This window comes from Macaca mulatta, chromosome 7 (assembly GCF_049350105.2).
Source record: "Macaca mulatta isolate MMU2019108-1 chromosome 7, T2T-MMU8v2.0, whole genome shotgun sequence".
Classification (NCBI taxonomy): domain Eukaryota; kingdom Metazoa; phylum Chordata; class Mammalia; order Primates; family Cercopithecidae; genus Macaca; species Macaca mulatta.
This window is the reverse complement of record NC_133412.1, coordinates 172,473,562-172,609,631: the sequence shown is the minus strand read 5'-3', so window position 1 is coordinate 172,609,631 and position 136,070 is coordinate 172,473,562. Positions and strand designations below refer to the sequence as shown.

The following is a 136,070-nucleotide window of genomic DNA, read 5'->3' as shown; positions in this document are numbered from 1 at the left end:
TGATGGCAGCAAGCACAGTGAGTGATGGATAAAGGAAGAGTGCCAGCAGTGAACTTCAGAGGATGGAGGGAAAAACCCCAGTCAGCTCAGAATAAGATCCTGCATGTGTTATGTAACAAACCCAGGGGTGCGGGCACTTCTGTTGACCCATGGTCCTGATTCCCAAATTGACTGGTGAAGAAATTTCTAGTCAAGGCCCCTTCAGCCAACACAGAGTAACTGTGCACACTCTCTTCCTGGACATGGCACCATTGGGCACTGCCAACCACACTCGGGTGCTGGTCTGCATTTCCCAGCTTCTCTGGAGGTTCGGGTTGGGTCATGTGACTGGCTCTGGCCAATGGTCTGTGAGTAAAGGTGATGAATGTCACTTCGGGGCTGAGGCAGTTAAGAGCCAGTGGGACTCCTCCGTCTCCCTCTTCTCCTGCCATGGAGACCCTGGAGGCCATGAGGGGTGGCTAGAGGGATAGGAGGACCGCCAACAGCTTAGGGCAAAAGAGGACGTGTGAACCTTTCTTGTGTAAACTTCTTAGATAAAGAGATTAAGTTGTGTAGCAGCACAGCCTGGGGTACCCTAACATGAGGAGGCAGACACAACAGGACCCGTGTCATTGGAAAACCCGACTTTGAACCCTGGGTCTGCTGCTACTGCCTGTGCAGTCTTGAGCTGGTTGCATAGCTTTACAGGCTTCCCTCCTGTAAAATGAGACGGATGTCTAACCCGGTGGTGGGGGGGGTGTGGTGTGTAGGAAGAGTGGATGTCAAATGTCCAGCTGCTGCCTGGTGCATAAGAGGGGCACAGCCTGGGTCTGAGTCAGCCCTCTGTGAGCCCTGCCCCATGACTTCACTCCCGCTGAAGGCTCAGTCAACTGGGGGAGACCGTTCCATAAACAGCGAGGTCGCATCCACCCCATCATATGTGTCTTTGGTCAAAGTTGCAGAAGCCTGTGGTTGGGCGTGAACCCAGCACTTTGCAGAAGTGTGAATTCTTAATTTACCTCCCCGACAGTCACACACACAAGAGAGAAGGCAGCAGAGCCAAGCAGGAACCCATCCTGCCCCAGGCCTGAGCTTTCTTAAAAGGCTCGTGGGGCAGAAAGGTAAAGCGGTTTCTTCCTCATCTTCCGTGTGCAGGAGCAGAGGCGGATCTATGTGCCTAGATAATTTCATTTCGTGGGGCACTCAGTGGAGGAGTGAAAACAGGGCTTCTTCACTCTATTATGTCCAGGAGGGTTTTCAGTAAAGCACCAGAGAAATGTGCCTTTTATGCAATTCCATTTTCCTGTCCGGTAATTTACTCCTAGTTAGTTAATTGTTTCTCTTGTTTTTAATTTTTTATTTATTAAACACAAAAATGAAAATGAAACCAGCTACACACCAAGCTAACACTTCAGTGGCTGAAGACTTTCACAGGGGTGCAGTCTTATTTTAGGGTCAACTTTGTGTGTGGTTACTTGGAGGGTGTGATTTAAGGGCCACTACAAATATTCAGCCCTTAAATATTTCCTCCACTGAAGCATTGTTTTCCCCTAAACCCTGGCTGTATAACTGGAGCTTGAACTATGTGCAAAGTCCCAAGCTAGGATGAGAGGGTGGCAGGGGATGTCTGAGTGGGAGTTCAGGGCAAACCTGCCATGGTTTGGGCCTCAAGATATTCACAGTCCAGTCATTATTGCTCTTTTCTGAGGTTGACAAGAAGGGCCACCAGTTTTTGTCAACATTCTCTTTGCAAATATGAAGTGCAGGGAAATCTTTACTTATGTATTTTTAAAGACAGAGTCTGTCACCTAGGCTGGAGTGCAATGGTACCATTAGAGCTCACTGCAGCCTAGAACTCCTGGGCTCAAGTAATCCTCCTGCCTCAGCCTCCCAAGTCGCTGAGACTACAGGCCTGTGCCACTACGCTTGGCTAATTTTCTTTTCAAATTTTTGTAGAGATGGGGTCTCACAATGTTGCTCAGGCTGGTCTTGAACTCCTGGCCTCATAAGATCCTCCTGCCTCCGTCCCCTACAGTGCTGGGACTACAGGTGTGAGGCACTGCACCCCGGCCTTGGGGATACTTTCCACTTTTGCCACTTCGTAGAAAAGGCCTGTGACCCCTGAGCCTCCGAGGGCAGGGTCTGTGTCCAGATAGCTTGGCTCTGCTGGCCTGGCCCTGGCTCATTGTCCAGCACAGGGCAGGAGCACGCATTTCATTTCCTGGGGTTGGTGTAACAAAGTATTGCTAACTGGGTGGCTTAAAAAAGAGGCGCTGATTGTCTGACAATTGGGGAGGCTAGAAGTCTGAAATCACGGTGTCTCCACGCCACGCTCGCGGTCCGGGGGAAGATCCTTCCTTGCCTCTTCCTAGCTTCTGGTGGTTGCCAGCATTCTTCGGTGTTCCTGGCAGCTGTCTGGGTCCAGTGTCTACCTCCGTTGTCACCAGACGTCCTCCCTGTGTGTCTCTGTGTTCACATGGCTGTGTTTTTAGGAGGATACCAGTCATTGCATGGAGGGCCCACCCTGACCCAGGATGACCTCATCTTAACTAATTACATTTGCAAAGATCCTCAGGCACATTCACAGGTACAGGGCTTAGGACTCCAACATATTATGGTGGGGTGGGGGGGCATGATTTGACCCACAACAGAACACAATGCATAGTTACCAAGTGACCATGAGGTGCTTTGGGAGCAGGGAGGGCATTGGTAAACAAGGGCGAACGGGTCACAGCAAGGAGGGATTTGCATCTAAAATGTGTCTATGTATTCAAATATTGCGTGGCACTGCGTTGGGTGAGAAAGAGAGTCTTTTAGTCAGTTTACCACTTTGCCGAAGCCCAGGGTTTTTGTCTTCCTAGGGCCATTGTGCATTTTTGTTGGCTATTGATTCTCCCCTTCATTCAGCAACTGCACTGAGGCCAGATCCCAAGCTGAGTTCTGATGAGACGGAGAAGCAAAGGACACAGTTTCTGCCCCCAAGGAGCTCCCAGCCAAGCAGGAGAGAAGGCTGTGGAAATGATCCTTCTGATACCACAGCCTGCCGATGTCATCTGGAACTCTGGGGGGATTGGGGGGGAAAACGGGCAGAGCTTTTAAAAAAAGAGATTTTAAAAAACCCTGAGAGATTTTAAAAAACCCTGTCCTTGGCCAGGTGTAGTGGGGGGCGCCTGTAATCCCAGCTACTTGGGAGGCTGAGGCAGGAGAATCGCTTGAACCCAGGAGGTAGAGACTGCAGTGAGCCGAGACTGTGCCACTGCACTACAGCCTGGGTGACAGAGCGAGACTCTGTCTCAAAACAAAAAATGAAAAACAAAAACAAAAGCAAAACCCTGTTTTGTATTTTTGACTTTTATTTTATCCAAGTCAGGACTCCTGGTCTGAAGAATATTTGACCTCATGACTATTGGGGGACACTGGGGCTCCCTGCCCAGGGTCAGGATGTTCTTTGTAGATATCAGGACGTGGGTGCCCATGACAAGGGTGCTTTGCTGCCATGGCCCAGGGCTGGAAGCACAAGCTCTCAAAGGTTGGTTGTGAAGCTTCCAGGGGAGATGGTCCTCTGCAGGAAGAATAAGAGCCATCCTGTAGCCTTCGCTGTTCCAGAAGGCTCCGTGGTGAATACATAATTAGGCCCTCTGTAATTACCAGTTTGAATCTGCCTAGGACACTAGGGCTCCCACCCCCTAATTTACCTTATAAATTTATTCTGCTAAAAAAGTCGAAAATGTCAGTCTTCTGTGAATGCTGCATAAATGAATTATCTCCCCGATGACAGAAGGTGGGGAGTGGGGAGGCTTCCAGAGGACATTTCTCACTGTGAGTGTCGGAAAGTGCTCCACGCTTCACGAGCACCCAGCAGAGAGCCCAACCGGCTGCTTCCCGTGCCCACGGAGGGCCAGGTTCCAGCAGGTTCTGTGTAGCTGTTTGGCTGGTTAGCCTGCCCCAGCAGGGCGAGCAGAGGTGGCTTTAAAATCAGCCTGTTTGGCCGCTGTGAGAGAGCTTTGCCTTAGCGTGCAGTCTCAGGTGATGGAGGGCCACAGACAGAAGGAAAGGAAGGAAAAAGCATGGCAGCTTCTTAAAGAAGGTCTCATCCAACCACGTCCCACAGACCTCCCCGAACCCAGGATGGTCTCACATCACAGCATGGCAACCATCTCCTTGATTCTTTCACAAAGAATAGTTTTACAAAACGATTTATTACAATGTACAAGGCTGGGCGCGGTGGCTTATGCTTGTAATCTCAGCACTTTGGGAGGCAGAGGCAGGCGGATCACTTGAGGTCAGGAGTTCGAGAGTAGCCTTGCCTATATGGGGAAGCCCTGTCTCTACTAAATATACAAAAATACAAAAATGAGCCAGACATGGTGGCGGGCACCTGTAGCTCCAGCTACTTGGGATGCTGAGGGAGAATTGCTTGAACCTGGGAGGCAGAGGTTGCAGTGAGCTGAGATATTGTGCCACTGTACCCCAGCCTGGGTGACAAAGCCAGACTCCATCTCAAAAAAAAAAAAAAAAAAAAAAGTACGGCAATCTTTAGTGACATTCTAGAAGGTTTGGGAAACAAAGTTCTTTTTTCTCTTTTTGAGATGGAGCCTCACTCTGTCGCCTGGGCTGGAGTGCAGTGGTGCGATCTTGGTTCACTGCAACCTCCACCTCCCGGGTTCAAGCGATTCTCCTGCCTCAGCCTCCGGAGTAGCTGGGATCAGCCCGCCACTACGGCCAGCTAATTTTTTGTATTTTTAGTAGAGATGGCGTTTCACCATGTTGGCCAGGCTGATCTTGAACTCCTGACCTTGTGATTCACCCACCTCGGCCTCCCAAAGTGCTGAGATTACAGGTGTGAGCCACCACGCCCGGCGGGAGACAAAGTTCTTTTAAAACCCCCCCAATCTCATAATTCTCACACAATAGCTGCTGTTATTTCTGAATCTCCTTCCAGTCTTTTTTTCATATGTAGTCCGTTATTTTCGCCCTGAGTAATTAGCCAAAAGGTTCAGCTGCTATACCTTTAATTTTTAATTTTTGGCGGCTGATAATAAAAACCATAAATGCAGATTATAGAAAATATGGAGACTGAGAGAAGAAAATGAACAATGATTCCACCACCCACAAACTCCCATATGCTCATCTCTGAACCTGAGAGCTTTCTTTCCAGTTTTTGTCCCGTGGCCGTAGTTTTTCTTTTTCTTTTCTTTTTTCTTTCTTTCTTTTTTTTTTTTTTTTTGAGATGGAGTTTTGCTCGTGTCCCCCAGGCTGGAGTTCAGTGGCCAGATCTCGGCTTGCTGCAACCTCCGCTTCCTGGATTCAAGTGATTCTCCTGCCTCAGCCTCCTGAGTAGCTGGGATTACAGGTGCCTGCTGCCATGCCCAGCTAATTTTTGTATTTTTAGTAGAGACGGGGTTTCACCATGTTGGCCAGGCTGGTCTGGAACTCCTGACCTCAGATGGTCAAGCCGCTTCGGCCTCCCAAAGTGCTGGGATTACAGGTGTGAGCCACCGCGCCCAGCTGGCCGTGGGTTTTCTAGTTTGCCTATGTATTAGGTCTTGTAGTGAGGTCCAGCTGGCTCAGTAGCTGATACCCTCCTATGTGCCTGTCACAGGCACAGAAGACAAGGTAGGATCTGGACTGCCTGCTTTGAGAAGCTCAGAGCCCAGTGACCTGCTACTAGCAGATAACACCTATAATGTTTTCCTCTGGGTCTTGGCAAAGGTCAGCCTGGTCCCTGGCACAAAGTAGGTGTGCTATGATTTGAATGTGTCCTCTCCAAAATTCACATTGCAACTCAGTCCTCATTGTGGTGGTATTCAGAGGTAGGGCCTTTGGGGAGATGACTGAGTTACAGGGGCTCTGCCCCATGAGTGGATTAGGAGGGAAAGGGCTGGAGGGAACAAGCTTAGGCCTGTTTGTGCCATGTGAGGCTATAGTGTCTGTTCCCTCTGGAGGATGTGGCAACAAGGCACCAACTTGGCAGCAAAGACTGGGGACCTCACCAGACACTGAACCTTCTGACGCCTTGATCTTGGACTTGCCAACCTCTAGAAATGTGAGAAATCAATGTCTATTCTTTTTTTTTTTTGAGATGGAGTCTCGCTCTGTCACCCAGGCTGGAGTGAAATGGTGTGATCTTGGCTCACTGTAACCTCCGCCTCCCAGGCTCAAATGATTCTCCTGCTTCAGCCTCCCGGGTAGCTGGAATTACAGGCACCTGCCATAATTTTTGGCTAATTTTTGCATTTTTGTAGAGATGGGGTTTCACCATGTTGGCCAGGCTGATCTTGAACTCCTGACCTCAGGTGATCTGCCTGCCTTGGCCTCCCAAAGTGCTGGGATTACAGGCATGAGCCACTGTACCTGGCAATGTCTATTACAGCAGCGCTAAGACAAGGTGCTTCATCAATATTAGTCGATTATGTACACCAGTGAAATCTGGGGGGACGTTCCCATTTCATTCCTGAAAGGTTGACGTGTGTACCAGATTGAGTTGAATGTGAATCTCCTGTTTCATGAGTATAGCGCCTCGGTAATAACATCTGTCATTTATTCAATGCCTCCTCTGTGCCTGGCCTGTGCTGGGGGCTTTCTGAGAGGTCATCTGATGAGATGCCCACAGAGGCATTTGATGTAATAGAGGAGGACCTGGGATGCCGAGAAGAGAAACCGCATGAAGGCTTGTAGCTAGCAGCGAGCGCGGCGGACACTTGACCCTGGCGATCTCGGAGGCGTACATCAAGCTGTGTGTGCCCTGTCCTGCTTTTCTCACAGGCTGCTGGGAGGACAAACTCAAGTCCGGGAAGCAAAAGGACTTTGTACAATAAAACTCTGTCCCCCCGTGAGTTGTTTGTCTGTTTCAAATTTCACCAGCAGAAACTTCTGTCTTACCCCACTCTCTCCACCCCATTTCTCTCTGCCTCAATTATCTAGTTTCGTAACTGTGGTGTGTCTTGTTGGATTTTGCTGTCTCAAACAAACAAACAAACAAACAAAATCTCTTCTACTAACTGAGTATACTGTTTCCTTATTGCAGACTTTGTTTCTCTATAATTCTCTTCCTTCCTCCATGTCTTGATCCAGCATTGACTTTGTCTTTGCTGTTCTAGTTCCACATCTGGTAATGTTTTCATACCTGCCTGTTATTGGCTTGCAGGATGGCTGGAAATCCAACCCGGGTATAGGACAGTGTAGTGGTTATACATAGAGACAGACCTGGGGCGATTTGGACTCTACCTCGTGGTGGCTGACTTCGGGCTTCCTGTCTAAGGCGGATGAAAGTCTTTCTCTTCTGAGGATTAGATAAGATAAATGGCCTAACAATGTAATTAGACAGAGTGTCTCTTTGAATGAGCAGGCCTTGAGGGTCTTGGAAGAATTCTGCAATCTGTGCTCAGGACCCCTGAGCCCTGCTGCTTTGCTCCCATGGCACTTGGGACACACGACCATGAGTCCGTGTGATGGGCTATACTCTCACTACTCTAATCGCCGAACTCTCACTACTCTAATCAACTATGTCATCAAGTTTTGTTTTCCCTTGCTCTGTTCCTTGGAGCTGGGGTGGTGTGTCAGATTCAGACTTGCCTGAACTTGGAATCTCGGTACCGCCACCTCACAATATTGCCATCTTTGGGCCCTGTCCCCTGTGGTGTGCTTGGCATACAGCAGGCGTCCCATCCGTGTGTGTTGTTGAAGGAACATATCACAACCATGCTTATGATGCGACTGCTGCATGGTGACAGACCGGGCCAGGTGCTTTGCTAAAACCCACTCATCTCTGCTTATACAAAGCAGTGAAGCCCATCTGACAGGGAAACCACAGAGCCTGAGAAATGAATGCCCTTTTCCCAGCCGACTCAGCCAAAGCTTGAGCCTCCAGATGGGCACCCCTGGCAGCATGTAGCAGGCCAGGGTTTTCAGGGCAGGGGAGCCATTCTAGTTCAAGGCAGCAGGCAGCCCTCATGGCTGGTGGGGAGGGGGCTGACAGTCACTGGCCGTTACTACTAGCAGCCAGGTTTTAGGGAATGACGCCTCCATTTTTCACTTAGAGGAAACCCTTGATGTGCACCGTGGCAGTGGCAGAGGCTAATCGCGCGGAGCTGGGCGCTAATGCAGCCGCTGTAATTCCTGTCACCTTCTCACAGCTCAGTGGGAGCTTTCGATGAATAACTCGTGGCATTCAGGGGCTGTGTACATTAGTGGCAGGTGTCACCGTCAGAGGTCGGGCAGGGCACTGGTGCTCCACCTTGCCTTGTCTTTAATTAGTGGAGGAAATGTGTCAGAACCGACACGACCACTGACCAGCCTACCAGGTCCTTTCCAATCTCAGTGAAATCAGCCGTTAAAGATGCTCATCTCAGGAGGAGAACAAGTCTCTTATGCTTCTGGGGAGAAATCACCATCTGGCAAGGGTCTCCTGGCCTTTGGGGGTCCCCTTGCCACCTCCTCTGGGCCATCTGGGGCTCCCCTGCATTTGCCCATTACTTGGGAACTGTAACCCTTAGGGATCAGAGGGAGCATGGGAACAAAACAATTCAATAAAGTCACAATAAAGCATCCAAAGCCCTTCATACTTTTTCACTTTCTTTAACTCAATTTATTTTTCATTTTGTGGACAGAGATTTAGTCTGGGTATTAGTTTATGATTTTTACTGAAGGAATTACTCAACACACACACATATAAAAAGGAAATATTATTTTTATCATTTATTTTGTGCCATGTATACCATAGGAGAAAAAAAAGACAGAGCGAAATCACTTCAGTACCGCTGTGTTTTTCATTACAAAGTTATTACATATAGAAATTACTCCAAATTATCTGAAATGAATGGAAATTATGAGGTTTAAATTCCCCAGGTTACTGCAGGCACAGCTCTGGAAATTTATTTTGTCATCTTGCTGAACATAATTGCTACAACAAAATTTCTTCCATTTTACAACTGCAGCATAACTTATTTATACCGGTGTAGCTGTAATTTTACATCAATAAGTTGCATGGGAAGGAATACACAGGTGGTAATTGAAAACAATAATTTGTACTGAGGTCCAGGTGGAATGGTTGGCTCAGAAAAAGGCTCCAGTTATTACCGGCAACAGCTTTGTGTCACTGCGGCCTCTTCTCATCCCCTTCGCCAACACCGGTCAAACCATCCAAACACCTTCAATCACATCCCTATGGCTGCTGCAGTGAGAGCTGCAACTTGTTTGACTTTCCACCATGGCCCATGTACTCTGGTCTGGAAAGTGAGGCCACAGGGTGCTGGGGGTACCCAGGGAGGCCCGTGCCGCCTCTGTGCCAGCTCCTGCCCTTTCCTTCTGCTGCTTTCCAACTTGCCTCTGGGTTGGGTGCATTTAGGTACCCGGAGCTAATTAAGGTGTTTGATAGATTTCAACTGGAGTATGAGTTCTTGCCAGAAACATCAACAATTCGATTCCCCAAGCACAATGCAGAGTGTTAAATCCACTAATGCTTTATACATTACTGTGTTCCTTCCCAGCCGGAATGTGTGGTCTGGGTACAATACCAAACCGGTCCCCAAACAGGCGTCCTCACTCTTCAGTCTCTAATTGTTCCTGTTAAGCAGATACAAATAATGAAACTGCAGATGCCTGTGCTAAATCCCAACAGCTGATGAATCTACCCATTTGAATCCAGAGGTCCAAATACAGATTTAAAATAATTGACCATAAATCTGCCTTATTTAGAATCCAGATCATCAGAGTGGTCTGGGAACAGGTCAGAGATGATCTTTTTTGCTTCTGTCTAGTGTTAATTTCATGATACATGTGTGTGTGTGATGGGGCCGGGGCGGGGGAAGAGGGAGAGAGAGGGGGAGAGAGAGAGAGAGAGAGAGGCAGGCAGAGGGGCTTTGTCACAAGTTCAAATGGGAAATGGTTTTGCCACATCCATATTATAGAAGCCATTCTTGTTTCAATGATTCCAAAGGCTTCGAATCACAGTGAAATCATTTTTGTAAAAGGATCCAGATTAAACTAATACAAGAATGCATAGTAATCCAGTGTCTCGGTTTTCCCTGGGCAGCATTAATTATCTTTTGTTGTAGCAAATTGTCTGCCTTGTAAATTGAGCTGAAAGTGCATCTTCAAGCAGAGGCAATGTTTTAATATGTACATAATGGAACAACTTTCATAACTTCCACATACTATAGAAATATGATTTCATCTTCAATCATGTGCCTGCAGTTAAAACTTTGTGGCGCAGAGCCTCGTTTGTCAGCTTGCAACCTTAGCCCTTCTCTATTAAACAGAGAGAAACCACTTACGTGTTTTCTAGGATACAAACTACCTTTGTTGAATTCACTCGAAAGCATCCGTGGCTGTTTCTAAAACTACAAAACAACAGTTGAGATCTCCCAGAGCTCTTTTTCTTTCCTAGCTCTGGAAGGCATATCTGAAACAAGGTGTTGGCTGATTTTTAGTTTTATTTATTGGTAAGCTCCCCCATTGCAGCATCCTCATTAGCTGAGCCTGTTGGAGGGATGCTAGCCTGACTCATGTCTCTCTCTCCTTCTCTGTTCTTCCATAAGTGAGTGCTTCCCCCTCACTTCCTTTGTAGTGCATCACAGCACAGATAGGAGTTTTCAGAGCCTGGGATTGCGGGTGGGGGAGACCTCTCTTCTGAGTCAGATGTCTACAACTCCAGCTTAGCATTTACTGAAACTTCATCTTTCTCAAACTGCTTAAGGATACAAACTAACTAATCCTCACAGCATCATCAAACCCTTGTTAGGAAGGTGATCATTACTGCCTCCATCCCTAGTCCTCCCTATTTCCTATCACCAGACACCTCACTGTTGCTCGGTCTCAACGATAGCAGCTGACAGCCAGAGTCGGAACTGAAAATTCCCTTCTGAGTCCCTCGTTTGAACCACTTTAACTCTCTCTTTTTTCCTTGTCTGTGCGCTACACAGGGCAGATGGATGGTCACTAGACCACTGAATTCAAACTCATGGATGTGTGTGTCTTCAAAACAGAGCTCTCAGCATCTTCAGGAAAACGGTCTTCCTTGCAGTTTCAGTTACACAATTTGGAGACTTAGTGACAAAAGAGAAAGCAGCAGAGAGACCCTTTTGCATAACACACACACACACACACACACACACACACGTGCAGTCACACCACAGACGCTCAGATCTCTGTATATGTGAAGGGTGGGGGTGGAATTTGGTGCAGTCTGATCATCTTCATGAACAATATTTCTCCCAAGTCGACCAACTGGGTGATGCCAGTCCCTACCAAATTTGAATTGATGACTCAACTAAAGAATTAAAATTAGCAAGACAAGAAAATTCCAAATGAGGTGAGAAAGCTGTAGAAATAGTTCCAGATCCTCTAGTACTGAGCCATTCAATATCATTTCTGATGACAGGGACAGAGCTAGGAACATTCAATGTGGGTGTGAGTCCTTTTCATATACGGGGAGCTGGGTAAGTATTTTTTAAGGAAAATAATACATGAATCAGGAACAGTGAATTTGATTTAACCCCTTGTAGGCTGCAGATACAAAGGCAGCAGGCAATGATGCCTCAGTTCTCCTACAGCTTATCTATGCTTCACACAGTTAAGCAACAGTCGGAAATATACTACTGTTTCAAGGCCAGGTATTACTTGCAGAAAAAAATAAGGTGCAAATGATGTCATGTTTTAACAAAAGCAATGTTGTTAAATTCAGTACACCAAAAGAATCCACCAAACAACTGTTGAAAGGCAAGTTTTGTGGTCCTGACTCTGCTATCAGGTGACAATGTGAAAAACTCCTCTAAATCCAGCAAAGCTTTAACTGAGTGCTTATGGCGCCCAGAAATTTGCTGTAATTTTCAGAAATGACATAAACTAATTCTAGAAGACATGGCAGGAAGCCCAAAAGGCCTCTTTTGTCTTTTTATGCCTCTGTATTTGATAGCTGCTAAAGATTCTAGAACCGTAAGGAAAGAGATAAGGACCACCTTGGGAGCCTTATTAATATGCACATAAATATGATTTGCTTGGTGCCTCCACTGTGGTTTCCTCACAAGTTAGAATAAGTCCATCCACTGATCAGATCAGAACATCGTATTCATGCTCATCTTCGCAGTCAAGAACACTTATAGATCCGGAGGAACAGAAATGAACAGACAGGCGTTGCTTCTGAGTCTGCCCTGTACCTGTGAATATGAAATGATTTGCCTTCTCTTTGCATGGATTTCTTCTTCTTTGTTTTAAAGCACCAAAAATGAAGCCTAAAGTAATTCGGTAAGATGTGCTGTTGTATTGCTACAAAGTTGACTGCGTTTTAGAGGGTGGATCTGTGTTAAAAAGAAAACAACAAAAACAAATGAAATGTCAGTTTTCTTTCTGCAGAAACATTAGGACTTCCCGTTTCTACTGACACTTCTTATCTTGATTCTTTCCAAATTTTTGTAAAGAAGTAAGAGATAAAATATAACAGCTCAGAAGGCAAAGATAACATTGTAGAATCTCGAATAGAGTCCAACCTCAGCTGAGTTAAGTATTGAGAATCGTTCAAAGAATTTTAAACAAAAAGCCTGGCTTGGGGGTCACGTGTCTGTTTAATCTGCCCCCACTGCATGGCGTGTTACATGCAGCACACACAGGGAATTAAAGCCCCACATAAGGTTAATAAAAATGCACTCTGATTTGATGAAATGATTTCTGATTTCTGAACTATTCCTCTATAAAGAAATTTAAAGTGACTGAGAATATGGAGGATTATCTGCTGGAATGCACTGTGAAGCTAGAAAAAGAATAGCAGGGAAATATTTGTGAGTTCAAAAAGCTTTTTGACATCTGCTGTGTGTGTGTGTGTGTGTGTTTGTAAAGATAGTGCAGAAAAGGTGGCATTTATTTCCATCTGATTCCAGCATGCACAAAGCCCCAGCTTTGGGCCCAGCACACAGTAGGTCTGCAGCAGGTGCTGCAGGAATGAATCTGGTTTTATATCAGTTCAGGACCACATTTGGACCCACACTTTTTCCTTTTACATTTTCATATGTGAGCCACCTGCACCCTCTTTTTTGGGGGTGGGGAGGGGGCAGGAGTGACTTGTATTTTAAACAAAGGCTTGGTGAAGAAGAGGTGGGGTGGGGTGCGGTGGGGTCGTGCAGTGACCTTCTCAGGAGAGTCCTGGATCTCCTCTCGCCTGCCTGGGGTGCTAAGGTAGGGGTGGGGACGGGGCTGTGGGCCGAGGTCGGCCACCCTCCTCCCGCCCCGCCTGCTGTCTGGGCATCTAGAGAGTGGGGAAACATTAGTACGGGGCCAGCTGCGGAAGCCAGGCAGGGTCGAGGGAGAGGTCAAGGTCGGCCGAGAGGCGGCTATTGATCCGGCTTGGAACGCGAGACAGGGAGCGCAGCAAGACTAAAGGGGGAGCTGTGAGACCAGACATTAACAGCTTTGCGCGCTGATGAGGCCCGTGCCAGACGGGCAGAGGGAAAAAGAGGAGACTGGAGTGGCAGCTGGGATCGCTCCCTGCCTGCGCCCGGCCGCCTCTTGGGAGAAGAGGAGGAGGAGGAGGAGGGGAAGGAGGGGGAGAAGGAGGAGGAGGGGGAGGAAGATGTGGAGGAAGCAGGGGAGGAGGAGAGCGAAGGGGCCAGCTCAAGGCTGGGCAGGGGCAGGGCAGCCTCTCCCCGGCTGCCGCGAGGCGGAGCGCGCCGGCGGGCGGCGGCGTGTCCGGCCCTGCGCCCTCCCGCCCGCGCGTCCCTCTTCCCGCCGTCGGGGCAGCGCGGGGCCAATGAGGAAGTGCTCTTCGGGTCGGTGGGGCCCTCGCCGGCCCACGCCCGCTACTTCCTGCTGGGGGTGGGGAGGGGGTGCCCCCTCCCCAGGCACGGTCCCTGACCGCACGCGGGGTGGTGGCTGCAACTGGGACTCCGAGAGCCCGCCTGCGGAGGGGCCCCCTTTTCCTGAGGGGTCCTCCCCATCCCTCCTTGCCACTGGCGGGGTCTCCCTTCCTTGTAATCAACCTGAGGGTCGCGTGTCGGGATTTCAAGTCCCGGATCGCCCGCGGCGCTGGGCTGCAGGCACGCTGCGATGTTTTGGGTCCAGACCTGTCCCTGATGCGCTGTGTGTCCTAGGGCAAAGTGCTCACCCTCTCTGGGCTTCACATCGCCAGTTCTCAGAAAGAGAGCGCGAGCTGATCTTTCAAATTTAGAGTCTGCGCGAGTAGGGATGGCCAGTTTATGAATGTCTTAATAAGTTTATTAAAGGTGGGTGAGGGCATATTTTTCTTACTTAAGCCACTTTCCTGGAAAGATTTTTGCAGTGAGAGGGATGGCAGAAGAGGGAGGCCCTTGTAGACTTTGGACCACGTGGAGGTGGGGTATTGGGAGTGGGCAGCCGGGTGCAGCCTGCCTGGCCAGGGCGAGGAGGTACAAGTCCGCGCCCCGCCCCCGGTCTCCGTCCGCTCGGCCTCGCGTCCGCCCACCCTGGAGCCCACAGTTTACAGAACTGCAAGCCAGGGCACATTTTATTGTTATATTTTTTAGGGTATGGGACTGGAAAGGATCTCTTTCCATTCTTGCTCACGGACGCTGGGCGCTGTTAAATTGTTGGTGCCATCGCCCCACCCAACACCTTCGGGACGAAAACAAAAACCCCCGTGTGCCCCCCGAGGAAAAGGCCCCGAGGGAGGCGGCGCCCCTGGAGGCGTCACGGCCTCGCTATGCGTCCGGGTGAAGCCGCCGGAGCCAGGCCTGGGGGCGGAGTGGGGTGGGTGCAGCTGGACTCGCCCGCGAAGCCCAGCGGGAGCCAGGCCCCGACCCGCCCTGGCCGCCTCCGGAGAAACCCTGAGAATGGAGAGGAGGCCAGCCGCGTGGCGCGCCCAGCCCTGGAGGCCAGGTCATCAAATTCACAAAGTTGGCCGCAGCCTGGGGAATAGGGGGTGTCCACGGGGGCCGTGGTCCGGCCTTGTCCCCGGGCCACAGACAGGCCCCACAACTCCTCTTGTCCTCGCCGGCTGGAGATCAAACGGCTGACAAGGCAGCTGCGTCCTTCCCAGTCTGACAGGCATTTTCAAGTCCTACCCTGGGCCGAGGAGCGCGGGGGGCGGGGTGTGACTTTCAGGTTGCTGTGATTGTCAGGGGCGCCTCCTGGAGTCACCCACCCGAGTATCTGCGGAGATCTGGCCACACCTACTCCTGGGCCGGCAAGTCCAAGTCCCTCTCCCACGTGGAGCGCCCGGGCCCCTTACCCTCTCGCTTGCCATAGACCCGGTTTAGGGGGTGGGGCCGTGTTTGACCCCTAGGAGTTAATGGGGGTAAGGTGAGGGGAGGGGACAGAGATTTGAGTGAAAATCCTTTTCCAAATGGGACTCAAACAAGGTCTCAAACACTTCTCAGCCCCTCACGTGTTCTTGATTCTGTTCTTTTAGTGTCGTTTATTTTGTCTTCCTCACCCTCCCAGAGTCTGTAATACCAGGATTTATATGGAGACACTTTTTGGAAGTTGAACTCCAACATCCACCACCCCGCCCCCGCCCGCGACCATAAAACAAAAGTAAAAACTTCCAAGCGACTTTTCCACGGAAACGAAGCAATTCTTACTGTCCCCCAACTCCCATGTCGACCCCAACCCTTTTCCACAGTCCACGCCCCCACCCCCAAAGTCCAAGTCCGAAAGAGCTTTTGGGCGGGTGGAGACTTGTATTGATTCAATTTAGTTCACTCACACAGTACCCCGGCCCCCTTCTCAGGGGGTCCTGCTCCCAGGAGGGAGGCGATATAAGGACGATTTTTCTTTTATTTTAAAATACGCTGCCCAGTGTCCCCCCCCCCCAACCCCCTCCTGCTTTTGCGCAGCCGGGGCTGGGGGGAGATGAGGAGCGCACAAAAACGCGGTTTGCACGTGTGTCCGGCTTGGGCTGCGGGTGTGCGCAACCGGCGACTGTGTGTGTGTATGTGAGTGTGTGCGCGCGCGCGAGTGTGTCTCTGTGTGTGCTTTCTTGTTCTCTTACAGGGTACAATGTTAAAAAGCCACCGCTAGTCGCCCCCAGTGCTCCGACTCTCTGGGTCTTTTTGTCTCTAGTGCAGATTAAACGTCACGTCCGCACTTGAACTTGAATTTTATCCCATTGTACAGAGGCAGCCCCAGCCATAGAGAGACCGAGAGCTCCCAGAGAACCCGGACTCCGCCATCTTCACGTTGCAATCTATAGCTCCCAGTCTGCGCCCGCACCGACCCAGGCGCACTGGGCGAGCCGCCCCTCCGCCCCGCTCCCCCCGGGCCCGCGGCGCCAGGGGAGCGCTGGGGAGCGCTCGCGGGGACTCGGCAGCCCCTCCGGCCGGCGCCAGCCTGCCAGGTGAACTGGGAAGGAGCCTCTCTTGGTGTCCCCCCAGAGCCTCGGAAGGGTCAGTCTCCGAGAAAAAAAAAACAAAAAACAAAAACAGGCAGCCCGCAGAAAAACCCAGAAACAACCGAACCGGGGCAGTTTTACATTGCTTTGGGTTTTTTGAGGGGGCGGGGTGAGGGGGTACGAGACAAGTCCCCAAGTTTTCTTTGCTTTTTTTTTCCTTTGCTTTTTCTTCTTCTTTTTTTTTTATTTGTTTGCATTTTTTTTCTTTTCCCCTCCTGGTAGAAGTGCGCTTTCCACCTACCAGACCCTGAAAGAAAGTGTCAGGAGCCGGTGCAAAATCCAGTTTAAGTTCAAGAAGACATTTGCAAGTGCAAGAGGCCAAGCAGTTTGAAGAAGTGTAAGAGATTTTTTTTCCTTCGAAAGAATATATTTTTAAAGAAACCAGCCAGTCCGCGGAAAGCAACAGCAGTTTTTTTTTTTTTTTTTTTGCCTCTTTTTCTTATTTTAGATCGAAAGGTTTTTCTTGCTTTTCTTCCCTTTTTTTTCTTTTTGCAAACAAAACAAAAAACAGCATAGAAGAAAGAGCAAAATAAAGAAGAAGAAGAGGAGGAAGAGAGGGCAAGAGAGGAAGGGAAAAAAAACACCAACCCGGGCAGAGGAGGAGGCGCGGCGGCGGCGGCGGCGGCGGCGGCAGCGGCGCGGCGGCAGCGGCAGCGACTCGGACCCCCTCCCCCGGCTCCCCCCATCAGTGCAGCTCTCCGGGCGATGCCAGAATAGATGCCGGGGCAATGTCCCGCCGCAAACAGGGCAACCCGCAGCACTTGTCCCAGAGGGAGCTCATCACCCGTAAGTGTCTGCGGAGTGCGCGCGAGGGGCCGGAGATGGGGCTCCGGGCGCCTGGGGCTGGGGACACGGAGCCCGGAACAGCCGAGCCGGGCCAGGCGCCGGGGCCGCCCGCTGGCTGGCAGAGTCAACGGCGTCGGCCTGCAGCATGGCGGGGGGCGGGGGCCATAGGAAAGTTTCTTTGCAGCCGGGGGAGTTGGGGCGCCGAGCAGCCGGACGCGCCTCGGGCTCGGGGGCCTGCGAGGGGGCGTGCAGGCTAGAGGAGTGTGTGTGTGCGCGCCGAGCCCGGCTGGACGCTCGCCCCTCCGAGCGGCGTGTGTGGCGGCGGCGGCGCTGGTGGCGGGGTTTGGAGAGGAGGGGGAGGGAGCTGGGGGAGCGGAGGGGGAGGGGGGAGCCGGGAAGTGGGGAAAAGTTGGCGAGCGCGTGGGTCCGTGCTGACGGCGCGGGCGGAGGAGAGCGGGGTGCGCTCGGGCTGGGGGAGCCGTAGGGCCAGGGGCGGCCGCCGGCTCCGGGTTCCCGGTCCCTGCGCCCGGCCCAGCAGGGTGCCGGCCACGCCGGTCCTAGGATTCCGCAGCCGCCTTTCTCTCCCCTCCTCCTGCTATTTGCAAAATAATCCAGCTGCGCGGCTGTTTGCAGGGCTCAAGCCCCCCTCCCCACCCCCCATTTCCCCACCTCCGTCTGTCTCCTGGGATGATCTTGTCTTCTTTCCCCCACTTCAAAAAAGGTGGGGGGATTGGGGTTGGTGAAAAATCCCCGCCACGAGAAGAAAAAAAAAAAAAAAAGGTTGTCAGTTAGGAGTGGGAAGAGAGTGATGCACTCGTAAAATAGTAAAAGAAAAAAAAGAAATAAAAGGAGACCCATCAATCTCGTATCCATCTTTCTATCTCAGTATCTTTCATCTTTCCTCTCTAAATAAACAAGGCAGGTCGCAGTGGAAATCCACCGGCTGAAATCGTGTAGATTTCAAGCATGTGGCTGGGCGGGCAAAGTCAGGCAGCGGGGCAAGACAAGCAGCAGCTTCCACCGTCCCTGTTGGGTTTATTCAGCAGAGGGGAAAAGCGAGCGCGAGCGGGCCAGGTACGGTGTTTGCAGGGGAGCCCGCTCCGGGTCCCCGCACACTTGCACCGGGAAGGTGGCATCGCCGCGCTGCCCGCCCGCCGCAGCCCGCGGGGCCGCTTCTTCGCTGCGCGCGAACATTTCCCCGCCGTTCTTTCTCTCGCGGTGCCTGGGTCGCCGTTCCTTTTTTTTTTTTTTTATTGCATTAAAAATAAAACATCCTCTGGGTGCCATCGAGACCGCGGGCAGGTTGTATGTCTGCAATCCGCCGCGCACCTCGCCCGGCTGGGGCCGGGCTGCCCGCGCGGAGCTAGAGAGGGCTGCGCGCCCAGCCGCCGCAGAGGACTGGCTGCGGGGCGGCCGAGAGCCGAATATTTATGTTATATTTTAAAAAATTTAAATAAATAAATAAATATATAAAGGGGTTCTCCCCTCCCCTGAAAATCCAGCATAGGAGCCATCTGCTCGGAGCAATTGCTGTTGCCATCTCTCCTTTGTTACAGCAGATACATTAGTAAGAATTTGTGGATTTATTATGATTATTTTTTTGGGGGGAATAGAAATTAAAGTGGGATTCGCCTTGGGAGAGGGATGCCTCTTTGGAGGGAGGGAAGAGGACTTCTCTTTTATTTTTCGCCATTGTAACATCAAAGAAGACTCGCCGGCTGCATTTAAAACAAAATGTTTTGCAGCCAGATTTGAGCTTGGTTTGATCAAGGTCTTTTTTGCCAGTTGACATTTCGATCCTTTACCAAGCCACAGCAATCGCTTATTCTACACCCTTCCCCCTTTAGATGGGGTGGTTGTTAAAACGTCTATACTTGCAGAGGCTTAATTTCTCCAGGAGGCAATTTGCCCCACGTAGCCTCTGTATAATTGCAAGGGTTGTTTTTGAGGAGGGGGAATTGGGGGGGGGTCGGGGAAGGGGGAGTGAATGGGGGTGCACTGCCAAGCTGGCAGCAGCGGCGAGCCAGGAGTGGTTGCAGTTGTGTGTAAGGGAAGAAGCAGGTAGGTTCTCTTTGCTTTGGCTCTCCCTCTCCTGGCATTCCTGGGACATCAGGCGAGAGCCCTGGCCAGACCACTGGTGGCAGCTGGGCATGAGGGTGAGGGGTGCCTGGTGCAGCACTTTCCCATCCTTCATTTGTTCCCTGTCTCACTCAGCCTTGCTCAGAGCTGCACTGGGGAAAGCCAGCTGACACTGGAGCAGTGGCAGGGAGGGAAAAGAGAGAGGCAAAGGAGAAGAGAGGTGAGGAGAGAAAGGGGAAGGAGACCAGAGGGCAAAGGAAAGCCCGCCTGCCTTCGAGGGGTACATGGAGCCCAGGCTATGTGTACGGGTTTAAGCTAGGAGAGTGGTCCAACCAGTTTTCAGACAAGGCTGTTTATTATCCAAAAGCAGCTGGCTTTTCGTCTGTCCTGTGTCACCCGGGAGGGAGGTGGGAGTGCAAGCAGGGGAAAGGCAGGAATGGGGTGCACTTTAGCCTCTGTGGCCTCTGGAGGTGCCTCTCCACAAATGATGCAGGAGCTGTGGACTCAGGGTGCTTTGGAGCCCTGGTTGGCAAAGCGGGCGCTGTCGCAGCCTCCACTTGGGGTTCACATTTTAGATTTTAAATTCAAAAGATACCCCTTAAAACATGGTCCATCTTTATCAGTGGGGTGGCAGCTCCCAGGCCTGTGGGGCAGCAGCCTCAGGTCCTTCAGGGATGATGCAACTGCAAATAACTGATGGCCTGGGAAACAGGAGGGCACACAAATAGCACGCATGGTCTTTGTGGGTGGGTGGCGGGCGGGCGGGGGGGGGGGGGAGAGGGGGGAGGGAGCGTCTGAGAAGGGCTCCATAATGAGCTAGTTAAATTTACAGACAGGACCAGGGACAAGAGGAGTGAGGTAAAAAAGAGTGAGAGACAGCTGGTGATGGAAACCTGGGCTTCTGGTTTGCTTCAAAATGTTTGACCCAGATGGATATGGCTTTTAAAAGCAGAGGACAGACACAGCTATTAATAAAAAAACAAACAACAAAACAACACAGTGGCAATCGTGCCGAGGGGAGGTTAAGGGGGATCGACTGACCAGGCAGAGGAAAGGGCCAGAGCCCGCTGTGCCAGACAGGGCAAGGGTGAAGGCAAGAGTGCTTAAGCCGGAGAAGGAGCTTGATGCTTTCTGAAGAGACCAAGCAAAATAAGATGTCCACGGTAAACTGCGTAACCCCAATCAAGATGATTTTCTCAATAACCCACCAACAGGTTTCCTAGGAAGATTAGTAATTTTCCGTATGAATTCACCATTTTGTAAAACAACTAGAGACCCAATATTCAATGCAAAAGTTAGGCTAACTGTTAATTCCATGGTTGCCTTTTAAATTAGATTTTGCTGTAGCTGTATGTTTTGAAGGCGGCGGTGTTCACAATTATCTTGACTCCCCAGGGTACAGTATATCTCCCATGGTCCACATGTCTTTCAAAATTGGGCCTCCGATAAATTTCATAAGACATAACTCTCTCTTTTTTTTTTTTCTGGTTAGTTGGTGGGGGGAGTGAAGTTCCTCTCCCTTCTGCACAGAAGGGAACCCCATATCATTAGAAGTGTGATATAAGTCAGCTGCTCTGATTCAACGGGAGAATAAAAATGTGTTCATCAAAGGTGTTATGCCAGGCTGATTTTATTCATTTGTAATTCACACCTGAGAGAAAACAGCAGTGAGCATATTTTAACAACCCCTAATATTTTTAAAGGGTCTTTTTTTTTCCCTACCTGAATGATATGATGTATATATGCATATTTCTTTTCTTTTCTTTTCTTTTTTTTTTTTTGATGGGGAAGTTGCTATCTGCCTGTGCCTGGCCTTGGCGATTTTTTGTCTGGCCTTTGAAATATTTCGTAACAGAAAACTAGTCATTTCTGAAGTACTGGGGTGTATGCAGTTGCTTTTGTGAAGCCGGCCTTAGAGACATCGAGGCTGGGCTTAACTGGTTGCGTGTGTTGCATCAATGACCAGTGCGGAGGGCTAAATGGGTCCTACTCAACCCAAGGGAAGGCCAACTTTGGGTGCATTTGAGAATAATTAGAATTATGTCTCAGGTGAGACGGAAGCACAGAAAACAGTGGTTTACAGATACCAGTTTCCAGCGCCTTCTCAGAATCGAGTTCTTGGCACTGTCTTATAGCTTAGAACACGGCTTGCACCAGCCTTTACTTATCCCCTTTTCATCTCCTATCTCGATTGCTTTGCATTCTCTGTTGCTTGTTGTGATAAAATACTTTCCAAAATAAACTTTCAGTTGAATTGGCTTTTGGTTGATGGCAAGCTGAAACGCCGAGCCGCGCCTAGCGCCACTTGGCAGCTAGGGGGAGCTCGGTGCCCGTGTCATGGCTTGGCGCCTTCGCTACAATGGGCTAGGAACGGGCTTCCATCAGCAGCGGCGGCAGTTTACGTTGCTGCAAAATGTCTTAAGTGTGAAGTTGTAATATTGATTTTCCAGCAGAGATTCGTGCAGGACAAAATGAGAATATAAGTTTGAGAAATCTATTTTCAAGCTATCGCCATTGATTTACAAGCCCTCACTTGGCAGATGGGGGCATTTTCTTTTTCTTTGATTTTCTTTCTTTCTTTCTTTCTTTTTTAACAATTAAAATTGTGAGTTTTGAATGGGTGTGTTTTCCCTGATTTGTCCATGGTTTTGACGTTCTGAAAATACTGCTCCGTTATTAAGGCGCTGGTGATCGGGCTGGGGAGGTCTGGGAAGAGTGCACATCATTTTGGGGAAGGTGTACTGCTCATTTCTGTCTTGTATGTCACAGACCCAGGGAACAGTCGAGAGTTGTTGCTTTTGGGAGTCGTGTACCTAAAACAGCTTGATGAATGGAAATCCTTTTAGCTCAAATTTTATAACACTTGGATTCTCAATTCCATTTATTAGGTAATGTTCCCACTGTACTAAGGGAAATAGTACCGTTCCCCCAAAGATTTAAAATGCCAACTCAAATTACATGTAAAACTTTGTTTGGAAAGAGTATGTGATTGCTAGAACCAATGTTGATCACATCTTTCACCCCAAACAGTTGTCCTTTATGGATGGTTTTCAATGAGACGATTTTTCCCCTAAACATGTAATTTAGTGATGGGGAATATATGTGCTTTTGATCATAGGATTTCTAGATTTATAATGTCTTCTTTCCCAAGTTCAAGAAATCTGCAGACTGCACCCTGAGTCTTATGCTAGAGTTCAATATATGAGCAGAAGAGGTTACCCCGAGACAGGAAAGAGTGCTTTATTCTAACCTAAAAGAGAAATAAATTAGGTCAGACAAAAGCCTAGTGCTGTCATCAGCTGGAGAAAGAGCCTTCACTCTCCAGTACAGAGGGCCAGCAATTTATCTGATTATTTCTCTACTTCATTTAATGTTTGAATCGAGCCAGTTGTAAGCATGTAGTGGCAGCGAGCTTACTGGACCACTCAGAGATGAAGAGGCACCGTCACCTCGAAGTCTTGGGCTGGGCGGTGGTCTCTGAGCTGCAGACAACCGTTAAAAAATCAGTTTAGTAATCTCCAATCCTTTGCCTTAGAACTCAGGGGAGTTTCACAAGCTGTAACTAAACACAGATCATAGATAAGACAATGCAGGAAAAAAATATATGGGGAAGGGAATGGGAGGGGGTCAAGTTCTTGTCCCTTGGAGACTCTCCTTCATCTCCCACGGCTTAAGGATGGACCCTCTGGCTGCCTGGTTAGGCCTCACCTTCAGCTGAAACTCTCCAAGGACTTTGGCCTCTAAGTTAATGCTGGCTTCACATCTAGGGAGGACAAGGACAAAGTAAATGCTCTTTGGGGGCTGTACCCTGAACCACATGCTTGAGTTATTGATACCCGCAGAGCATACTTCTCTGAAGACGGTGTTAGCTGTAGACACACTTTTGTATTTATTAATGGGGAGGGGCACCGAAGACACTAGGAATGAATGTCTGTGTCATCCAGCTGCCGTGAGTATGCTTTGTCACTTTGCGACACTCTTTTGACTCACGCCATTCGGTCTGAGGTCCTGTGCGCTCTGTCCTGTCCCTACTCCCTGATCCCTCTCAACTTCCTTCTGGTCCCAGGGAGCCAAATGTCAGGGAGATGTGCTCAGGCTCAGTCCCCCCCGTTTCTCCATCCCTCCCCAAGAAACGCCGTGTGCTGACTGCCTCCCTTGAGCAGTAGGTTTCCCAGGACGTGGGTAAAAAGTACCGAGAGCAGGCTATTTGGAGATGCGTGGAAAGAGAAGGACACATTTCTTGCTGCTTCTCCACAGCCAGTGAGGAGGGTGAGCAAAGCAGCCTCGTTTTTTACTGGCAAAAGTGACACTAGATGGAGGCTCGATGAATGGTGCCACATTCACGGGACGTTGGTCCAGCATTTTGACATATGCAAAATGCTTTTGTGCAGTTGCTGAAATTCAAGAAATTCAGTCTTTTTTCTTTTTCATGTGGCAGCTGATAATTTACTTGGGTGTTGAATTAGCCAGCCTGAACTATTTTACTGTAATGAAATCCCAGACCACACAAAATTAAGTCACTTCAAAGTAAAAAAAGAAAAAAAAATCCTCTTTTTTACATAACTTCTTTTTTATGCCCTCCTCCCACTGAACTGCTGAAATACAAATACATTTGTGAAATGTTCTAGTGAGTTTTCTACTAAAACAACACGCAGAAATGACCGAGAAAAGTTGAATGCCAATATTGTTGTGATTAACATGTGCCTCAGAAATGGATTCGCTGCTAAGAATTAAAAAAAGAAGTGTGTGTGGGGGGGTCATGTTTAAATTCCTACCTTGGAAAAGAGATGTTGAAAGTACTCCTGCCCTTGCTGTTTGCTGTTGGCCTCAGAAGATCCAAACTCCTCCAACTAAAGCCTTGAGGTCCAGTGTCCTGTGTGGAGGCCCCTCTTTTCTTCCACACCTTTGAAAAAAGCATAACGTTAAATAAAAACAAATCTCTTCATTTGGCCACAAAGAGTGCTTTTATATCACATCATTAGGAGCCTGTTGTGGCTCTGAAGATGGAAGGCATTTGCAGTTTTATAGAACCTGCTAAATGTGTTGAGAAGGACTGCTATTGTGGTAAATCTTTTCCTTTTCTTTTTCTCTAAAGCGCCTGTTTTATTAGTCAAGCCTTTAATTTGTAACCTTTGAGTGATGGCCGAGACCTGTGGATATACCTGAGTACTGTTTTCCTTATTCACTTGTTCTTTTTTCTGCTCTTGTGTTGGGGAGACCCAGACTCCTGTGCTCAGTTTTTGGGGTTCTGGAGAGGTGTGTGCAGTGGGGGAGAGAAGGAGGTTGGACTCCGTAGAACAACTGAGAAAATGTTTCAGGGAGCTGCTTCAGAATTCTAAAATCAGGCTGGAGTCCTGCAAACAGTCTGTACATTGGGAGGTCCTCCCCAAACATTCGACTTTCCCGCCTGGAGTCTGTAGACCAGAGGTATGGGAGTGACGCTCTTCCTGTATCTAAACCCTCTTCGTGGATCTGGAATTCCCACCTCCTGGTCTGCAGGCCAGCCCCAAAGTTTCCCCCGCTGACAGAGTCAGCGGGACCCTGATCATTTTCCTGGGAAACCCACACTGGGAAGCGTGTTTTGCACTGGCCGCCTTCCCTTGCTCTCCCTCCCACAAGTCAGAAATGGCTATCGAGGTGTGTGCCTCAGTTGAGGAGGGGCAGACAGGACCTCATGGGGTGGTGGCTGTGGTATGCATCTGTCTCTCCAGGGAGGCAGCCTTTGTCAGGGGGCTGCAGAGCTGACCTGGAGCAGGCTGGACTCCTCTGACTGTCTACTGAGAGGGTCGAGGGTCAGGACAGAGAAGGGTGATCTGGGTCATGCTTCCTGCTTCAGACTCCGCCTGGTTGTGCCCTCCCAGGGTCCCTACCCCCACCTTGTGCCCTAATAACCCTTCAAGACCCCTGGTGGACATCCTCCTGGCACCTGCCTCCCTCTTATCTCCATTTCCTTCTCTGCTGGGCACTTCATTATTCCCTCCGTTAGGGGAACTTCATAAAATCTCTTGTCGTGCCTTTAAGCGTCATCTAGTCATAGATTATTTTCTCCACCAAGAATTGATTCCTGCTCTCTCCCCCTCCACGCTTCTCGTCCCCCCTCCCTATGGTTGTTATTTTCTCTTGGATCCAATAAATTAAAAATGGATGGCAGCTCAGAAAGTGTTGTGTTCCGTCGAGTGTGCGTGTGGTGGCGTTTCCGTGTCGCCTGGAGTCCCAGCCCCTCCCCAAGTGTTCACGGAGAGGAGATGAAAAGATCTCTTCGTAGATTATGGGTAAGCATGGGCTTGCTGGCAAGAGCTCCCTCTTCGTAGGAAGCAGGTGTAAAGTCTCCAGTCGGATGCAAGCTCAGGCGGATGGATGCTGAACATTTCTTGTAAACATGCGTACACATCATGATGGCGGTTGTGACGTTGGTGGCACACGATTTTAAGAGCCTGGGACCCATCCCCCCACATCCTTCCCCTTCCCACCCCCGTCATCACTGAAACAATAATTCTGTATATGTTTCTCCTGGACTGTAGCTTAGCCATTAAAGATAAGAGAGTTGGATTTGAATTAATGCAGGGTAAGGAGCAGCAGCAGCCCATGTGCTGCTGTGTATGTAGCAATGTACATGTGTGTGTGCAGGCAGCCACGCACATGCCCGGTGCTCTGGGGACAGCAGGCAGCAGACCTCTCGGCTGGAGTTCCCCTAAGGGCAGGTGCATGGGCAGTTGTTAGAGATGGAACAGGGAGGGCGGGGCCCTTGGCACCCTGTGTGTGGGGGAGTCACTGGCCAGGTAAGGCCCTGCTGAAAGCTTGCAGCTGCTGGGGGCTTGTTGGCCGCTTGGCTGGGCCTGTGTTAACGATGTCTTTCCATTTCTGTCTTCTGCCTCAAATTCCTTCCCAGCAAAGCCCAGCATGGGGAAGTTTGTCTTGGGATCAAGTGCTTCCCTTTTCACTTAACAACGATGTCCATTATTATTTGTGAAGCCTGATTTCATTGCTTCTAAATGCATTTACCAGCTGGGAGGAGGCCTGGCCTTGTAAATAAAATGTGGTTTTGTTGTAAAAGAAAATCTAACTCGTGTGTGTGTGTGTGTGTGTGTGTGTGAATACAGATTTGTCCCTTCACTTTGGGATTGAGCATTTCAGAATCCACCTCAGCCCTCTGATAGCTGCCCTTTCGAACAAGTTGCCTGCTGCTTCCATTCATTTTTCCTCCTAATGAGTCAAACATTTTAGCAATTGCTCTACTTTATTCAGCTCATAATATATTGAGAGCAGCAATATTCTGCAGGGCTGCCCGACACTTGGGGAGCTTTTCATGGAAGCAGAGATCATCTCAGAAGAAAACCTCGTCTTGCCTTTATTTTTTTTAAGGCCCGAGTTTGCTGGACAAGACTGCATGAGAGGCTGGTCTGTAGGGTCTGGGAATTTGAAAGGCTGTTTTCATTGGTCTTTTTCCTGGTGCTTTTTCGTCTCTGGGTGGCAGGTTGGACCACTCTGCCTGTTAGAACAGAGGTCTGGTTCTCTGAGGCTGTGCAGAGCCGGGAGACTCAGGTGTCCATAGGGCAGAGAAAGCGGGGTGTCCCTCTGCCCTTCCCAGGGCTTGGCCAAATGTTTTTCTCCTTTTATTTCTTCCATTATCGATACAGTTCTAAGGAGGGACACATGCACACTTATGCAGGCACCCTACACGCCCAGCTCGGTATCAGCTTGCCAGCGGAAATGAAACCACAGTCTTTGGGGGTGTCTACAAAGGCCTTGAACGTGAGCTTTCAGGCCCACTTGGTCCACTTACTCTGACCCAGAAATTTGGGGCTGGGGGTGACTCTGCTGCCTCATGTTGGGGGTGACCTTGCTCCCTTCCTGGGAAGTGTCGCACACAGCAGGCCAAGGCACAGCCCCACAGCCTGGGTGGTGGGGAGAGGAAACCCTGTTCTTTGGAATCGGGTGAACACCCTGTCATCTCAGGGGGTTTGACTTTCAACGCTGAAAGTGGGAGGGGAAGGAGATTGTTTTTGTCTGTTTCTTTTCCTCCCAGACTCCCTTAGAGGCAGTGAGTTGGATCTCTGGTCTGGGAGGTGGAGATCCCAGCTCAGAGCTGAGCCCTGGAGCCCTGGATAATCCCGGGGCTGTCTCGGGGACGCCAGCAGGGCCTGGCTCCCAGGTTGGTTGGCTGCTAGGACTTGACGCAGAAATCAGAGCTGCAGCACAGCAAATGGCTTTGGACACCTTCAAACCCAATTACAGGGGCTCGCAGGGCTGCTGCATGAGGAAAGTGAAAAAGCAGAGACTGCCAAAAAAAGGAAAGAATACCAGATGTTACCAAAAATAAAAATAAAAAAAAAAAAGGAGAGAAAGGAAAAAGTGCTGGTACATAGTCTTGGCAAAAGAGGAAGCTGAGAAGGAGAGGTGATTGCGAACAGGCATGTGTGACCTCTGCTAATTTTTAAATTCATCTGTGTTTCTTTTGAATTAGAAAATGAATATGAAATTATGTAGTTGAAAACCTCCCAGCAGAGAGGAGATACTTAGGCTTGCTAGAACTACTCAGGAGGGCGGACGAGGCTGAAAAAGTTAATAAAAAAAAAAACAAACAAAAAAGTAAACCGAAGATTAAATTTAAAAAACCAAGAAAACCTCTTCGCCCTCAGAAAGGACGGTCAAGTTGGCCCTGTGGATTTGTTGTTGTTTGTTTTTATCAAATCTTCCCTCGATGCAGGAGTTTCCCAGGCCTGGACAGGGTGGCATTTAAAATAGTACCAGGTACCGCACCTCGCCCCTGTTTCATTTGAATTCTCAATTTCATTATGTCCTTTTTTGCTCTTCAGCTCGTTTCTTTTGTGCCTCTCTCTCTATTTTTTAACAAAACAATATTTTGACATCCTCCTCCCATTTATTGGAGCACCTTCTGTAAAAATGGCGCACAATACATCCTTATATTTCTAAAGAACTGTTTTTACAGCCCTCTCCTTTGGCTCTGAAATTATGTATATGTAATTGGTAATTAAAGGTGCGAGCTTTTCAATATAAACAGTATTGCTCAATGTTAGATCATTAAAGGGAAAAAGAGGCACCAAATAATTACCTTTTACATTCTGACAAACCGTTCACAGGAATCCAGTCTCCCCTAGAACCTCTGTTCGGTGGGAAGGTTGTGATTACATTTTAACCATAGCAAAGCATCTTTTCATAAAATAAATTGGTAAATTAATTACGTGGCATTGTCTTCAAACCCCTTTTTAAGTAAACTCCTATTTCTTTTTAAAGTGTAATTAATGGTTTCTGGGACTGGCTTTGTGAGGACTGTTTCTTTACCTTGTAGGTTCTTTTTGTTAGAGAGATGCAGACAACAGATTTAGGATTTCCTCGTCTGCGGGGCGTTTTTGTACTGCCACATTTCTGATGCATTCTACATTTAATTCATCGAGGGCTCTGTCTGCTTTTCTGTAACCACAGATGGGATCTCAAATGGTAGTTTCTCTTCTTAGCGATACCTACATCGCTACCTGTCCACACACAGTTCATACGTGTGCGTTGTACGTCACGTGTCGTTGTATATTCCATATTCAGTTTCACACATGGACTCTCCTAGGCCCTGCATAGGCTCGTGTTCAGAAAATAGAGAACAGTGATTTATGTGTAGGATGGGAGATGCCACAGAATTTTTTCCTTAAATTATCTGTTCTTTGGCTCTGGCACTTCAATAACTTCACTGCCACGGAATGTATTTTCCTCCCTCCCATTCCTTCTCCCCGTTCCTCTGTGGTTTTCATTATCCTTTCCTAAATACCATACAACTTCAAATTTACCTGCCTCCTCGGGTTTCAGACCTTTGGCTGCCCTCTGGCTTCTCTGAAGACCCCGCCACTCGTGCCTTCTCTACGACTACTGACATTTGCTCTCGAAAAATTCCAGCCCGAAGTTGCTCAGACCCCGAGGGGAATATGAAACCTCCACACTGTCCACTTCTCTTTATTTATGACACTTTCTGCTGCTGAATCTTCCAATTTTCCCTTGAGGAGGTTGCTGCTTTTTGAGGCATTTATTAGCTTCCAAATATTTGGGTCCTAGGCTCCCTACTCCTCCCCACCCCCACAAAAAAAACCCAAGAGAAATCTATCGGCTGCTAAAGAAATATAAACACACACTGTCCGTTGAAAGTGTGGTTTGATATCTTCTAAGAAATGCTTTTGGAGTCTGGAGAATTTTCTTTCTTTCATTTTTCTGGGAGTGAAAATAAAATCAACAAACAGAAAAGGACAGTGGGGAGTTGATGAGTATGGGGAAATCTGCAGAGAAAGGGAAGTCTGACCGGGCCCCGGGTGCTTGGCAGGGAGAGCCGGCTTCCCAACTCTGCAAGCCGGTTCCAGCCTCCCTTCTGCTGCAGTGCTTTCTCCTAAGATATTTTTTTGGAACCTGACACTCACTTGTTGCTTTCTGAGCATGTGGGCTTCCTTCTCTCCTAAGGACGGACCCCGAGACGCCCATCTGGGTTTCTGTTTTCTAGTTTGGTGTGTTTCCAGGTCCCAGGTAGAGGAATGTCAGTGGGATTCGCATGAATGGGGAGGGCATGAATGAAGGTGTAAGGGATGGGAGGGGTGGGGCTCCAGCCCAGCAGGGGGAAAGGGTTCCAGCTCACTGGTTCTCAGCCCTGGCTGCCCATTGGAATCAGCTGGGGAGTCTGAAAGAATATTCCGATGTTTGTTCCCAGGGTAATTGGTCAGGGGGGTGCTGCCTGGACCTTGGGATTTTTCAAAGCCTCCAGGTGATTCTCAGATACTGTAAACTTTGAGAGACATGTCACGATCTCATGCTATCAGCAGCCACGGTGTGTGTGTTTGCGCGTGTGTTCGTGTGTGTTCTTATACTACGTTGGTGAGAAACTGGCAGAAAATAAACTAGAATGCAGTAAGATCAGCACTACTTATGTGGCAATGCCCAGGGGGCATGACGTTGCTCCAAGAGCCTCAGTGTGTGCCCGTCTGTCCCGTGGGGGATGCTCACCAGCCCCCAACCCCAGGGAGGACCTGGTGAGCTCTAGCAGCCAGCAGCAGTGGGGTCTGCTTCTTGGTGGGGATGGGGTGGACCGGAAGTCGGGTGCTGTGACCGCCTAAGCCCATCTCTATCTTCTCTGCCCCTTCCCTTTCTTCTTTCTGTCTCCAGCAGAGGCTGACCATGTGGAGGCTGCCATCCTCGAAGAAGACGAGGGTCTGGAGATAGAGGAGCCAAGTGGCCTGGGGCTGATGGTGGGTGGCCCCGACCCTGACCTGCTCACCTGTGGCCAGTGTCAAATGAACTTCCCCTTGGGGGACATCCTGGTTTTTATAGAGCACAAAAGGAAGCAGTGTGGCGGCAGCTTGGGTGCCTGCTATGACAAGGCCCTGGACAAGGACAGCCCGCCGCCCTCCTCACGCTCCGAGCTCAGGAAAGTGTCCGAGCCGGTGGAGATCGGGATCCAAGTCACCCCCGACGAAGATGACCACCTGCTCTCGCCCACGAAAGGCATCTGTCCCAAGCAGGAGAACATTGCAGGTATGGGATGCTGCGCTTGCCTGGTTGCTCCAGAAGGCACCTCCGGGGTCCCACGCCCTCTGTCTGAGTGTACTGGTGCAGGGGAAGGCCCAGGGGCTTCCAGGATGGCCTCTGGGCCACCAGCCAGGGCTCCCCCTTTCTGAGGGTCCACCATCCAGGTGACCTTCAGGAGGAGACAGGCCTGGGGCTCGGGGAGGCCCAAATGACTGATGGCTGCTTGCTTTTGGTGAGGGGACTCTGTCTCAGGGGCTAATCCAGAGGTGGTCAGAAGCACAGAATGAAAATTTGGAAGTCTGGTTGGCCCTCTCTTTGCTACTGATCTCGGCTTAGTCCCTGATTTTGAAGCTACACAGTCTTGGGTTAGAATTTGTCTTCACAACTTGGACATGTCAGTTTGCCCATCTATGAAATGGAGCTAAGGAAACCCACCTATTAGGGTTGCTGTGAGGATTAATGAGCTGTTGCATGCGGCGTGACCTGGTAGGCACTTAGGAATGGGAGTGCTTATTCTCTCCCCTCTCCTTTCTCTCTGGACTCAGTTTCCCATGTGTGAAAAGAGGAGTTAGGCCCCCTGATCTCAAGACGTTGCTTCTGACGTTGCCTGACCCCAGGGGCCGGTCCCAGGCAGGGGTGTGGGAACTTGTTGGAGCACTGTGCCCGTTGGGGGAGGTTGGACATGCCCTTTGACATGCTCACTCATTCGACCACTGGGACAGCTGGTTTTACCACCTTGAGAACAGGTCTAGGGCCCCTCTGTCCCCAGGCATGGGTCTGCTCACCACAGCGAGTTAGCATGAAGTCCCTCCCTCTTGGCCAGCACCATGGCATGCTGGAACCTCTTCCGGGGAGCCACTGCTTTCTGTGCAAACCAGAGTGTTTGTTTCTGGTTTATACTTCTGAGCCCAGGAGGCCTGGGGGAGAAAGGAGGGCCTGGCCAGCCTGGGTTCCCTAAAAAGCAGCAGCCCGTCCTGGAGCAAGACGGGCATCAGAGTTTATGCAGACGAGTCTTCAAATCCTGATGGTTGACTTTGGGTTAGCCACTTCATGGGTCTGAGCCTCAGTTTCCCCATCTGTCAACAGAAATGGTAATACCAGCAGGCCTGGTGTGAGGATTAGATGAGCAGGGGCTCTTAATCAGTTTTTTGCCTGTGGCACTTCTCTCTCAGGGGCCTCCTCTGGCTCTGCGGCATGCAAGTAGGTGGCTGGCTGGGGAAACGAGTGCATTGATCATTACCATGCTTCCATCATGGAAGGTAGCATGGGCTCTGGAGGGACTCAGGCTTTGGATGCTTCTAGGAGGGTGAGACAGATGGGCTTGGGCACTCATCAACACCCATCACCCAGGACGCAGTCAGGGTAATGCTGCAAGCCTGTCTCCCCCAAGTCTCCAAAGCTTTGTGACACTGAGCCTCACTTTGCTCACCTGTACAAGGGACTTAGTGAGCCCTCTCTTTTGTGGGGAGACTGGTGGTATGTAGATTCCTGCAGCCTCCTGCCAGGCACTGGGGAGGCATCAGTGAACCAGATTGGCCTCTGGGCCTTGCCTTCTGATGGGTGCCCTAGCATGAAGTGTCTCATAAGCTTTCCAAGATGCAAGGGGCTTTGAGACATGTCCAGGCCACAGGCATGTAAACACTGGCTTCTCAGAGTGCTGTGAACATCCGAGCAGCGTCTCTTCACCGGGCTGAGCCACCAGGCCAGAGAGGTGCTGGGTGCCTTTTGTCTTTGTTGATTGATGTTCTGGGGACAGTTTCACCTGTAGTGTCAATGCCTGGCCTCAGTGCACATAGATCTTTCAGGGGTGGCCTTGCCAGGGAGACTTGGGCCACCTATTTATGTTTCAGTGGAAAGATTTGCTGCTTTTGCCAAAAACATCCAAATCCTCATTTCACATTGAAGGCATTTCCCAGTGAGAGGCTGCAGATCACTGTGGCAGGTTTGTTTAAGAAAGTGACTAAATGTGATTTCATAAAAGGCAAAGTTAATCTCCAAGGCAGCTTTGTCCTCATCCTTCCACCCTCTGGCCCCCCTGTTTTTTTTTTTTTTTTTCCTGGGTTGTGATACTGCAGCAGGCTACAGTATTTTTATTTTATGTGTGACGAAAGATATTCTTGGCCTTTCTGTTCAGCAACAGGACGAATGGATTTCTTCATTCTAGAAGAAATATGTAAAATAATCCCTTAGAAGTCTAAAGAGATATGTTTGTTCAAAGCATTTAAAATGTTATTTTAATCAAAGGCACAAAACAGTCTACATGCTGTGTCAGCTGAAGACGACCATCCCATTTTAACAGCACACCATGCGTCTGCCTTTCTAGTTCCCATTCCTCCTATTTCCCTGCCTACTTGGGCACCAACTTTTCTTTTCTTTTCTTATTTAATAAAAAGGAAAGATTAAAGAATAAAACTTCAGTGGCTCAAATGTATAAAGTAATTTAATATGGTGGGAGCATTAATTATTTTAGCTTAATTGAATTCTGAGGACTGCAGTAGTTGCATTTTTGTAGACAAGCCCTGTTTATTATTTCTCTGTGTAGATTAACAGTAAAGGAAACACAGATAACTTTCAGTTATTTATTGTAAAATAAATGTGTCAATTCATGTGTAAAGCAAGCTGCTCAGAGATAATTGAGTCTTTATATTTTAAGAGGGGGACTAGGAATCATGGGCACTTCTCCGCCCGGGCTTCCGGAAACCCGGCCAGCTGCTGCCCACGCTCCTGGCCCCCGGGCCGGCTGTCCCTCCATGCTTCTGCCTCCCGGCCGGGACTCCAATGAGTCCTCCAATCCCTCCATGACCTGCTATTGTCCTCAGGGCCTTGCTGGCCCTGGCCAGTAGCTGGTGAGTGGGTGGCTGTTAATTATTGGACTCTACCTCTGGCTTTGGCTGTCCAGGCGCAGAGGAGTCCAGGGTGAGGTGACCTCGAGGGTCCTGGTGGCCCTGAGGGTCCTGCCTTTCCCAGGACCAGCAACCTTCCCAATACCCAGGCAGGTCCCCGCTCTTCCTTGCTACGAGGTGCTTCTAGAAGTGGGGACTCCAGAGACAGACCCGAAGGGGGTTCCTCCCACCCTTAAGGGAGATCCCAGGGTAAGAACTGCAGGCGGATTCTGTCAATCATCACACTAGGTCGTGGACCCCATATCAGCTGTTTCCTCAGGACAGTCAATCTGGAGAGTAATTACTATTATTTTTTATTTTTGGTAAGTGATAGAGAAGTGGGAAGGTAGAGGGAGGAAGTTTCTGAAGCTTTGTTTTCTGGAGGGCATTCATTCATTCATTCAGCAACTGAGCACCTGGGACCCTTCCTCCGCCCTGGGTGTCCCCACCTGGATCCCCAGGTAAAGAGCCCCCAGAGGAGGCAGCAGACGTCTGACATGGGGATAATGAGCAGAGCGTGAGCTGGCAGCAGTCCAGCTCTTGACGTGTGCATTCTGGGTCCAGGACCCGGCTCCCTGCTGAGCATTCGCTATGGACAGAGGAGGTCCTTGGAAGCTTGTTTCAGGTCTGTCTGGGGATGGGGCGAAGCTGGTCAGAGGCAGGGTCTTTAGCCGGTGGTCTGACTCAGGGCAGCTATGGTGCCTCTGATACATTGCTGCCTATAGGTTTACATTCTTTATGTTTCTTAAGGTTCCTGCCTGTGGCATCCTCCCTGCCTCTGTGGGGGTTCGGGGGAGCACAGGACCCATCCGTTGGGGGAGCTGAGAGGTGTTCCAGGGTTTGCAAAGGGCACGTGGCGCTGCCAAGCCGTTATCTGGGAGGGGTGTTTTGAGGACGGGTGAGGAGAAAGGGGCTTTCAGGGTGTTTGGGGTTTAAAGGCTGCTGCTGCTGCTGTGTGGGAAAGAACACAGCCCCAGTCAGAGCCCCACCCTGCTCCCTGCCAGCCTCCGGCAGCGACGTGACCTTCTGAGCCGCGGTTTCCTCATCTGTCATTGTGACATTTATGATGAGTGCCTGGCACACGGTGGGGGTAGGTGTGCTGCAAATAGGAGCTTTTCCTGGCGCTCAGCTTTCCCTCCTCCGCGGCGTTTTCAGGCGTTAGAGCAGCTTGTACCGGTCTTCTTGGCACTGAGTTCCTGTCAGGGTTGGGACAAACCTCCACTGGGTTGTGGGACTAAATCCACCATCACAGGCAGTGTCAGCATGGGGGAGACTCTTCCGTCCGATCTGCCTTTTGTTAGGTGACTGTCCCTTGAGGATCTCTTTGCTGGCGGTGCACTCTGGGGAGCTGGCGGGGGGTTTCAGGGTGAGGGGGCACAGGCTTTGGCGTCTCCCGGGTCGAATCCCAGCCCCATCACTCACTGCTGGCCACCTGTGTGAGTCACTTCACTTTTCTGGGCCCAGGTTTCCTCGTCTGCACCTCCTTTTGGGTTATGCTGAGGATGAAATGAGGAAGCACCCACCTGGTACAGGTTGGGCCTGAGGCAGATGATCGAGAAGTGGATGCTTCTGGAAAGCCAAGCACAGGAAAGCGTGGACCCTGCTTGGCAGCATGCCGAGTGCGTGCTTTCCTTGGTCACTTAACCTGGGATTGCTCTCACGGTGATTTCCTACAGGTTCCTCTGTATAATTCCCACTTGATAGTCGCTGAAGGGGAGGTGCTTGATCACCAGGAATTTGGTTTTGTCTGTTATCAGCCCTTCCATAACCAAATGAAGCTACAGAGGGAGGAATTAACTATCAGCTGTCACTCATAAGCCTGCCTCCCTAACCCTGCAAGTCCCAAATGTCAGTTTTCTGGAGAAGTGTGGAGATAGGCAGCAGGTGACAGGAGGTGGCAGATCCCCCTGGGCTTGGAGGTGGCAGGCAGCCCTGGCTGCAATGCCCCTGCCCACTTGATATGTCCTCATCTGTAACCCAGGGAGGACCCGGGATGTACCTGGGAGATTCTCTTAGCAGGTGGGGCATAGACAGGGTTTGGTTTGGGGTCCCAGTGACCCATTGCTAAGCAAAACGTGTGAGAGGAAAGGACTTCTGACGAGCCCAGGGATTTACATGCTGCTTTGAGAATGTTCTTTCCAGACTTTTAAAAATAAATAAAATAAACGTGAAAAAAAAAATAGTAGCTTGGCCAGTGAGAGAAACTAAATCACTTGCTTGTGCTGGAAACTGGAGATAAACCCCACTTGCAGGTCGCCTTAGAAAACTTGTGCTTGATCTATTTAGAGTTGTTATTTTCTCTTCAAATTAAGATGAGTTAAATCCATGTGTGTGGTGGCATGGATTATCTTTTTTTATTATTAAATCGTGACAGCTAATTATTAGTTCTGTCTGCACCGAGGAATAGTGCGGTGCTCTGTCTGAGGGACATGGCCCTGGGCTCAGGCTGGGGTCTGGGTGTTGGGATGACTGAACAGGGCAGAGTTCGGGCTGGGCTGGTGGGTGGTGGGGAAGAGGGGGCGCTACCTGGTATCCCTCATTGTGCTAGATCCTTTTCTTGGGTTATCTCACTTAATTCTCCAACCTTGAAATATATATTTCTAACCCCACTTTGAATTGGGGCTCAGAGAGGTTAAGGGAGTTGCTGAAGGTCACACAGCAAAGCAGAGTCACACCCGGGTCTGTCTGGTTTCCTTGGATAGCAAGGGGTGTGGAGGATTTTGGGGATGGGTATTCTAACTCTGTCTGTCTGGCTGGTAGGGCCTTGATGGCAGGCACTACCTCTGACCCCATCCAAAATGGTTTTTGGAGCCCATCCCAGATAGGAACCTGTGGACACAGCCAGGAGTCCTCAGACCCCCAGGGACTGTGACCTGCAGTCTGTGGCTTTTGTGTATACTGTCCTGTACTTCCTAATGAGGGCATTGGAGAGATCAGTGATGACAAAGAACACAGTCCAATGTAAATTCAGGTGCACCTGGGCTGGAATTTTAGATTTTTTTCCATATATTCAATTATTTCTTTTATTTTATATTCACTGTTGTATAGACTTTTCCCCCACACATACAAATTATTTGTTTTATTTTGTGGAATTGTGGTTTTGCTAGGGACTTGCTATGTGACTGTCAGCCAACTGTTCGCCTCCCCAGGTCTTGGTCCCTATAACTGGAGATACACTCCTTGTGTTTTGGGCTTGTTATAAGGTTTGATTCAGACAAGGTATACATAGAACAGGTTCCTGTGGGTTTTAGCTGTTGTTAATAATGCACATCCTGCCCGTGGGATCCAGAGGAAGGGTCAGGCTTCCTAGCCTCCCGGAAGGACCTTGCTGCCAACTCTTCCCTTTTCACCTGCTCAGTAACTTGCCTGAGCTTACGTAACTAGTTACTGGCAGAGCTGAGTCCAGACCCCAATTACCTTGAGTCAGGACAGGTGACTTTTTGCCATCCCAGGGTGCCCAGCCCTGTAGCTTGAGGCCATCTCCCCTGGTGGAGTCCCATTTTTCTCAGCTGAGAAAGGGGGTGAGCCCTTCCTGTCCCGCTGGCCTTCCAGGGAGACGGCGGACCCACCTGCCATGTGAACTGTGCAAACCAGCGTCAAGAGTGTGTGCGGCTAAAATCGGTGACATCAGCACCAATTGTAGTTGAAAGTTTTTTGGATTAAAAAAAAGAGACCATACTGGTCACATAAATGGGTGGTTTTTTCTTTTTTTTTTCCTCTTAAGGTTTGAGGCCTTATTTATAAAGTACGTGGTTCCATACTTCCAGCAGTAATTCAGGAAACAGGAGAGAGAGATAAGGTAAGAAAAAGAGAGAAAGGCAGCTGGGCTCCCAAGGGGCGAACTTAACCAACATTCAGCCTGAGTTAATATTATTATTCTTAGTTTGTCTATTTGACAGTAAATAGTTAGTAATTGACTAAAGTTTTTTTAATCAGGCATTTGACAGCTTTTTTGGGCGGTTGTTGCTCATTTTCATGCTTGGCTAATGCATTAACCACCAGGTCTAGAATCTGTTAGGAGTGGGTTCTGCTGATAATCTATAGAAATAAGGCTGTCTGTCTGTCACCCCATCTCTTTGGGGTCATCTTTTCACTGAGGAAACAAAGAGATTGAGTTTTTCATAATTTCATGTAAAATTTATGTATTTATTTTTGAGACAGAGTCTCGCTCTGTTGCCTAGGCTGGAGTGCAATGGCGCGATCTCAGCTCACTGAAACTTCTGACTCCCAGGTTCAAGAGATTCTCCTGCCGGCTGCGGTGGCTCACACCTGTAATCCCAGCACTTTGGGAGGCCGAGGCGGGGGGGATCACGAGGTCAGGTGATTGAGATCATCCTGGCTAGCACGGTGAAACCCTGTCTCTACTACAAATACAAAACATTAGCCAGGCGAGGTGGCGGGTGACTGTAGTCCCAGCTCCTCGGGAGGCTGAGGCAGGAGAATGGTGTGAACCCGGTAGGTGGAGCTTGCAGTGAGCTGAGATCATGCCGCTGCACCCCAGCCTGGGCGAAAGAGGGAGACTCCATCTCAAAAAAAAAAAAAAAAAAAAAAAAGATTCTCCTGCCTCAGCCTCCTGAGTAGTTGGGATTACAGGCGCCTGCTTGGCCAATTTTTGTATTTTTAGTGAGATGGAGTTTTGCCATGTTAGCCAGGCTGGTCTCAAACTCCTGTCCTCAGGTGATCCGCCTGCCTTGACCTCCCAGACTGTTGGGATTACAGGCACGAGCCACGGCACCCAGCCTGATGTTGAATTTAACTCATACTTACTAGATCTTACTTAGACACTACTCTAAAGACTCTGCAGATACTAACTGGTGTAATCCTCCCTATGACCTTATGACATATTAATATCAGCCCCGCTTTATAGAAGAGGAAACTGAAGCCCAGAGATGTTAAGTTATTTACCCAAAGTCACATAGCGGTGAGTAGGGTCCCAGGGTGTCAACTCTGGCAGTTATGTTCTTCACTGTGGTCGTAAGTGTGCCTACATTCCCATCCACTGTCTCTGTCCCACGAGGGTGGTAAATCAGATATTACTTTCATTTTGCAGAGGAGGCAACTGAGTCATAGAGAGGTGCCTTGCACAGTTGTCCTGTGAGTCACCGGCTCAGTTGTGCCTAGAGACCAGGCTCCTGGGAGGGAGAGCATTAAGAAAAATAGCGAATGCATGCTGGGCTTAATACCTAGGTGACGGGTTGATAGGTGCAGCAAACCACCATGGCACATGTTTACCTATGTAACAAACCTGCACATCCTGCGCATGTACCCCAGAACTTAAAATTAAAATAAAGAAAAGAAGATAGGCTTCTGACTTCCCAGGGAGGCCCTGGGTCTTCACTGGGCCATGTCCCAGGAGCCCAGGCCTCATGGGATCCTGTGTTCTTGAACTGGGGCTGGTGCAGGCCCTTTCTGCTCCTGGCTGGGCAATGAGTGATTTCCACTCTGAGGTCGAATCTTGGTGATGGGACTTGGGTTCCAGAGTGGGGTGAAAGAACCAAGACAGTGGGCACCTACCTGTCCTGTACATATCGGTAGTTGCGTGTTGACTGCATTTTGAGAGGAGCTGGCCCCCTCCTCGTCATGAGTTATAGGCAAGTGGCCCTGTTGAGTCCAGAGTGGGGAGAGGCAGACACAGTGGACTCTGGCCTGAGACCTAGAATGGCATCCTACTGTGGCTGGCATGCTGTGTGACCTTGAGCAGACGGATCTTCCCCGTCTCTGGGGCTGAGCCTGCTGGGCTGAAATGTGAGATGGAGCCACCAGTGGTTTCTAACAGCTGCAAGAGCCAGGCAGAAGGTCATGGATTGCCCACCTCGATTCCTTTCCCACCTAGTCGTTTCCCCAACTTTCCTCATTTTTCACATTAATGAGACTTAGGAGTCAGTTTTCTCTGAAGAAATTGGTGGTGAATATGAAAACTGTTAGATTGAAAGCTTAGGTCTTTCTGCCCCAGGCTGTGAAGATCCGTCTGGGAGAATTTGGTCCACTCACTGTGAGGTTAACAGTTCAAGCTCAGAGCCCCTCATGTGACCAGGCCCTGTCCCTAATGTCTCTGTGTGGTTTGGCATTCTTTTCTTTGTGATGAGTGTACCCTGAATTGTATAAACCTTGGGCCCTGCAAGATCTGGACCCACCGTGGCCCAGAGCCTGCTGGGGGTGGCCAGTGACCTCTGGGCACACAGGGAGTGGGAGCCCCCTGAGGGCAGGGTGTGATCAGGACTTGTGAGCCTTGAACTGGACCCAGGGAAGAAGAGGCCTTGCTGGAGAAGGCAAGGCACCCTAGGCTTCATTTTATTTATTTCTTTAAGTTTTCTTGATGCCTTCTTGCTGGTCTGCTCGATTTGGTCTGTAGGGCCCTGGGGTGTCTCAAAAGGAGGAATCTGTGCTGAGGGTTGGGAGAGGAGAGCAGGGAGGGAGGGAGGTGGGACCCCTTGATGAACCCCAGGTCTGGGAAAGCATCTGCCCCTGGCTGCTCAGACAGCTGGGAAGCTGGGACCACAGACTTCTCTGGGTGGAAAAATAGTAACAAAATAGCCTTTTTGTTGGAGGTGAAAAGTCAGACTCCCCCACTCCTGGTGTGGAGAGAAGGCAGCTATTCAGATGCACCAGCCAAGGGCAGGGTGAGCCCCCCAGCCCAGGACAGCCTGCTTGGTCTCTAAGCCAAGGCAATATTTGATCAGGGCTGTTTTCCCCCATCCCCTGCCCTGGGGGCTGAGAGCCTGGGCAGCTTCCATGGCCTTCAGGTTGCGGGAGTAGACACAATCTCAAAGGTGCAGGCATACAGGTGCGTGGGTCAGAGTCTACTCAAGATGAATCCAGAGGCACAGAGCCCTAGGGGCTGTTAGCCCCAGTGCCTAGGCTTTGCCTCTAGTGATATGGCACAGACGAAGCCATCTTTCGAAACCACAAGAGTGTCCAGAAAACACGGGTCTACCTCCTGACGAAGGCAGGTGCCAAAGGCATCCTGGAAAGGAGTGGAGAAGGTGGCTTTGTTTCAAAGTCTTTTTCAGGGCAGAGCACATCTTCTGGAGAGTGTAGCCAGCCAACCAGGGATTCCAGGCTCCTCCCTTGGGGTTTGAGGGCAGAGACTGGCTGTCCTGGGCTCAGAGAGACAGCAACTTTCTGAATTCTTCTCTGTTCAGGAGAAAATGGGACAAACCTTCAGCGACGCCTTCCCACCTTCAGCAGCTGGCTAAAAACTGTTGACGTTGGTACACCCAGCAAAACTAAGTTTTCCTGGGGCTGGAGCTGGTTCTTTTCTCCTCCCACCTCAAGTTCAAAGCCAGCCAATTAAGAAAGCTAAACAGTGTGGTCTTCTCTCTGCATCATTGGCTTGTAAAACTTTCCCTGCAAACTAGGCGACTTTATTTGTTGGGAAAACGAAGTATGTAATTTTCCTGACCTGGCCTTTGCTTTGGGGAGACGGGGAAAGAGAGAGAGAAGTAATTTCCAGAAACAGACGGCCCCGAGGAGCAAAACAAGGTCCGCACTCCAGCGTCAGGGCAGCGTAGACTGCAGCGCGGTGGTCTGGAACGCTGAAAACAGCGTGTTGCGGAGAGGCGGGACGCGAGGCCCCAGGCTGCGAAGTCCTCTGGGGCCTGGGTCACTGTCTGCGGGGTGGACATCGAAGTCCTCCTAATTCTGCTTCTGAACCTCTGGGCGCCACCTGCCTCCCCACTACTGCAATTTTCCGGTTTCCCCGACGATTGCAACTTGCCTCTCCTTTCGCTTCCTTCCATCTTCAGCAGCCCCTTCTCAAGCTTGGCCTCCTCCCCTCCCCGCGACGGTGCCTATCCTGAGCAAATCATACCCATACCCTCCGCCGCCCGTGAGACGGCCTGCCCCTGCCCGGCCCGCAGGGGACTCAGGCCCTCCGAGGGTTCAGTGGTTGGAGTCTATAGCCCCTTTCATTGCCACACCGGAGAACACAATGGCCTTCCCCGAGGCCAGGGGCGCAGAGCTCCGCGGGGGCAGCTGCATCTCCCGGGTCCCCGCACCCGGCACGGCGCGGACACTTTGGCAACTTCAAAACTGCGCGGGGGCCTCCCCTGTGAGCGGTGCCCCTTTCCCGGCTGGCCCTGGCCCGGTCGGGAGGCTCCTCGGCACTGCTCTGAGGCCTTCGGGCGCGCCTGGCCCTCGCCTGGCCGCCGGCCTCTGATTCGCCCACGGCCTTGCGCCCATCGTCCACCTCCTTCCCTCTCTCTCTGACCCGGGCCCGCTGCGCAAGTTGATTGTGCCTTGGTGGGGCGGGAGGGCCGAGAGGGCTCAAGGTCCATGCATAATTCGGGGGCTTAATGGAGCAGCTGCCTGAGCCGGGCGGCGAGGGGCGGGCGGAGGCGCAGCTGACCCAGCCCGCGTCTGGCCTCCCTGGGAAGGCGCGCTCCTTTCTTCCTCCCCTGACAGTCCCCTCCCCCACTCGGCCTGGGTCCGAGGAAGGTGGGGGGTGGGCGAGTCGAAGGGCTAGCTTTGGGAAGGGGTTTCCCTCGTGCATCCGTGCAACTTTTGCTTTGGGGGGCGGGGGCACGCAGTGAATCGGAGCCGCCTCGAGACCGGCTCTCGAAGGAGGTGGAATGCAGGTTTCCTCGGAGCACTCTGCAGCCCTGGAGTCTTTTTTCCTGGCCCCTTCCCCCCCGCCCCCTGTCGGCCCCCTGTCGGTTCCCAGCCCAGCAGCAGCCCTGCGAGCACGCCCCTGGCCTCGGGCCAGCCCCCTTTCCTTGCAGCCGGCGGAGATGGATGGAGGCGGAGACCCAAGGTCAAGGGCGGGGAGCCAGCCGGCCCCGGGCCCCTTTGTGCGCACGGGGCCGCCCCTCCTCCACCAGTCGCCTCCTCTCTGGCCCTTGGGCGCTCTCCCGGGTGGGTGACCTTCCCGGGCATGGGGAATGTGGAAGTGGTCCCCTCCCCGAAACCGCTCCGCGCCAGTCAGGTCGCCTCGCCGGGTGGCATTCTTCCCGGGTGCTGGGGGCGCACGGGGATCTCTCTTCCGCCCGCCGCCATTGCCCTGATGAGTGGCGCCGTCTTCCTCAGCCCACCTTGGCGGGACTGAGCGGGCGGTTCCCGGGATCCAGGTGAGGCCGGGACGGAAGGAGCCTCCGGGAGTTCCCTTGCACAAAAATGTGATCATCCAGGGGCAACAGCCCCATCTCAAAGTGGGGATTTCGTGGGGACCTTATTTTCTTCCCGAGTGGGAGGAGAGTAAACCCGCTTTTCTCAAGGACAAAAGTGTTTTTCCAATTGTGTGGGAATGGAACCCTCCACTAGAGTGGGACACCGAAGCTCCTGGAATCACAGGGATTTAATGTCAGTCCTCCTTCCAGCCTGACTTCTCTTAGGGTAACCCCTTCCAGCAAGAATTTGTATGCAAATCGTCACCTTGCTAGGAGTCTCTAGTTTTGTGTCTTAAAAATTGGCCTCCAATTGTTTAAAGCACTTCATCGGGCCCTTAAAGGTCCAGAGAAGCAGTGGTTGGACGCCCAGCCTGTCCACCACAAAGCTCTTGAGAAAATGTTCAAACATTTTCCCAAAGTTGTTACTCTGGAAATAAAATTGTCTGCTGTTCGCCTGTAGCCGATTAGAAGTTTACCTTCACTGTGACAGCTTTTCCAGGCTAGGATTGGAGCCACATCTCTATTTTCCATTTTTCAGAAATAAATCTGAACCAGGCAGAATAGATTTGCTATAATAAGAGTCAAGGTAGTTTTAAAAATATGCGTATACATATATACTTATAATATGAAACAGTATATTACACTTGCTGTGCTCTCAAGGCTACAGTATTGTGTAAACGGCACCATCATGGCGTTTTGAGTAAGAGTTGATTTTAAAATCTCAGATTTAGCTAACCCGAACTTTGAGCAGCCAGCTTTTCTGGTGGAGGAATCTGAAGGCATTTGTCAATTTATTTTTTGAAAGGCCTCCGGAAAAGGTAACAAATTCAACACTTGGGAGCTCAAAGCTACTGCCAGTCCTGGACAGGAAGGTTTTCATATCTGTCTGAACTTGCTCGCTGATTTCTCAGACGTCCATTTATAACAGTTCTAACAAGATAGAATCTGCCTTTGAATATCTGTAAATACGGGTAAAGATCACAATCCAGCACTCATAATGGTCCAAAACGAACTGGCAGATTATCGTGTTTGATTAGTATTTATGTTACCGGATTCCTTTACAGAAAGAAAGATGAAACGCTAATTTTGTGTGTGTGTTTGAGGGGCCCCATCCTAGGTCTCTGCAGTTCATTTAAAGGGATGTACATTTTAGGATTTTTGGAGACCAGGGGTGTGTATGTTGGGAGGGGCGGGTAGTTGTTCATGTTTTGCTTGAAAGACAGGTGACCTGTGGTTGGCTGAAGTATTGGCTGGTACAGTGACGGGGAGGCTGACTTTTCATTTTCCTTTTCTTTATTTTGACGGCTCAACAGTGATCAGAATTACGCGTGATTTCTCCCTCTAGGTTTGGGCTACGGCTTGGACAGTGTGGTGGAAGGCTCTTGCTCAGGATCTTCCTGGAGGAAAACTGGTAGCCCCCAGGGTGCTCTGGCGTCTTTGCAGGCCACACACTTTCTGTGCCCGAGTGGCAGGGTGGGCTGCCCTGCAGTGTGTGGTTCCGAGCCCTGCCACGTGTCTGCAGGGCACTTGCCTTGCTTTTTTTTTTTTTTTTTTAGGAGCAATGTGTGGAAGATTTGCCTGGAAATGGGGGGTTCTGTCAGCTGGATCATCTTGAAATACCAGTGTAATTGGTAGCCAAAGGGATCCTGGAGAAGCCTCCTTCGGAGGTGCTGTGTTAAGCATCTTCAATTTTATTGCTTTGAGAAATCTGGATTTTCGTATAGGATTTCCTACAAGGGTGGCTTCCGGAGTGGCACCTGAGTCCTGCTTAGAGGTTCAATAATATTTGTTGTTGCTGGAGCATCAGGGGCCGTCTCCCTGCTAAAGCAGCAGAATCTAGAGGTTGGCCTGTGGTGTGGGGCAGTCTCAAATGCATTTACTTCCTAAACAGCCCAGGGCAAACCAGTTCATCTTGTTAGTTTCTTCATCTATAAAATGGGGCTAGCCAATTGTTTACTTCCCTGTCCCTGTTCAGATATGAAAACAAACCCGTAGGTAGGAGTGAAGCAATTGCTGATTTCAAAGACATCATAAAAATGGAGAACTGTTATTGTTCAGTCCATGGGGGCAGGGTGACTGATTTGCAAAAGGGAAAGGAATCAAATAGCTACTTGTAGAGGGTGTAATTTTTTACTGCAAGGAGGAAGAATTAGGGGCTTTGGGAGGAGGTTTATGTGGGGAGGGGGGTGCTTGGGTTTTCAATTTAGTAACCGAATACCAATAGGAAACTCCCCCCTTCCCTATTCATTTTAGAGGACTGTTCCCCCACCCCAGCTCCTTGTTATTGTTGGGATTGTCACGTGATTCAGAATCTTGACACTGAATAGTGTCACTGTTGACCTTAACCCGAATACACCAGAAAAGGTGTTTTTCCTGATATTTGGTCTCAGGCCCCAGAAGGAGAGTTGCTGGACAGGGGACATACGGACTTGGATTGGGGAGGAATGCATACAGCAAGCAGTCTTTAAATGCACAGTCTTGCTAGGTGCCGGTGAGGAAGGAACTCAAAGTGGACCGGTGAGGAAATTCTCACTGCCTCTCAGAGCTCACAAAAATTGGTGCTCATCCCCATGGAGCATGTAGCTAGCTGCTATGAAATGGTACCTTCACTAGGGAAGCCAGAGGGCCTAAGTGTCCTGTTGGGGCTCCATTTTACTTTTTGGTTGTTGCTTTTCTTTGGAAGAGGCCTGGTTTCTTTTTCCCAGCTAAAGCTGGATGACTTGAATTAGATTTTTAATAAAATAACCTCTGGCAGGGCCCAAAACCTCTGGATTAGTCTTGTTAGTTAGGAAATACAGAAGCTTTCTTTATGTATTTGGTTTGTTCACCCTGGCTGGGCCAAGACTTCGGGACGGAGTTGTGGGGTAGGGGTGGGAGGGTGTGGCCCTCTCCTTTCTCCATGGGGGCCTTGACCCAGCCCCTGTTCACTGGCAGTGGGTCTGGAGTGAGGAACGGCAGATACCCGGAGTCTGCGATGGTGCAGGCTTAGAGCCAGGAACTGTCTGGTGCTTCTTAATTGAATACAGATCTAAGTAAATTCCACGTGGGCATGCAAGGCTGGGCAAGGAAGGTAGTGATATTCCCCTCTCCACGGCTGGACTCCTAACCCAACCCGACGGGCCTCTCCGCCCGTCGCTGTACCCAGCCCACATGGTTTGCGAGAAAAGGTAGGGAAGCAGGGGGACAAGATCACGCAACGCCCATGTAAATACTGTCTGTATGAACTGGGTCTTCCATCTTTTGTTAGTGGCAGCTCGTTAATTAACCAGCAGATTAGTGCTGCCTTCTTTTGACACACGCATGTATTTTGGGGTAGAGGATTCTTGTTCTGCTAAAACTCTGAACCCAACCGTTCAGGAAGTCTCCCTTCAGCGCCGCGTGCGCCTGCTCCCTCTCCCCCGATGTCCTCCCCGCTCCCCTTTTCCTGTCCCCTTCTACCCACCCTTTCCTTAAACCCAAGTGGGCTTGTAGTCGAGTGGAGGACAGACACGTTAAACACAGCTAAATAAATCATGTTTACGCTTGGCGTTCTCGGTAGTGAAAAATCTGTTGGCTGTTTTTACTTCCTTATTTCTCAGCATTTGCTTCCTACCTGCTTTTGAGCACATGCCCAGAAATAGTAGTTTTGTCAAATGAGGGGATAATGCCAGCCAGCCTTTCTCGCTGCCAAGGAAGCTGCTGGATTTTGCAAAACAGAGTGACGTTTTTTTAGTGACACCGATGTTTTTTTCAAAGAAATTAGGATGTAGAATAAGGATATTAAAATGCACTTAGGGAAGGGGAAAAAAGCGACGTGGTCACCCCTGCAGCACAGGGACAGCAGGTTTAGAGAAGAAAGGTCTCATTTTTGTTTGCATTTGGCCGCTCCAAGGGCAGGAGGCAGCTGTCAGAGGCGGAGGAGCTGAGTCAGGTTCCCTTCGTCTCAGCCCCAAGACTTAATTTTCTCTGCCATTTTGGTGATGTGGTGCGAAGATTTTTTTTTTTTCTTTTTCTTTTGGGTTTTGTGTCTGTTTAGTCTCTGAGGCCTCCTGAGTGATGCTTGCTGCCTTCTTCCTCTGAGATTACAGCTAGATTCTCGCCCCGATCAGGAATTGGAGCTCGTTGGGATCCTAGCTACACTATGATTGCTTATGTGTGAGAGTGGCCCCGGAGGCCTCCCCGCCTCTGGGCTCTTACCTACGATGTTGTTTTGGGGTATATTTCATGATGGGGTGCTGGGCGGAGAACTTCCTGGATAATTACAGCCTAACAGAGGCTGTAGATTTTAAAAAAACAATAAAAACACAGTTTCAAAACCAAGTAAGTGGCATATAAATACTGGGCACTCCTGTAGGGAGAAGTGGCTTGTCTTATCGCGGAATCTTTGCAGAGTTTCTGCAGTAAATTCTGTCTGAGGTCCAGCACATCAGCTCTGTTTCAAAGACAGCCGAGGAAAAATAAAATTACAACAAAATCAAAGTCAGCGTGCTATGATTTCCCCCAATTTCTAATGGGAATACTCTGCAATAGAAATGATATTTCCATTGAGGACTGCGCTGCCGGTTTCTTTAATTACATTAAATAGCGGTATAAACCTCAGCTGAATGTAAACCTCTGTTACAGCGGCGTCTTGAGCGTGGCTGGATGAATCGGAAGGAGCAATGTTACTAGTGTTAATGTGCTAACAATCTTTATTAAATTAATCCCGTGAAGTGTTAATTTTTACAAATTTTGTTGTGCACACACTGCACGTCACCGCTAGTGTGTTAGGAGATGAAAACAGATTTCACGTCAAAAAATAAGTAAGGAGGTGGCTGTCAGACTGCTCCCTTAGAGGAAAATTTGTGATTTTTGTCATCAAATGTTACCTGTGCTGAAAAGAAGGCTTACAATATGTATATTAAATGCCATCTACCTACAGAAAACGCAGTTAAAGGAACTACTTTGTTGAAAGTAATTACAGGCCTGTTCAATTTTTTAGTCAGTGACATTTCAGACTTGGCTTAGGAACATAAAGAGGTCATAGAAAGATTTTGTTCTTATGTAATGCAAAGCACTGAACCTCAGTATTCTGTAAGTCCATTAGGAAAAGGGAAAAAGACATGAAAGGGAAAAAAGAGATTTAATCATCAACAAAACCCAGGGGAGAGCTGGATTTTTTTTTATTACAATAGTAGAAATCAATTGTCTATAATTCTATTAAATGCAACCCAAAACAAAATGTGCATTTAAACTATAGCAGGTCCTCCTTTTTACAATTTGATTTCTTTCTTTCTTTCTTTCTTTCTTTCTTTCTTTCTTTCTTTCTTTCTTTCTTTCTTTTTCTTTCTTTCTTTCTTTCTTTCCTTCTTTCCTTCTTTCCTTCTTTCCTTCTTTCCTTCTTTCTTTCTTTTTAACCTTCTACTAACCAAGTTTATTTCTGTTCCATCTGAAACAAAAAACCCTGCTGGCCCTGTGATTGTCTGTTCCCTTATTGCTCAGGTAGAGTTTTATGGTCTGATCTTAAAAAGGTCGATGATGCTTACATTCCTCATATCCATGACTCCATCTGCACCTGAAATTTCTGCTCCCTTTTTTGGCTGCTTTGGGCTTGAGTCATCCCAATAACCTCCTTGCTGGGCACTCCGTTTTCTTTATGTTCTTTTTATTGGCTGTGCTGTTTATTTTCATTCTTAATTCTCCGGGATTCTCGCAGCTTAGCCTTCCTCCTCCTGTTTATTCCATTGCACTGTCTGCGCATGGCCATTGAGCAAAAGCCAGCACTGGAGTTTGTGGGACCTTGGAACCACAACTTCCTGAACTCCCCAGTTTGTAAACATGTTTTATAGAGGGCCACATTCTTAACACGCGTCAGGATTCAGTGTTTTCCGGGTCATTCCTCAAAGGTCAGGCACAGTGGATGCCGAGGGGATAGAAAAAGGTGTCCTTAGTTTAAAACTCACTATAGGCACCCAATCTGAAGATGAGTTTCCTGGTTTTTGCCTTGTGTGACATGTGACTTCTGTCTTAACTGTGTATTTCCACTCCCACCCCCAGCTCTAAATTAATGAAGAAATAGGAACGTATCTGAGGGATGCCCGGCCAAGCTTGTCATTGGAGTCTGGCCCCTAAGTTCTGTTAGGGGCTACAGGGTCCCAACCCTAAGTCCTACATTCTTTATGCTTGGAATCCAAATGATTTATCTAACAACTTTACTTTGGTTTGCAGCCTGCCCTCACTCCTCATCGAGTTTATGCTTCATGCACATGACATGTAGGATACTGTTTGTGGCTCTGGACGCAACCAGAGAGAAAATTACTGAAGGATCTTGAATTAAATTGTCTTAGAAAGCAGAGACTGCTGAAGGTTGAAGCAGCTACCACATCTCTGATAAGAATACCTAAATTGGGAGGAAAAGGGGCAATTCCTCTGTTAGGTATTGACTGGCTGATGTTGCCGGTGAGATTTAGAGAATCTCTCAGTTGCAGTTTGTCCTTGGCGTCTATGGACTCTGGCTGGATGCACTCAAGACATCTTAACATGTGCACATTGCTGATAGATGAGTGTGTGTGTGTGTATGTGCATATGTATGTGTATATAGAACCTCTCTTATAGGTAATAGATGTGCATACACACATTTTTCTTACCAGTGCGACACATGGCTTCACCTTCCGTTGTCCTCAGGTCTGCCCATTCCCGGATGGTGGGCCCCAGTTTGGTGGACCCTGCCTGCCTGAGGTCATCCGGAGGAGTTATATTCATTTTTGTATCTGTGTCCTGAAGCCGTGATGCATAGGAGCAAAGGAATGATGAGCATCCCGGCTGGAGGACAAGTGGTTGTGGTTTATTTGCATTTCAGTAGTTAGGAGCATGGCAGGATTTTCCCCGAGAGACAAGCAAAAGAAGAGTCCAAGCTGTGTGTCCCTCACCGTGCCCCCCTACCCCCTGCAGATGCCCACTTAGGGGCTGGAACGGCCAGCCCCCTCCACCTCCCTGGTTCACAGAAGATGGCTGAGGGATGCCCTTCCTCCCCAGCAACATCTGAAGTGTCCTCTGCTCCCTCACAGGGGCCTTGGTGCTGGAATTTGTGATGTAAGCTCACCAGTCCTTGGGTCAGGGTGCAGAAAGGGGATTGGCAGCCCTGGAGTATTTCAGCGGCCTGCGTCTTGAGGAAACTGGAGTTGGCAGTCAATGACACAGGTGCTTTCGGACCTGGGGAAGGGGTGTGCCCAAGCGTGCCTGCTTCTAAATTGCAAGAGGCAGCTACTGGGGAGGATGTTCCCTTTCCAATCTCTGGTGGAAGGAGGGGAAAGGTTTCGGTAGTGTCATTGGGGGACACGATCACTCCTTTGCTCTGCCTCTCCATTTTCTGGGACGAGATTTCGGAAGTGCTCCAAGAGGAGGAGTTTAGAGTAGGGCAGCCTGGCTCAGGGTGCTCCCCGAGGTGTGCTTCTAGTCTCCCTCACGGCTGAGCCTTCTCACGGTGGGTGCAGAGCAATACCCTGGTGGCCACACAGGGTTGTGGGTGGCCTGTGGGGATCTCTGGATGGTCATTTGTGGAAGTGATGGTAGAAGTGGTCTCAAGCCCCAAAGATGAGCAAGTTGCCCATGTTCCTGGAGGCCCCTGGCGAGCCCACCTCACTTCTTACAGCCTGGCACCCATCAATGACCCTCTTTGGGTCCATTAGGGCCTAGATGGTTGATGAGGGATGCTGGACAGGCTCTTTCACCTGCATTTGAATTCTTACCGTCCTCAGCCACCTGCAAGGACTGCTGTCTTTCAGCCATCTGCCCGCGTAGAGGCCAAACATAGGTTCGAACTGTTTTTATGTCTCCTGTGTAATGACCCCGAAGGAACTCTTTAAACACAGCTGTGCAAACCCTCGTGAGACCTGATTTTCCCTTTTCGTTGCTCTTCTTTCCAAGGACACCTACATGTTCACCCCCAAACCAAAACCCATGGCAGCAAGGAACTAGAGATCTGTAATGGCCATCGGGTGCCCAGACAAAACAGTGGTGTCTGATGGAGAATGAGAATCCAGGAGTGGGAGGTGGGGCCTGGGGATCCCTGTCGCCCTGCCTGGCATTTCTAGGTCCCCCAAATGCTCCGGGGCAGTGAGCTGAGCCATGTGGCACACCCAGTCCCTGTCTGGTCCTGCCTTGGGGACCCAACCTAGACTTGCAGCTTTTCATGGTAACCCGCGTGTTCACTTACATGCTTGGCTTTCCTTTCTGCGTTATGATGATGATGATTGTTGGTATATATTTACAATGAAATGGAAAACAAGTTCCAGTCATTGCTGGTTCCTAGACCTTCATAATTAAAAGTTAAAAAAAACTTTGGGAGGCCGAGATGGGTGGATCACAAGGTCAGGAGATCGAGACCATCCTGGCTAACATGGTGAAACCCCGTCTCTACTAAAAATACAAAACATTAGCCAGGCGAGGTGGCGGGCGCCTGTGGTCCCAGCTACTCTGGAGGCTGAGGCAGGAGAATGGCGTGAACCTGGGAGGCGGAGCTTGCAGTGAGCTGAGATTGCGCAGCTGCACTCCAGCCTGGGCGACAGAGCGAGACTCCATCTCAAAAACAAAAAACAAAACAAAAAAAACCTAAAAAAAGAAATGAAATAATACCTGTGGAGTGAAGGAATTTATTTTTTGAGTCGCCCCCACCCCCAAAGACCTGTGTAGCTCTGAAAGTGAGCAGACGAAGAAGGCTCCCCTAAAATTGTTCTTCTCTATTCCTGCTGTCTCAGCCACTCCCCCTCTACACCCCCCACAACCCCCCAAAAAAAAGGGAATTGAGAGAAAGACAAATGATGAGAAGGCCGGTCTTGTCAGGTGAACGCCAGTACCTGTCTCATTTAAGGTAGCACTCCACTTCTTTCAAATAGGAAACTGCCAAAATGGATGTCATGGGCTGCTAATTAGATGTATTTTAACTGCAGGATCATTTTACCAGCTAATACTGTTATTATGTGCTTCAGTGTGAACCCATGGTGGAGCTGTTAAAATATGAGCGTGCACTCTTAGCAGACGGCTCTTGGAACTGTTGGGATGGGTGGAGGGGCTTTTCCTTACGGCTCTGAAGATCCCCGGGCCAGGCCCTGGGCTGAAGGTCTGCACTCTTTCAGCTTCTCAAGAGGTGGCCCCTGCTCTCCCGAAGACCATCTTCTCCTTGTGTTTAGACCAGGGCCTGAGCCTCCAGGAGGCCTGAGCTCTCCAGTGTCACATCCCCTCCCCTCTAGACATCAGGGTTCCCTCTGGACCAGCCTGGAAGTGCCAGATGACCACAGTTCATGCCTACCCAGAACAGGCAGGCCTGAATCTCACGCATTGGGGTTTTCAAGTCTGTGCTGGCTTCTCCTCCATCTTCCCTCTGTAGCAAACCGGAAAAAGAATCCTAATTTCCCGTTGGGGTGGGAGAAGATGAGCTAGGATCAGGATAATGATTTTTAAATGCGAGCCAGGCATTTGACTTCATGTTATTTCTTTTCCCCCTCACCCTCTTAATACATAGCATTTTTTTCTATCATCCTTAAGACAAAGTAGCTGGCAAAATATTTAAGTGATCAGAAAGAAATATTTTTATTTGCCCGCGTGCGAATTGGGTTATCTGCCTATCTTGTTTATGAAATTTGGCGCTGCCTTTCCTGCACAGTGCATTCGCCTCTCAAATCTTTCCCGGCTCCCATTTCCATATTTCTGCGTGCTTGTTCTTTGTTAATCACTTGGCAAGCGCTTATTTGAATATTAAAAATTTCTTTAATCATCAAAGGCAGGAGCACAGTCTCATGAATATTCATATTTTTCCCCCTCCTCAGACTGAATTCTAGTTCATTACCCTGCAGTAAAAGCCAAACAGCCATCAATCGCCCTCATTACAGGCTCTGGCGTTTTGATTGGCTGCCTGCTGCCCAGAGCTTTTTTTTATTTTTTTAATTTTTTTCCCCTTCTCCTATGAGCTGTCTTGTACCTGCCAACAACCAAAAAAAGAAAAAAATAAAATCAACAATGCAAGAATAAATTTCTCTGGTTGGAAAACAACTTTGCAAACTTGTCAAACAGTCCTTGTGGCTTGCTGCTGCCACCGCTGTAGCGTCCACCAGCGCCACCTCCTTCCCCCCCGCCGTCCTTCCCCCAACCAAAAAAAGAAAAAAAAAAGAAGCCCAAGATAAAAGAGGGGGGGAGAGAAAAATAAATAAATAAATAAATAAAAAGGGAGAAACTTGAGCCTCAGAGATGAATATTTGTCAAGAGAGTTGACGTAAGTTTCATTTGCATAATGACTTTGTACTTCTGCATTAATAAAATTTGCATATGAAGCCATGTTAATTACTCCTGATCATGCTTTTTGCATTCATGCATAGTAATTTTCTCCGACTTGTGAGAATTAATGTCTTGGCATGGGGGGAGGGGGCGCGGGGACTGTCAGGTTCCCTTGCCAGTGTCCCTCACTCACGCGCGCTGCCTCCCTGGCTGTCTCCTTCCTTGATCTATGACTCATTTCTGCACTATCGGTAGGAGTTCTCAGCTTAAAAAAAATGTATCAATTGAAAGGCACCAGTAGGGAGAAAAATACACGTCTCCTGCACAGTGTCTTCCAGACCACCTCTCTCTAGCTCTGAACATGGAATCTGTAACCCTCCCATTTGGGAGGGGACCCCCCAGAGGCTTCAGGGGTGGGAAAGGCTCGAATTCCCCCCAAAACAGGGCTGGGGCTTTTCCAGGCGTTTTTGTGTCTCCACACTCCTTGGCGGTGGGCGTGTTCGCTGGGTGAGTGCGCATGTGTGAGGAACGGAGCCGGAGCATCTGCAAAGTCCCTCTAGAAGAGAGACGGGTGACATACCCCTGTGGAATGCTTAAACCCGTGAAGGCATCAAGAATGAGCTTATCTATCATTGCCCTGTTTTGGAGCCTAAGAAGCGGGATTTTAGGGGCCTTATATTTAGACTTTTTTTTTTTTTTTTTTTTTTTTTTGTGCATAGACCTCCAAAGAAAGCATTTTTTTAGGAGTGTCTTGCAGGTCTTTGTAGGGTGATTTGCTGTGTTCAGAGCACATCCTCTTGCTTTCTTTGCTGGGCAGTGATGATGCCTTGGAAAGGACCGTAGGGAGTGAGGCAAGTTTCAGAATGAAAAGTAAGAGAATGATAGTGACTATTTGGTGAGTGTTTCCTGGATCCCTGGCTCTAGCTGACCTGACTCTTCCTTTAAAGTTGAGGGAGCTGAGGCTCTGCGAAAGTGACTCACCTTTGGTCACGAGGCCAGGAGACTGCCAAGGAGAAATTTGAATACAGTCCTCTGGCTGTGAGGCCTGGGAGCTCTGGTGCCTTCCTCTGTGCATCTGTGGGTGCATACCCTCTCCCCCAGTCTCAAGGACTCCTTAAGTGCTTTCTGGATTTCCCAGCTACACTTTTAAAGGCAAATAGCCCTCCTCTGAGGAAGGGTGGGGGCTGGGAGGTAGCCTGGGACAGGCACTGAGGCTGTTTTTTTTTTAAGTTAAGATTCACCGGATGTAAAATTGACCATTTTAAAGTGTACAATCAGTGGTTTTGAATCTGTTCACAATGTCGTGCAGCCGTCACTCCTGTCTAAGTCCCGAGCATTTTCATCACCCCCCAAAGAAACTCCATACCCATTAGCCACCCCTCCCACCCCTACCGGCTCCCCCCAGCCCCTGGCAACCACTGCTCTCTGTGTCCATGGATTCGCCTCTTCTGAACATTTCGTATCCATGGAATTATGCAGTATGTGGCTCCTTTCATCACTTTGGGCGTTTGCAGCAGCTTCAGATTTCTTGAGTTGCACCTTTGGGAAGGGCTCTGGGTTTAAGCTGCCCCATGGGGAAACCTCTCCCAGGGTAGAAGGTGCTCTGGGAGCCCCAGAGAGGCCCTGCAGAGCTTGGGATTAGAAGCCTCTCTCCCGGCTGCCCCGCTCCCCTGCCTCAGTTGAGCCGGCCCCTGGAGCAGGTGCACTTCATCAAGGTCAGAATTCCTAGTGAGGCTCTGGGGAAACCTGTCCAGGGCGGCCTAGCCTCTGATCCCTATGCAGGGAGCAAAACGTGGTGTGTGATATCGCCTTTACAGACCCTGGCCTGAGCCCCACCTTGCATGTTTCCAGGAGAAGGGTGTGGCCAGATGCCTGTTTTCTACCTGCTCTGCAACTGTTCCTCCCATCACGGAGGCAGAGTCAGCTCCTTAGCACCTGGGACATCCCTTACCAGGCCTCCAGGTGCTCCCGCTGGTTTCTCAGTCGTGTTAAATGGTGCCGGCTGTGTCGTGGCCTCACCCAGAACCCAGGGACCGGAGCCTGGGATTGGCCTTTGCAACTTCCAATGGCTGGATTGAGCCCAGGGATCTCAGACTTCCACCCACTACGTGGTCCTTGCTCTAGAGATCCCAGGACCCCCGGTCATGTACCCAGCTGCAGCCCGAGAGGGAAGCAGAGCATTGCGGGCTTTGGGGACACAACTGGGTTCCAGTCTCAGATCTCCCTGAGCCTCAGTTTTCCTCCAGTGGAATGTGGATCTCTGCTGAGTGAGGTGGCCGTCAGGACGATGGATGACCCAGAGCCCTCGGTGGTCTGCAGGGAAGGCCTACAGAGGGATTTGAGACCATGTGTGGACAGGATCAAATGCAGCGTCCGGTGCTGGGAGCTTCAGGCTAGGGCAGGCTTCCAGGAGGAGGCGGGTCCTGACCTTCCTTGAGGGACGTCACTAAATCTAGCATGGCTTTCCCATCAGCATCTGAGGCTGAAACCGTTCACTGGTTCCTCAGCCACATCCTTCCAGGGCTATCCCCAGCTCAGAAATACCCTGGGCCCTAGGCCTAACCTAGTATGAGGTCTTTGTTGGCTCAGAGGGGTCCGAGCAGTGTTAGTGTTAGCTTTGACCTCTTGACGGGACACTGACAGCTTGCAATCCCTAAGCAGGGGGTCTTCTTAAATGCCCTGATGCCTTGATCCTGGATAAGCCATGTTTTAGAGGAACCAGGGCTGCAGAGAAAGAACCCTGGTTCTGGGGCCAGACAGCTGGGGTTTGGATGGGGCTGCTGATGCCTGCAGTTTTCTGCAGTCACGCCATCAGTTTCCTGGTCTGTGTAATGGGTGTAATGGGTATTCTAAGCCACAGCCCCCGTCAGTGTGTTAGGAAGTTCAGTCCAATGAAGGCTGACAGGCTCCTGGCTCATGGTGGCTTGCAGGATCCCGTGGCTCTCCTTGCGATGGGGGAATCCACGTGGGGGCCCTGGAGTGGGCAGACTCCCACCCATGCAGACCTGTGCTGGGCCTCCCTGGCAAAGCCGGCTGGGCCCAGCTGCCCATCCTCTTGTTGACGTTTCCTTTTTGTCTTTCTGATGCTTCCCTGCTCAATTATTTACCCAGGGAATTTGGGCTTCTTCACTTGTGGTTTTGGCAAGGGCTTCACACAAATGTTTTGCCCTGGTGGTCTCTTAGCCATTTAAGATAAACGGCTAAATCAAACGCAGGCCTTGCCGCGGAGCTGAGCGAGCTGTGGGGCTGGGCAGAGGCGGGCTTGGCCCTGGCCCTGTGTCCTTGCTGTCACATGGCGGGAGGCCTCCCAAGCCAGGCCGAGACATTAGGAGGGGGTGAGCAGCGCCAGGGTTTTCTTGGGGTGTGGTGGGGGGTGTGAACCTTCTGAAGGGCACTGGGGCTTGGATGCAGCATGCTTGGTGCTTGGGGCTGGAGAGAGCCCCCAGCCGGTGGTCTGCCAGGCAGGAGGCTAACAGTGCCAGACACCTGGAGGCGGACCTGAGGTGTCCCGGGCCTGTACCAACAGCCCATCCTGATATAGCAAACGGGAGGCTCCGCGCTTCCCAGCTCTTCCAGGGAGGGGTAGCCCGAAGTTTTGGAAACAAATCCCCAAATGGAACCTGTTTGCTTGCTCCAGAGGCCCCCACGTGGGGGGTCCTTCCTGCGAGTGGGGCCCTGACAGCCCCCATTCACCCAGCCCCCTGCACTAGGCCCTCAGAGGCGGAGTCCTGCCTCCCCGACAGCCCAGCCTGGCAGCTGTGGAAACAGGGCCCTCCCCAGTGCCCCCTGCCAACCTCCCCGAGCCCATTCCCTCGCCTGTGTCCCGATTGCCTTCCCTGCAGGGCCTGGCACCCCGGGGGCCTCCCACCCCCGAAGGGTGGCCTGAGCCAAGCCCCACGCCCCGAGCCCCATCCCACCCTGTGCCTCTCACACAGTCCAGGGCCCGACTGACCAGTCTTTTCTATTGTTTTTTCTCCAGGGCCGTGCAGGCCTGCCCAGCTGCCAGCGGTGGCCCCCATAGCTGCCTCCTCCCACCCTCACTCATCCGTGATCACTTCACCTCTGCGTGCCCTGGGCGCTCTCCCGCCCTGCCTCCCCCTGCCGTGCTGCAGCGCGCGCCCGGTCTCGGGTGACGGGACTCAGGGTGAGGGTCAGACGGAGGCTCCCTTTGGATGCCAGTGTCAGTTGTCAGGTAACAGACGACGCCGCGGTGGGGGGCGGGCCCCCGGGATGGCGGGTTGTGCCATGGGCAGCACTGGAGCAAGGTGGGGACCCAGGGAGGAAGGGCAGCTCCCACCCAGAAGGTTTTTTGGGGTGCCAGGGGAAGTGGTAAAGAATATTCGCTGAACTATGAGCCAGGGCCCGGTGCCCCTTGGTCAGGAGTCCCCCGTGGTGCCCCCACCCGTTCTGAGAGTCTTGCTCCCAGAATGCATTCCCCAGCCTCCCAATCCCGCTTCTTTGGGTTGTTTAGCTACAGCTTAATTGGATAACACTTAACATCTGATATTTTCTTCTGCCCTTGCCACTGCCACCCCTTCCCCCACCCCAGACAACCCCCTGCCCCGCCAAGACAAGGCTAGGGGAAGATTCCTTGGTTGTCTGTGTACATTGCTGGAGCCGTCCAAAATGCTGAGTTTCTCTTTGGGAGAATGTGTTGCCCATTAGCTTTGAAAAAGAAAAAAAGTGGCTCAAAAGGAGCCTCTTAAAAAGCTGCGGCCACGAGAGGGAGTGAAACACTGTGGGGTGTGTGAGGGCTGGGGGTGGGGGCTGAGTACCTGCTGTGCGTCCGGCTCTGGGCCAGACCCAGACACAGCTGTTTGTGCCGACTCATCCCGCTCTCCTGGGAGGGTGGTGTGGCTGCCCATTCTACAGATGGGCAGATGGGGCAGTGTGGCGACACGAACTGGCCTCCTCTACATGCCCTGCCTCTCCCCAAGTGGAACCCAAGATCTTGTTCTGCCTAGGGTCTCTGGGAATCCTTGGAGTCCCTGGGAATTCAAGGGCAGAGGGCCCTCTCACAGGTCTATCCCCCCAGCATCTCGGTAGGGCCTGGTGTGAAAGCACTGTGGCCACGCAAGCCAGGATGCTGACACAGACACACGTGGTGAGCGGCCGTGGCCTGGTTTCTGTGGCAGGGCAGGAAAAGAGAGGGGGGGGTGCAGAGCTGGGGCAGATTTGATTGGTCCCTGCTTTGTCACTAGGCATGTTGCAGGCTTTCTCTTGACTTGAGTTGTGAAAGGAAGACAATTTTTATTGGGCAGGTTTTGTTTTTAATTGAAGCTGTCCCCAGGGACGGTCCCTGTTGGAGCCACAGCTCTGCAAAAGGCCATGGCCACAACTCTGTAAAAGGCCACAGGCAGCCCCTGCTCCAAGGTTCAGCGCTCCCTGGGCTGCAGAGCTCCCTTGTAGGGTGGCTGGAGCTTTTAGTATACCCTCCCTGCTGTGACAGGTGGTGACATCATAGGATCTGGCTTCCAAGAGGGAGTTCTGGTTTCTTACTGGACTTGTGCCTTAAGTGCACAAAGCAAAACCCAAAATCTCCTGGGAAGGAGTCGGAACCACTTGCAAAGACGCCGGCTCCCTTCTCTGGGCTGTGCTGGTCCCCAGGTGCTCGGGGCTCCTGTCCTGGCTCAGTAGATCTGTTCTGTGAGTCTGTGGAAGGCCCTGCTTGCTGAGCAGGGTTGCCTGCTCTGTCTGGGTGGTTGCCCTGCTCTCTTGGCTTCCTGTCATTAGCGCTGCAGCCCCTGCAGCTACTGGGGGGGCCGTGCTATCAAAGATCAGCCTGAGTGTTTATTACTGGACGCGGTCGAGTTCTGTGGTACAGAAATCTGATCTCGCCAGAGGCTCACCCAGGGCTTTGCTTAACCCTCTGTTGGCCCTACTTAGAAGTTGCTGAAGTAGATGAGACTCAACTAGAGGACTGAGCCCTTCCCTCATGTGGCCAGGCCCGCTTAGCATCTTTGTATGGTGCTGAGCAGGAGCTGTTACCATCCCCATTTTGCAGATGGAGAAGCAAAGGCTCGGGGAGGGAGAGTGGCTGGCCAGGGTGGCAATACTGGGATTTGTCCTTGGCTGCCTCCTGAAAGGCCACCCCTCTTCCCGTGGAGCCACATTGCCTCTGCTGACATCCACAGGAGGTCGAATGAGCTTTCCACTGCCTTAGCTCTGGGGGACTCTGCCATCAGCAAGTCCTCATACATGCCACTAGGATCCTTATGAGGACTGTTTATGGAGGGCCTGCTGTGTGCTGCATTGTGCTGGGCATTTGTGTGCCTTCTTGAATTTAACCCTCAAGCAACCCTAATACTTTACTCTCCTCACTTTGCAGATGAGAAAATGTTCAGAGACGTTGAGTTCTCACAGCTCACATCCATCCATCCATCCATCCATCTGTCCATCCGTCCATCCGTCCATCCGTCCATCCATCCATGCGTCCATCCACGCGTCCATCCACGCATCCATCCATCCATCCATCCATCCATCCATCCATCCATCCATCCATCCATGTATCCATCCATCCATCCATCCATCCATCCATCCATCCATCCATCCATGCATCTATCCATCTATCCATCCATCCATCCATCCATCCATCCATCCATCCATTCATCCATCCATCCATGCATCCATCCATCCATGTATCCATGCATCCATCCATCCATCCATCCATCCATCCATCCATCCATCCATGTATCCATCCATCCATGCATCCATCCATCCATCCATCCATCCATGTATCTATCCATCCATGCATCCATCCATGCATCCATCCATCCATGCATCCATTTCATGCATCCATCCATCTATCCATCCATCCATGCATCCATCCATCCATCCATCCATCCATCCATCCATCCATCCATCCATGTATCCATCCATCCATCCATCCATCCATCCATCCATCCATCCATCCATCCATGTATCCATCCACGCATCCATCCATCCATCCATCCATCCATCTATCCATCCATCCATCCATCCATCCATCCATCCATCCATCCATGCATCCATGTATCCATCCATCCATCCATCCATCCATGCATCCATGCATCCATGCATCCATCCATCCATCCATCCGTTCATCCATCCATCCATCCATTTATTCATTCTTTAGCTTGAAGCCATTTGGAAGGCCCCTAGCTTGTAGCACTGTGCATACACAGGAAGAGTCGGCAGGCGGGTCCCTGCCCTCTTGTAGCTTGCAGTCTGGTGGTGGGGAGGACAGAGAGTGGGGACCTGCAGAAGGGGAAGGAGGAGCAGGGAGGGAGGGAGTGGCGGAGGTGGGATTTGATCCCAGGCTGTCCATCCAGCACCTGCCACATCTTTGGCTTTGGCTCTTCATCTGGCATTAAAGGCCTTTTTAGATTTTACGCCTTGAGAGCTGCCAGGACTCAGAGCCTGTGAGCAACCAATGCTTGATTGCAGTGCTCTGGGAGGGGCGTGAGGAAGGGCAGTGTCCTGTTCCTGGGGTTGGGACTGCAGGAGGCTGAGCCCCTAGGACTGCTCCAGGAGACCCTTCTAAGGGGCCTGTTCTTACCTCCTGCCCTCTACCACCATGTCCAGTACAGTTTTCTGTTTTCATTCGGTCCCAGTTCATTGGCCCGCACCAGCTTGCACCACCATGTTTCCCGATCAATTTCAATACCTGAAACTATCCTATTCTGGTGTTTTTTTGTCCCTTTGTGGTTTGTGTCCCTGGCACTGGGCTGTTCGCTTAAGTGTTTTTAGTGGCTGTTTAATTAGTAGTTGGAATGGAGTCATTAAGTTCCCAGTAGCCTGTTAGGAAGAAGCAGGCCTTTGTAAAGATGGAATGGGCCTGCCGTCCTTACTTGGTTTTGTCCCTTTTCAGATCAGGATGCGCTGAACCCATCTCTTCAAATTAATACGGAGAACCCCAGTGTAAACGTGTTTCACACAGGTTAATTGCGTGCCTGTTACTGCATCCGCAGTTATTTATAGAAGGATGTGATTTTACCGGGGGGAGAAAACCACACAGGTATGTGTGTTTGTGCACACCCTGGGCTGGCAGCATCCCAGGTGGTCCTGCCTCCCGAGACCCCAAGCCTAGACCTCCTTCCAACGGTCGCAGTGCGGAGAAGGGACTCGGGGATCCTGACTCTTTTTGACTCTGCTGAAGGAATGTGGGGCTTTGAGTCTAGGCATTCCTGGGAACTGAGATTTCTTCCCTGAGAAATTTCACATAGAGGATTTGGCACAGTGGCTGTGGGGTCAAGAGCCTCAGACTGTGGTCCTGGTCTTTGCTTCAGCTGGCCAGAGGCCCTAAAGAAGTCATTGCCTCAGTTTCCCCTTCTGTAAAAATACATCTTTGTGTGTATATGCGTATGTATGCAACATTTGAAAACGAGGCTCGTGTTATTTTCTGAGACAGGTCAGCGTGGAGCTGCTGTGGGTGGAGTGAGCATGGGGCTAGCTAGGTTCCCAGGGCAGGGCGTGGGGCATTCAGAGAATGGTTTGGACACTCTTGGGCTTTGTGCCCCGCATGCTGGAACCCTTCCCTGTTCTGAGGCTTCCACGATTGGAAGGCGGTCGTCAAGTGTATGAGATTGCTTGGGGGTGAAGGCTGTTCTGCCCCGCGTAGTCATTTCCCCTCTCCATTCCTCAGTTTCCCCATCTACAAAATGGAGCTACGGATAGGACAGGCTCTGAAGGGTCGTTCTGGGGATTGTGTGAGATCATATGGGCCAGGTGCTGAGAACAGCGCCATGTGCCGAGTGAGCCCTGTCGAAGTTAGAGTCCATGCACGAGCCGAATGGGTTTCACAACACTGGGACTCCGTCAGGTCTCGTGGCAAGCTGGATCCTCGCTTTCCATTCTTAAAAGTATTTAGCCTCTTGGCTGGCTCAGATCATGTACCAGCTTTGGGAGGTGGAATAGGAACTGAGACACTTCATTGCATATTTAAAAGCTGCAAATGGTCATCAGCCACAGTGATTAATACGTGTACTTGGTGAAGTTCAAGGTCTCACGCAAGAACACACAGGATCCCAGCTCAGGGAAGTGGAAGTGTTTGGATTTAATAGAGGGAGTCAGTTGCAGTCATTAGTGTATGCTGAAATCACAGGGCAATCTTGTAAAGTTAAATTCAATTTACTTTTCTACTGAAATTGTGCTTGCTGTGTTATTTAACTAGTCTGGGGTTTCTTGGCATGGGTTAAAGGGACAATAAAGATAAAAGAATACCTGTAAGTAAATAGTAGGGTTTAACCATAGAATCTATCCTTTTCTCCTCCTTCAATTATATCCCAGTGTTCATTTTGTGTTGGTTTTATAACCAGAGCCGTCCAATGGGGCGCCGTGGATTAGACCACCCTAGCTGTGGAAGCCTGATGCAATTAATACAGTCTGCCTGGAAAGTGGCCTTATTTCTGGAAGTTTTATGTTAATGATATGGTCTGTGCTTTGCACATTTCTTACCAGAACAAGAAGCAATCTGTAGTTTCATTCTGGACTGGGTTTGATTAACACCGGAGGATCCATGGGAAGCCAAACGGTGATGTGGACAGAGATGGTAACCTCACCAGGCCCCTGCTGATGCGCCGCCTTGATTCTGGTGCAGGGGGTGCCAGAGGCACTCCAGGAGGGCGTTAGATTGGCCACTGAGACTGGAGGGAGGGGTGAGTATGGGGGTGAAGTATGAGGGGTGAGTATGGGGGTGAAGACAAAAAGAACCGTGTGAGTGAGCATGTGTGGACAGCAGAGCTCCGTCATGGGAACGTTGGAAAACGTGCTCATGGGATTCCCTTTGCAAGGTAACGTTTGTTGTTAGGATCCTTCTGGGCTAACCAGACAGGTCCCAGGGTTGATGGGGGCTGGCTCGATGTAGGAAAAGGGCTTTCAGGGGAGTTATTAAAAATTTAGAGAGTCATCTGTATGCCTTGCAATGTCTACATCGCCCAAGGGCCGGTGGTCCCAGCATCCGCAAACCAGCATTTATAGCGCTGTTGCTCTTCCCGCATGCAAGTGCCATTGATTCTACCCTAGCACCTGCCTGCTTCTTCAGGTCACACTGCTGCAGAGGCTGTCCCTGCCCGCCTGCCTCGAGAACCCAGATGCCTCTTTCTGTGACTGGAGGAAGTGCCAGGAGAAGCCATGGAGAGCTGCAAGGCCCCCAGGGTGGGGGAAGCTGATTCTCAGAGTGCTGGAGGTAGCCAAGGGTGGCAGGGCTTGGTGGATGCCAGAAAGTCCCCTGTCCCACATAGCTGGAAAGTGACATTTCCTACAGCATCAGCAAGGGCCAGAGGAGCTGAGGAGTTGGGGGCAACAGAAGGGCTGCACTGTGGCTCTGTTGGGGGTGGGGCACCTACCAGCATGACTGTCCTTAGATAAAAGAGGCCCTAGCAAATCCCTGAGTGGAGATCGCTGCAGCCTCGCCAGATTCCATTTCACTCTCTGAGCTGGCCCTTCAGACGTTCTGAAGGCAGAGCTAAATCAAAGAATTCTGTTCAAATCCATACAAGATGTTGCTGTTTTTCTGCTCTGACAGGAGAGGCATTTGGAAGTGCAGTTTCTTTCTTTCTTTCTTTTTTTCCTTTTTTTTTTTTTATAGCTGTCTTAAAAAGGAGTTTGGCTGTTTAGCACAGCTGGTGCTCATTACATTATGCACTGGCAATAAGATAGCATGTGTAATTAATTTTTAATGCAGTGCTGGATGCAGCGCTTTCAAGCAGTTAGTGGATGTGAAGAAGCAGCATTGGCCATGGACATCAGAGACCTCAGAGCAAGGCAGCCCCGTTCTCCTTTAAAGGGACTTGGAAAGTGGCAGAGGAGGCTGGCATTGCCCTCTGTGTGCAGCAGACTGGCCCAGAAATGGGTTCTTGGGTGACCTGAGGTCAAGTCAATCTTTAACAATCCAAGACCAGGGATCCCAAGAGATCATCTCCTCCAACCCCTTCATTATATAAATGGGGAAACCAAGGAAGATAGTGGGGATGAAGCCATGACATGTGGGTGGCAGAGCTGACTCATATACCTGGGTCTGCCCACTAGGCCATACTGCCCCTCTTGAGTTTTTATTGAAAACCAGAAGAGGAAATTCATCACCCAGTGGAAGCCACTTAAAGATGGATCTCTGCCTGACCGTGAGGCTCAGTGTGAAACCTGCAGTGAGACTGGGCAGCAGGTAGAGCTCTGATGTTGAGGAGCCCCACGTTGGGCGCCTTGGACTTCAGCTCTGCTCTCTGCAGTGGGAGCACACTGGGCACATCCTGGGTTTGAGACTCTGGGGTTGTGCTTTGACAGCTGGCTGCCCCGTCCCCGTGGGGCTCTGTGGCATGGATGCGTGTTTGAAGTTAAATGTTATTGTGGACCCATATTAGACTGCAGGCATGGTGGGAAGCTCTAGAGATGGGGCCATCTCGGTCCTTCCCTTGCAGTGAATGGGTGTGAGTATGTGATCCTAGGCTAGCCACTTACTTCCTCTTTCCAAGCTTCAGTTTCACCATCTGTAAAATGGGGACACTGAAGTGTTTGCTCACCATCCCTCCATTGGCAGGTCCCATGAACAGCCACCATCTGGGTGTGGCCATAGCCCATGACCAGCGCCTAGGGGAATCAGAGGGGAAAGGCCAGTGGGAGGGGAAGGAGGGAGAAAGCTGAGCTGCTGGAAAGCCTTTTGAGACTGTGGCCTTGGGTACCCAGCACACCGGTGATGACTTAGCTCTTGGAAAGCCACTTGCCCGGGAGAGTTTCTTAGTTTGAATGAAGGCAGAGGAAGGGCCAACATCATCAGCATTCCTGGGGCTTGCCACTGTTTGCTAAAGGACCAGCTCAGTCCTAGGCATGACATCTCATCGTCATAATGCTCCCAAGAAGAGGCACTCCCCCACCCTTTTGCTTATGATGATAGTGGGGCTCAGAGAGGCCACACAACCCACTGGGGTCACACAGCACACAAATAGCAGAACTTGGACAGAGAGTCTCAAAACAGAGATTCACACTCAGGTCTGGCCAGCCTCCCAGCTGTGCTCGGAGCTCTCCCCTCCAGCTTCCCATTGGGCTGTAGTGGACAACAGAGAAGGAGCTGCTGGTAGAAAACCAGATCAAACTCCAATTTATTTCCTGGGAGGGTCCTGAAGGTCGTCCTTCATGCACTGGTCATCCTTGTGCCAGACCCTGGGCTAGACTGAGGGATCTGGAAATGGGCATGACAGGGTCCTTGCCCTAGAGGAACTCACCATGGTGGAGGTGCCCATGGAGGGCCTCCTCACTCAGCGGATATGAAATGTATGTCTCCGTGGCGCCTTTCTCTATTTGAAAAAAATGAATAATTTGGCTGCCGCCCGGGTGCTCTGTCCCTTATTGCCATGGCGCAGCTCAGGAGCAGATCTCAGGGTGGAGAGGTGTTCCGCCTGAGGACAGCTTGTCCCTGTGCTAACACTGCTGAGCACAGGGGTACCTTCCGCGAGGATTTTTACCTGAATGAGGCACAAGTGGGGCCTGACTGCATTGGAATCCATGTGATTCTCGGTGTGGTTTTGACTCTCGTTTTATCCAAGGGTGCAGGGGGCCCACGGCTGGTCCATAACTGTGTGTTACGTGGAAGAAGTGAGAGAGTAATGGGTTTTCCATGAAAGGTGGTGCTGCTTCTGGAAACGGGGCATACGCATGTTCATCCTCATGGAGCAGCGCTGTATCAAACCGAATTGTGTGAACTGAGGGTCACCTGGACCACTCTTGGAAAATGCTCCTGACCCCCATAGGGTTCCTTTCAGAGAACCTGTGTTCTCTGCACCTGAGATCAAATGTGTGCCTAAGCAATTCTGGTCCCTGGCTCCCACCACCCTACCCTCTCCACAAAACGGTAGACATGAGGGGCAGGTAAGGGAGCAAAGAGATCTCTTTGCAGATGTTATATTTTTTAAAAATGGTCCTGTGTGATAAGCAGCAGCTAAGGAGACAGAAAGACAGTCGATGAGGAGAGTGCCGATATCTTCCATGGGGAAAAATGAATGAACTGAAAGAGAATATTATTTTTCTAGAATACAGAAAGCTGTCCTCTCACAGATCAGCTGGAATTCCAAGGTGGATTACGGACTTCTTCCAACTCCCATTGACAGTGTTTCTTATTAGGCAAAGGGAAGGGCCACTTTTTCCGAAAGGGGAAAAAAGCTTTCAGACAAAGCTTGGACCAACCCCTGAACTGCAAATTAGCTCAAGTGACCGTGCATACTTATATTCCTAATTTAAATAATTATTTATGTCAAATACTCATTGTGAAACTTGAAAATGTGGTATTACATTTACATCAAATAAAGTTTACTTGTAGCAGAAAGAAAGAGAGAAAGAAAGAAAGGAAAGGAAGGAAGGAAAGAAAGAAAAAGAAGGAAATGAAAGGGCTGGGCTTACGGGAGCTGGGAGGGTCGGGAGATCTGCTGGGGTTTTACCGCTGGGAAACGTGAGGCCGAGGGTCCAGTCCACTGTGGGCAGTGACACGTGTGGATGTGGTGTCTTCTGGGAAGGGGCCTGCTGACTCCAAGCTTCCTCCAGCCCTGGCTGGATGTAGAGGGAAACAAAGTCACCGATCCTCAGTCCACCAGAAGGCAGTTTTGACCTTGAAGAAGAGGGCTAGAGCATGGGCAAGATTTTCTCATCCGATCGCCTCAAATTGGGTTTTGGGGGTCTGACTGGGAGTCAGGGACTTGGCATGTGGTCCCACGCCAGCCTTGACCAAGTCCATTTCCTCGACCAGGCTCATCTCTGTGTCTCCAGTGGCTGGGGCGGGGCTGAGTCCCAGCAGGTGCCCAGGAGATGCTGGGGGATGATGAAGACCCAGAAAAGGCGGTGTCTACACCCATGAGAGAAAGCAGAGGAAACACAGAAAGCGCTGCTAGCCTCATTCTCTTATGAGCGTCCTCCTTGTTTTTGTACACAGGGCAGTGGAATCCATTTTTTTTTCCCCACGTGAAAGAAATCACAGCCCTTACGAAAGCCTGAGGCGTTCTTTGTTGTTTTTATGGTGGGGGGAGAGGGGAACCAAATGTACTTGACTTTTCAAACCTGAGGGCAGGGTTGGGGTGGAGGGGCTGTGTTCTGTGTATATTTCACAATTAAACCCAAATAGTCTGAACCATGATATATAGTTTATTCCAACATAATCAAGGCTGGTCACTTTTACCCAAAAAGAAGTGGGACGGAACCCTTGGTGGGCAGGGGCCCCTCTGTGGGCCCAGCGTTATGCCGGGGAAACCAGATCAAACTCAGATATGGTCCCTGAGAGGGTCCCCCAGGTCTTCCTTCATATGCTGGTCATACATGTGCCAGACCCTGGGCTAGAGTGTAGGGATCCAGAAATGGGCATGACAGCGTACTTGCCCTAGAGGAACTCACTGCGGTGGGGTGCCCCAGGTGGAGCCTTCTTTCCCAGATCTGAATTTGGGCTTTCCAGGCAGCTCCTTTCATAGTTCACAGGTGAGAGGTGACAGGACCTGCTCCTGGTTTTTGCAGATGCGAATTTGTTTTCCTTGCGCATCTGGTGGACGGCACAGGCGGGATTTGAATTCAAGCCTCCTCGAGCCTGTGGCCCACGTGGGCATCCTGCTCCTGTCCTTGCGTCTGGCTCCTGGCCTGCCCCTCCCACCCGGCCTCGTACCTGGCAGGTGTGAGTAGGAGCAGCCAAGGGAGAGGAGTGAGCTCGTGAATCATGGAGCTGCTGCTGGGCCAGTATTGTATGATTCTCAAGGAAGGGATCAGAGGGCTCAGGACTTCTCCAGGGAGGTGAATGCACAAATGGAGTCACTACCTGCAGAAACGGAATCTTTTCATAAAACAGGACATTTTTAATTATTGCCTCTGTTAAGAAGTGAGGAATAGCTGGTGGGGCGAGGCCCGCTGGGTGCGTGAGTCTGCTCTTGGTGTTGTATTTAACCAGTCCTTTCTGACTCAAGGTCTTTTGCATGAATTTCCTTGCGTTTTATTAGCCAGCTCAGTTATTAGCATTTTAATCTTAAAAATACCATTGATCAAGGGTCCACTCTGTGCTGTGGGCTTTCTGTGTATCTCCAGTGATTCTCACAGTGCTTCGATTGTGAGTTTTTTAAATTGTGGTAAGATAAACATTAGATTTACCATTTTAACAATTTTTAAGTGCACAGTTCGGTGGCAATAAGTACATTGCAATTGATATGCAACCATCACCACCGTCCATCTCCAGAGGTTTTCCATCATCCCAAACAGAGCTCTGGCCCCATTAAACACTAACTTCCCATTTCCCCTCTCCCCAGCCCCCCATTCTCCATTCTGTCTCTCTGAATGTGACTATTCTAGGTTCCTCAGGTAAGTGGAATCATAGTGCTTGTCCTTTTGTGCCTGGCTCATTTCACTTAGTATAGTGTCTTCGAGGTCCATCCTTGTTGTAGCATGTGTTACAATCTCCTTCCTTTTTGAGGCTGAATAATATTCTATCGTATGGATAGACCACATTTTGCTTATCCACCCATCCGTAGATGGACAGTTGGGCTGCTTTTGGCTATTGTGAATGGCACAACTAAGAACATGGGTGGACAATAATATGTTTGAATCCTTGCTTTCAGTTCTTTTGGGTTTATACCCGAAAGTGGAGTTTCTGCATCAAAGGGTAATCCTATATTTAAATTTTTGAGGAATTACCAGACCGTTTTTCACGGTGGCTACACCGTTTTACATTCTCACCGACGGTGCACAAAGGTTCTTATTTCTCCACATCCTCATCTGACTGTTGGGTAATTGTAGTGTTTTTTGGACAGTTGGAGTTGATAGCCAAGGAACCTGCCTCTCAGGGATGCGACAACTGTCCCAAGTTAGGTGGGTAACAAACCTGAGGGCGATTTGAATCCAGCCTCAGCCGGCCTGGGTGTGGCACCTGTAGTCACTGCCAGACTGCTGGGGGCTACCACCTTCAGTATATTTTAGTTGAGGGTCTTGAATCCCCTTTGTCTTGGAAATGGTTCCCCAAGACAGTTCTCAGCTCTGTCTCCCAGGACAGCTTTTTTTTTTTTCTTTTTTTCTTTTATTTTTGTTAACAAAGCTGAACATTTAGCTACCTTGATAGTTTGGGGAAGAAAATTCTAAAAATGGACAATTTCCATTGTTCTTTCTGTTGTGTCTTCAGGATGTTGATTTGAGTGTGACTTAGCAGAAGGAACCCCGTATTTGGAATCAGAATCCCTAGGAGCGAGGTAGAGCTCACTCGGTGTCCTGTGCACGCTTTGGCCCTCTCTGAGCCTTGTGGGGTCTTCCTGCCTGATGGGAATCATCACACTGGTTTTGTCTCCTTGGCTGGGCTGGGAGACTGGGGACAGGGAATCTCAAGTGAGTGGCCTTGGGTCCTTTGTGTATTGGGATGGTAATTGCAATGATTTTTATTAGTGGTTGTGTTTTCTCTCTATTGTCCTGTATTAGCGTCCCAGGGCTACTGTAGCAAATGGGTACAGACTGGGTGGCTTAAGACAATAAGAAATTGATTCTGTGGTCGGGTGCGGTGGCTCACACCTGTAATCCCAGCACTTTGGGAGGCTGAGGTGGGTAGATCTCTTGAGCCCAGGAGTTCAAGACCAGCCTGGGCAACATGGCGAAACCCATTCTCTAAAAAAATTTGCCAAGAATGGTGGCATACACCTGTAATCCCAGCTACTGGGGAGGCTGAGGCACGAGGATCCCTTGAGCCCAGGGAGGTTGAGGCTGCTGTGAGCTGAGATCGTGCCACTACACTCCAGCCTTCGGCAACACAGTGAGACCCTGTCTCAAAAAAAAAAAGAAAGAACGAAAAGAAATGTATTCTCTCACAGTTTGGGAGGCCACAGGTCCGAGACGGAGGTGTCGGCAGGGCTGTGCTCCCTGATTCCCTGCCTCTGTGGGCACACAGCTTTCTGCTCTGGGTTTGTCTTCTCTTCCGAACAATTAAAAAGACAATTGTTTTTGGATTCAGGACCCACCTAGACCATCCGGAATGATCTCGTCAAAAGCCTTCACTTAATCACACCTGCAGTGATCTTTTCCCCAGATAAGCTCACATTTACAGGTCCTGGGATCTGGCTGTGGCCCCATTCAATCTTCTCTGCATGCCTCTTGCTGGATTCTAGGCCCTTCCAGGGCAGGAAACCCAGTTGGTCTCCTCGGTGGACTGAGGTCTGGGACAGGTTCAGGCACTTACAGGGGATTCCCCAAGTGTCTCCTGCATTGAACCTGGAGCTGGTTTTTGACAAGATGGACACATGTTCCTTTTTTCTCAGGAATGTGGTGGTTCTGAAATGCCTGGCCCTTCGGCACTCAGACTTCTGTGTTTCTGGAAGGCAGTGTAGTCACATGTGGCCCCCAGCCCTGCCCCCATGCTGAGTCAGAGCACAGCTATTAACAATAGGGCGGGGGGATGGTTTCAGAAAATCTGCAGCTGGGCGCAGTGGCTCATGCCTGTAATCCCAGCACTTTGGGAGGCCGAGGCAGGCGGATCACGAGGTCAGGAGATCGAGACCATCCTGGCTAACACAGTGAAACCCCATCTCTACTAAAAACACACACACACACACAAAATTAGCCAGGCATGGTGGCGGGCACCTGTAGTCCCAGCTACGTGGGAGGCTGAGGCAGGAGAATGGCATGAACCCGGGAGGCAGAGCTTGAAGTGAGCCGAGATCGCTCCAGTGCACTCCAGCCTGGGCAATAGAGTGAGACTCTGCCTCAAAAAAAAAAAAAAAAACAAAACTGCAATAATTATTATGAGAATTAACAGAGTTGAATAGGAGCTAGAAATAACTGGACACACACTTGCCTATAATCCAGATTTTAAAAGAAAATATAATTATTTTTGTAAACTGGCTCTGAGAAGCCAGGAGTATTTTTCGTTTGCATCTTCTAAGATATGGTACATGTTTTCAGGGAGAGGAGCTTGGAGCCCACTGGCATGTGATGATATCACCAAGTCAGAGCACACCTGAGGCCTGTGGGGAGGGGGTGGTGGCAGGCGGCGGGGTCAGAGGTTAAGGAGCCCAGTTCTGAGTACCATTTTACTGAGCTTGTATTTGAGGAGAGATGTTCCACCAGCCTACCGCGGCTTCTGTGGGTGCTGGAGCCTGGGATGTCCCGGCTACTCCCCATCTGGAAGCCGGTAGCATTGAGAGAACAGCAGCTGGTTCAGCTCAGAGGCCAGGGGGTGGGAGTTCCCCCTGGATGAGGTGGACCTGACAGGGTCTGAGCGGACCTGCAAGAAATAACCAAGACTTGAGGGAAAACATTCCATGGCTTTTTCATTTGGAGCCAAACATTGCCTCATGTAATTTTCTCCCTGGTTTTTCCCATTGCCTCTGCCAGGGTCCTTGTGCCTGGCACAGATCCGTAATAAAAGGCCCTGTATGTGTGTGTGTGTCTGTATGTGTGTGTGTTTGTACGGGTGAGAGTGTATATGTGCATACATGTGCATGTGTGTACACGTATATATGTGAGTGTATGTGTATGTGGGTATTTGCATATGTCAGCATATGCGTATGTGTGCACGTGTGTACATGTCTGCATATGTCAGCATATGTGTATGTGTGCACGTGTGTACATGTCTGAGTGTATATATAAGCATGCATGTGTGTACATATCTGAGTGTATATATGAGCATGCATGTGTGTACATGTGAGTGTATATATGCATATTTGTGTATATGTGTGCATGTACACACACGTATTTGTGTGTGCACATGTGTATGTGGGTATTTGTGCATGTCAGTGTATATGTGAATGTGGGGATGTGCATGTGTGTACATGTCTGAGTGTATATATGTGCATGCATGTGTATGTGTGTAGATGTGAGAGCATATGTGCACATGTATATATTTGTGTGTATGTGCACACGTGTGTGCATATGTATGTATGTGGATAGTTGTGTGTGCATATGTGAGTACATATGTGTATATCTGAGTGTATGCAGTATGTGTGCATATATGTGTGTGCATGTGTGTATGAGTGATTTTGTGTGTGAGCATGTATGCATATGCATATGTGCATGTTGAGTGTGTGTGTGTGTGTGTGTGTGTGTGCAGTCCAGGGAGAACTATCAGCACAGAACAGGCCCCTCCCAACCCCTCATGCTCCGTGTTTATGGTGAGGGCACTTGTGATTCTTTCTCTTCCCTGAACTTTCTGATTCTTCCTGGATTGTGGTGTGTGTCCATCCTGAGGCCTGCTGAGGCCTTTGAGGGCGAGTCTCTCTCTAGAACTGACTTCACCTTCTCAGTACCTCCTTGGGGAGACTGACCCCCCCCGCCCCCAATCTCAGAGGGAGCCCACAATCCACAGTGCTGGGAAATGTGGCCAGTCTGGTGTGTGACCCACCAGGAGTGAGTGCAGAGAGAATAAGGGCTGTGGAGGTGGACGGTGGGTTCAAATCCCGACTCGGATGTCTCTGAGCTTTGGCCTTGGGCGGGTAGCCCAGCCTTTGTGTGCATCTGGTTCCCCACCTGTGGCATGAGAACAGCACCATCTTACGACTGAGAGTGGGTGGCTAGCAGTGATAATGGGGTGCTGTGCTAAGCGTTCATTGTGGGCTTCATCTTCAATATCCCTCACCCCAATTCTGTGAGGAAGGCACTTTTTACATCCCCTTTTTACAGATGAGGAAACGGAGGCAGTCCGATTTCAGAACACTTTACTGCTTTATCCTACCTTAGAGCCTTTCCCTGTTACACTGTGCGGCCTTAAGCAGCAGCTGGCCTGTGAAAGGGGCTGAATAGTAGCAGGTATTACTGCTATATTTTTATTGTTGTTATAACTATGATTATTATTATTGCAGTCACTGTCATTGCCGCTTCCCCGGGAGGAGGCATTCCAGGGTCCACGGGGCTTTATCCTCTGTTCCCGGCGCTGCCCTCTGTTCCCGGGGGCCGCGTTCATCCTCTCGTCTCTCAGCCGCTACTTCCCTGCTTTCCTCCTCCGTTTCGGGTTTGTGTGTATTTGAGGTCTCTTTCTCCTCTAATTGAGATAATGAACACAGTGTTTCCAGAACCACTGCACTAAAAGTCAAGTGCAAAGTGATGGTTTTCATTTGTTGTTCTCTCTCTCTCTCTCTCTTAATATACATCTCTTTAAGAAGGGATTGGCTGAAAGCAAACAGCTAATAACCTATGGATTTATGGAGGCAGTGCGAGCCGGCTTAATAAGCTTTTATACCTGGAATCAGTGTTCTGCCCCTTTAAGTTGAAACTCCAACGTGCCTTGGTATTTTACAGTGCCTGGTTTCGTTTATGCTGGAGCCAGACTTACTATGTGAGAGCCGTCCGCATGCTGGAATTAGTCTTAAGCTTGCTTCTGTGGCGTTGCCAAATTCCATGTTTGTGTTTTATTTAGAATTCTTTTCACGGCCAGCCGATTCTGTACCGGCACACATAGGCACTGTTGCGCCCCATGGAGAAAATAAGCAAGCTTGCGTTTTCTTTGGCAGGGGCCGCGGCCACAATAGACTGCGGTCTCCGAAACATTTTTTAAAAGCTATTTTAACCCATAACAGATGCATAAAGTCGGCTCAGGCATGCCAGTTTTCTTAGTTTTAATTAAAAAATAATTACAGTCTAATGGGATGTTAGTGACACATTTGGATGAATGGTGGGTGACATTATCTGCAACTTATAAATTAGTGCCTCTCCCTTGGCCGGAGCAGGGGTGGGGAAGGGCTGGGGAGGGAGAATGTGGATCTCTGTTCTTAATTGCAGGGTGGGAGCTGGGGGAGGTGGGGGTCCTTCTGGGCATGGAGGCAGCCAATGGAGCCCTTGGTGAGAGGTTAGCATCGCTCAGATGGGACATTCCGCTGTGGCTGTCCAGGTGACAGTGCTGTCAGGAGAAATGGTGGTCTGGGAGCACCCCGCACCCCTGCATGCTTGATGAACTCACCTGTGGAGTTCTTCAACCGGGAGATGGCTGTACCTGGGTGCTGCAGCCTCAAGCCAGCACTTACTTCCTGACCCCCGGGACCCCTCCCCTGCTTCAGGGGAGAAGCATATCAGTTAGAAGCACATCGACCTCCTGGGGCCATGGGAATAAGATACTGCTGGGAAGGTAAAGAGGCAGAACAGCACCATCCTGCCAGGTCCCCACGCTCCTAAGAAGGCTGCATCCAGATGCTCATCCTGTTTGTTTGTTTTTTTTTAATATTTAAATTTATTTTCAGTTCCAGGATACATGTGTGCAGTATGTGCAGGATCGTTACATAGGTAAACGTGTGCCATGGTGCTTTGCTGCATGTTTTTTTTTTTTTCTTTGAGATAGGGTCTCACTCTGTCACCCAGGCTGGAGTGCAGTGGCATGATCATAGCTCACAGCAGCCTCAACCGTCTGGGCTCAAGTGATCTTCCTGTCTCAGCCTCCCAAGTAGCTGGGATTATGGGCGTGTACCGCCATGCCCAGCTAATTTTTAAAATTTTTTTGTAGAGATAGGGTCTTGCTATGTTTCCCAGACTGGTCTCAAACTCCCAGCCTCAAGTGATCCTCTCTCTTCAGCCTCCCAAAACATTGGGATTACAGACATGAGCCACCACACCTGGCCACACCTGGGTTCAGATTTTATGTAGACGTTGCCACTCGTTGGAATCTGGAGCGGAGGGCAGTAGGCTGAGGTGTCCCTGGGAGGCAGGGTCTTTGTGGGAATTGAAGCTAGGAACAGGCAGGGCCGTGGACGGGGGGACGCTGACCGTGCCAGGAGGGAAGGGGAACCTCTGTGTTGTTTCACCAAGGGGGTCAGTAATGTCCTCTCCACTAGTTAGGTAGCTGATAAATGGTGACCTGTTGTTCCCACACTTGAGCCCAGGTTCTGCCTGTCCTCCGTGGGCTCTGAGGACGAGGTCTGGGGAGAGGGAGGAGTCAGTGTCCTGGGGCCCAGCCTCTGGGGACTTGCTTCCTCTCCAGCCCTGCTGGGAGGAGGAGCACTGGAGGGCTGGGATGTGTCACCTTGAGTGTTCCAGCATCAGAAGCAAGATGCTGGCCCCAGCAGTACCCTGGTGCCTAGGTGCACTGGGCAGCCCCTCAGGGGCCCTTGCCAGGGGCCTCTGTGCCTGGTTGCCAGCTGCTCTCCAAGCAGTGCCCCAGAGAGGCGATGGGACGTGCCCCAAGTCCCTGCGCTGAGCTAGGACACATGTGGCTGACACTGGACTCTACGCCTTCCCCTTAGACCTTTGTGCTCTGCTGAAGCTCATGGACTCTGCAGCCCGTGGCGTCCGGGAGTGTGGGAGACAGGCACAGGCTGGGGCTCTGCATTTGTACTTTCCGTGGAGTAAAATGAGGGTTTCTTAGACAATATTTCCCTGAGCCCAGATTCCTCAGAAGTGAAAATTAAGTTCTTCTATTAAAAACATGAGTCATACCAGCCCAGATGAGAGTCATTTTGGCGTTCCTCGAATTTTTGGAGGGGAAACGTCGCATTCGTGTTAATCCATTCAATTATACCTCATTGCGGAATAACGTGCCGGGCATTCTGGGTGGCAGCCTCAGCTGTCTGATTAGTTGGGGCTGTGTCTGCCGTACTTGAGAGGCAGCAGCTCGGGGCCTCCGTCCTCTTTTGTGCTGGCACACCCAGGTCGGCCAAGCGTCTGCTCTGGGGCTCCCTTCTTCATTCCGGGGGCTCATTGGGAGCCTCGGCATGGTCTCGACATCGGATTCTTGCAAATGATTCCTGCCCAGCTGAAAAGGCTCGCTGTCTGTCTGCTCATGTGAATTTTACGCAGATGGCAGTGGGTCGCCCGCTCTGCGCTGGCACAGGGTCTAGGGTCCCCTCTCCCCTGGTGGGCGTCCTGCTCAGGTGAAGGTGGAGAAAGGCTTGCTTTTATTCCCTCAGTGATGTTATTTTATCCTCCCAGAAGCCACCAGTGACCAAGACTGGAACCAAAGCAGGAGATGTCACTGGGTTTGGGGACAGACCCAGAGACTTCTTGTCTAAAGACAGCACATCCTGCTTTGGGGCAAGGGAGCCAAGCAGGTGGAGGAGGTTGAAGAGCATCATGGCCCTGGGACCAGCCTTCTGCAGTGCAGTCTGTCTGCCTCTCGCATGGGCCCCGTCAGGGCCTGGGTCACAGGCAAGTGGACGCTTGCTTCCAGATTCAGCTCCTGGGGGTGGGGCGTGGAGGGGTTGTTCTCTGGGAAGTCTCTGCTGAGCTCAGGGCTGAGGTCCGTGTCACCTGTGCCCTCCCCGATGGGCCCCTGTGCTTCCCCATGGAGACACCTATCATGATCTCCTTTCCTGTCTCCTTGGCTGTCCTGGGAGACCAGGCTGTGAGCTAGCCTGGGCCCTGTTTGTCCCCATAGGCCCGGGCGGAGGTCTGGCCCCCATGAGGCTCTCCGTGAGCGCTTGTGAATGAAGTGAAATTGAGTGAAATGAAGCTGACTGAGCAGACGCCCATTGTGGCCAGAGACCCAGGGCAGGTGCATTCGGAGCCTCAGTTTCCCACCGTATTGGCTGCCCGCTCAGGCCCAGGGGAGGCTGCAGGTTTGCACATTTGGACAATATGGGGCTTGAGCTGAACACGCTGCAACTGTCAGACCAACCTGGAAGGTCGCCTCTCTGGCTTTGGGTGCACCATTTGATTGTTGGAAATTTTGGGGAGGTCCATTTTGCTTTTGCTTCTTTATTCAGCAAGTTGCTCCAGCCCCCCAGTGCTCAGGTGAATCCCTGCATAGGAGGAGCAGTTCCTTGAGTTGATGGCACCTCTTGGAAAAGAAGACAAAGTGTAGGGAGGACGAGAATGAGTGGAAGTCGGTGGGCAGGATGGGAGAAGCTTTGGGCTTGGAATCTGATCCAAAGTGTGGTTTCTGAGTTTGGAACCAACTCTTCTGCTGGGATGTGTGTTGGGGAGTGGGGAAGGGCAGGGCTTCAAGTTCATTTACTTGTATTAAGTTGAAGTTTCCTCTTTTTATAAGTAAGAAGCATAGATGATGAGAAAGACAGGCTGGAAAAGCAGACTTTGTTTACTCATTAAATTTTCCATAAAATAAACACAAGTTTAGAACCGAGGAACCAGCGGCGGGGGGTACTCCAGAGGGCAGGGCAAAGTTTGGTGTGAACCTCTGGCTGGGAAATGCACCAGCAGGTCAGAGTCACACATGTGAAAGAGGTCAGGTGCAGCCTTGACAAGTAAGGACGATGGACTCGAGGGACCAGGTGGAGGGGGGTGTGCATGCACGTGTGTTTGTGCATGAGTGCAATTGTGTACATGTGGATGCATGTGCATGTGTACATGCATGTGTGCGCTTATGTCTTGTGCACACGAGTGCATGTGTGAGTGTGCATGTGTGTGCCCACGGATGCATGAGTGGCAATGGCAATTCTACACTACACCCTGAGACCAGGCTCTGTGGCCAGCTGCTGTGAGAAGGAGGACAGAGCAGCAAAAGGCACAGGCCAGGACAGAGTGAGGCGCCCAGACAACATCCAAGTACCTGACTCTGCCCTGGGCCCAGAGGCTGTCCAGCTGCAGGCTCTCATGGGGTCCCCTTTACTCCCCTGGTTGCACATGGGCTTGGGCTGGGGACTGGAACCTCTGCTGCTCCCACAGTGCTTTCTTTGGCAGAGAGCCTGACGGGGGGCCAGGCAGACCTGGGCAGGACCTGGCTTTGCCTTCTTAACTGAATGACCTTGGCCCTCACTTCCATCTTCCTGCCTCAGTTTCCTCACTTGCTAAAAAGAGATCACGGTATTACCTGGGTAGGCATGTGTGGATGACTGAGGACTGGACCCGCATCTGCAGGCCTCAGCGAGGGGATATGGTATTGATCTTATTATTATGGTCATTGTTATCGTTGTTAGAGGAGGTGGTGTCTTCTCCATGGTGATGCAGGGGTCTGTGGCCCCAAAAGCAGTTAAGTCAGGAGGAGGTGATGGTGAAGACTGGGCTCCCACCTCGGGCTCCTCCGCACATCAGTGTCAAAGTCATCCCTGCTAGACCAACTCTGGGGCTGCAGTGCTTTCCTGGATCTGGCTTTGGGGACATCCTTATTCCCCATTGGGAAGCCCTACCTTCAATCTCTCTCTTCCCTAGAGTGGCCGTCCACACCTGAGCGGGAAGAGCCTGGCCATGGACCCAAAGCTGGGGAAGTTGGTTTCTTGGTCCTCAGGCATGAGCTACTTGGGCTCCTGTGGGAGCCTTTTCCAGACCCAGAACGAAAGGACTGGAGCAGGGAGGTGGCCAGCTGAGGAGAGAAAGCTCTTCTGGGTGATTTCTCCCTGGATAAGACCTTCTCAGTAAACACACTTCTGCAGTCAAGATGGGCTAGAAAACCTGTGCCTCCTGTTTACTGTGGGCTGAGAAAGCCCAGGGATATAGGGCAGTTGCAGGCAACTCTTCCTCTCCTTCTCTGGTTTTGGCTATTCTTTTGGACCTGCTCTCCCAACCTTTCTACTTTCTGCAGTGATTGTTCTGTCTCTTTTGTTTGTTTCTTCTGCAAGGAATAGGATGCGGTTGTCCAGAGGTGCATTAGAGTTGGGCATATCCATAGCACGTGTGCCTCCATTGCTCCGTCCTATACCATAGCAGACATCACTTGTCGATCACAGCACCTCCTTCCCCTGGGTCCTGGCCTGGATGCTTCAAGCTGAGAGGTAGGGCCGCCTCTGCTAATCAATCATGCTGGCCCAGGAATTGAAACTTTATTTCTGTCCTGGCATGACTTTCCTGAGAGGAAATAGTAAGAGAGTGTACCACCTCGCACCATTTCCTCAGCCCTTGGTGAGAGTCTCGGGGGGCTCAGAGGTCTTCCTGGTTATGGGACCATTGAGGGGACTTAGCTGGAGGCCTTAGCTTAAGTGTTGCGGCTGTGGAGACAGTGGCTGCCCTGTTGAGGGCTAGTGGGCGTCAGGCCGTCCTGAGCACTGCATTTTTGCGGTGGTTTTGCAGTCAAGGTGCACAGAAGGCAAGGCTTTGATCTGAGGTCATAGATTTAGAGGCAGAGAGGACAGCTGGCCTGGCAGGTCCACGCCAGGGCACTCACCTCTCATCCACCCTCGGGCTTCTTCCCCAACCCTCAGCCTCCTGGCTCTCTTGGCTTCCTACAGCTGTGGCCCTGACCCAGCCTGAGGCTGCGGTTCTCCCCTGCCTGGGGCCAGGCTCCCCAGGGGCTGGGTCCTGCATCCCTGTGGCACCTTGCTGAGGTTGTGCTGGGTGCATGCTTCTCTCCCCTGGTTGTCCCAGTGTTCCTGGCAGCTGTCATTGCTCACAGCTCTGGGCTGGGCTGGCCCTGGCACTGACCTCATTCCAGCCCACGACCAGGCTTGTTCCGTTACGTGGCATCCATGGTCTCCACAGATTCCATCCCAGGGCTGTGCCCTGCTCTCTGGTCACCCAGGAGTCCCCTGCAGATGTCAGTGGAGGCCGTGTTTTCCTAAACAAGAAGCGGAGTGTTGGGGTCCAGTAGGATTATAAGCTGTGTGAGGGGCGGAATCCCCTGCCCGAGCCATGGCCTGTCTTTCACCCTTTCCGTTCAGAGTCCTCGTCGTGACTCTGTGGCAGGACGGCAGCTCCCGTCTTGCAAATGAAGAAACTGGGACTCATAGGAGTCCAGGGCCTCTTGTGGGATCTCACAGCTCCAGAGTGGCGGAGAGGGGGGTGTAACCAGGTCTCAGACTGTAGCCCTTCTCTGTCCTAGACACATTTTAGTAGAGCTCTTCCCCGCTGTGTAGCCCATCTCAGCCTCCTCTGCTGTCACTGTGCTCTGCTCCCTGGGACGTGCCTGGCTCTCACATGGAGCCTCTCTCTCCACTTCTTGGGGGCTCGAGGTTTCCATGTCCACATTGGCCTTGGCCTGGCTGCAGCGTATGTGGCTGTTGGAGCTGAGGGCAGGGACAAGCCTCATGACCTCTGTGTCCTGGTATCAGCGTCATGTCCAACCCTGAGGGGCCGGACGTCTGCTGGGCGGGTGAATGGAGCCAGAGCGACTTCTCCAGCGAGCACTCCTTTGCGCAGACTCGACTACTGTCTTGGGTCAGAAATGCCTCCAACAAGAGGCCCAGCGGATTCTGGGCAGGGGCCCTGCCCCGAGCCTGCCCGGACAGTAGGGAGGCAGCATTATTAGCTAGAATCCAGTCTGAAGCCAAAGGGAACCTGAAAGCCCCCTTTCCTCTTGTTAAGTGCAGCCCCGTGCTCGCTCTTGCTTGGGTTAGCTTCCCTGTCTGCAGCTAGAAGGAACGGCCCTTTTATTACTTCAGCGCTTCAGGAGACCTTGGGAAAGCTAGGTGTAAATATTAGAGCCTGCCAACGGCCAGTGGCAGCAACTGCTTAATAAACTCCAAATAAATAACATGGTGATTAGCTGGGATTGCAGCCCCAAGATGCTGGCCTCTGTGGAGGAAGGGTCCTTGTCCACGCCTGGGATCTGGGGCTCAGGGAAGTCCGAGACACTGTGACTGTGACCTAGGTGACCACACCAGGCTTTTCCAGTGGGGGAAGGGATGCCAGGCCTGAGCAGGCATCTTTGTTCAAACTGTGCCACTCGAAAGGACAAGGGACAGGACCTTTTGCCTCTTGCTTTAAAACATCTGGGCTCTCAGACACCCCCGTGGGAAAGTAGACTCCTCATTGCGACATGCATGGCCCCTGGGACTTACTGGGCTCATCTCCCTATGTTGCCCGTGACCGCCACCACCCAGCCAGGCCTCCTGGGGTAGCCTTCATTTACAAAGCACTCGCTGTGTGCTGGGCCTGGTGCACCTGCTCTCTCCAGTCCTCCCAGTAATGCTGCTCTGCTGGTGTGGGGAGATGGAGACTCAGGAGCTTCTTACTTGCCCAGGGCCACCCAGCTGGTGGGAGCTCAGTTCCAGGTTAATCTGGGGACAAGATCTGCCAGAGCCCTGTCCCTCAGGGCTGCTATTGTTGGCAGCTGAGCTGTACTCCATTGGGCTCCTTGCTCCACTGGGCTCCTGGGTGCCTCTGCCCTTTGGCCTGGCCGGACTCTGCCCAGCAAGCCCTTGGCGTCCCCAGGCAGCCGAGGGAGCTCCTGTTTACTCTCTGGGAAAAGCTCCCCCAGGCAGCACTTGCACCTGCCTCTGGGCTGGCTGATGATGTCACATCCTCTTTGTGTGGAATGTGAAGGCCTCCAGGGCACGGATTGTGCCTGATGCCTCTAGCTCTGGCTCGCAGCACCCAGGGTGCACAGGAGGTCAGTGAGGGTCTGAGTGAATAGGGGGTGTTTTTGGAACCTTCTTGCCCACCAGAAACAGGAGGGGCACTGGAAGTGACTGACGTGAGTGCCCAAAGCTCCCCCAGCTTCGTGGGGGATTTTCTGGTTCCAAGGTCTCAGCTAGAGGGACTTTAGATTGGAAAGGAAGGGATGAGGCGCTCTTGGCCAGGTGAATTGTGAGAGTTAGGTCTGCAAAGGCTCATCAAGGTGCAGGGGGTCCCCTGAGCTGGAGCAGCTATTGGGTCCTCTTGTGTTTTTTCTTTCTGTTTTATTTATGTCATAATAAAAGGAATTTGAAGTCTTTTGCTTTAAGTGAACCAGTAATATAAGCATTAAAATGATGGTGAAAGAATGAGAATCATACAATCAAGGGACAGAAAAGGTAGTCCTAGTAACTTGCATTGCATAAAAACCTAGAATTTACCTCTGAGCTTCCTGGCAGCCTTGGCAAAAATGGAAACATTGTGATTTCTGATTCACTTATGAAAGTAAGTAATAGTTCAGCATAGAGAGTTTTGGATCAACTGCAAGCCTGGAGGGCTTAATCCTATGGTTTTTCAGATAAGATCGGGCTTTTATCTATGATAAATCACCAGATAATGAAGTACTTTAGACTCTGTGGGCCAAGTGGTCTCTCTTGCAACAATAGTAGTCTCCTCCTAATCCTTCTGGGGATGTGTTCCGAGACACCAAGTGGATGCTGGAAACCTCGGGTAGTAGTAAACCCTATTGTACTGTGTTCTTTTTCCTATACATATATACCTATGATACAGTTTAATTTATAAATTAAGCACAGTAAGAGATTAACAACAATAATTAATAATGAAATAGAACAGTTGTAACAATATGCCAGCATCATTGCCTTTGCGCTTTGGGGCCATTATTAGGTAAAATAAGAGTGACTTGAACACAAGCATTGCAATACTACCATAGTTGATCTGATGCCCAAGAAGGCTACTAGTGGCTAAGGGGCAGGTGGTGTCTTATAGCATGGATATGCTGGACAAAGGGAAGATTCAGGTCTTGGGCAAGACAGAGTGGGACGGTGCAAGATCTCATCACACTACTTGGAGTGGCTCAAAATTTAAAACTGACGAATTGTTTATTTCTGGAATTTTCCACTTAATATTTTTGGACCATGGTTGACCTTGGGTAGCGGAAACCCCAGAAAGTGAAATCATGGGTAGCAGGGAGCCACTGCATTCAACTTTGCCACTGTAGCGCAAGAGTACCTGTGGACAATTAATGAACAGATGGTGGCTGTTGTTTCAATAAAACTTTATTTACAGAAACAGGCAGACATCCATGGCCTATAGTTTGTGGCTCCCAGAGATAAGAGATAGTATTACCCTGATGGATGACTGTGACGTCTTCCCATCTTGACCCTGTTGGAGGCTGAGATCTTGTTCTGTGTCCCTGGACCACCCTCTTCCTCTGCTCCTGGAGAGAGAGTCTGGTCCAGGAGGCCTCTGACCCTGGCCTCCATCGGATGAACCTCGCTGGCTCAGGTGTTCCCTCCCCAAAGCCTCTGTCCTCTGTTGAGGGTATCGGGGGTCCTTCAGGCTCCCTTCCCACAAGACTCCCCTCCCAACCCCCGACTACAAAGGGCTGCCTCTTTGGAGCTAACCTTCCTTCAACAACTTGATTCTGCAAGGAGAGATCTTTGCAGGAAGACCTTGGTGGGAGTGGTTTTCTGACTGTCTGGACTTGGTCCACCGTGGTTGAGAACCATACCGCTCCTGGGAACTGGTATGTGTGCTGCTATTTTCTTTTAATTTTGGAGGTAAAATGTGGGAATAGAACTTTCTGGGAATTCTGCTCCTTACCACGTACTCTGTTTGTTTATTTACATATTCCCGACCTCATTCCACAAAGCTGGGGGGTGGGGGAGGCGGATGCTTCAAGTGTCCTGTCAAATTTTGGGCCCCTTTTTTCTTCTTCTGGAAAAGGGAGCTCGTCTCAGGCATCACAAAGTTTCACAGAGCACCCCGGACAGCGTGACACAGGAGGTCCTCACATCGGTCCTCCCCTTTCCTGGCATGCTGGTGTAGTTGGTGCCTGGTCTTTGGCTGCATTTAACCAGTCATTGTAGAAGTGGGAGATGCAGGCTTTAGGAGAGTCCGTGAATTTTCCCAAACTATCAAACATGTGGAGCACCAGAGTGAATGCAAATCCTCCACTGGCCCTGCTGGCCTGTGCCGTCTCAGTTAGGGACTGTCCCTGGGTGCTCATTTTCAGGGTCTGAGACCCTGTGGCCACAACTCCATGAAGAAATGGCCAGATAGGATGGAGCCATCATGACTACCAGCTGTAGAATTCTCTCTTGACAGCCCAGGAGGGCCCTCGGTTCCTTCAAGGGCCTGTTTTAATTTAATTCCCTCTTCCTACTGTTGTGAAAGAGCTGTTTCCATTAAGTAAGGACCACTTTATGCTCCCTTTCAAAGTAATGTAACTGGAGGGGCATCCCCTGAACACCTGCCCACAGGTGATCTGGGACGTGGTCCACCTGTCCTGTCCCAGGTACGCCTCCATCCAAGGACCAGGGGATAGACTGTCATGGTGCTGTCACATGAAGTGGGCTGAATTTAGGCCCCAAGTTACATGTCTGTGTTTTGCTTTGCCCATGTGGCCTTATTGTGGGTACGTTTATGAGTTTCTTTAGGTTTTGAATATTTTTGAATGAGGAATGCAGGCAGCCCTTTGTGACAGCCTTCAGAGACCCGAGGACGGAAGGAAGACGCTGGTGCTTGATTTTGTCTAGAACATTCTTTTTACCCCTTGGGCTCGAGCTCTCGCTTTGCCTGGGTGTGGGGGAAAAGGGACGTCATTGGTGGGGGAGAAGGTTCTAGACTCTTGTTAGGCTCCCAGATGCCTAGCACTGGCCTGGCCCCCGGGAGGTGTCCAGGGACTGCCCCTGGGATGAGCAGATGCTGAGCATTGGCAGGAAGCTGGTGGAGCAATGTGGGGCGGAGAGGGTGTTGGTGAGTTGCCCCACCCGCCTCCCTGAGCACTGTGGGGTGAATGATAGGGCTGGGAGAGCAAAGTTCTGAGTTCCCCTGCCTGCCTCCCTATCCCCTACCCCAAGGCTACTGGGTGGTGAAAATGCCTTTGGCCACTGCAAATGGAAGAGCTTGGGTGCTCAAGGCAGGCCAGCGGGTGTGGGATGGGGAGTGGTTGTTAGGTTGTTACAGGTGCCTTAGCCTCTCTGCACTAACCCCAGGGAGACAGAGGCCTTCATTCCAGACGCCCTGGAAAGATGAGTCCACAGACTTCCCCAGAGGCCCACCAGGCAGCTTGTGCATGGACCCTGCCTGCAGCAGCCCGGCCAGTGATGGGTTCACAGGTGGCTCATTAGTGAACCCCTTTGGTGTGCCCACCTCCAGCCATGACCCCCAAGGCAGCGTTTTCCACTCTGAGGCTGAGCTCTGACTGAGCAGGGAGAATGTCCATGCTTTGGACACTGGGTAGAGCCTGGAAGGCTGGGGCGGGGGCAGTGGCTGGAAGACCACGAGGAGGAAATCTTTCCATCTGCAAGGGCCTGGGGGACTGGGGGGCTGATGGCATCCTGGGCACTGCTGACCTTCTTGTGGCACTTATTGGCTCAGAGGGGGAGGTTCAGGGGAGCTTGGGGCGCCGCGATGAGATTGACTAGGCCACAAGAGGGAGGTGGCTGCTTCCTTCTGTGCACCCCCCGCCGCAGCCCTCTATCCCTGTCTGAGTTAAAGGTTCCACTGTGCTGGCCTGTAATGATGCCTTTTCAGTGTCGGGGGTAGGGGAGCTCCCTTCATAACCACGTCCTCTCTTGTCCAGCGCAGAGCTTGGCCCAAGAGACGCAGTTTTCAGGCCCATTTGTGCGATGACAGAGTAAAGAATAACTCACTGAATGAACGGGTGAATGAATGAACTCCTTGTGAGCAGGGACCTTCCCAGGACTCCCATAGTGCCTCGCACATAGTAGATGCTTAGGAAACGCTGCTCAGCCAGTGGATCCATTCCGAACCCACTTCTCCTTTCTTCATCCTCACTGACACTGACGGAACGTGGTGCATCTTTTCTTTTGTTAACCTCTTTGAACCCGCCTTTAAGAAATTAAAGTTCTGGATTCAGTGTCAGTGTTCTGTTGGCCCCAGGCATGCGTGTCAGCATCCTGCCACTGAGAAGGTCTCGGGGTCAAGTGAGAACTTTTCATCTCAGAAGTCTGTCTCTGTCCTGGGGCTTCCCGGATTATTTCCCTCTTTGATGATGGGATTTGCAGGAGCAGAGCTGAGCCCTGTGGGGACCTTCTGTTTGGTGCCAGGTCATGTGGCTGACTAGGCCTGTTCTGCTCACTGGGGTCACGGGGGATGAGAACGGGGCCACGTGGGGCAGTGGAGCGGCCCTTGCCTTCCAGATCTGTGGCTGGGGAAAGCCACAGCCTCAATTTGTCTTCTAGAAGGTGGGAGTTGAGGTCGAGTATGGAAGGGCCCAGCTTCGTGCCACAGTGGGGTGTGGACATTGAACAGCTGAGAGCCGGGATGAGGGGACCCTGGGTGTTTCTTAGTGGAAACAGCTTTTCACCGGCTGTCTGACCCCAGAGCACTTGGGCTGTGAGGCCCTGGATTCTTGGCGGGGGTTTGAATTAGATTTGCCTGGCTTCACTCCCTTCCTGACCAGAGACCAGAACCCAGAGAGGAGAAGGGACGCTTCCGGGTCACTCGGCAGGGGCAGCACTGCATGAGACCCCAGGCTTGTTCTACCGGCTCCAGGTGGCCTTGGCCTCACTCACTGTTCCCTGCCGTGAGCGAGGCTGAATGAGGCTGGGGCTGGGGAGGTTGGACTGCCCTGTAGCCACGAGGACTGTTAGACTTGGGCTCTAGAGGCCGACGGGTGGCCCCTGCTCCCTCCCCGGGGCTCTGTGGGCCCTGCCTCCCTCTCTCTCCCTCCCATCCCTGTGAGTCCTCAGCTGCACTCCTTGCGCTGTGCGTGGCTTCAGCAGGAAGCTGTCTTGTTTGTCATTTCTGCTCCAGGACTGGGCTGTCCTCTTCCACATCAAGGCACATTTTCGGCTGATCATGAAATTGCTCCCAACACCTTCTCTGATGGCAGGGCAGTGAGCTGGCAAGCTGGGAGGCACAAGTGTCCTCCTGGGATGGGCCTATCAAAAGAAAAAGCAGGAAAAAAGAACTCTTAGAAGCTCCTACCACATGCAAAACTTTCACCAGAAACAAGTGACTCTGGTGCTTATAAAGAGGCCAGTGGCTGTCTATGCAGTGACTCACATCTGTAATCTCAGCACTTTGGGAGGCTGAGGTGGGAGGATAACTTGAGTCCAGGAGTTTGAGACCAGCCTGGGCAATATAGTGAGATCCCGTCTCTACACAAAAATAAAAAATAAAAAAATTAGGCTGGGCATGGTGGCTCACGCCTGTAATCCCATCACTTTGGGAGGCTGAGGCAGACGGATCACGAGGTCAAGAGATTGAGACCATTCTGGCCAACATGGTGAAACCCCGTCTCTACTAAAAGTACAAAAATTAGCTGGGCGTGGTGGCACTCACCTATAGTCCCAGGTACTTGGGAGGCTGAGGCAGGAGAATTGCTTGGACCTGGGAGGCAGAGATTGCAGTGAGCCGAGATGGCGCCACTGCACTCCAGCCTGGCGACAGAGTGAGAATCCGTCTCAAAAAAAAAAAAAAAAAAATCAGCCGAGTGTGGTGGTGCGTGCCTATAATCCCAGCTAATCGGGAGGCTGAGGTGGGGAGAATTGCTTGAGCCCAAGAGGTTGAGGCTGCAGTGAGTGGTAATCGAGCCACTGCACTCCAGCCTGGGCAACAGAGCGAGCTGTCTCTACCGAAAAAAAAGAGGCGAGTGTTTCTGGCTGATGCCCCGACTTCTTCCTGCCTGTTGTGTGCTCAAGGACCCCCCTTGGAGCCTAGCATTGTTCTGGTCACCAGAAATAGAGAGGAAGGGTTCAGCTCCTTGGGGTCACCCCAGCATAGAGCCCGGGAGCAGTGTGAGACACCGAGGGATGGTCAAAGGGAGGCCAGGAGCTCTGCAAGGGAGTCTGAGCCCAAATGTGAGGCAAAGACTTTCCCAGTGGGCACAGTGGAGGGGCAGCTGCACAAGGCAGAGGGAATGCCAGTGCTGGGTGTGAGCGAGGAGACACTTCTGGGATGTGCCAGGGCAGTGCAGCACCAGGGACCTGGGACAGGGTACAGAGAGGCAGCCCGGGTGGCTGCTGGGAGCAGAGCAGGGTGAACACAGGGCCAGGACAGGGACTGGGGGCAGGTCTGTTTCCCTAGGGAGTAGCCTTGTCATGGGAGGCGGGGGCTTCTGGCTGTGTGACCTTGGACAAGTTACTCCACCTCTCTGAGCCTTGGGTTTCTCATCTCTAAGCAGGGAGGAAGCCCCCTGTGATATGGTGATGATGATGACAGCGATTCAGGTTGCCGCAGGCTTTCATCAGGCTCTAGATGAGAGAGGAGCATCGCCCAGTCACCATTTGTGTCCCGCCCTCCCTTAAAACAGTATTTGGACTGTTACTTGTGTGTGACAACTTTTTAACTACCGACTGCTCTTCAGCCGGTGAAGGTCAATTTGCTTTTCAGGCATTCTTTACAATGAACCTTGGTTTTGCTTCCAGGGTGAGAAATCCCTGGTGAGAGTTGTGTTTTCCTCTGTAGAAATGATTTGCACGGGCTACTGGCCACTTCCCTCGGAGAACTGGGATCCTCTGCGGCTTCGATCCTGCTCTTAGGAAAATGCTGGAGGCCTGGTGGGGGGTGCTGTGTCTCCACTGTCTGACCTGCCTTGGTGCCCTGGCTTCTCCTCCCATGCTGGGTCTGGCTGTGCCACTTCCCCAAGACAGCAAAGTCTGGTCGGAGAGGATAAAGGATAGGGAGGCTGGACTCCCCCTGGCCAGCCTGTGGACTGCTGGGGGGCTGCTTCCCATGCAGTTTGAGTCAGCTAATATTGACCAGGGGCTGCTCTGTGCCAGGCCTTGGGGGAGGGTCCCAGGCTCCGAGGTGAGCCACATGCAGGCAGTCTCTGCCCTCTGGAAGCTTCTTGTCCAGGACTTGCTGGCTCTCATTCCATCCTGGGTTAGCTCCAGTAGTGTCTGTGCCAGCCTCCTGCGCCATGCCAGGGACATGTGGCCATGTGGGTCTGTGACCCAGCCCTGGAGCTGGCATTTGCTGGGTGTCCAGATGGGTGGGCCATGTGGTCTGAAGATAGATGCCCCGCCTTGCTGCCTCTTGGGCAAAGTGGCATCCCTGGGCCCAGGCAGAGATTTTCTCACCTCTCTGAGGGACAGATGCCCAGGTCCCCAGAGGAGGCCTGTTGCAGTTGGAGGGCTTCCAGATGTCAGCAGACGCCTTGCCTTGCATGGCCAGCTGTGCCTGTGCCAGTGATCTTGGGCACTGCCCATGTCCTCTAGCTCCAGCCATGGATATTGGCTTCTTAGCACTTGGCCTGGCATGGCCCTGGGCTTTCTGAGTGGGAATGACAGAGCTCCGAATGGGGCTTCAGCCCAGTGCCCCTCCCCTGCCCGTTCTGGGTGGAATCTGAGCTCCCCAAGGCTGACCAGCGCCTGTGCTCCTGCGCCAGGACAGCAGGTTCTTCTCTTAGCTGCAGACCCCTGCAGGGTCCTGGATTCCCAAATTCTCACAGTGGGCCTCATGGGGTTTCACCACGCACCCGTGATGTGTGTTAATAAGACTGTTTAAAAAAAAAAAAGACGAGAGTCCCTGTCTGTGGTGGAATTTGGTGCCTTTCGAAGCCGAGGGATGGAGAAGTCAGGGGGAGCTCTTTCACAAGAAATAGACTCTCATATCTTGGGATTTGGGAAAACAGAACTGGCAAGGTTTTTTTTTTTTTTTTTTTTTTTTCCTTCCCAGGCACGCTGTATTATTAAGACACTCTGTCTTATAAGGGATGTTGGATAATTAATCCTGTGGTGAGGCAATAGCAACAAGCGTTCGAATATATTTAAATAATGAGGAAGTTCTTTAATGTGGACCCGTAAAATAATTGTGGGCCGGTGGCATGAAAAACAGAGGGTCTGTATTTATTGAAATGTACTTTTCCCCTTTAGAAGACGGGGATTTTTCTTTTGTGTACACACACACATACGCACACGCACACACGTGCACGCGCGCGCGCATGGACACACACACACACACACACACACACACACACACACACACACACACACATAGCATTTAGCCAGAACCCTGCTAAGTCTTCTCCCTTTTCAGTCAAAAAGAATCAATTATGCCTTGTGGTCGCTTTCCAAAAACCACTTTTGATTGTGTGATTCTGTTTCAGTCGAGAGCGCTCCAATCAGTCCCTCAGAAACAAGAAGGGGGAATGAACCCTCTCAGCAAATATCTGGGCGTCTGTGCAGATTCTCAGCCATTGAGGATATTGACAGCAATCAGAATTCCTCGGCTGTTGAAACTTCGCCTCTAATTGAACTGGGAAAGGTAAACCCAGATTCAGGGCTCTGCACGCTGTAATTGCAATAATTTAATTTAGCTATTTAACCTGTAATTCAGTGGTATTTATTAAGGAGCATGGGAGAAAATGAGGCCATTAGGAGCCAGAGATGAATACATTGAAATGAAAATGAACACTTCTAACTGCCAGTTGACCTTCGGTTTGTAGCAGTTTTTATTAGGCTGGTCACGGTAATTACCAGGACGTGGATCAGGGAGGAAAAGTGAATAATTCAGTAATGAACATTTTTATTCATTATCTCACATTTTCAGGAAGCGGACAAGTATCGCAAAAGTGTCAGTGATGCTTCCTTTCTGTTTGTTTTTTAAAAAAATGATTGTTTGTGGACAATGGCCCCGCGCAAAGCGTCCTTCAGTGGTGAGCAAGTGGCGTCCGGGGAGTCTGAGCGAGATGCTCTGGTGTGTCACGGGGCTGGGGTGCACTTGGGGATGGCTGACCTAGTCAGCCTGGAGGAGTGCAGAGAGTCGGAAGTCTGCCAGCCCCAGTCACTGAAGGTTTTCTAAAACTATTGATTAAGTGGAAAGTTTTTTGCTGTGCTGACCAGGGGAGGGGTGGAACAGGTATTCTCGTGTGTTAGGATTAGCCCAGACGGGGCTGTTCTGCTGAGTGCAAAGCAGTGCACTTTGGAAGGTGCACTCTGTTTGGAAGGCTGGGGCTATGGCTGAGAACATGTTCCGAAACCTTTCATACCGTTCGATCCAGGAATTCTACTTCCAGGACCACAGCCTGAAGACTAACCAGGGACATGCATAGGCTCATACGCACACACCTGCAGCATCCCTATAATCGTGGAAAAGAGAGTGGTGAAATAAACATGTCCCAGCCATAGGATGGAACATTACCCAGCAATTGAAAGTAATGATGTCAGGGCACTTCTAGCGATGTGGGAAAATGTCAAGCACAAATCAAAACTGTATACAGCAAGAGCTCAGCTATTCGACGTCTGTGTGTTCTTGTCTATCTGAATCCACAGGAAAGGGACCGAAAGGAAACATTGACATTTTAAGAGAAGTTATTTTGGTGGATTATATTTCCTTCCATATCCTTGTCTGAATCTGTAAAGGTTTCTACAAGAAGAAAATTTTCCTTGAAAATCAGACAGTGCGGTGACATTGATCTCAAAAGTTGCAGTCACTTTTGCTCAGTGGAAAGAAAAGTTTCTAGCTGGGCACTCTGCATCGGCAGTCTCTGCCAACCTTGTGGTTTCATTAGCCCCTCCTCCCACTTCCCAGAAAACCATCCAGCCCTTCGATGGATCAGGGGGATACACACTAAGCCCACGCGTGTCAGCCAGCTGTGATGGATAGCTTCCCGACACAGCCAGCGTCCTGTGCATCTGGGAGGCATCGTCTCTTTATTGCTCTGATTTCCATACCTGGCTTGCGGCTTCAAATTGGAAGTCAGGGGCCTGCACAGCAGAGTCTCCTCTCCTCTTCTGGGGCTGGGGGTGCATGACCCAGAAAGGGGGACACTTGGTGAGGAGGTCTCCCTCGCACCCAGCTGTCCAGTTGATGGCTTCCGTCTCTGAGTCTCCGCTCCAGCCGTCTGTCTGCTTCGTTTCTGGCTGTGGTCATTTCCTTTCAGATAGAGACGTTAGAAATAATCATATTCTATTCACGCGGCGAGGAAGAGTGCGTGCGGGGTGTGTATCTTGGCGTTGTCAGAAGAACCTTATTAGATATGAGGTGAATCCTCCTCCCCACAGCAAGGGCTTCATTTCCTCCCTGGAGCACCCCTCACCACCCTCTGACACCCAAAGGAATGAACGGGAGGCTTGCCTCGTGAAAAAAAAAAATTCTCTTTCCAATCTTCAATTTTCCAACTTCACTCATTTTCTTTATTAAGGGTACTATGGATATTGGAAAGAAAGAGATAAAATGACAGCTCTGCCCTGAATCCAGAGTGGGAGACCTTGCTTTGCATACTGACTCCAGCTGACTGGCAAGGGAGGGGCCAGGGCGGTCTTTAAGCCCTAGGGCAGTGCCTGGCACACACTGGGTCCCTGTAGGCATCCCCTTCTGCCCTGGGGTCCTCCTCTCACTCATCTGCTCATTGCTTCTGACCCACTGCTGCCAACTGTATCCCTAGACGGTGCCCTAAAAACAGACAATGTTAGCAAAGGGATGTCGTGTAGCCCGAGAAGGTGCTGGCTGGGGAAGTGGAAAGGCATGCATTTAGCTTCTGGTCTGGTGTTGGGCCTCAGTTGCTTCCCCTGTAACAAAATGGGTATGCTTCCAGTCTGAGAATAAACTCTCTGGGATTATGAATGCGAAACCTTTGGGCCAGGTTCTGAACATGGAAGGAACGGGAACATGGAAAGTTCTTGGTAAATGTTCCCTTTCCTCCTTCCAGCCCTGAGCCTCAACATCACCGTGTGATAATCCCAATTGGTGAGGATCCCGTGTAGCCTTGGTTGAGAAAATGCCTGGCTTATGAGGTGCTCATGTGAAAAAGTTCAGCGTTTGAGGTGTGTCACGTGGCCCTGGCAAGCATTTGGATTTTTTGAGTGGATGGGTTTGCACACTCACTGCACACAGAGCTCCTGTTCCGTTTGCAAGGTCCCCTCTCTTATGGACACAGGTATCCTCTCTGATGGTGGGCAAACATCTATCCAGTGTGCAGCTGACCAGTGGAACTGCTGAGGCTTCAGCTCCGGGGAACCTTGGGGGGCATCTGTGAAGACAGCTGCAGACAGGGAATGGTCAGGGCACGTGAGCCGCTGCAAAGTGAAAGCTGCTGTGGCCTAGGCCTTTAGGTTTCCAACCCGCTGGGAACAGCTTTGACCAGGATAGTCGGGGACATGGAGCCGTCTCCCTGAAAGATGGGCTGGCTGGCCTGGCTCAGGAGGGGAAGGGGAGGATGCCAGGACACTGAGGTCTTCACGTTGGAGGAGTGGCTAGTGCACCCCCAGCCCCTGTTTTTTTCAGGTCCACAGAACGTATCACGGTGCTGTGCCCCAGTCACCACTCGGATAAAAACGCTGCTGTCCTTGCTCGTGTAGAGGAACTTTGGAACCTTTCCTCCTCCCCTGGTTGCCTGGTTACAAGATCATCTGTCATGTGTTCCCCGAGAAGAGGGCTTGGGCTGGGGAGACACGGGCTGGGGGGCAGCATTGGGAGATGGTGTTCGCTGTTGGGAATGCAACGAGCACCTTCGATCCCATCTAATTCCCATTTATATTACGCTGGACAGCCCCACCACCCAGCTGCCCTCTCGAAGCCTCAGACCGCTGGGTTTTTTTTTGATGCATGAATGAAGACTGGGAAGTGGGCCAGGACTTGGCTCATGGGCTTCTTCATCATTTATTAGCTTCTAGTTTTAATTGTTTCCCGACTTCTTTCCAGATATTTATCTAGGAAGAATTGTCAGTTCTTGCTGCGCCACGCAGACTCAAAGGGCGGGTGCAGACTGCAGAGTTTTAAGGGATCTTCTGGGCAGCAGGCAGGAGGGCTGTGTCAGCTCAGTCCAGCAGGTGTTGGCTGAGCACCTACTATGTGTCAGATGGTGTTGGGTGGTGAGGGGTGACAGGGATGACTGGGACGAGGCTCCCACTCTGTAGGGGCCTGTCATCCTTGGGGTGGGGTGTTAGCTCAAGGAAACTTACTTATGCTTTATTTTGAGCGCTTTCCCTGCTGCAGGCCCTGGGATGGATGTAAGCTGTGTGACCTCAGGTGGGTTGCTTTACCTCTCTGAGCTTGGATCCTCCATGTGGATTCCAAGGCATACGAATCTTGTGGGGGTTCATGAAGATACACTGAGGCACTCAGCAAGTGCTCAACAAGGGCCAGCCATTGTTTCGGGGGTGCAAAGCCCAGTGCAGTTTTCCTGGCTTGGGGGCTGTGGTGTGTGGTGGTGTGGGCAAGGATAGAATGCTGGGTGCCCCATTCGCCTTCAGCATTCTGGTCTCACCTGCGAAATGGAAGTGCTGGGGAAGCCCCACAGAGAAGGTGTGGGGAATACTGGAGAGTCCTGGGCAACTTCTCTTCCTTTTCTTTCAGAGGAGCCCTGGGTCAGAGTAGACCACTGTGTTGGTGTCTGTGGTGGATTTGACAGTGGGGCTTGAAAGTACAGGTCGGGAAGCCAGGTGGTTCGCTCCATACATTTCCTGAGAATGCATCTCGGCTCGCTTTAGGTACTTTTCAATCCCCTGATCATCTGGGTAGAAAAGGAGTCCGAAGGCTCGAGTTCCTGCACCAGCCTCATCCTTGGGCTGTGCGACCTCAGGAAGCCCTTTCTGCCTGCTGGGCAGCCTTCATTTTCCCATCTGTGCACCTGGGGGAGATGGCTCTGTGCTAAGGTGACTTATTAGTGGAAGGAGCAAGGGAAGGCTGGCTGGACTTGCCTTGTTGCCTGGATGGCCTTGGGTAGACGCACTTTGTTCCTGATCCTTGGCTTCTGCACTTAAGAGCTGAGGTAAGATGGGATCCTGGTAAGGACTGACCAAGGTCCTACTGGTCGGGTCCCCGTAGTTCAGGCCTGTCTGCATCCTCGGGGGTTGCTATTATCGAAGGCCATCTGCTGCACGGTTGAGACTGCTTTTGAGCCAAGTCATCCAAGCACGGTTGAGACTGCTTTTGAGCCAAGTCATCCAAGCCTGGGTCCCAGCTCCTTCACTTCCTGTAGGACCAGCCACACAACCCAGTTGAATCTCACCTTTCTCCCCTGAGTGACAGGGAAAATATTAGCTTCCTCTGGGGGCCATTTGGCAGACAAGGCATTTCACACCAAAGGACAGATTCAGAGAAGTTACGCACCTTCCCCAGGGTTGCCCAGCTAATAACTGCCGAGTCATGGCTGGTTTGGAATAGAAACCCGAAGTATTCAGTCCTTTGCTCAAGGTGCATGGGCAACACTGGATGGGGTTCTGAGTAGTCCACAGGGCAGAAGCCTAGAAGGATAGAGCTTTGGCCATGCCTACAGGCCTCTTCCTGGCCCTGCAACCCCCAGGGATGTTGTCCAGGAGCACTGGCTCCTTGGCGGGCCCATCTTACCAGACCTGGGTGTGTTCTGTAAGTCAGTGCAGTCCAGGGAAGGCTTTGGCAGTTTGCTGACTGTGACTTCTGCTGTTAGGGGACAGTCCAGGGCCAGCAGCACTTGCTCTGTGTTGGGGCTATGAGGAGGGAGGACAGGTGTCCAGGTGGTCGCCCTGTCACCTGCCCTGAGCTTCCTGATATTTCGACTTCTCCATCATGTTTGGAAGAATTCATGTGCGGGGCCATGCACGTTTCTCACAACATTCCCATTCCTTGGAAAATCATTGAATTTGCCATTTGCTTTGGGGCCATATTGGCTGGCAGAAACCATTGAAACCCCCAGTGCCCCCGTTTACATTGATAAGCATGGGGCCAATAAAATGGCTGGATCTCATTGGCTGGAGCACTGCTTTGGGAAGGCTGCAGAGAAGGAGGAAAAATAACAAAATCCTTCAGATTGGTCAGCCTGCTTCTCAAACAGGAGTCTACAAGTGCATTTTAGATTTGGGGTTTTTAAAAAGACAGATCCCTTCTGAAATTTGGCCAGAAATAATTTGAAACAAAATGATCACAGACTTGATTAAAAAGGAGTGCTATCAAACCCTTTTCATGGTCTGGACCAGAACTTCTGTTGGCAGTGGAGTTTGTTAGTGTGTGCGTTTGGCTGTTGGTTTCTCTATTTAGTTATATGTATTCTTACTCTCTTAGATTTGGCTTTAATCATTTATTTCATTTTTTTAGAAGGTAAAATTTTTTTTTTTCTTCAGAAAAGAGAGGTAAGAGGATTGGGGGAAGGTCTCTCCTCTGCAGCCAGAATCTGAGTTCTCCAGCATGTTGTGCCAAGTTGATGGCTATTATTCCCCCAGAAGATAATGTCCCTTTTTTTTTTAACTTCCTTTTAACATTCTGCCCTTGGCATCTGTTCCAGGCATTGTGGACGAACGTAGACTGTGTTCTGACAATGGGTTAAAGCAAGCACTTATTGAAAAGCATTCTCTACTTAATTACATTTCCTTCTTCTGGAAGCTATTTTAATTTTTTTTATAATCACATGTTAATTGTGTATTAGCGGGGCCTTTCTGATTAGTTGAAAACATAATGAAACCTTTGTAAACAACATAGAGAGAAAGAAAGAGGAGTGTGTGAACAGAGAGAGTGGTGATGAGCCAGTTCTAAGAGGCTGAAATCACTACATTTCTTGATGCCAGGGAGGGGCTGAAATTGTACCTGGAAGGCCCCTTTTGAATGATGACTCCTTGGTGGCAATGACTGACCACGGTGGCTGATCGGTGACAGAGAGGGGTTTGGGGGTTTGTTCATGAGCAGTCCCATCTCATCTTAGCCCCTCTTAGCCCCATCCTGCTGTCTTGCACTAATTTATTCACTCATTCATTCATTCACTTAGTTATTCACTTATTCACTAATTCACTCACTTCTTCATTCACTCACTCATTTATTCACTCTTTTATCCACTCATTCATTCACTCACTCATTCATTCACTGAGTTATTCACTTATTCACTAATTTACTCATTCATTCATTCACTCATTCATTCATTCACTCTTTTATCCACTCATTCACTCATTCATTCATTCACTCATTTACATTTTGATCATTAAATAGCATTCTCTATTGAGCACCGACCAGAGACAGGACTCTTCCATGCATGCTCTGGAATCTTCCCACCATCCTCAGTACAGATGTCACTCGCATTTATGGATAAGGAACTTGGAGCTCACAGTTGAGCTCACTCATTCATGTTCAGCCAAGGCTAGGAAGCAGGAGAATCAGATCTTTCTGGCCCACAGCCCCAACCCCAGTGTGGTTCCCAAGTTGCCATGTCCCTTCCCATCCAAATTTCAGCCGGTCTGGTACACCTGGTACCTGGCAGGACAGTAGGAGGGTAGAGGAGGCCACAGGGCTAGGCCTGTGTGTGTGTGGTGAGGACAAGGCGAAAGGTAGCATGCTGTGGTCCCCAGAACGTGCCGGCATTGTTTTATTTTCCGCCTTCTAACGAGAGCCACGTTTCTTGATTGAAAGCACCAGCCCCAGTTTACAGTCCCTATTGTGGCGAGCGGGGTCCCGAAAGCCCTGCTCTGTTCCCCATTTAAAGGGCTGGGCTTACAGGGGTTTTGCAGTTCCCAGGCTGTTATTAGGGAAGCGTGGCTGGGGCGCTTAAAATGAAAGTGCTACTGTATGCGAGAGCCAGGTTCACCGTGTGCGCTCCAAGGAAACGCTGCCAAGACAGTATTATGAACAGCCGCCAAGCAAAACACACGCATTCCGTCCAGTGGAGCCAGCTCACTTCTGCAAATAGAGGAAAAATTGACTTTCTGATTTGGAGTGTTTCTACAACTAAGAAGAATCACTCCAGTGATTGTTCTAAAAATATTCTGGAGGCAGCACGTTCTTGAAGGCCTCGGGATTCTGAGCGTCCCTTAATTGTACTTTTTATGTAATCTCTCTGGATCGTGTTTAAAAAAAAATCACTTAAGCTTGCGTGGTCATCCTCCTCCCCCCGTCACCCCACATAAGTGTTGCTGCTGCATGAGAGAGTGGCATACGCAGCAGAAATTGTATTTTTATCTCTTTGACTTCAGGAAGTATATTTGTTTTTCATCTCCTGCAGCCGCCGTTGCAGGGCTCACAGCTGAGCCACCAAATCTAGGGCAGCCCCTGACATCCCTGCCTTAGTGGCCAAGCCCAGCTCTGGAGGGAAGTCACTCGGAGTTTTTTTTTTTTTTTTTTTTTTTGGTGGAGGGCTGTGGGCAGGCAGGGGGTTGCTGACAAATGCAGTCCCCCTGCCCCCTCTGCCATTTCAGGCTGCCTTCCCCCTTCACAAGGCGCGGAGTTCCCTAGGAGCCCTGGATTCTCAGCTTCAGGCAACTCTGGAATTCAAATGATTTCTACAATGATGAAATTGACTGGGATTCCACAGCTTCTTTATTGCCAGAAGTAGATGGTGTGGGCCACTCCTCTCTGTCTTTTCAGTTCTCTCCACCTCTTTCTCCCTTTCCCACTCTCTTCCTGACTCCCCACTTTCTCTTTCAGTCTATTTTCTTTAGATTTAGGGGCAGTGCCCACAAGGAAGCCAGTGTTTAAGTTGACGGGTGTGGCCCAGGGCTGCCCACTTTTGGGACAGTTGCTATGTGGACTGGCTCATCCTTTGCTGGGGAGATGTCCTGTGCATTGTAGATGTGCAGTGGCATCCCTGGCCTCTCCCCACTAGATGCCAGTAGCACCCCAAGCCTAAGCCCCTCACTCTTGACAATCACAAATATCTCCAAATATTGCCACAGGTTTCCTAGAGGGGCAAAACAGCCCTCAGTTGAGAACCACTGTTCTAGCCTGTTTTTTCTAACTGACAACAACCCAGAAAAAGCCTGGGGGAATATTAGTATCTATTTTGAGGCTCAAGAATAATCAATAATAAAAGAGTAGAATCAACGGCCTTGAAAATTGGGACTGAATTTCCATTGTTAGATTTTACCCCCAAAGTATATTTTAAAAAGAAGTAACAGGATGACCCTGATTGGAGGGTGACCCCCCGTGTGGCTGAAGCGGGCAGTGGGAGTGGAGGTGGTGAGCTGTCTGTCACAGTCGCACCTGTAGGAGTTGGAATGGCCAGGTAGGTCAGACATCTGTACCTTCAAACACTCACGCAGTTTTTCTCTGAAATATTTCCCAATGCCGAGCTTTAGGACAACTCTTCTTTCTAGAATTAGCTTACTGATAGCCTTATTCATGAACGGATGCTTTTGAGAAATTTGCCAGTGGTTTTGGCAGTGTGTGTTGGAACTTTCTCAGTTTTACTGCCCTTCCTCCCTCCTTTCCTTCCTTCCACTTCCCTCCTTCCCTTAGAGATTTTTCTCCCCATTGTTAGGAATGGGACCTAGCTAAAAAAACAACAAAACAAGACAAAAAAAGGCACAGACGGCCGGGCGAGGTGGCTCACGCCTGTAATCCCAGCACTTTGGGAGGCCCAGGCGGGTGGATCATGAGCTCAGGAGATAGAGACCATCCTGGCTAACACGGTGAGACCCCATCTGTACTAAAAAATACAAAAAATTAGCCGGGCGTGGTGGTGGGAGCCTGTAGTCCCAGCTACTCGGGAGGCTGAGGCAGGAGAATGGCGTGAACCCCGGAGGCGGAGCTTGCAGTGAGCCGAGATTGCACCACTGCAGTCCAGCCTGGGTGACAGAGCGAGACTCCGTCTCAAAAAAAAAAAAAAGAAAAAAAAAAGAAAAAAGGAAAAAGGCACAGGCAAGTGCCTTTTTAAAAAATATTATTTTTTATTTATTATTTATTTTTATTTTATTGTTTTATTTGAGATGAAGTCTCACTCTGTTGCCTAGGCTGGAGTGCAGTGGTGCCATCTCGGTTCACTGCAGCCTCCACTTCCTGGGTTCAAGCAATTTTCCTGCCTCAGCCTCCCGGGTAGCTGGGGACTACAAGTGCATGCCACCACGCCCACCTATTTTTTTGTACTTTTAGTAGAGACGGGGTTTCCCTGTATTAGCCAGGATGGTATTGATCTCCTGACCTCGTGATCCGCCTGCTTCAGCCTCCCAAAGTGCTGGGATTACAGGTGTGAGCACCTGTGCCCGGCCCAAGTGCCTTGTTTTAAAGACATATGCTATAACTGTTTCCATGTTATGTGGCTTTAAATGTTGGCTCATTACTGGGACACCCAGTAGGGTCAGGTGCCAGCATCCATCAGCAAAACCTGTCTTTGGGAAATCTAGAATTGGATTGTCAGCAAGTGCTGTGCTGGGCTTCCTTGGAGTGCCTTGAGAGTAATTTCCTGGGCTTAGCCCACACTCCTGCTTCTGCCAGCCAGCCCAGCCAGCCTTGAGGTGCTCCTGCCACTTGGAATTCACAGAACTCCACCTCCCCTGGGCCTGGACCTCTAGGCTTCAGGTTCCCTAGTGCCCCTAGTCCCCTACAGGGGTCGTCTTGGGAGCCTCCTTGCTCCAGGTCACCCAGTATGGGCAGCTGTTTCCCAGCCCTTCTCATCCCCCACTCTACCTCGTGCACTCCCCTCTGGCTTTGTCACCAGCCTGGCCTCCTCCTGCCCCTTGGTGTCGATGATGCCTTTATCCTGCCCTCATGGGTGGGGGGCAGTCCTGGGAGAACCAATGGGCACAGCTGCTGAGGACCACAGGCTGGAGCCAGCGGTGTGATTGGATCTAGCTGCTGACCCAGTAGCCACCGTGCTGGGGTGTTGGTGTCTGGAGAGGGCTGTGTTAGGAGCGTGGGTGTAACTCCTTGTTGACATTAGTTTCTCTCCTGTACACTGTGTGTGTGTTTGTGTGTGGGTGTGTGTGTGCGCTATGTGGACACACACCGCCCCCTGCATTTTCTTGTGAACCTGCATGTGTGTGTGCATGTAGTGTGCGTGCAGCTTCTCCCTTCCATAACCTCCCATGGTGGCGTTCGGTGCATCTTAGAGTCCTCTGATGTTCTAGCGGCACCAGGCAGCTCGGCTGCGCATCCGGGCACCCGGTAACGTCGGCACTGTCAGGCTGTGCCTGGCGAGATGACCACGTCCCGGCAGCCAGCAGCGGCTGGAGGAAGCTTGGCACTGTGGCAGAGGCAAAGCGCCGCTGAAGTGCCGCAGGTTTTTCATATGGAAATGTGAAATAATGGGGTGATTAAATAGAGCTGTATATTAAAGTACATCTGACATTAGAATTACCATAATGTGCTGTAGCCTTAGGCTGAGTACTTTATTTGCCATCTGCGTCGGCCCAAAATCCCCCGGGGAAGCGCTAAAATATTCTGAATAAACTCAGCTCGAGTTCTTATTGAGAGTAAAATACCATTTGTGGCACGTCGTATTGATTCGTCTTAATTGTGGTGCAGAAAAGAACATTCACTGGCTGATGACTTTTGTGCTCGGTGACAAGCTGGCTGGAGTTACTCTAGCACTGCAGTTGGTTAACCTGGGCCGACGGCGGACTTGGCCAGGCGGGCACCTGGGCTCCAGCCGCAGGAGCCGCAGCGCCATCCCCCGCCCCAAGCCGGTGGCACAGCTGGGGCTCCCCGCCAGTCCCCGGCCCTCCTCCTGGGAGAGGGTTGGGGAGAAGGGAGCCCATTGCAAGGGGCAGAGGAAATTCACACCCTGCGCCTCAGGCCTCTCCCTATGGCCAGCCTCGTCCTTCCCCAGAAAGACAAACTGACCTGCTGGGGACAGAGAGGCCACGGTTTCAGCCTCAGCCTCAGCCCCAGCCCCAGCCCCAGCCCCAGCCCCAGCCCCAGCCCCAGCCCCAGCCCCAGCCCCAGGCCAGCCCTTGGTTGGAGAGATGTACTCTGCATATCGAAGGAAATAAAACTAACAAAAGAAAGGAAAAGAAAAAAGAAGGAAAAGAGCCCATCTACCCAGGCAAACCGAAGCTCGGTTAGTTACTGGTTAGTGGTTGTGGGACTGGCTAATGGTCTCTGGACCCCATTGGGGGGAAATTACTTGCAAAATGCATTAAAGATAAAAGAAAACACTTGGTGATCCAAACGGTGATCCCCCCATTCATAAGGTCCAGTTTTTTACCCTATAATTGCCTATCATTATACACAATTTAAATATTCAAACATTCTCCACAAACCCTGGGCTAGCATGTTTTTATTACAAATTCAGAACAAGGGAATAACCTTTAACTTCAGAGACAAATGAGACAAATTTACAAGTGCATATCTGCTGTTTTCTTGTGCTTTATCAATCCCTGCGGACCGCAACACTTTTGCTCTAACGCCACTCAGAACAATATACATATATTACTACTTGTTTGTAGTGTGTCGGTAATGAGTCCCCTCTGCATTAGCTAACCTATATAACTCGGTGGCGAGGCTCTCCATAACGTCAATTATCTCCTTGGAGCTAAACGTACACTCCATTAAAATGAGATTTACTGCTCTGCCATACTTCTTGGGGTGGAATGTAGAGATTTTTTGTGGATTTAAAGAAAGGAAAGATGGAGGCTTGCCTGGTGAAGGAAGTCGTGAATTATGGAGAGGGGAGACTTCCTGTCTCGAGGAGGAGGAGGAGGAGGAGGAGGAGGAAGGCCTGCATAGGGTGCTTCTGGGGAGACTGAGATCCTACCTGTGAGTGAGAAACAGCTACGCACTGGTCCCCGCTCACACACCTGCAGCCGACTCCTGGCTTTTTCTTGCCTGTTTATCTCCTAATTCCCTCTTTATTTGTCCATTAAATGATAAGGATGGTTTGCTCTGTGCTTCTCTTTCACATTCTCTGCAAAATTCCTGTCCCCAGAGTTCTAGAATCCTTTCAGAAAACTCTCATGTTGGGCGGCGTGGGGGAACGTCACCATCAAAGTGAGCTCAGCTACCGGCCCACCAAAACCCACCGGAACAGCGTAGGCCCTTTTCAGGGAAGTTCACAGAAAGCAGATTTCAAGGGACTCTGACAACGCCTTCTTTATTATTTCCAGTGGATTTCAGTGCCTTATCCGAAGGGGGGACCTCTAAAGACAGCCTCTAGGAATGTGCTGTAGTTTTTCACGAATGCTCCAGATGACTTGCCACATGGAAAATTGCTCTGTGCATCCTGCCCCAGCTCTTCCATCTTACTGACAAACACCACTGTTTTCACCCTGTGCCGTGATACCCCTGCGGCTGGCAGTGTTGCTTTATTCTGGGGTTGGGTGGCTGTTTCCTGAGCCTGAAACTGCATACCTGGGCTGACCAAAGAATTGAGCCGTTGAAATAGAGACTGTCTTGGGAAATCTCGGGTGCACGGTGCCTGCAGCCATAGTTCGGTTTTAATACTTCCCTGTTCCAGCGATAGCCTGGACTGTCTTGTCCCTGAAGGTGGATTCACAGGCCTAGGGTATTCAGATGTGAGGCTTGCTGGAATCATTGAACTCCTGCTGTAGAGGGTAACATAGAAACCACTTTCCTTGCTAGTGATCTCCATAGACTGGATTTTAAGTTTCATTCCTTTATACCTCATGGTTTCGCAGCTTGGGAAGGGTGGCCCTCTGAAGGGTTCACCTGCATCCTTTTGTTCATAGCGATTCTCCCTTATACTGAACAATTCTTGACTTGAGTAGGCCTTGAGTGTGGACTTGAAATTTTTCATGGACAAATAGGAAAGTTTTCACTATGATGGGATTTACAGCAATGGAATTTGCTCTATATTCAGCTAAGTTTCTTGCGTGTTTTCAGAACCTCCCCCTTTTCAATTTCACCTTCAGTTCTTCCTTTCTTTGAGTCTGGAGTCCCACCTCCGCCTTTAGGCATGCAGTACCTCTGGCAGGCCTGCCCCTTCCCTCCCTTCTCTGCATGATGCACTTATTTTTTTATTTTTTATTTTATTTTTATTTTTTTGAGACGGAGTTTTGTTCTGTCACCCAGGCTGAAGTGCAGTGGCACGACCTCAGCTCACTGCAACCTCCGCCTCCCAGGTTCAAGCAATTCTCCTGCCTCAGCCTCCAGAGTAGCTGGGACTACAGGCACCTGCACCATGCCTGGCTACTTTTTGTATTTTTAGTAGAGATGGGATTTCACCGTGTTGGCCAGGCTGGTCTTGAACTCCTGACCTCAGGTGATCCACCTACCTCGGCCTCCCAAAGTGCTGGCATTACAGACGTGAGCCACCGTGCATGATGCACTCTTATTTTCCCTTCTGAACGAACACCAGGGTCTCCTCCTCGGAGAGTCTTTTGTGGTCCCCCCAGGATGTCAGCCTCTCCCTCCTCTGGGTTCCGCACTGCTTGGCACACCCTTCACAAGTGACTGAATGGCCTGAACCTTGCCTAGATGTTCCTGGAGTCACTGGCCTCTTGCTCTAGACTTTGGGCTCCGTGAGGACAGACCTTCATTTCTTTGTGTCCCTCCTCTTGGCATAGGGCCTGGCACAGAGTGGACATATCGTGCATCTGTGAAGGAAGGGAGGAGGGAACAAGTGAATCAGTTTTGTTGAGAAGTTGACGGTGAAGCCGTGCTCTCATTTCTTGCTGTAACGATACCATTTCTGAGTTGCCAGATGTGGTGAGGTCTTGGGTCATCCCGATAACTCCTCCAGGGCTTCCCTGGGAAAGCACCTCGGGAACACGGTGTCTTCTGCACACCTAACACTTACCCTGGGTCAGGAGGGCGAGTGTGCGGGAGTGAGGACAGCCCTGTAGAATGAGCCAGGCCTGCACTGGATGGAGACCCCTTTTGTGGAATGCTCTTGGGTATATATTTGCCTCTCCGGTTGCATTTCCCGTTTCCCCCAACCTGCCTCATTCTACAGCAAACAGAGCTGCTTTCTCCATTGCGTGGCCCAGTGCCCTGCACCTTGAGTGTGCTCACACAGCTCCCTACCTTGTGGACCTTTCCCTCCTTGACCTGGGCACATCCGGTTCTTTGTGTCCGGCTTGAACATCACTTGTAATATAGATTTTTAAATTTTTTTTTTGACAGAGTCTCACTCTGTCACCCAGGCTGGAGTGCAGTGGTGTGATCTCATCTCACTGCAACCTCCGCCTCCCGGGTTCAAGCAATTCTCCTGCCTCAGCCTCCTAAGTAGCTGGGATTATAGGCATGCGCCACCATACCCAACTAATTTTTGTATTATTAGTAGAGATGGGGTTTTACCATGTTGGTCAGGCTGGTCTCCAACTCCTGACCTCAGGTGATCTGCCCGCCTTGGCCTCCCAAAGTGCTGTGATTACAGGCATGAGCCACTGTGCCCGTCCTCATCATGTAGTTTTGCTGCCTGCCTCCTCCCCAGGTGCTCAGAAGTCACTTGAGGTTTCTGCTCTGTCTGACAATTCTGTGTCTACAGTTTAACCCGCTCCCACTCCCTGACCCCCACCTATGACCTCCTTGAGGGAGGAAAGCAAGACTCGCTGGCGTTTTTGTGCAAATCTGGCTGTCAAGGGGAATGCTGGGCCTCTTTGTTTGAGGGGTGCAGGCCCAGCTTCCTAGGATTTTTCTCAAATCCTGAATTAAGTCCAGGCAGATGAAGCCGCACAGCTCACCTCTGCTGCAGGAGTCCCATGAGGGTAAGTGGACGGTCACCCAACACGATGGGCTGAGCGAGGTTTTCTCGCCGTGTGCAGCCTCTTTCTTCTGGTCCATTTCCTGCCCTCGAAGGCCTGCAGCTTGGCCTCCCGGGCTGGCTTACTGGCAATCCTGGGTGCACATGGAATGATTGGACAGGGCTGGTCACAGCAGGGTTTGCCGTCCCCATGTGAGGGGCAGCCAGTTGTGAGTCTGGACCCAGCACAGACTCTGCGGTCAGACAGACCCATGTGTGCATCTTGGCTCTGCCACTTACCAGCCCTGTGACCTGGGGCCCCTCACTCAACTGTGATGAGACTTAGTTTCTTTTTTCTAGAGAACCTGAGTTAAAACCCACTTTCCAAAGTGGTTGTGAGCATCCACCTGAGAGCAAAAGGGCAACACTGGCACGTGCAGGCTGTAGCCATGTTGAACACACCAAGGTCAAGGACAAAAGATGACAGTCTAGTAGGGTGATCAGTATGAAGCAGATCTAAATACAATGCTGTGGAATGCTGAGGGGATTGGACTTGGGCTGGATCTGAAAAGTTATTTTAGGGGGAAAGAATAAACGGCAGGTATTCCAGGAAGCAGGGATGGCACCGGCAAGGGCATGGAGGTGTGAAAATGCGCTGCTCAAAGGGAGGCACCGAGAGGGCGAGCGGGCAGCGCATGGGTGTGTGCAAAAGGCAGGCAGTGAGTCTGGTCGGATCCCGAAGGCTGGGGTGCCTGATACATCGTCCTGGGTATCAGGGAGGCCCCACCAGCTCTGTGATTTGGGAAGATCCGTCCCTGGTTCTGGGGTGGGTGGCAGCAGAGGTAATGGCATACTGTCTTGGTTCTGTGTGTAGTCTCCTGGGATCCTGGCATGCTTTGGTGGTTGGGATGCAGCTGGCTTCAGGGTGGGGGCAGTGCTAGGTGTGTCCTCTGCCGGGGAAGAGACGTCCTTTGTTGAGACTGCTGAGCGGAGCCCTGCTCTTTGGAGGGGGCCTGGTGTGGAGGGCGGCATGCGGACTGTGGAGTTGCAGTGTCTTCACAGGTCTAGTCCTTGTCTTGGTGGGACTTCAGGAACACTGACCATGAGAAAACACAGAGAAAGTCCCAGTCTCTTGTCACCTCCCATGTACCCAGTGCCTACTGCATGTGGGTCCCCATTTGGGGTATTTTACCATGATGAGCCCTCATCCTACAGCGAACGACCCAGGAAGGCAGGTATTGTTTTCACTGTATAGATGAAGACCCTGAAGCCCTGTGATGTCCAGCAACTTGGCCGAAGTGTCTGGGCTTTGAAGTGCGTCTGGAAGGAACATGGCTCACGCTGGCAGAAGGCTAAGAAGACTCCCGGTCTGTCAGATGTCTTGGCCGCTGGCAGTCCTAAAGTGCAACTTTGCATTAGTCACCATGTTGCAGGCTGGTGTCCAAACAGTCCACAAGAGCAGCGCAGTCCCTGTCCTCAGTGAGCTTGGAGTCTAGAAGATGAATTTGAAATAAATAATCTAAGGCCAGTAATTTCTTCTTGAGCAACTTACCCAAGTTCTCTGGGCTTCCTTTATTTCTTCTGTCAATGGTCACTGTGTGTGGAGTTAGGTGGGGTCTAAATGAGGTGATGTGAGAAGGAGGTCTGGCATCACGTGGGTTTTGAACCCCCAAGTTGAGTCAAGCCCTTGAATTCTTCTCTCTCCCAGCACCCTGAACTTCTCCTAGCACCACTTATAATTTGCATTAAATAATGGAATGGGTTATTGGGGGTTCCCTGTCTCCCCCTGGAGTGTGGGCTGCACCCTTAGCTACCAGCATAGTACCTAGCAGATGAAGGGTGCCCAGATGCTGTTTGTTCAGTGAATTAATGAAAGTCAGATGTAGATGTAGTTCTCAGCAGGACACACAGTGCTATCAAGTTTATTCAGCCCAATCTATTTTGATCCCACATTTACTGGCTTTAACATGTACTGAGATCCAGGGATGGCAAAGAGGTGCAGGCAAGCTTTATTTGGCAATGACTGCCTGGAACCTGGGGTTAAAGAGGAGTCCAAGGCCTGGAGAGAGAGTGCGGGGATGAATTGGCAATGTCTACCACAGGCCTTGGTGTGGGGGCAGTGGTTTTCTTAGCTAGAGGCTGGTTCAACACATTACCATCAGAGGAGACCATGTCTTGTGGGTCATAGTACTGCTGCTGCTACCATCAACACTTGCACCCCTCAGTGGGCCACTTGCTTTGAAAGGTTTTTCTCTTCTAAATGGCATCTATTATTTTTGCCATGAGATAATCAGCGTGATTTCATGGAGTTACTGCAGTTCTAGCCAAAAGCAACACATCCTGGCATTTTTGTTAGTACATGGGCTGAAACGAAAGGTGAAATACTGAGGCCCAGGTAGCTAGCCCCATCCCTGCCCAGAGTGTGTCTGCTGCTCTTCTGACCAGCGTTTATCAGAACAGCGTAACAAGAGCACAGGCTTTACTGTGGGCAGCTGTGCAGCCCCAGGCGGATCCCCTATCTCTTTCCATCCTCAGTTTCTCCATCTGTAAAATGGTGATGATAATGGGTACTGCAGGGGTTGTTGGAGCAGCATGAGAGGTCCTTGGTGTGCTTAGCTCAGGGCCTGGCAGGTGGTAAGGATTTCATAAAGCCTTCTTGTTACCACTGTGAGTATTATTTCCCTAGTTCTGCCTTTGTCTTGGAGAGAGCTGAGGTTTCACAGAATGCATTTGGAACAGGCAAGGATGGTTATCAGTTCTGCAGATGGCTATGCCCAGGAATGATATAGACATGAAACATATAGACCCCTGAGGTGCCCAACTGACATCTCCTTTCTGACGTCATGAAAGAGGATAGTTTTTAAATGAATAAGGAGTCTACACAACTGAGGGATAACACTGATAATTACGATCATTTTGTAACTGTGGAGAGGGCATCTTTAGCAGACAGATTCTGGAGGCAGACTTAGTGGTTGGCCGGTGAAACCAGCCATCTCCTTGGGTACTGGGTACCCTGAAGTCCACAGCGGGGAAGGGAGCTGCCACAGGGGGCCCTGGGATCCGGCTTCCCATCCCTGGATTCGGCCACTTTGGTGTCTGCCTCACCAGGTCCGCAGTGGCGTGTCACACCCAGCAGGCTTGCTTGCTCGCTCTGTGAAACGTCTCCCTTTATCCTCTCCAGGGTCAAGGCCTGTGGTGGACCTGACCAGGTTCCATCCAAGCATCATCAGTGCCTTCCACTGGGAGGACACTCACAGTGTGGTGGGAGAACCTCCTTCCTGGCCATTTTCATTGTGAAACAGGCCCTGACGATAAATCCCTCAGGTGGTGCTGTGTGCTGAGGTGGGCCTGGAGCCTGCTCAGGGGTCCGGAAGCCTGAGAGGGGCGTGGTCTGCGCCTTTCTGGCTGTGCCACTTTGCTTCTCTGAGCATCAGTATGTTCACGTGCCAACTGGGATACAGTTTTTGCCTGGCCCCCCTCGAGGCCACAGTTAGCAAAGATGGTTTGAGTGAATGCATGGGAAATGCCATGCCTAGGGTAAAATGTTTTGCAACCTGTAGAGGGGCCTGTGAAGCCAGGACCCAGTTCTTACTTTAGCCCCCCAGCCTCGGGATATCACCCCGGGCCCTGCTTGAGTTGAGGGGGTGTCTCCTTGCTGCTCCTTCTCGAACAGCAGTGGGCCACTAAATCTCACCCAGGCAGGAATGCCCTTCCCTTTGGTATCACTTGGCCTTAGGAGGACCACTATCAATTACGGCCTTTTCATTGGATAATAATTTCAATTAAAGGTGTGTTTTTTATTGAACATCTCTGATACCTTTACTGGTATTATTAGAGTAACTAGCTTAATAAGGAGGAACAATTATTTAAATGCTCATAAAAAAGCCTAATGGCAGAGGGAGAGTCACATTTCATTGCAGGAGTCCAGTTGCATGTCGGTTCCCAATCATAATAAAAAACGATGTTTCCTCAATGTTTGCAAGTTTCTGCTTCCCTAGAACCTCTAACGCATGAGGCAGGCTGCATTAAATGTCCTCCAGGGTTTCATTATTGCTGGAATTATACTGAAAGTCATCCCTGAAACATCCATGGCCAGGTACAAGGGTGGATAATAAAAAAGCAAAACGTGCAAAACCTGTCGTAACGCCTGCATAGCTATGTGCGATTTATAGGCTGTGCCCACATACAGGAGCTCATTCGGTCTCCCCAGCCCTCTCCGGAGCCAGGTATATTATTCCCGTTCTACTGATGAGGAAATCAAGCCTCAGAGAGGTTAAATGACTTGACTGAATTCCCCCTTCTGGGAACACCAAGGCAGAGGGGTATGGACGCACTGCTGCTGTCCAGGGTTCTCATGACCCAGGGTATTGCATTTGAGAAAGATGTCCAGGAGCTCTGTCTAGAGCCAGTGGAGCAAAGAAGATCCAGTGTGAGTTTCTGTCAATGGATACAAAAAAACGTCTGAGAAAGGAAGGAGGACCGAAAGAAGCAAGGGAAGACGAGGCCCTGGGTCTGAGTCGCCAAGCGTGACTTAGTGAGCCAAGTGCAGCTGACGTTTCTAGGTCTGTAGGCCAGGCTTGATGTTGCTGGGTAAATCGCTTCTAAATAATCTAGGCCTTGACCTATCAGTGGGAATCTCAGCAGCCTGTCTGGGCTGAGCATAAAGTTGTCACCCCTCTCTACAGTGCAGCCTCCAGCTGTGGGCAGGTGACCCTGAGTTCCTGGAGGGGGGTGACAGCCAAGAAACATCTGGTCCCGGGAAGGGGAGTGGGCCAGCCCCAGTCAGAAGCAGCCTGCTCACTAGGGGTCTTTTTCTGCACTTAAATATGAGCCGTCCAAGACTGCGTGCCATGTGTTTAAAATATTTAGCAAGTTTTCAAATAGAAAAATGTTCTGAGTGACTCTTCAAAGACTTTCTGACATCGTTCTGTTCCTAAAAGTGAGCAAGCCTCATGCTCAGGGCTGCTTCTGGGCAAGAGATAACCATGGAGTAATAATAAGGAAATGAACATTTTATTAAAAAAAGAAGGGAGGGGGGACTGGAAAGAAAGTTGTCTAGGGTGGGCCTCTGAGGGCTGGGCGATTTTAGGATATCGGAAGGCATCAGATCCTGCACTGGAGGCCATTGCCTGCAGTGAAATCTTGCCATTGTGTAGAGGGAAGTATTGGAACCAAAGAGGTTCACGGACACTGGTCCAGTAAGAGCTTCCTGGGCAGGACAGGTGGCCCTGAAATCCAGCCTGATGAATAAACATCGCTCTTCTCACCTGATGGTGAATTATGGACAGGTAACTCCCTCCCTATGTTGCTCCAAGTTAGTTTTAGAAGCTTTTTTTTTTTTTTTTTTTTTTTTTTTTTTTTTTTTTTAAGATGGATTCTCGCTCTGTTGCCCAGGCTGGAGTGCAGTGGTGTGATCTCAGTGGAGTGCAGTGGTGCGATCTCAGCTCACTGCCACTTCCGCCTCCCGGGTTCAAGCGATTCTCCTGCCTCAGCCTCCAAGTAGCTGGGATTATAGGCATCTGCCACCACACTCGGCTAATTTTTATATTTTTAGCAGAGACAGGATTTCCCAATATTGGCCGGGCTGGTCTTGAACTCCTGACCTCAAGTCATCTGCCTGCCTCGGCCTCCCAAAGTGCTGGGATTACAGGTGTGAGCCACCATGCCCAGCCAGAAGCATTTAAAGCAAACAAACAAGAAGTGGGAACACTTGAGCTCTTTAGCATGTGTAGCTACCTGACTTCCAGTAACTACCATTTTGCATTGAAAAACCTGACTTGGCCATTTCGGCTGTAGAGCCGCCTTCATTGCTGGCCTGCCTAGGAGCTCTGCATTTTCCTCTGATAGCCACGTTCTTTCCTCACCAGCCACAGAACTTTCTAGAAAATCTGTGGCCACCCTGATCAAGAAACAGGAAGTGCTTTGGAGCACTTCCCAGGGAAACAGATGATGAAAAAAAGATTGGGGGAAGGGAGGTGGCCTGACTTGAAAACATGAGGAACTGGAGCGATGGAAAGCCGTGAATTGATTAATTGGAGTGGCTGAAGGGCGGTGCAGGGTACAGGAACCATCTTTAATTTGAAGATCTATAACCCAGGTGGAAGGGGCACTTCATTTGTGTTATTAACTCCTGTGTCAGAAAGGGACGTGTATCTAGCTTCTTTTTTTATTACTTATTTATTCTGCCTTGTTCCCCAAAAGGGTGTGAGGAGTCGTCTAAGTATGGCTTCTGGCCAGCTCTCCTGTGAGGCTGTCTGAGCTAAGGCCTGCTGTTCCCCAAGTACATTCACTAATAAGCGGAGGACAGAAATGCTGTCCCCAGAGAAGCTGGTGGGCACTTCCTCTGTTCGCTGAGGGTGGGGTGCACAGAAGGGGAGGGCTGGGGTGTTGGGGTGGCCTTATGGGGAGAGTCGCGGCCACCCAGGGCCTTGGGAAGGCGTCCCTGCCCTGTCCGAGGTGGGGAGGCTTCCCCTCAGGGGCTCCTTCATGGGAGAACTGAGTTACCTGGAGGACTGAGACAGGAAAATGACCCAGACACCCTGGAGAAAGAAGACAGCCTCAGAGGTGCTCCTTGAGCTGTTTTTAAAAGAGGGATGAGGCCGAACTTCAGAATTCCTTTTTCATTTCTGTCTTCCCTACCAACGTCTTCTCCTCACCAAACACACAGAATAGGAGAGGAGAGGGAAAGAATCCCTATGTAATGCCAAACTCGTAAAAGCGTGGCTCGGTTTCTAGTGTTGGTGTCCTGGGCCAACTGGTTCTGAGGTCGTGGGGGGGATCTCCACCCTGCCCCTCAGACAGCACGAAGCCTTCTGTGATGCTGCAGGCATGGGATGTCTTGGGGAGGTCCCGGCCCCTCAGAAACTGGCAAGCCCAGGTTCAGACAGAGGCACAGGCCACACTCAAGACTGAAGCCCTTGGATGGAATTCAGGGTATTTGGTCCCCGAGTCACTTGATTTTTAAAAGATGGTTTCCAAACGAAGGTTTATGTGCCTATAAACACTGCTAAGAGTGCAGCCTTCCAGAAACATAATTAGTGGGTGGAAAATAAAAATGCTGTCTGCCTAGGATTTCAGAAGGCCTGTAATCGATTGGTGGAGAGGGTGAGACGGGACTGTTTTCTCCACTTCCCACGGCACCTTACTGATACTGGGTATGGTCATTCATTTGCACGTTTGACTTCACCAGAGCTTGTGGCTCCTGGACTTTAGCATCTGCATTAAAATCTTCCAGGTAGAAGAAAGTTTGAGAAAACAAAACGGGTCTTTCAACATCTCTCATGCCATGTCTTCTGCCAGATCTGAGCTGCGATTCTTGTTCCTCTTGCTTCCCCAGCTAGTGAGTGCGATGATGGAAGATGGGTCCCGTCTGCACCATCTCTTTTAGGCAGAGTATTAGGAGAGGTACATGCTGGAAAAGCGGCGAGCTTCACCCACAGGTGCAGGAGGGCATCCACAGGACGGGTTCCGGAGGAAATGTTCAGCCTCCATTTTGTGACAGTCTCAGTGATGGACAAAGACCATGACGTTTTGGCTCCGTACCAAGAGTGTCCGCTACAATTTGCTGCCCATGTGTGTCACCAGAGCCAGTTGCTAACACGTCAGCATTTGCCACTGTTCATCCTGACTGCCCTGTCAGATGTGAGGATGTTCATTCCTTGCTTAGTATTCTGGCAGAGGACTTTGAAAGACTCATTTAGGCCAGTGTGCCCCCGCCTTCCCTGGGGGTCTGGAGGTGGAATTCCAAGCGGTGTTTGGGCGTGTCTGTGAGGACACGGGGTGGGGGCAGCTGTCACAGTAGTAGCGGGTCTTCACGGCATGTTAAATTTCTTCTGTTCCTACGAATCCATGTTCAGGTGTACAGTGCTTTCTGCACAGACGGTGGTGTAGGAAACACGAGAATTTCCCATAGCTAAAAATCCCAAACGTTGCAGAGGTATTGCAGTTATTTCTCTTAAAAAAAAAAAAAAAAGTTCGCAGGATGGTACAGTTCGATTTGTGCTTCTGTACAACTCCCTGGAATCAAATATCAGAATTGGTTGTTCTCAAAGGGGGTGGTGATCTTGCCCGCCTTCCTGGGAAGATTTGGCAAGGCTGGAGACATTTTTTGTCCTCGCAACTGGGGGAGGTGGATGCTCCTGTCATCTATCTAGTGGGTGCAGGCAGAGGATGCTGCTCAACATCCTGCAATGTGCAGGACAGCCCCCACCACCCAAAGAATTAGGATGTAAATGTTACTAGTGCCTTGACTGAGAAACCCTTGCCTAGATGGTTTCGGGTGTGGAGCATCCTGGAGGGTTGGGATTTGCCAGGGCTGTTACACAGTCCAACCTTGACAGAATTCCTACTACTGGATCGTATTCTCACAAACACGATCTCCCGTGGTCTCGGAGGTAATGGGGCTCATAATCCCTTTCCTTTGAGGGAGCAAGGCGGGCCTTTACACAATTGAAGTAAGTCGCTGGTGCCTAGGTGGCCAGGGCCGCTTGCCCACAGACCCTGGCCTCTTCGGCCCCCCAGCCAGGTGGAGACAAGGCCGGGCCTGCTTGAAAGCCACCCTGCAGTCCCTGTCAGGCAGGGTACTGGGATCCCGGATCGGCCTGGGCCGCATCCCCCAGGCCAGTGGCCCTGCGGTGCCCGCGCCCCGCTGCTGCTTCTCACGCTGTCTCTGCCTTTCTGTCCGTGTGTTTCCCCAGGTAAAGATGAGCCTTCCAGCTACATTTGCACAACATGCAAGCAGCCCTTCAACAGCGCGTGGTTCCTGCTGCAGCACGCGCAGAACACGCACGGCTTCCGCATCTACCTGGAGCCCGGGCCGGCCAGCAGCTCGCTCACGCCACGGCTCACCATCCCGCCGCCGCTCGGGCCGGAGGCCGTGGCGCAGTCCCCGCTCATGAATTTCCTGGGCGACAGCAACCCCTTCAACCTGCTGCGCATGACGGGCCCCATCCTGCGGGACCACCCCGGCTTCGGCGAGGGCCGCCTGCCGGGCACGCCGCCTCTCTTCAGCCCCCCGCCGCGCCACCACCTGGACCCGCACCGCCTCAGTGCCGAGGAGATGGGGCTCGTTGCCCAGCACCCCAGTGCCTTCGACCGAGTCATGCGCCTGAACCCCATGGCCATCGACTCGCCCGCCATGGACTTCTCGCGGCGGCTCCGCGAGCTGGCGGGCAACAGCTCCACACCGCCGCCCGTGTCCCCGGGCCGCGGAAACCCTATGCACCGGCTCCTGAACCCCTTCCAGCCCAGCCCCAAGTCCCCGTTCCTGAGCACGCCGCCGCTGCCGCCCATGCCCCCTGGCGGCACGCCGCCCCCGCAGCCGCCGGCCAAGAGCAAGTCGTGCGAGTTCTGCGGCAAGACCTTCAAGTTCCAGAGCAATCTCATTGTGCACAGGCGCAGTCACACGGGCGAGAAGCCCTACAAGTGCCAGCTGTGCGACCACGCATGCTCGCAGGCCAGCAAGCTCAAGCGCCACATGAAGACGCACATGCACAAGGCCGGCTCGCTGGCTGGCCGCTCCGACGACGGGCTCTCGGCCGCCAGCTCCCCCGAGCCCGGCACAAGCGAGCTGGCGGGCGAGGGCCTCAAGGCGGCCGATGGCGACTTCCGCCACCATGAGAGCGACCCGTCGCTGGGCCACGAGCCGGAGGAGGAGGACGAGGAGGAGGAGGAGGAAGAGGAGGAGTTGCTGCTGGAGAACGAGAGCCGGCCCGAGTCGAGCTTCAGCATGGACTCGGAGCTGAGCCGCAACCGCGAGAACGGCGGTGGCGGGGTGGCCGGGGTCCCGGGCGCGGGGGGCGGCGCGGCCAAGGCACTGGCTGACGAGAAGGCCCTGGTGCTGGGCAAGGTCATGGAGAACGTGGGCCTGGGCGCACTGCCGCAGTATGGCGAGCTCTTGGCCGACAAGCAGAAGCGCGGCGCCTTCCTGAAGCGCGCGGCTGGCGGCGGGGACGCGGGCGACGACGACGACGCGGGCGGCTGCGGGGACACGGGCGCGGGCGGCGCGGTCAACGGGCGCGGGGGCGGCTTCGCGCCGGGCACCGAGCCTTTCCCTGGGCTTTTCCCGCGCAAGCCCGCGCCGCTGCCCAGCCCGGGGCTCAACAGCGCCGCCAAGCGCATCAAGGTGGAGAAGGACCTGGAGCTGCCGCCCGCCGCGCTCATCCCGTCCGAGAACGTGTACTCGCAGTGGCTGGTGGGCTACGCGGCGTCGCGGCACTTCATGAAGGACCCCTTCCTGGGCTTCACGGACGCACGACAGTCGCCCTTCGCCACGTCGTCTGAGCACTCGTCCGAGAACGGCAGCCTGCGCTTCTCCACGCCGCCCGGGGACCTGCTGGACGGCGGCCTCTCGGGCCGCAGTGGCACGGCCAGCGGAGGCAGCACCCCGCACCTGGGCGGCCCCGGCCCCGGGCGGCCCAGCTCCAAGGAGGGCCGCCGCAGCGACACGTGCGAGTACTGCGGCAAGGTGTTCAAGAACTGCAGCAACCTGACGGTGCACAGGCGGAGCCACACCGGCGAGCGGCCTTACAAGTGCGAGCTGTGCAACTACGCATGCGCGCAGAGCAGCAAGCTCACGCGCCACATGAAGACGCACGGGCAGATCGGCAAGGAGGTGTACCGCTGCGACATCTGCCAGATGCCCTTCAGCGTCTACAGCACCCTGGAGAAACACATGAAAAAGTGGCACGGCGAGCACTTGCTGACTAACGACGTCAAAATCGAGCAGGCCGAGAGGAGCTAAGCGCGCGGGCCCTGGCGCCCCGCACCTGTACAGTGGAACCGTTGCCAACCGAGAGAATGCTGACCTGACTTGCCTCCGTGTCACCGCCACCCCGCACCCCGCGTGTCCCCGGGGCCCAGGGGAGGCGGCACTCCAACCTAACCTGTGTCTGCGAAGTCCTATGGAAACCCGAGGGTTGATTAAGGCAGTACAAATTGTGGAGCCTTTTAACTGTGCAATAATTTCTGTATTTATTGGGTTTTGTAATTTTTTTGGCATGTGCAGGTACTTTTTATTATTATTTTTTCTGTTTGAATTCCTTTAAGAGATTTTGTTGGGTATCCATCCCTTTATTTTTTTTTTTAAACCCGGTAGTAGCCTGAGCAATGACTCGCAAGCAATGTTAGAGGGGAAGCATATCTTTTAAATTATAATTTGGGGGGAGGGGTGGTGCTGCTTTTTTGAAATTTAAGCTAAGCATGTGTAATTTCTTGTGAAGAAGCCAACACTCAAATGACTTTTAAAGTTGTTTACTTTTTCATTCCTTCCTCTTTTTTTTTGTCCTGAAATAAAAAGTGGCATGCAGTTTTTAAAAAATTTTTTTTATTTTTATTTTTGTTTTTGGGGTGGGGGATGTGGATGTACAGCGGATAACAATCTTTAAAGTCGTAGCACTTTGTTTCAGAGTTGGAATGGAGATGGAGCACTCATGTCGTCCCAAGTAAAGCGGCCTTTTGTGTGTTGATTTCAGCTTTCATATTACATAAGGGAAGCCTTGAGTGGTGGTGCTAGAAGAGGCACCCCACAGACTCAGCACCGCCAGAGAGGATTTTGGAGGGCTCCTCTGGGAAATGGCCCGACAGCATTCTCAGGTTGTGCATGACCAGCAGATACTATCATTTTCTTGGAATATTGGCGTGCCCTGGGGTGCCATGGCTGCTATTCGCTGTAGATTAGGCTACATAAAATGGGCTGAGGGGTACCTTTTTGGGGAGATGGGGTGGCCTGCAGTGACACAAAAAGGAAGAAACTAGCGGTGTTCTTTTAGGCGTTTTCTGGCTTGACGGCTTCTCTCTTTATCACCCCCACCACATAAATCTCAAATCCTATGTTGCTACAAGGGGTCATTGATCATTTCCCAAGCAGACGAATGCCCTAATGAATTGGAGTTAGTGTTCTCTCATTTAATGCACACTGATGATACTGTAGGGATGGGTGGGGTGGGATCTTCCAAATTTCTATTCTCTGTTACTGAAAAAGCACGGGAGGAGTTCCATCAGAAGGTGCCCAGCGCTACTTCCCAGGTTTTTTTTGTTTTGTTTTGTTTTCTATCTCATTAGGTTGGAAGGTACTAAACATTGAACTGTTAAGATTAGACATTTGAATTCTGTTGACCCGCACTTTAAAGCTTTTGTTTGCATTTAAATTAAATGGCTTCTAAACAAGAAATTGCAGCATATTCTTCTCTTTGGCCCAGAGGTGGGTTAAACTGTAAGGGACAGCTGAGATTGAGTGTCAGTGTTGCTAAGCGTGGCATTCACAATACTGGCACTATAAAGAACAAAATAAAATAATAATTTATAGGACAGTTTTTCTACTGCCATTCAATTTGATGTGAGTGCCTTGAAAACTGATCTTCCTATTTGAGTCTCTTGAGACAAATGCAAAACTTTTTTTTTGAAATGAAAAGACTTTTTAAAAAAGTAAAACAAGAAAAGTACATTCTTTAGAAACTAACAAAGCCACATTTACTTTAAGTAAAAAAAAAAAAAAAATTCTGGTTGAAGATAGAGGATATGAAATGCCATAAGACCCAATCAAATGAAGAAATAAACCCAGCACAACCTTGGACATCCATTAGCTGAATTATCCTCAGCCCCTTTTGTTTTTGGGACAACGCTGCTTAGATATGGAGTGGAGGTGATTTACTGCTGAATTAAAACTCAAGTGACACAAGTTACAAGTTGATATCGTTGAATGAAAAGCAAAACAAAAACAATTCAGGAACAACGGCTAATTTTTTCTAAAGTTAAATTTAGTGCACTCTGTCTTAAAAATACGTTTACAGTATTGGGTACATACAAGGGTAAAAAAAATTGTGTGTATGTGTGTTGGAGCGATCATTTTTTTTTCAAAGTTTGCTTAATAGGTTATACAAAAATGCCACAGTGGCCGCGTGTATATTGTTTTCTTTTGGTGACGGGGTTTTAGTATATATTATATATATTAAAATTTCTTGATTACTGTAAAAGTGGACCAGTATTTGTAATAATCGAGAATGCCTGGGCATTTTACAAAACAAGAAAAAAAAATACCCTTTTCTTTTCCTTGAAAATGTTGCAGTAAAATTTAAATGGTGGGTCTATAAATTTGTTCTTGTCACAGTAACTGTAAAGTCGGAGTTTTAGTAAATTTTTTTCTGCCTTGGGTGTTGAATTTTTATTTCAAAAAAAATGTATAGAAACTTGTATTTGGGGATTCAAAGGGGATTGCTACACCATGTAGAAAAAGTATGTAGAAAAAAAGTGCTTAATATTGTTATTGCTTTGCAGAAAAAAAAATCACATTTCTGACCTGTACTTATTTTTCTCTTCCCGCCTCCCTCTGGAATGGATATATTGGTTGGTTCATATGATGTAGGCACTTGCTGTATTTTTACTGGAGCTCGTAATTTTTTAACTGTAAGCTTGTCCTTTTAAAGGGATTTAATGTACCTTTTTGTTAGTGAATTTGGAAATAAAAAGAAAAAAAAAACAAAAACAAACAGGCTGCCATAATATATTTTTTTAATTTGGCAGGATAAAATATTGCAAAAAAAAAAAATTTGTATGTTAAGTCCTATTGTACAGGAGAAAAAGGGTTGTTTGACAACCTTTGAGAAAAAGAAACAAAAGGAAGTAGTTAAATGCTTTGGTTCACAAATCATTTAGTTGTATATATTTTTTGTCGGAATTGGCCTACACAGAGAACCGTTCGTGTTGGGCTTCTCTCTGAACGCCCGAACCTTGCATCAAGGCTCCTTGGTGTGGCCACAGCAGACCGGATGGGAAATTCTTTATTTGTGTTGAGTGGAAAAAAAAAATCAGTTTTTGTAAAGATGTCAGTAACATTCCACATTGTCTTCCCTTTCTCTAAGAGGCCATCTGTAAGATGTCAGATGTAGAGGAGAGAGAGCGAGAGAACATCTTCCTTCTCTACCATCACTTCTGTGGCGGTCACCACCACCACCTCTCCCGCCCTTACCAGCAGAAAGCAATGCAAACCGAGCTGCTTTAGTCCTTGAGAAATTGTGAAACAAACACAAATATCATAAAAGGAGCTGGTGATTCAGCTGGGTCCGAGTGAAGTGACCTGCTGTTGAGACCGGTACAAATTGGATTTCAGGAAGGAGACTCCATCACAGCCAGGACCTTTCGTGCCGTGGAGAGTGTTGGCCTCTTGTCTTTCTTCCCTGCTTTGCTGCTTTGCTCTCTGAAACCTACATTCCGTCAGTTTCCGAATGCCAGGGCCTGGGATGAATTTGGTGCCTTTCCATATCTCGTTCTCTCTCCTTCCCCTGTGTTTCCTCTCCATCCTTCATCCTCCATTGGTCCTTTATTTTTTTTTTTTCATTTTTTATTTAATTTCTTTCTTCGTTATCTGTTCCTCCCCTAATCCTCTATTTTAATTTTTTTTTTTTTGTAAAGCCAAGTAGCTTTAAGATAAAGTGGTGGTCTTTTGGATGAGGGAATAATGCATTTTTAAATAAAATACCAATATCAGGAAGCCATTTTTTTATTTCAGGAAATGTAAGAAACCATTATTTCAGGTTATGAAAGTGTAACCAAGCATCCTTTTGGGCAATTCCTTACCAAATGCAGAAGCTTTTCTGTTCAATGCACTCTTTCCTCCTTGCCACTTACCTTTGCAAAGTTAAAAAAAGGGGGAGGGAATGGGAGAGAAAGCTGAGATTTCAGTTTCCTACTGCAGTTTCCTACCTGCAGATCCAGGGGCTGCTGTTGCCTTTGGATGCCCCGCTGAGGTCCTGGAGTGCCTCCAGGGTGGCCCTCCTGTAGTCATAACAGCTAGCCAGTGCTCACCAGCTTACCAGATTGCCAGGACTAAGCCATCTCAAAGCACAAGCATTGTGTGTCTCTGTGACTGCAGAGAAGAGAGAACTTTGCTTCCGTTTTGTGTTTAAAAAACCAACATGGAAGCAGGTGATCCCGAGAGAGGCCTCTAGCATGGGTGACCCAGCCAACCTCAGGCCGGTTTCCACACTGCCACAACTTTGTTCAAAGTTGCCCCCAATTGGAACCCGCCACTTGCCATTAGAGAGTCTTTCATGAGGAGAGGAGGAGACTGAATTACTCTAAGCAAAATGTGAAAAGTAAGGAAATCAGCCTTTCATCCCAGTCCTAAGTAACTGTCAGCCGAAGGTCTCGTGGAACACAGGCAAACCCGTGATTTTGGTGCTCCTTGTAACTCAGCCCTGCAAAGCAAAGTCCCATTGATTTAAGTTGTTTGCATTTGTACTGGCAAGGCAAAATATTTTTATTACCTTTTCTATTATTGTATGAGCTTTTGTTGTTTACCTGGAGGTTTTGTCTTTTACTACAAGTTTGGAACTATTTATTATTGCTTGGTATTTGTGCTCTGTTTAAGAAACAGGCACTTTTTTTTTTATTATGGATAAAATGTTGAGATGACAGAGGTCATTTCAATATGGCTTAGTAAAATATTTATTGTTCCTTTATTCTCTGTACAAGATTTTGGGCCTCTTTTTTTCCTTAATGTCACAATGTTGAGTTCAGCATGTGTCTGCCATTTCATTTGTACGCTTGTTCAAAACCAAGTTTGTTCTGGTTTCAAGTTATAAAAATAAATTGGACATTTAACTTGATCTCCAAACCTTGTCCTTTTCTGTGTCTTTTAAAGGTGGGGGATGGACAGCTTATTTCCAAGGGCGAACTGAAGGTCTTTCTCCATTTTCTTCCTGACCCAAATCTTTAAGCCCATTGAGAGGATGACAGGAAATCATGGCACGAGAGCCCTATAGTTCTCTCAGCCCCTGTGCAGCAGTGTGATCTAGAACAGTGGTTCTCGGCCCAGTTGCACATGGGAATCTTCTGGGAGCTTTTAAAAATCTCAGGGCCCAGGAGACATCCCAGACCAATTCTGTTAGAATCTCTGGAGGCAGGTCCCCGTATCAGCATTTTTGAAAATGATCCAGGTGATTCTCCTATCCGACTGAACTTGTGAACAAGTAATTGAAAAGAAAATACACTTGGTTAGGAATGATTAGACTCAAGTTGAGCCTAATTCAGCTCCCATTTTCTCAATACCCGGGGAGAGCTCTAGTGAGCCACGGGGGGATAAAAATCCAGGGAGAAGGAGACCCTGCCCCAAGGGTCTAAATGACTCTGTGCCCTTGGGCAGGTCCCCTTGGTTTTCCCATTTGTAAAATGAGGTTGATGAATTTTGTTAAAACTCATTCATGAGCAATGAGGAAACTTTCATTGGGGATGATCAAAGTTAGCCCTTGCAGAATGAAGTAGCTTTAACTCTGCATTTCCCAGTGCTGGGCCTGGAGCAGCCAACAAGATGGGGTGGAAGGAGGCAGGGCTGTTGGGTTCCAGTCACACCGAGGCATGAAGGAACCTTTGGTTCTCTCCATGTGAGCAAGAGAGAGGCAGGTCCACCCTTGAGCATGAGGGAACAAAGGGCCCACTGGGTTTTTGACTATTCTTTTTCTATGTTTTCTGTTCTTAAAGGGACAAAGAACAATCTGCTCACACCACTTCTGCAAACTATCACTGGGCACTGATGTGAACGAGGTACCAAGAATTCAGGCAGCCCAAGAATCTTCATAAAGAGACTTTACAACAATGAAAATGACAAGCCATGCTTGCTAAGGTGATTTGTGGGCTCTCTGCTCACAGAGATGAGAAGAAAAAGAAGGGTAGCATGTTCCTCTATGTCTTGTCTTCACCCCACACAAGCCATTGTTCTCCCAAGGCCACTGGACAAGAAGTGGGGTTTGAACTCCAGCACCAGAAATGGAGCTGATGGTTATTTGAGACACTTGCCTTGCTTTCTAGGGCCTTAAGGAATAAGAATTCCCGGAGAGAAAATTTCCTTTTCTATAGGTCCTGGGCTCCAAGTCTTTTCCCCAGTAGGCTTTAAAACACAGATATTTGAGCCTTTTTTGTTTGGAGACAGGGTCTTGCTCTGTTGCCCAGGCTGGAGTACAATGGTGGAATTACAGCTTACTGCAGCCTCAACCACCTGGGCTCAAGTAATCCTCCTGCTTCAACTTCCCAAAGTAGCTGTGATTACAGGTGTGTGCCAGTATGCCCGCTAACTTTTTTCTATTTTTTTGTTTTTTGTAGAGATGAGGTCTCCTTATGTTGCCCAGACTAATCTCAAACTCAGCCTCCTGGCCTCAAGCAATCCTCCCACTGTGCCTGGCCAAACCTTAATGTGTCTGTCTTTCCCACCCAGAAAGCTAGGCAAATAGCAGAACTGAAATGCTCAGTTACTTTCTGGCTGGAATACAGCAGGATATGCTCATCTTGGGGAGACGCTCTCCATTTTAGAGGTGGGGAACAAACCCCTAGGTTGAGTACCAGGAATTGATTGGGAAGAGGGAGTTAACACTCATGAATACCTGTCTTCACACTTCTGGTCAAACTTGGGGATTACCCACGGGGCAAAGGAAAAGCTCACTTCGGTTCTCACCATTGTCCTGTCGGTAACCAGCTCTGAGACCTTAGGTCAGTCCCTTCCCTTTTCTGGGCCTTGGTTTCCCCATCTGTAAAATGGAGAGTTAAGGTAGTTGGGAAGGAACTATTCTACCTTTGAACAGCTGGACCCTGATCAGAGTGCCACATGTGTACAGAGTCACAAGATATGATGGGAAAGGTAATGTCAGAAATGTTCGCTGTTCAGGTTACAAAAATCGGGGCGAGGATGGATTCTCAAGGACAGAAAATCCCATTTTACTGTTGGCTATGACTTGGAGTCTTCAGCCACCGTGCAAGCCACAAGCTCCCCATGTTTTCCAAGCACTCCTAATTGTGGTTTGGGACAATTAAAACTAGAAAACCTCCCTGTCTGCTTGCCGATAAAACTAGATGAATAGGACTTGTTGGATTTCTTTTTTAATGTTAATGCAATGGAAATACAGAATGAGTCTCACGTAACTTTTGAACTAGGGAGGATACAAATTCTGACTTTCTTGTGTGCAGATGAAACCTTAGTCACTAATTGCCTGCCCTGCAAAATCTTCAAAACGGTTTTATGGGATCCTGCTTACAGACCACATATGATGTCCCAAAGAAGTAAAAAAAGGTCGAGCTTGGAAGTCGCTTTAATTCCCAAAGCAAAGACTGAGTCAGATGTCAGGACTGGGCACAGGGAGGTCTCTGGCCTGGTCTTTGTCCTCAAGGAGAGAGACATGTTGTGAAACAGGACAGGGTAGTGTGGGCAGTGAGAGGGGCCGGGAAGATGGCGTGACTAATCAGCCTGGAAGAGGGAGGATTAGGGGAGTTGTGCTTCTCCATGTAAGATGAGTAAAGATTCACCAGGAAAATGAGGACCAGGGAGGGAGCAGTGGTCTGTCTTGCAGAGAATGCGCATGGAGGTTGGAACAGCCCAGTTAAGCCCAAAGAGATGCAGGATCCCAGAGCTGGCTGGAACCCTTAAAAGTCATTTACTATAACCCTATGTAACATAGAAACTGTGTTAGTTTGTTTTCACACTGCTGGTAAAAACATACCCGAGACTGGGTAATTTATAAAGAAAAAGAGGTTTAATGAACTCACAGTTCCATGTGGCTTGGGAGGCCTCACAATCATGGTGGAAGGCAAAAGGCATGTCTTACACAGTGGCAGGCAAGAGAGAACTTGTGTAGGGCAACTTCCCTTTATAAAACCATCAGATCTCATGAGACTTATTCACTATCATAAGAACAGCATGGTGAAGACCAGCTCCCATGATTCATTTACCTCCTAGCAGGTCCTTCCCATGAATCATAGGAATTATGGGAGCTACAATTCAAGATGAGATTTGGGTAGGGACACAGCCAAACCGTATCAGAAATAGTCTCCCAAACACTAGCGTGTCGTACATCCATCCCTTTATCCATACAGCCACTTATTCATCCAGCCAGCCACAAGCTTGTTCGTGTAATAAACATTTCTGCAGCATCACAGACCCTGCTGGGAAGATAGGGGTCAGTACGACTTCCCCCTGCCTTCCCAGAGTTTGCCCTTCAGTGGGCAGGATGGGACATCCATCTATCTATCTGCTCAGTTGTTTATTCCCTTAAGTCTCCTGGAGTTCCTACCACGTGCTCCACCCTCCTAGGCCAGGGGGTACGATACCCGCCCTGGAAGAACTCCTGATTAGCTGGGGAGGCAGTGAACAGACAATCAGGGCTCAGTCTTCTGGATAGGAGCTTAGGGTCTACCAGGAGGCTGGAGGAAATGTTCATGCTCTTCATTACAGACATGGAAAACCAGCGCTCGCCCCACTGTGCCAGGCCACAGCCCAAACTATCAGCCTTTACTATGGTTTATTTCTCATAGACCATAACAAAAATGAAATTGTGTTTCTGTGATCTTTCATAATTAAAAATATTTAAAGTAAGTAATGCCCAGTTTAGGATGCATCACAAGATGTGAGCCCAGGGGTGCTGTCTAGAGGATGTAGGTGGTTTCCTACCTATCCAAAACGAGAAAGTGATGCTGAAGTATTTGCTCATTGGCCAGGCCCCATAAGGGCTTTTTTTTTTTTTTTTTTTTTTTGACTGAAAATGCACTGCAGGCTGCATTTGCAAAGGTTTGCAAAGGCTAGGCTGGCCTCCCAGCAAAACAAGGAGCTATTGAGGAGGGAGAGTGCCTCCTTCCTGCCTTCTCTTTTCTTAGTCTGACTTCTTTCCGTCAGCAAGATCTTACTAAGCATCTGCTCCTGGTCCTATGGTGCAGCAGGGAAGCAATTGTGCAGAGCAGAGGGGTTGGTAAGCAAAAGAAAAAAAGGAAGGGGCAGACCGCAGGTAACACCTCAGACCCCTGACTACCTTTGGCACATGGCACAACCCAGCCCTCTTGCCTGCATTTGGAAGTTTAATTGAGGGTTCAGCTTTGTTACCTGTATCATGTTTCAACCACTTTTCCCTCTTCCCTTTGCAAAGCTCTGGGGTGGTGTGTATCAAGGGCCCAAACGATCTTCTGACTATTTGATCTGGTGACATCATTCTTGGAAACCATACTAAGAATACTAATTCGCAATTCCTAGAGAGAGGAAAAGCTATGTGCCCGTAGATGGCCATTTCGACATTTCATTAAATACTCTGTTAGTAATTTGCATCCTTCCTCATTCCTCAAGATTGTGAGCAGGCCAATAGGAAATGTAATAAAGCATAAACAAGCAGCAAAACATCAGGATCAGAGAGATTAAAAGCTCTAGTAAGATGTCTACACCTATGTAAAAATATTGCCTAGAGAAGACGGCCATACGTTGCTATACTTAAATCATAAATTTGAATCTAAGCTTCTTTTTAGCCAAAGGGAAAAAAGAAATGTGGATACACTGCTTATTATTCATGCAGACAAAATATGCCAGGGAGTGACATGCATGATAGCAAAATTTTGGAAGCTGCCTCCGTGTTCAACAGTAAAGGAGTGAATGAGTGAAGAAGAACTCGTTCATTATGGAGTATTTACATACATCGAAAATGAGGGGCTGAAGACTTTGGTAGCAACAGGAAAACTGTGTATGAGATAATGTGAGTCTAAATGATCTAGTTGAAGGTATGTGTGGACATGGATGTGTATCAGATGCAGATGCTTGGGAGGAAAGGCTTTTCAGGAAGGTATTTCTCCTACCTTTCCAAATTTTCAGGAAGTTAGTCCTGTTGCCTTTGCAACTGAAAATATTCAAATGAATGTGTTCTGGATGGACTTTCATGGATATCTCGCCAGGATCTTCCATCCCTTGGAGCCATTTGCTTGGCTAATGGTGACTTTCTGGTGCCCATAAAGGTCTGCATGCAATCACTGCTGGATGTGGAAAAGCTTTGCTCTCTGCATAACCAACACTAAGCACATCACAAGCCATCTTTTTTTTTTTTGATTAATCTCTAAAATAATTCCTTTTCTAAAAAATCATCCTAAGGAAGCTATAATACAGCCAAAAATTTAGCTCCAAAGATGTTCATTGTATCTATATTTACAATAGCAAAAACTGGAAATAAAGAAAATGCCCATTAACAAGGGATTAGATAAGCAAGCGGTAGGATGTCAGTGCAATGGAACATCAGGCATTTATCAAAAATACTGCTGTCAGAATAACATACATGGTATTGGAGAGGTGTTCATGATGGACACATTAGGGGGTTAGTTACCTACTTGTGGTCTCACAAAGACACGATGAATCAAACAAAAGTGTGGGAAGGAAATGCAGGGGAGGGACAATGGTGGCTGTTTGTGGCTGTTTGCAGGCTGTTTGTAGCAGGCCCCTTCAGGTTGCATGAGGGGGGACTGATTGTCATAGTGGGATGTAAAGTAGGAGTTTTCCATGGTAAGAAGTTGGTGGCTTAGACTTAAATTGAAAAAGGTAAGAAGGAGATGGTAAGAAGATATCTGATCCAGTATCTGTTTGGGATGCAAATTAGAGCTGATGGGATTTGCTGATGGGTTAAGTAGGGGTGTGAAGGACAGAGCGGCATCGGGGTAATCATGAGTTTTTCAGCTGAGCAACAGGATGAATGACCATTTACTGACCTGGTGGAAGACTAGAGATGTGTGAGGAGGTAGGGTAAGGGGAAATGGAAGCAAGAGTTCTCTCTGGCACAGGAAGCTAGAGACAACTAGTTAAGTGCGTACAATGCCTATCTCACCAGGTTGTTGAGAGAATCCAAAAATTAAGGCCAGGCCAGGCCATGCGCAGTGGCTCACACCTGTAATCCCAGCACGTTGGGAGGCTGAAGTGAGTGGATTTCTTGAGGTCAGGAGTTTGAGACCAGCCTGGCCAACATGGTGAAACTCCATCTCGCCGGGCGCGGTGGCTCAAGCCTGTAATCCCAGCACTTTGGGAGGCCAAGACGGGCGGATCACGAGGTCAGGAGATCGAGACCATCCTGGCTAACATGGTGAAACCCCGTCTCTACTAAAAAATACAAAAAACTAGCCGGGCGAGGTGGCGGGCGCCTGTAGTCCCAGTTACTCGGGAGGCTGAGGCAGGAGAACGGCGTGAAGCCGGGAGGCGGAGCTTGCAGTGAGCTGAGATCCGGCCACTGCACTCCAGCCTGGGCAACAGAGCAAGACTCCGTCTCAAAAAAAAAAAAAAAAAAAAAAAAGAAAAAAGAAACTCCATCTCTACTAAAAACACCAAAAAAAAAAAAAAATTAGCTGGGTATGGTGGTGTGTGTCTGTAATCCCAGCTACTTGGGAGGCTGAGGCAGGAGAATGGCGTGAACCCGGGAGGCGGAGCTTGCAGTGAGCCGAGATTGCGCCACTGCACTCCAGCCTGGGTGACAGAGCGAGACTCCGTCTCAAAAAAAAAAAAAAACAAGAAAAAAAGAAAAAAGAAAAAAGAAAATAAACAGAAAAATTGTTAAAGATGCTTTCCATTGTGTTGTGTGTGTGTGTGTGTATGTGTGTGGCAGGGTTTCACCCTGTCACTCAGGCTGGACAGCAGTGGTGGGATCTCAGCACACTGCAACCTCCACCTTCTGGGTTCAAGCAATTCTCCTGCCTAGCCCTTTGAGTAGCTGGGAGCACCTGTAAAGGAGTATGCATGCCACCATACCTGGCTAATTTTTGTATTTTTGGTAGAGATGGGGTTTCACCATGTTGGCCAGGCTGGTCTCAAACTCCTGACCTCAAGTGATCTGCCTGCCTTGACCTCCCACAGTGCCAGGATTACAGGTGTGAGCCACCATGCCTGGCCTCCATTGTGCTGGTGATGTACATTGAACATGGTTGTTTTGTCCTCTTGCTTAGTCCATTCCATTTGTCCAAGTTCTCTTGTGTTTTCTCCTCTGAGGACTCTCATGGATCTGATTCCTTAGTGGTTTGTGATTTCAGATTGTGAGCTCATCTTTGTGGGTTTCGCTTGGGTGTGTCTGATGTGTCTTGGCTTAAAAAATATCCTTCAGTGCACTTTCATGGCTGCCTCTATAGGAGCTGAGGGCCTCTAGTTGTTCTGGAAAGGGACTGTAAATCTGGATCCCACAGATTCTGGCCCCAGCGCGTTTTCCCCATCCCACGGCTCAGGTGGGCAGCCCTCGTGTTTCACCACTTCCTGGTGAGTGTAGCTTTTCTTGTCCTGTTTCTACTGATGGAGAAGCTCTTCAAAATCCAGGCTTTATGCAGGAGGTTCCATTCCAGGTGCCCAGCCACACATGGACTTGTGCCCATATGGACATTGGAGCTCTCTAGTTCCATTTCTGGGTCTGAAATCCATGAACTATGAAGTCAGTTCTCCTCACTCTGGGTTTGATTTCTTCAGCTTTCAGGAATTCTCTTTCTTTTGTGCTTGGCTATATATATATATACACACACATACATACATACATATATATACACACACACACATATTTATTAATATATACACACTATATATTGTTTTATGAGTGTGTGCATGTGCATAGGTATAAATAAAATGAGATGACAAGTGATCATTTTGTGATATTTTATCCTTCTAGAAGTCTTTTCACTGATTTCTAGGACTTAGCAATGGAAAAGAAATATCTGCCTTGGTAAGTCAGTACATTTCATTTTGTATTTGAGCCACATAACTTGTTGCATTTCCCTTTTTTGCTGAGACTGCTAGGGAGCTCAGTGTTCAATTTAATGGTCAATGATAGCCACAGTATTAGTTTGAGAATTTAAAAAGTCCTTTCTTCCATTTATATTATTCTTGATTTACCATTGCAATAGCTTTATTGTATATGTAATCTTATTGTAGCCTCCATAGTATGTCTTAGAAGATGCTAAGGTAAAGGATTATTAATAAATAAAGAGATAAATCCCTCTACCCCACGAGCCATTCCAGTATACTGCTCATGCTATATCTGAACCTCCCTGGCTGTGATCAGTCACAACTGCCCCATGACAGCTCCAGCCTGCAAGGTTGCACTGCTTCAAAACATCTTGTGTATTGTTTTCTCATGAGCTTAGAATTGTTAGTGCAGCAGAAGGAACCTGGAATTTCTATCTGGGCGCACCTGAGGCTGAGTAGAAACCTCTACTCTGCCTCTTACCAGCTAAATGTGTGGAGTCTGCAATCTCTCAGCCTCAGTTTCCTTATCTGTAAAAAGGGGACAAGGATCTTTATGCCACAGAGCACTTGAGAGGATCAAGCAAGAAAATGCAAACAAGGTACTTGGTACATGAAAGCTGTACCTACAAAATTCCATTTGCCTTCCCGTTCCCTTTCTACTTGTGATTCCCACGTTCCTAGAAAGTCGCTGACACCACCACACACCCTTCCAGCTTCTTTGGCCCCTGCTTCCCACCCCCTCCCCCCTACTTTGTAGTGAACTGAGAGCCTTTGGCTTGCCCGCTGTTGGTGAAGGCTCACTCCATGCCCTCTCCCCAACCGTGTGTGAGCCTCGGGGGAGCCTTGCCTGGCATTGTCATGGAGACATCCACTTGGCACAGCCCTGAGAGCCTGGCAGCTGGGCAGGGATTGGATGGCATGTGAGGAGGGGGCCAGCTCTGGAGGTGGGCTGCTACACAGACCGGCCTGCCCCTCACTCTCCAGGGGTGGCTGGAAGACCTGGCAGATGAGAGCAACTCATGGGGCCTTGTCCCTGTCTCTTTTCCCGCCTCCCTCTCATGCTTGCCCTCCTCTCTCTGCCCCGCTTTCTCAGCCTGCCTGGCTGCCTCTCCCGGAGTCTCCCTGCCTCTGTCTCCAGCTTGGTCTCTGGTCACTTTCCCAGTATCTCCTTACGCTCTTGCCTGTCATCGCCTTTCCTGCCTCTGTCCGCTCTCCCCTGCGCGGTGCACTCAGGGTGCTCACCCTACGAGCACCTCTCTGGGCAGAGGCCCTGCTCCTCCCTGCCCAGCACCCCACTCTGGCTCATTCCCAAGGCTCTAGGAAAGGAGGAGACCCTGTCTGGAGGCCTGGCTGCCTCTTGGAGAAAGCCCCATAGGTTCCCGGAAGATGTGGAGCCAGAAAACCTTATTAGTCTGGTCCTACTCACACTTTCACTAGAAGAATCCTTATTAACGGTGCTGGTTAAAATGCAGACTCTCAGTTTGCACTGCGCAAAGACTCTGGGTCCATAGGTCGAGGGTGGGGCCTGGAATGTGGATTTTCAACACAACTCCTGAGAAGTCTGATTCAGGGGTTTTCTGGGCCACATGCAGGGAGCTCTGTGGGGGTCCCAGGGCTGCTTCTCCTCTGCCTGCGCCCGGGCAGCTGGGGCCTCCTGGCTCCCTGTCTACCACTCTTCACGAGGCTTCACTCTCAGCGAGGCCGACAGGAGACACACTGAGAGACGGGAAGACCCGGCAGACTCAGGGATCAGGCCAGAGATGGTGGCGATGCAGTGCGTGAGCCTCGGGCTGGGAAGCTTCAGCCCTGTGTCGAATCCCAGCTCTGCCCGCTGCCCCCCAGATGACAGGTCCCATAACTTCCTGTCTCTTTCTCTGCAAATTGGGGTGGGCAAGACATCTCCACAGCTTGGGAGGATCGATGAGGTAATGAGCAAGGAAGGGCTCTGAAGAGCTGATGTTTCTAGACATGTATCCAAAAATGATGAATGTGTTAAATAAACAACCAAAACAAAACAAAACAAAACCAAACCCGACGATGGCAATTCCCAGCCACTTCATCTGCATCAAAGCATCCCTCAGATGAGCCCTGCTGTCCCCTGGAGCACTGGCAGCTTCTTTCCAGATATTTGCCTTTCTTTGTGCTCTCCCTGTGCAGGAAGGGAAATCCTGTCCCTTCCTGCACAAGGCCCAGCAGGACTTGTGGTTCCAGGTGCCCTCTGCCCTTCTCCTGGACTCCACACGTCACAGACTGTGTGGTGCTTTCTTACCTCTGGCCACATCTGCCCTGGCCCTGTACCCTGTGGCTTTTAGCAAGACAGGTCTGGAGAGCTTAGGAGTGGGAGAAGGAGGTGGTGTCCTGCTGTGCTAGTTGGGGGCACACCCACCTGCAGGGTGTCCAGAACCCTAGAGAATCAGCCATTCTCCCTCACAGGCACTATCAGAGCAGCATGGCAAAAAGGGATTTAATAGCAGGAAACAAGAGCAAAGCAGGGATTTGCTCTGTGGGCTGCGAAGGAGGCTGGGATTTGCTTTTGTCATGACACCTTCCTTTCTAGGCCCCTTTGGACTGCAGAACCCTTTGGGTTCCTCCCCAGCCTGGCCACTGCCTTCATTCTGGGTTCCTAAAAGAGCTTCCCTCACAAATTCCTTGGATTTTAGCCTCAGAGAAGCTCTGGAGCCGGACTGACCTGGTCCGGAACCCCTTTCGGCCTCTTCTTATCTGTGTCTCAGTTTCCATTCTGTGCCTCAGTTTTCTCATCTGTAAAATGTGGATAACAACAGAACCTCCCTCCTGCAGTTGTTGAGATGATTAAATAAGATACGGCATGCCAAGTGCTAAGAACAGCGAACCCAGGAGGCACCTGCTGTTTCATGCCAGCTGCTGTCACAATCTCCACATTCCAATGACCTGACATCCTAAAGGTTTGTTTCTTGCTAGTGTCACAGTCCCATAAAGTGGTGGACAGCTTTCCATGTGGTGTTTCAGGGATTCTAGCTCCTTCTGTCTTGTTTCGCTGCCATCTTCTAGAGTTGTGCCATCCAGTAAACTATTTAAATTTAAAGTAATTAAAAATCATCAACATTAAAAATTCAATTCCTCAGCTGCACTCTCCACATTTCAGGTGTGCAGTAGCCGCATGTGGCTTGTGGCTATCAGATTGGACAGCGCAGACAGAATCTTCCATTCTTGCAAGAAGTTCCATTGATGAGTGCTATCTAGAGTCTCCTTGGGGGACTTTGCTGGGTCGTCTGCATTGAGGCATTCACAAATATGTGAGTCTCACACAGGGTTCCCCATGGGCCAGGCCTGGAAGTGGTGAGTATCACTTCTGCCCTGTCTCCTTGGCCAGAAAGCCCCGAATTAACCTGGCCCCAACAGAATCAGCGGGCTTCAGCATGGCACTCAAACCCTTCACAACTGGATCCAATGCATCTGTCCATTTCCCATCGCTATTCCATTCTTACAGCCTCACCCCCACAAGCGGGTGAAGGAAAGAGAGAGCGCTGGCCATTGGCATACTGTGGAACCTCTCAGAAGACTCTGGTACCTCCTTTCTAGAATGTTCAGCCAACTTCCCCTCACATCTCCTTGGCCTAAAGTCAGCCCCATGGCCATTCCTGAACAATTCTGTGGCCAGAAGAATGCCCCGGGCCAGTTGGCTCTGCTGCTGCAAATGGCAGAAGGCTGCAGGAGACTCCAGGGAGCAGGCCACTGGGCCCTGGCAGTGCCCCACCTGTGCCTGGTGCTCTGCTGGACCCTGGAGGTGCAAGTCTGACCTTGGGATGGTCTCTGCTGCCAGGAAGTTCAGAGCCCTGTAGCAAATCCTACCTGTAAACGAGAAGGTGCCAGCACTGGGTACATGTGAGGGTCGGAGGCAGGGCACTGGGGACTGTGAGCTGAATGGTACGGCATCTCCAGGCACCATCCCGTGGGGCCTCAAGAACCTTGATGATTCATGTTTAGATGCTCTGATTTTTGTGCTTTTGAGTACAAAAGCATCTCCGATTTTCCAAAGGAGTAAGAATGACTCTGCTGGGCCACTGCTTGTTTCTCTCTCCTTTTTCATTCTTAACTCCCTGGGTGCTTCCTCTTCTCACCCAGCCTGGCCTCCCTTGCTTCTCCTGTCCTCCCCCGTGCTGGGTTTTAGCTTTCTAGGTGCTTTTTCACATTACTCCCTGCTTAACGAATGCAGAGTGCTTTATTTATTTATTTAGTCAGAGGCGCCCAAGCATTTAGCAGTTACCAATGATCAACAGTACATTTTGCAAACAAGTAATAAATTTTAACAGCAATTTGTCTACGAATCGTGACCTTTTGATGATGTATTTGATTTTTCCCGAGAAGTTGAACTTCTTTGTCATCCAAGTTTGATTCATATTTTAATTTTTTTAAAAGCAAATGGTCTGTATAACACACTGCAACATTGAGCTGATTGCGAATGCTATTTTGGTTGCAGTCAATATTTCTAATTTATGCCGTTCGAGATACACAGGGAGCCCCCGGCCCACTTTGCTAACAGCTGCAAATCCACACATCTCTGCTCCTGACATTTTATACTTTGTAGTTTTCTTAATGTTATATGGATTTTTTTTTTTAAAGGGAAGAATAATTATGCCAGTGCCTTTTAATGATGCACTTTTAACCAAAGATAAAACACGTCCCCGCTTCTCTCCATTCTACCCTTTTGGCCTGGGTGTTGCAGATCACTTTCCTATGGAAAAGGTTGTCGACTCTTTGAATCCCCCAACTGGCACATTACTTTGTGTTAATTACCTCAGGACGAGAGAGTGGCTCAGAAGCAATCATCTTTGTTTGTTAACACACCCTAGCTGCGGCACCACTCTCCATAAATAAAACATAACCGAGATTACAATGTCATGTTCACCGGGACTTCAGACCTCGGTAACTGCTCTAGTAGAATGCACAAAACATCCCTCGGCAGCTGGTCTCCCAGAGATGCGGTACAGTCAGGACGGCTTCTCATTCCTCAGTCACCCCGTGCCCACCAGGCCCTAGCTGCATCTGTAATCCCCTGGTGTTCTTCTGCTGGTAAGGCTGACAGGAAGCTGACTGTTTCTCCTCTAACTTAAAAGGGTTAGGCTTGTAAATATGCAATGATATTTTTAGCCACTTGGAAAAGGTTGGAATGGACTAACATCATGCGAAACAGTGGTCAGGAATTTAGCATGCATGAATTGTAGAAATATCTAAGTGGCCAGGCGCGGTGGCTCAAGCCTGTAATCCCAGCACTTTGGGAGGCTGAGACGGTCGGATCACGAGGTCAGAAGATCGAGACCATCCTGGCAAACACGGTGAAACCCCGTCTCTACTAAAAAATACAAAAAACTAGCCGGGCGAGGTGGCGGGCACCTGTAGTCCCAGCTACTCGGGAGGCTGAGGCAGGACAATGGCATAAACTGGGACGTGGAACTTGCAGTGAGCCGAGATCCGGCCACTGCACTCCAGCCTGGGCGACAGAGGGAGACTCTGTCTCAAAAAAAAAAAAAAAAAAAAAAAAAACCAGAAATATCTAAAGTGACCCTTAGACAGAGATCTCCATTGATTTATTTATTCATGCCGGTTTCTTGTTACACACACACACACACACACACACACACACACACGGAAAAAGGAGAGATGGTTAATACGAAATATGTTCAATAAATTAGAACAATATGAACAGTAAGATTAGGCCAAATGCCAATTTGAAGAGAAGAAGTAAGATGAAAACTCGCAAGGCACAGGGTTCTAGAGTTTGATTTTCAAGTTTGGCTCAGAGCTTCCCAGCTGTCAATGGGAAAAGAGATACAGGGAGTACCGTTATCAGTGTGGAAAGAAACACAGTCGTTCTTCTTCAGGAGGAGCAAAGTGTTTCCTGGCACTTTAATGTGAAAGCAGTTTCTCTTACGGGTCCTCATATGGAGTTGTGTTTCTCAACGTGTGGCCCACAGCCCACTGGTGGGAGGTGACAGTCTTCTGGACAGTCAGAAACTGATTAAAATGCACATTCAGAATCCAGTTCTTCGAAGTGAGTGATGCACAATCCTATTTATTTTTGTTGTTATGCATGACTGATGTCTACTTCGTAGTAATTCACTGAGTTACTAAAGGTTACCCAAATATAGTTCTCATAAATTAGTTAGTGCATTACTAGAGTTTACCAAGAACTCTATTTTAGCATTCTATCAGGAAGTCTGACTTCCTGGTAATACTGCAAAATCCCTGGCAATATTCTTGGCTAAAACCCTCTTAGCCAAGAACATAGGCAAAGAGCTCAAATTTCTTTAATTTTGAGGACTCATACTTTGTTCTTACTGAATTATCAATGTGGTCTTGAATTCATGTGGTTTTTAATAGTTTCTAGTATTATATTCATAAAAATATTGGTAGAAGAGCTTTTAGGTTTTAATTTTGTTCATCTTTTTTTTCTTGGTAATTGCTTTGGAAAATGGACATGGGTAGGGTAATGAACTGCAAGATAATTTGCTCCACCTAAGCAGATGTGAGACAGAGGAGTTGAGAATCCTTTATAAAAGGAACCACAGTAGGCCTCAATGGCATACCTACAGCCATGTAGTTCAGGAAGAGAATGCAGTAATCCTACGTGTGTTCACCAGAAACAGAACTTTATTTTAAACTACATGCAGCAAAAAGGAGAAAATTAAGAGGAAAACTAAATCTACAATTGCAGTTGGAGATTTCAATATTCCTCTCTTGATACTTGATGAAACAAATAGAAAATGAATAAAAGTGTAGAAGACATCACTTTCAACTAACACTGTTAGTTGACCTACTTGACATTTAGATAACACTTCAATCAACAAAAGCCAAATGCACATTCTTCTGAGGAATGCAAGAAACATTCACCAAGGCAGATTATATTTTGGGCTATGAAACAAGTCTTAATAAAATTAAGTGTTTAAAAATAATACAAATAGGTTTTCTGACTATAATAGAGTTAAGCTAGAAGGCAGCAACAAAACAATATCTGAAAAATCTCAAAATATTTGTAAATATCATACATCTCAATAATTCATGGGCCAGAGAATAAAATTACAAGGAAAATGAAAAAATATTTTGAACTGAATGAAAATGTAAACAAAACATCAACATTTATGAGATACAACTAAATTAGTACTTAAGGAGAAATTTATAGCAATAAATGCTTCTATTAGAAAAGAAGGTCTCAAATCAGTGATCTAACATTCCACTGTAAAAAACCAGAAAAAAATAGAGCAAACTAAACAAAAAATAGAGGAAACTAAAAAAAAAAAAAAAAAAAAACCCAGAAAGAAGAAATAATAAACATAAGAGAAAAAAGGATTGAAATAGAAAGCAGAAAATTAATGGAGAAAATTAAACCCCAAATCTAGTTTATTATAATTTTAATATAAAGTTTTATAATTTTAATATAAAGTTGACAAGCCTATAGCTGTACTGATCAGGAAAAAAAGAAGACATAAGTTGCTGACATTAAGAATGAAAGAAAGGATATCACTACATATTCTGTATATACTGAAATAAGAATACTATGAACACCTTTCTGCCAATAAATTCCACAATATAGATGAATGGACAAATTTCTTGAAATACACAAATTATCAAAGCTCACCCAAGAAGAAGTAGACAGCCAGAATAGCCCTATATGTATTAAAACAATAGAATTTGTTGTTAAAATCTTACTCACAAAATATCAAACAAACTAAAAACCCTCAAAGCTTAGCTGTCTTCACTGGTGAATTCTATCAGCCATTTAAGAAAGAAATAATATTAATTGTATACCAACTCTTCCTGAAAATAGAAGAGAAGGGATTAATCTAACTCAAACCATTCAGAGATGTTACCAGAAAAGAAGACTGCAGACTAATATCCCTCTTGGGCATAAGTCCTTAATAAAATTTTAGTGAATTAAATCTAGTAATATATAAAATGAGAATGCATCATGACCAAGTGGATTTTATCCCAGGAATTTAGAAAAACCAATTAATGTAATTCATCATGTTAGCAGACTAAAAAAGGATAGCCACATGGTCATCTCAGTGAGTACAGAAAACATATTTGACAAAATCACTACTGAGCA

The 136,070-nt window shown here is 49.8% G+C and overlaps 1 protein-coding gene across 4 annotated transcripts; it reads left to right on the top strand.

Moving 5' to 3' along the window:
• The first annotated feature begins 16,069 nt into the window (after nt 1-16,069).
• BCL11B (BCL11 transcription factor B) lies at nt 16,070-120,109 on the top strand. Of its 4 annotated transcripts, none has more exons than XM_077941685.1 (4): nt 16,070-17,119; nt 30,353-30,718; nt 56,905-57,117; nt 113,196-120,109. In XM_077941685.1, exons 1-4 carry the CDS (start codon nt 17,062-17,064, stop codon nt 115,238-115,240), a joined length of 2,682 nt encoding a protein of 893 aa, XP_077797811.1. In that variant the 5' UTR covers nt 16,070-17,061; the 3' UTR covers nt 115,241-120,109. The 4 variants fall into 4 exon arrangements, with proteins under 4 accessions (XP_077797811.1, XP_077797810.1, XP_077797813.1 ...); XM_077941684.1 differs by having other exon boundaries at nt 30,350-30,718; XM_077941687.1 differs by lacking the exon at nt 56,905-57,117.
• Nucleotides 120,110-136,070: the final 15,961 nt, after the last annotated feature.

Bases quoted from the DNA above. Each gene is read 5' to 3' on its own strand.
- BCL11B (XM_077941684.1), top strand. From the start codon at position 17,062: ATGTCCCGCCGCAAACAGGGCAACCCGCAGCACTTGTCCCAGAGGGAG. The intron at 30,719-56,904 runs GTATGGGATGCT...TTTTTTCTCCAG, and splicing joins CAAGCAGGAGAACATTGCAG to GGCCGTGCAGGCCTGCCCAG. The intron at 57,118-113,195 runs GTAACAGACGAC...GTGTTTCCCCAG, and splicing joins ATGCCAGTGTCAGTTGTCAG to GTAAAGATGAGCCTTCCAGC.